The following is a 103,514-nucleotide window of genomic DNA, read 5'->3' as shown; positions in this document are numbered from 1 at the left end:
CCTCCCCCATACATTTCTTTTTCTTTCATGCAGTTGTCAAATTTTACTCTAATGATTATTTGTATAATGTATTTGCTTAACAAATCTTTAGGAAAGCAGGGACCATGCCAGCCTCCACCATATCCTCCCAGTGCCTAGCATGCAGAAGGAACAGACATAATCTGATAGCAGACCAACAGGTTGCTTCTATTTGGTTTGAAGCTTCAGCAAGGATATTTCTGTAACAGAAAGGTGGCAAAGGGCTGGTGGCCTGCCAGGTGGTGCCAGGACCTTGTCTAATAGTGCCTCAGACAGAGGCGGCATTCTGTGCTTTTTGTAGGACCACTTCATCTATGTAGGTGAAAGACTCCCTTCAGGAAGTTATTCTGGAGAATAGCCAAAGTAGGAATCCCCCAAACCTTCACTCACTTGCTCACTTGAAGGCTTGATCTTGTTAAAAACTCACTTAAGGTTCATGGTCGAAGCAGCAGCTCAACTCTCAGTCATCTTCTCATGGAGACTGATCACTCCTAGCTGAACAGACAGCTTTCTACATGACTCAAGGGCCAGGCTCAGATTCTGCTTGCAGATAAGCACACCTGTCACCATATGAGTAAGGCCCAACTCTTACTGTCAAGTGTCAGAGGAGTGGGAGGGAGCCCGCCTGGCATCCCAACCATCAGAAAGCCCTTTGGAAGGAGGTGGCAGGGGGGGGGTGGTGGTGCTGCTGCTCTGCTCCTCCTTCTGTTCAGAGTGCTTTCTGACAACCTGGGACTTGCAGTCATGTGTACCAGGCATGAATCACCCAAGGCAGGGGAGCTCTTGGGAGTCAGACACCAGGGCAAGGAGATGGCAAAGAAAAACGTGAGAAATCTCCCTGAACATAAACACAGCCTCTGGCTGCAGAGTGGGGCCTGTGGATTGCATTGACTTTGAGAGTCTAGACAGGTCTGTTTTTATTCAGGCCCTGAGATTCTAGGAAGAGCCTTCAGGGCAGAGAGTAAATGAGCTGTCCCAGGTCGATGCCAGATGGCAGCCCTGGGATCAGAATTCATGAGCCCCTCTTTCCAGCCAGCTGCTCCCTCCCCTGAGTCCTGAACTGTTTCTTCTTCTGAATACTCAGGATTGTATTCAATTTAGTAAGGTTTGTGGTCACATAATCACTGCTCCTAAGGAAAACAATGACTACAGAGCATCAAATGTAAGGAAGGCAAACATGGGGCGCCTTTGCCCCTGAGAGAACAGCCAAAAGCAAGCCCTGGCTGAGGTTAGGCCTGTTCTACTTGAACAAAACCCAACACAAACAACTCTCTTGGGATCTGGCAGAGTCCTCATCTGCTCTCATTTCTTCTCCAGGCTTCCTTGTGTGTCAAAGGCCTGTGTTTAGCTCCATAGTAAGGGTCTCTCCTGGAAGCAGAATACACGGTTTCCAGGTAGAAGAGAGGGGCCAGGCTGGGGGACAGTCTGGATCCAGATCCTCTTTTTATCCATAAATCAGTTGCTTCCTTGTTAATGCTCCCATCTCCAGGAAGACTAGCCCTAGTCCTTCCCGCCCAAGCTCTGCCAGGTCCACCCAGGCCTCAGCGAACACTGGATGTTCCTTCCCCAGCCCGGCCTCTCCCTGGCCCATTATGACTACCTGGTGCTAAGAGAGGGAGCCTGCAGCTCCCTGCAGTTCTCAGTAAGGTTTCACTACTGCTATAGCACCTGCTTCCGTGACAGCAAGTTCTCTGAGGATAAGGCATGTAATGGCCTTTGGGCTCAGACACTGCCTTCAGTCAGGGACCCGGGAGCCTATGAGATATAGAGGGAGCAATGGAGGAGAGCCTTGCACAAGGCCCAGAGAGGGCTGGTGGTAGGGTTTGGATCCTGAGTGTTTTCACTCAGGCTCAGTGCAGGCAGACTGACTTTCCCTCCTGACCCGCCCAGGCAATTAAAGTGCACAGTCACCTCATTTGCCAGTATCTGATTCATTTACCCATAGAAGAGGCCTGGAGGTGGAGGAGGAATTTCAACTAGAAAGTCCAGCCCCTAGTAGATGATTATGATTTCTCTGCCCTTCCAGACACCTCACACACATCCCTCCTTTAAATGACTTGAGGCATAAGGGAAGAGACCTCCCTATAGGGCTTATTTAACTCTCCTCTACCTAGAGGCCATGTGCATGTCTAGAGTTGGGGTGACAGGCTGTTTTGTTTCTGCTTCTACTTGCTACACCTGCCCCCTCCACCTTATGTCAATGCCCTTCCCCTAAAAAGAGAGGTCTTTAAATCCAGTGTCTTCCCACTGCCAGGATGAAGATGCAGTGAGAGCTCATGAAGGGTTCCAGCTTCAGACCTTGAAGCCTGCTCAGTGCTTCTCCTGTTTCCCCTGCCTCATACCCTCTACTCTCAGACTGAAGAGGGGAGCACAGGACTATTAGAGACAAAAGCTCTTTTAACATTTCTTGTTCTACTAGACTGTTACCACTCCCACACCCCCACTCACTCAGTGTTGTACAGCCCAGAGGTAACAGGGTAATATATCCTGATCAAGGACAGCTCAGGATATGACATGCTTGTCTTGAAGGCTTATGTCACTTTCACAGTTATGGAGACCTCAACAGAGAGCTCAGTCTGGCTGGATGTGTATGGGGGTGATGTTGGGTGGGGCAGGGGCTGGAGGAATTAAGGGGGAGTCCCTGGATCCATAGGACTAATATTGGAAAGAGAAGAGGCCAGACTCCTTTCACAGCTAGAGACATGTGCAGGAAAGCTGCTCAGCATCAAATAAGTAAGTGCCTGAAGGACTCAGGCACCTAGACTTTTCAGACCTGGCATGGACCAGGCTCTTTTAGGAGCTGTCCAGGGTCCTGAACTGCCTTCACCTGAAGACCTTGGTGACTTTGAACAAGTCCTGCCTGTCAGTTAATGCAAACCTTAAATGCTTCTGGCTGCTCTCTGCTTATCCCTGATACCAACTGCCTGCTTGGACCCATGGCCCACACAGCCTGAAGTAGTTCAAGCATGACTCTAATCACTCTCTATGGCTGCATACTGGGCTTCACGCCAGCAGCCTGACTCCCTGGCCAGCTTTGCAACAAGGGGTGAGTTTGAGGATACAGGTATGTGTGTGAGAAAATATCTCCCAGTCCCTGTGGAAGCTCAGGACCAAATAAGCCTGGCTCAGGGACAAGGTGGCCAGAGGGAAGGGAGAAAGTTCTCCATGTGACACATCCCTAGACAGCTTGGCGGCTCCTCCCTCCACCTCAGTGGCTGCTGCACACACATGCTGACACACACACGCATATACACAAATCCCAGATCCTCTGTACTGTCACTGCAGAGCCTGTATGCTGCAGCAAAGGTAGTCTCCGTTGTCTGCACTTGAGCAGAGTGTACCTGCTTTGTTCCCATCCTGGACATTACAGATATTTGGCAAAGAACATCAAAAGTTAAATAAATAAAGTCTTTCTTTTTCTGAATTCAAGAGGAATTTGTAGTCATTGTACAAAGTCCAGATAAGCAGAAAAGAAAAAGAAAAAAATCATCACCCTTAATCCAATCATCTGGAGCTATATCCAATGTAAACCTCCTGGCACACACCCTGGATCCTTGTGTGTGTGTGTGTGCATGTATGTGTGAACACCCAAGTGAGTGTCAGTAAGAGGCAGTAGAGTGCAGTGGTTAAAAGCATGAGTAATAGCTCTGCCATTTACTTATCTGTGTGGTCTTAATCAAATTTCTTATACCTCTGGGTCTGTTTTTCATCTTCAACATGGGGAAAGTAATAGTACCCATCTCACAGGGTTTTTGGAAGAACTAAATGGGATAAAGTGCTTAGCACAGGCCCTGACATATGGTAAGCAGTCAATAAAGGGTAGCTCTTATCATACATACATACACCCTCATAGAAATCATTCTGTAATACTATTTAATGCCCAGTTTTAAAACATAGATTCTTTTCCATCTCAGATAAAAGCTGAAGAGAAGATGAGTAAGTTCAGTTTTCTTCATTTCCTGTCTGGCCCAACTTTCCAGGCTTCCGTAGGGATAAGCTGGGTCCTGGGAAAGAGAATGGCCTTCAAGTTCAGGGAGGTAAATAGCAGTCCTTGATCCAGGGCATCTAGCTTTCAGCCTGAGTCCTGTAGCCAGGAGATAGCAGGGGCTTCCTGCCATCAGAAGTCAAGGTCCTCTCCTCTTATTGAGCTTTAGGCCACAGCCCGCTGGCCCACTTGCTCTGGCCAGCACTTTCTACCCCTCTGCCCTGGAGTGTCCCACTCTCCTCTAGGGGTTCCTTCCTCTTGGCACCTACACAAGACTATTTGCCCAGTTGAGCCTGCTCCCTTGATGCCTGAGTCCTGGTTGAGCTCCCCCCACCTCTCCTGTTCTGATACTGACTTCCCAGTTAAAATCCAATCATCTTTTCTCAGGTGATCTTGGGCAGTGCTGACCAGATCTTTCTAGACATTCTGTTTTCTCTTGGCTTGTATAAAAACATTCTATCCCTATTTGTTTTGACCATCCTCCCCATGGCTCCTCCTCTCATGCTCCAGATATAGATGACTTTCTCAGTAAGGCCGCTGTCTTTCTTTCTACATGGACTCTCCTGGCATGTCGAAATACAATAGCAACATAAACTTATTATTTCAAGCAATCTCTCTATGGGTTTTACTCTCAAATTTATATCTCTGACTCCTCTCTTAAGCTCCAGACCCACATTTCCAACTGCCTACTAGATTCACTGATGTCATACCCCTCTCCCTAGGCTAGTTCTTCCTTTTAACTACCCTTATTTTGTTAGTACACAACCACTTTCCCAGTTAAATAAGCTCAAAAAATCTTTTAGCTTTGAAATCGTTTTGTTTACAGAAAGTTATGAAGACAGTGCTGAGAAAGTCCATATACCTTTCACCCAGGTTTTCCTAATGTTATCGTCTTGTAGAACCATGGCACACTGATTAAATCAATACTATTCACTAAACTGCAGACTGTGCGATCTCTCCAGTTTTTTCATTGATATCCCCTTTTCTGTTCCAGGATCCATGTTGCAATTCATTGACATGTCTTCATGGTCACCTGAGTTTCTTAGTCATTTCTTGACTTTCAGGAGTAGAAATGACTGAAAAGGTCAGGCATTTTCTAGAATGTTCCCTCAATTTCTATTTATCTGTCATTCTCTCATGATTAGACTGAGGCTATGGGGTTTCTTGGAAGAATACTATATAGGTGATGTGTCTTTCTCACCACAGGTTATCCAGGGAACATGACTTCATGCTGGTGATGTTAACTAATCACTTAGGGTGGCGTTTGCCAGATTTCTCCCCTATCAAGTTACAATTTTTCTCTTATTCTGACTATATTCTATTAGTTAAAAACAAGTCATTAACTTCAGGCCACACTCAAGGGCAGGGGAATTAAGTTTTACTTCCTAGAGTGAGGAGGATCAAAGAATTTATGGACATAAAACTACCACAGTAAACAACACAAATTTGGGGAGAGATTCTGATAGATATGCAAATATCTTGTTTCTCCTTAAAGTTTCACCCACTAGTTTTTAGCAGTCAGTGGATCTTGCCAGCAGCAATATGTATTATGATGTTCAAATTGCTATTTTAAAATTTCCCTCATTCTTTCCATGAATAAATGTAAACTTTAAATTTTAATAAGCGTTTTTTTTACATAAAAATTGGAATTCTTCTGAAAGGAAGACTTGTCCCGTCTTCTAAGTTTATTTGTTTATGTATTAAGTCATTCATTTTTTTCAGTATGGATTTATGTATATTAATATCCCCGGGGCCGGTTATAATCCAATGCAATTGTTATTTATTTTGTTGCTCAAATTGTTCCAGTTTTGGCCACTGGGAGCTCTTTCAAGTTGGCTCCTGTCTTTTTGACCTGTCTATGGGGTCATTTTGACCCACTTCTTTTTCCTTTATCTTTCTGGCAAGTTAATCATGAACCTATGGTAGCACTTTCTTAAAAATATCTAACACTTATCTTTTTTTAAAAAAGCATTCTCTCAGCCAACATCTTGCTTCAGGTCCTTATCATCTTATTCCAGGCCCACTACACTGGTGACCCACTCATCACCCCAATGTGTCTCTTCTTCTTCCAACTTACCCTGTGCATTGCTCTTAAATTACTCTTCTGGGAATTAAACACTGCTCTGATTACAGCATTTCCTTGTGCAAGACCCTTCAATGGCTCCCACCACTTAAAAACTCCTTGACCTGACATTCAATAGTTGTAACAGCGTTTTACCAATCTGGCTGCTTCTCCAATTGCTCATCTTTCCAAATCCTTTGTTCTCTGTTCCAGCTGTCAGCCCTATATGCAGATGACTTCCTATTTCTGCCTCTGGTCCTAACTAGTGTATCATTTTAAGCCATTAAAAAAAAAACTTTATTGGTTTCTTTAACTTACAAAAGTAATACATGTTGATGGGGGAAATTAAAACAATACAGAAGAGGTTAAGATAGAAAATGAGTCTCTACTCTCCTCTGCCCTCCCCTTTCCTCAGGCTGGTTAAGAATGAAGTGACCTTTTGAGATTGTTCAGTATCTCTCCTACATCTCCCTATCACACTTCTTTTTCCTTTATCTTTCTATCACAGCAAACAGATTTAGAGACATGCTTATGACTTCAGAGTTTATAATACAAATCAGAAAAGGTTAAATTCAGAAAAAAACACATATCTTCATATGTATATTGCACTTATGCTTTCAAAGCCTTTCCACTTAATATTATCGCACTTAATCTGTGATAGTCATAAGAGATAGAAACAGCATCTTTATATTGTTATTATTAATATATTTTTTTAGGTTCACAGTAAAATTGAAGGAAAGGCACAGAGATTTTCTATATACCCCCTACTTCCGCATATGCATAGCCTCCCCCATTGTCAACACTCCCACCAGTGTGATACAGGCTTACCACTTTTATTGTGCTTCATAGATACTGCATGTTTTACAAATTGAAGGTTTGTGGTGAACCTGCATCAAGCAAGACTATTGGAACCATTTTTCCAACAGCATTTGCTCACTTCATGTCTCTGGGTCACATTTTAGTAGTTCTTGCAGTATTTCAAACATTTTCATTATTATTATATTATTATGGTGATCTGTGATTAGTGATCTTTGATCACTGATTGTTTGGGGGCACCAAAAACTATGCGCATGTAAGATGATGAACTTAATAAATGTAGTGTGTACTCTGACTGCTCCACCAACTGGCCATTCCCCTGTCTCTCTCTCTTTCCTTGGGCCTCCCTACTCTCTGAGACACAATATTGAAATTAGGCCAATTAATAGCCCTACAACAGCCTCTAAGTGTTCAAGTAGAAGGAAGGATCAGATCTCTCTCAGTTTCAGTGAAAAACTGGAAAAGGTTAAGCTTAGTGAAGAAGGCTGTCAAAAGCTGAGACAGGCTGGAAACAGCCTCTTGCCCCAAACAGTTAGGCAAGTGAATGCAAAGACAAAGTTCTTGAAGGAAATCAAAAGTACAAGTGAACACAGGAATGATAAGAAAATGAAACAGCCTTATTGGTAATATAGAGAAAGCTTTAGTGGTGTGGATAGAAGATTAAACCAACCACAATATTCCCTTAAGCCAAATCCTAGGCCAGAGCAAGGCTCTAACTCTTCTATTCTATGAAGTCTGAGAAAGGTAAGGAAGCTGCAGAAGAAACATTTGAAGATAGCAGAGTTTTTGGTTCATGAAGTTTAAGAGAAGCTGTCTCCAGAACATAGAAGTGCAAGCTGAAGCAGCAAGTGCTAACATAGAAGCTGCAGCAAGTCACGCAGAAGATACAGCTAAGATACTGAATGAAGGTGGTTACACTATGGAACAGATGTTCAGTGGAGTAGATGTAACAGTCTTACACTGGAAGAAGATGCCATCTAGGACTGTCACAGCTAAAGAGGAGAAGTCAATGCTTGGCTTCAAAACTTGATAGAGGACAGGCTGACTCTCTCATTATGGTGTAATGCATCCAGTGACTTTAAGTTGAAGCCAATGAAATCTTACCATTCTAAAAATCCTGGGGTCCTGAAGAACTATGCTAAATCTACTCTGCTTCTGCTCTATAAATGGAACAACAAAGCCTGGGTGACAGCACAACTGTTACAGCCCACTGTTGAGACCTACTACTTAGGAAAAAAGATTCCTTTCAAAATATTCATGTTCAGTGACATTGTACCTGGTCACCCAAGAGCTCTGATGGAGATGTACAATGAGATTAATGTTGTTTTCATGCCTGCTAACACAACATCCATTCTGCAGTCTATGGATCAAGGAGTAATTCTGACTTTCAAGTTTTACTACTTAAATATATTTTGTAAGGCTATTGCTGACATAGAGAGTGATTCCACTGATGAATCTGGACAAAGTTAGTTGAAAATCTTTTAGAAAGGATTTTCATTCTAGATACCATTAAGAACATTTGTGATTCATGGGGAAAATATCAATATTAACAGGAGTTTGGAAGAAGCTGATTCCAGCGCTCACAGATGACTTTCAGGGGTTCAAGATTTCAGTGAGAATAACTGCAGATGTGGAGGAAATAATAAGAGAAATAAAATTAGAAGTGGGACTTGAAGATGGGACTGAATTGCTGCAATCTCATCCTAAAGCTTTAATGGATGAGGAGTTGCATCTTATGGATGAACAAAGAAAAGTGGTTTCTTGAGATGAAATCTACTCCTGGTGAAGATGCTGTGAAGATTGTTGACATGACAACAAAGGACTTAGAATATTGCATAAATTTAGTTGATAAAGCAGTGGCAGGACTTGAGAAGACTGACTCCAATTTTCAAAGAGGCTCTACTGTGGGTAAAATGTTATCAAATAGCATCGAATGCTACAGAAAAATTGTTCACGAAAGGAAGAGCCAAACAGTGCCACAAATTCTTTGTTGTCTTATTTTGAGAAACTTCTACAACACCCCCCTCAGTGCACACATTTTTAAATTAAGGTATATATATTGACTTCCCTGGTGGCTCAGACAGTAAAGCGTCTGGCTACAAGGCAGGAGACCAGGTTCAGTCCTTGGGTCAGGAAGATCCCCTGGAGAAGGAGATGGCAACCCATTCCAGTACTCTTGCCTGGAAAAATCCCATGGATGGAAGAGCCTGGTAGGCTACAGTCCATGGGGTCGCAAAGAGTTGGACATGACTGAGCGACTTTCTTTCTTTTCTTTTCTTTTCTCATTGTCTTTTTAGACATAATGCTATTGCACACTTGATAGAGCAGATGCATGTGCTCAGTTGTTCAGTTGTATCTGACTTTTACATGCACTGGGAATCAAAAAAATGTGTGTAACTCCCTTGATCACAACATCTGCGTATTGCAGTGGTCTGGAACCAAACCCACAATGTCTCTGAGGTATGTCGGTAGATTTGTTAAAATTGATGGACTATACTCACTTATCATAATCACCCCAAATCCACAGTTCACATTAGGGCTCATTCTTGGTGTTATACACGCTGTGGGTTTGAACAAATGTAAAATGACATGTATCCATCACTATGGTATCAAACACAGTATATTTTCACTGCCCTAAAAATCCAGCATCTATTGTTTATTCCAATTTGATAGAGAAAAATGCTGACACTCTGTAAAGCTAAGCAGCTTCCCTGAAGTCCTCTAGCTAGGGCTTGGTCCTAAGACTCCTAACCCCTTTTCTACTTTACCACATAAAAGGACCACACTGAGAACCACAACACGATGAGCAGAGGCACTAAGGGGAGAAAGGCCAGGAGCCAAAGAGAACCACTCAGAAAACTGACACATCAGTGATCATATCTTTACCTTGGGGAATGTGAGAATAATTTTGTCTCCATGTTTTTCTTTCATGGTGAAGTGAGAATGCACATATCTAAACAGGAAATAAGAGGAATGTATCTGATCAATGTGGATGGCTTTCCATTCTCAAAGAAATGCTCTACCTCCTGAAATCCTCAGGGTTCTGCAAAATTTGAGAAGGAAGTAAGAAGAATTGGGTCAAATGTAGCCAAACGAAAGCTGGAGGTGCCCAGCAGGGGCTAGATTGGCCAGACAAGTGGGATATAAGTATCTGGCAGCATCTCCATAGCCAATTCATCTCACCGATTTGTTGCATGTCTGCTTGGAAAATGTGGGAATTATGAGGTAAGAGCTAATCTCTGGGTAGGCAATGACACAGTAGAAAGAAAATTATTTTTGCCACTTGTTTCCTAAAATGGGGAAAAATGATTTAGAGAAAACCTAACACTGGTTTTCCATCAATTGGTTACAATAAATTCAAATACACAGAAGAATGTGAAAGTTCCCTTGTATGTCAGAACTGTTAACAGTTTGTTACATATTTTTAGACTTTTAAAATGTATATATAAATTTAAACATAGATTAATCTGATCATCCATATTCCAAATGTATGGGAGAATGTTAACTTTTATGTTATATGTATTTTACCAAAATAAGAAATATATATCTTGAACATCTTCCCATGCTAATCTGGATTAGATCTTCAGTTCAGTCACTCAGTTGTGTCCAACTCTTTGCGACCCCATGAACTGCAGCACGCCAGGCCTCCCTGTCCATCACCAACTCCTGGAGCTTACCCAAACTCATGTCCATCGAGTCAGTGATGCCATCCAACCATCTCATCCTCTGTCATCCCCTTCTCCTGCCCTCAATCTTTCCCAACATCAGGGTCCTTTCAAATGAGTCAGCTCTTCGCATCAGGTGGCCAAAATACGGGAGTTTCAGCTTCAACATCAGTCCTTCCAACGAACACCCAGGACATTTCCTTTAGGATGTACTGGTTGGATCTCCTTGCAGTCCAAGGGACTCTCAGGAGTCTTCTCCAACACCACAGTTCAAAAGCATCAATTATTCGGTGCTCAGCTTTCTTTATGGCAACCCCCTCCAGTGTTCTTGCCTGGAGAATCCCAGGGACAGGGGAGCCTAGTGGGCTGCTGTCTCTGGGGTCGCACAGAGTTGGACACGACTGAAACGACTTAGCAGCAGCTTTCTTTATAGTCCAACTCTCACATCCATACCTGACTACTGGAAAAACCATAGCCTTGACTAGATGGACCTTTGCTGGGAAAGTAATGTCTCTGTTTTTTAATATGCTGTCTAGGTTGGTCATAACTTTCCTTCCAAGGAATAAGCGTCTTTTAATTTCACAGCTGCAACCACCATCTGCAGTGATTTTGGAGCCCCCAAAATAAAGTCAGCCACTGTTTTCACTGTTTCCCCATCTATTTACCATGAAGTGATGGGACCAGATGCCATGATCTTCGTTTTCTGAATGTTGAGCTTTAAGCCAACTTTTTCACTTCCCTCTTTCACTTTCATCAAGAGGCTCTTTAGTTCTTCACTTTCTGCCATAAGGGTGGTGTCATCTGCATATCTGAGGTTATTGATATTTCTCCCAGCAATCTTGATTCCAGCTTGTGCTTCTTCCAGCCCAGCATTTCTCATGATGTACTCTGCATATAAGTTAAATAAGCAGGGTGACAATATATAGCCTCGACGTACTCCTTTCCCAATTTGGAACTAGTCTGTTGTTCCATGTCCAGTTCTAACTGTTGATTCCTGACCTGCATACAGGTTTCTCAAGAGGCAGGTCAGGTGGTCTGATATTCCCATCTCTTTCAGAATTTTCCACAGTTTATTGTGATCCACATAGTCAAAGCCTTTGGCATAGTCAATAAAGCAGAAATAGATGTTTTTCTGGAACTCTCTTGCTTTTTCAATGATCCCTCAGATGTTGGCAATTTGATCTCTGGTTCCTCTGCCTTTTCTAAAAACAGCTTAAACATCTGGAAGTTCACGGTTCACGTATTGCTGAAGCCTGGCTTGGAGAATTTTGAGCATTACTTTACTAGCATGTGAGATGAATGCAATTGTGTGGTAGTTTGAGCATTCTTTGGCATTGCCCTTCTTTGGGATTGGAATGAAAACTGACCTTTTCCAGTCCTGTGGCTACTGCTGAGTTTTCCAAATTTGCTGACATATTGAGTGCAGCACTTTCACAGCATCATCTTTTAGGATTTGAAATAACTCAACTGGAATTCCATCACCTCCACTAGCTTTGTTCGTAGAGATGCTTCCTAAGGCCCACTTGACTTCACATTCCAGGATGTCTGGCTCTAGGTGAGTGATCATACCATCGTGATTATCTGGGTCATGAAGATCTTTTTTGTATAGTTCTTCTGTGTACTCTTGCCACCTCTTCTTAATATCTCCTGCTTCTGTTAGGTCCCTACCATTTCTGTCCTTTATCGAGCCCATCTTTGCATGAAATGTTCCCTTGGTATCTCTAATTTTCTTGAAGAGATCTCTAGTCTTCCCTATTCTATTGTTTCCCTCTATTTCTTTGCTTTGGTCACCTTGCTATTCTTTGGAACTCTGCATTCAAATGGATTAGATCTTCCTTTCTTTTAAAAGGCTGGCCTGCATGTATGCTGTGGGATGATGTATCATGATTTATTTAATCAACCCCCACTGATGGAGATTTATGTTGTTTGCTTTCTTTTCTTTCCCCCCTCATTATTATAATGTTGCAGCTATTTATAACTACTATACTGTTATAATATTACATAATATTAGATATATATTTATTGATAACTATTATAATATCTTTATACACTTGTCTATTTCTTCAGTTTAATACATTCTTAGAAGTAGGACTGCTGAGGGGGTCAGTGGGCGTGCACACATTGTATTGCCAGTTTCTTTCCAGAGAGGCTGTGATAATGTATGTCCTCATCAAAAGGGGTTTTGGGGGATACTCAGGTTTTGAAATCAGAAGATCTGGATTATATGGGTCTAAGGCCAGCTAGTTGTATGACCTTTGGCAAATTATCTTTCTTAATATCCCTTTACTTTCCAGGGCCAGTGTTAGAATTAAATGAAATAATGTATATAAAGTGCTTTGCAGCATGCCTGACACCTATAGCAAATGGTAGCCCTTTGTTGCTCTGTCTTCATTTACTTTGTTTCCATCTGGTCTAAAGGATTCATCAGTCCCAATTTCCTTGGCCACAGAAAGGAGCTTGGGATATTAAGTAACTTGAGTTTTTCTAATCAACAGCAAGAGATATTGCTCTCTCACTGAGTCTGAATTTCCCAGGAAAGCTTTGCAGCCAATTTGCAGAGCTCTATCTTTAGTGACTAAATCACAAAGAGACAAACTCTCTGCCTCTCAATGATCTTTCCTAGGATCTTAATCAGGCCATGCTTGCTCCCTAGGACACTGTGATCAGACCATTTCCACGGCTGGCCCCTCAGCTCTTCAAATCAGGCCACTACATTAAGCCCTGGAGGCTACAAAGGGCTCATGGAAACCAGATAAGAGACAGACCTTAAGACATATGCTCTCCGGGACACTGGGGAGTCCAGCTTGAATCCCCTTCCCTGTGCCCGTCCAGAGTCTGACCCCAAAGCACCAGGTCTGGAACTGGATTATAGTTCTTGGGGTTTTTAAGTTCCAAAAGTATGGGTTTAGGGTTGAAATTAACTAGTTACCCTGTGACAGAGGTGCTCAGTGACAACACTCCAAACTCCCAAAAGGGGGCAGTGTAGTGCTATGGTTAGGAGCATGGGCTTTGACTACACACCTGGGCTTGAAACAGGGCTTTGCCACTCATTACTGTGTGACCTTGGTCTCATTTGCCTCCTCTGAAGAGTAAGGGTGTACCTTCTTCACATTGCTGAAAGGATGAAATTAAACTTCTCTCTGGTGGCAGACACACAGTAGTCATAGAAAGCAGGACACACATCTGTAGGGTGTCTGGTTGAATATGATAGTCAGATAGGACATGGGGTTACCAAGTAGAGGAGACAAGAAGATTGAATCCATTCAGTTTATTTATTCATTCGTTTGTTCATTCATTCATTCAGCAGGTATCTAGTGACTGTTTACTATGTAAGAAAACTTGTGAGGCACAGGAGACAAAATGGGAAATAAAAACAGATATGGTCTCTGCCTTCACATAACCTGGTTTTCAGAAGGATCCATGAGAATAATCATACAAACATATGTAAAATTACAAATGTAAAAAGTGAAAAAGTACTTCCCTCATGGCACAGTTGTTATGAATCTGCCTGCCAATGCAAGGGACGTGGGTCTGATCGCTGGTCCGGAAGATCCCACATGTCGTGGGGCAGCTAAGGCCATGTGCCGCAACTTCTGAAGCCCGTGCACTCTAGAACCTGTGCTCTGCAAGAAGAGAAGTCAGCACAGCGAGAAGCCCCTGTACCGCAGCTAGAGAGCAGCCTCCGCTCCTCGCAACCAGAGAAAGCCTGCATGCAGCAATGAAGACCCACGGCAGCCAAAATTTTAAAAATAAATACATTTTTTAAAGTGAAGCAAGGAGAAGGCCACTGACCAAGTCTAGAAATTCAAGAGGAGCTCCCTGTGATGAAATTATAGCCGAGCTGAGATCTGAAGGATGTGTCAGAGTAACCAAAACAAGGCAGAAGGTGCACGGAAGACATTTCAGGCAGAAGGAACAACAGGAACAAAGGCCCGACAGCAGAAGGGAGCCTCAGATGCCAGGGAAATGGAGGAAAAGCCAGTGAGGCTGGGTGTGGTGATGGGGTTAATGTGGTATGAGATTAGCTGGAGACTCTCATGGTCTGTGAGCAGTTTGGAAAAGAATTTCCAGACATGAGGCAGAATGAGAAGAGAATAAAGTTTATTAGAATGGGAGACGCTGTTAGAACAGCAGGCCAGCTCAAGGGAGAACTGGTGTTGAACAGGGGTCCTTAGTTTACTTTTATACTCAGGGTACAAGGAGCAGGATAGGGGTCTTGTGGGTCATTTGCTGATTGGATTTCCCATTTTGTCTGGGCGGGGGAAGCAAATACCTTCTCCCTGTGTGGAGTAGGAGGGGAGAGAGGTTACACTGCTCAGGAGGACCTGAAATCCATCAGTAGTTACAACATGGGGGAGGGAAGGATGATAAGGGTCTGGTTTTTCCGTTCCTGCATTCCAAGACCCTCCGTGGTTTTATCTGCTCTTTTGTCCTTGGGTCTCCACAGAGACCAGACCACATAAGGGCATGTAGGCCACGTTAAGGGTTTGAGTATTTATAGCAAGCACAAGGGGGGAGCCATTGAGCTGTAAGGTGCTGTACTGGGCATCCTTGCTACTTGGCAATGCTTTCCTCTGATATCTCCTTTCATTGGGATGGAAAGGATAGTGCTCCCCAAATTCTTGCTGCAGCTGTCTCTGTCAAGAGAGTGACTGCACCTAGATCCTCACTGCCCAGGGAAGAACTAGACATAGGAAGAATGTGAATAGGGGCATCCAAGGCTGTGAGACTCATCAGAAATTCTGTACTTGGTAGATGAGCTGTCACTACAAAGCTAATGTTTTCTGGCTACTGTGTAGCCAGCCTCCACTTCTCAGCTTTCCTGCACTATTGGATGCTCCTTTCTTTGTTTTTAAATTTTTTTTTTTTTTTTTGGCTACACCATGTGGCATGTGGGATCTTAGTTCCCAGACCAGGGATTCAACCCGGGCCCCATGCATTGTAAGTGAAGAGTCTTAACCACTGGACCACCAGGGAAGTCCCTATCAGATGTTCCTTTGCATTGGACAAAACGACTAAGGGACTAGTAGTAGCTGTTAGGCTTGGGTGGTGGAAGTGCAGCACTCCTGTGGGTGGGAGCAGGGCCCCGGGTGGGTTCAGTTTGCAGGAAGTGGCTCTCAAGCTCTGTGTGCCCTCCTGGTTAGCCGGCTCGCAGTACCCGTGGCGCTTTCACTGCTTGTTTGGGGCGCATGCACACTTGGAAGTGCATATCTTTACAGTCTCTCCTCTGTGAAGATGGGCACCGGGGGTGAAGATCCTGGGCCGTGCAGGAATGCTAAAATCCCAGAAGGTGGGGGCTATGTTCTAGCCCTCAGAGGCTTTTGAACTTGGTTGGAAAGAGAAAGGGGCCTGTCTATCCATCCCCTCCTCCTGTCTCTCCCGGACTCTCTGGGCCCACAGTCCAGCTAAACAGGAAACCAGGCTTGGGTCCCTGCCAGGGCCCAGGCTGGGGCAGGAAGCTCAGGAAACCACTGAGAAAGACCCTCTTTAGCATAAAAGAAGGCTGCTCAGAAATGCTTGGGAAGGTAAAATAAACCCAGCCCCTGCTGATCAGTCTCCCAGAGGAGGAGGAGACCGGAGCTGCTGCTACTCACCAGCACAGTCAAGTGTGGCCCTCACAGGATTCACAGAGGGCACACCTAGGGGCTTCATGAGGAGAGACAGTGCTCTCTCAGTGAGGACAGACTCCAAGGAAGGGCCCTCCCTCAGAACCCAGGTCCACAATGAAGCGGGCTAGGCACATGTGGTCTAAAGACATCCTGGGGCCGTCTTGGGTTGATAAGGAAGGAAATGATGGTATAGGATAAGGGCAGTGGTAGAAAAAGGACCTAAAGAAGAAAGGGCTAGGGAGAGCTGTGATATGTCTGGGGACAAAGGCAGAGAGTTGACAGGGGTTCTCCGTTGTTCAAATGTGAAGAAAGCACCTGATGAAATAATGGACTGAGTCACACACAGACAACAGATGTGTGGTGGCCAAGGTCGGGGAAGGGTCGGGGAAGGATGGATTGGGAGTTCAGGACTAGCAGATGCAAACTATGACATATAGGATGGATAAACAACAAGGTCCTACTGCACAGCACAGGAAACTACATTCGTTATCCTGTGATAAACCATAATGGAAAGGAATACGAAAAAGAATGTGTGTGTGTATATATATATATATATATGACTGAATCACTTTGCTGGGCAGCAGACCTTAACACAACATTGTAAATCAACCATATGTGCTTAGCTGCTTATTTGTGTCCGACTCGGAGACCCTGTGGACTGTAGCTCTCTACCCATGGGATTCTCCAAGCAAGAATATTGGAGTGGGTTGCCATGCCCTTCTCCAGGGGAATCTTCCCAACCCAGGGATCAAACTGGGGTTCTCTGCATTGCAGGTGGATTCTTTACCGTCTGAGGCACAGGAGAAATCAACTATTCTTGAATTAAAATAAATTTTTTTTAAAAAAGGAAAGAATGGACTGAGGTGATAGCCATCAATGGCTGCTAAAAACATTAGGTGAAAGGCTGAAGAGAAACCTTTGTGATGGAGATATCAGGCTAACTACACCACTAATCAATTCAAACAACACAAAACGTGGGACAGCCATGTGTCCAGTGCCTCCTGATACGATGCAATGGGAAATATGGAGCACCACCTTGGAAGTATCCTTCACAAAAAAGTTGAATTAGAATCTGATCGGACCTTGAGGTTTAGATACCACTCTGCAGAAATACCGGAGACGGAGGACTACAGATGAAATAATTATTGAAGGTAATCTAGTGGTGGGTACAGATGAAACAAGACTAGCCCTAGGTTGATAATGATTTAACTCGAGTGGTTCACTTTACCTTTTTCTCCACTTTATACGTGTTTCAAATTTTCCATGACAAAATGTTTTAACATTTTTGAGAAAGTCTGCAGACTGGAAACTGCCTCCTTCTCCAGCCCACTGACCTGTGGGGAGAGTAGTTGCAACGTGGACTTTTTCAAATGTTTCCTGAACCCTGAGAGTTGGCCTTTGAGAGCTGAAAAGAAAGCAGGATGTCATCCGCTAGTGTCAGTAGTGGGGTTCTCCAGGAAGGCCCCCTCCACCAACAGGACTATTCAACTGCCAGGGCTCGGAAGGCCAGGGGCAGAGCCTCCTCCAGCCCAAGCCCACTCAATAGAACCTGCTCTGGGAACCAGTGGGAGCACAGAGCACTTCCATCTCTCAGTTCAGTTCAGTTCAGTCACTCAGTCGTGTCCGACTCTTTGCAACCCCATGGACTGCAGCACGCCAGGCTTCCCTGTCCATCACCAACTCCCGAAGCTTACTCAAACTTATGTCCATCGAATCTTCCATCTCTAGCCTGGCCTAATCAGGGCCGTACCAAGGAGGCCAAGGACTCTCCTCATTTGGTGGTAAGAATAATAAACCATCTCCTCACCCTCTCCTATAAAAATTCTCTTGGGAAGCACTAGCAAAAAATGGAAATCACCAGCCTTTTAATCACCATCAACCTTTAGATCAGAAATGATGCAGTAATTTGAAGTTCATTTTCATATACATGATCTTATGTTTATTTTATAAATAGTTTAAAAGATTAGGAGCTTGGCCAAAGGTCATAACAAAAGGGCTAGAGCTGGAATATGCCCAGCCAACTACCTACCAGGGCTGTGCACAGCTCCTGCCCTGAGGCCCATGCCCCTCACTAGCTCTCCCTGATCTCTACACACACACACACACACACACACACACACACCCTGCCCCCCCCCCCCCCCTACCCCCCCCCCCCCCCCCCCAAGGATACTCACACCAATTCCTCTCCTGGAGTTCCTTAAGACTGCCTGGTTGCTATAGCTCTGCCCCTGGCAAATGAAGGCTCTGAAACACAAAGTTCCATCAGGAAGTTGATGGAGAGACTGATAGCTGAGCAAATCTTGGTTGCTGACGGGTTCTTTTTGGTGCCAGTGTTTTCTATCTTGAATATCATCCCCCAGCCTGGTCTCCCTCCCTGACTCCATGTAATAATGCTCCCTCCTCTTCCCCAAACTACTTACCAGCCACCACCACCTTCCTACATCATGATCCCCATTATCCTCTAAGTTTATGACCTCCTCTGAGCCAGGGCTGGAAGCAGCAGAACTGCTGAGATCAGAGAGGACTTTCTGGAAGCTGAAATCCTCAGAGAACCCCTTTGGGATTTGCAGAAGGCCCAGTGCAGGTCCTTCTCACCAGCTGCTGCAATTAACATGTCAACATGACTGCTGACTTTCCCACCAGAGGCACGCCTGCCCTGGGCAGAACAGCTTGTAGCATTTGGTTTTTGTGCTAAGGAGAATGTGAACCCCATGCCTGACAGACAAAGAACTGGACATCGAGGTTAACACTCTTCCCTTCCTCTAAGAACTCATCACCCTCTGATATATACTCCTGATATATACTTTTTCATCTCCAAGAGGATGCATGCAAGTCATCCAATGGTGGAAGACCCAGGTAGGAGTTCTTCATCAGCAGACCTAAGTTGTTTTTGCTCTCTAAATATTACACATCACAACTCTATTCATAGCTTTTCCAGCCTCACAACAAAGTGGGCAGCGCAATCATCAGCTGTGCCACCAACAGGGAAGTGGGCAGCACGATCATCAGCTGTGCCACCAACAGGGAAGTGGGCAGCGCGATCATCAGCTGTGCCATCAACAGGGGAGTGGCTGGATTGACTCCTCCATGTTTCACTTTTTTTCAAATAAGTGCCCTTTAAATCTTTTTTTTTTAAGATTTAATTAATTTGTCTTTGGCTGTGCTGGGTCTTTGTTGCTGTGCGGGCATTTTTTCTCTAGCTGAGGTGAGCAGGGGCTGCTCTCCAGTTGCAATGCTCAGGCTTCTCACTGAGGTGGCTTCTCTTGTTGCACAGCATGGGCTCCAGGCTCTCCAGGTCCAGTAGCTATGGCTCACGGGTTCCAGAGCATGGACTCAATAGCTGTGGTGCATGGGCTAGTTGCTCTATGGCGTGTGAGATCTTCTCGGACCAGGGATCTTCCCATGTCTCCTTCACTGGCAGGCAGATTCTTTACTACTGAGTCACCAAGGAAGCCCCTAAATCTCTCTTTTCTAATTCACTTATTTGGCTGTGGTGGGTCTTAGTCGTGGCATGTGGGCTTCTCTCTAGCTGTGAAGCTGCATGGGCTCAAACGGGCTCAATAGGATGAGTAGCACAGCCCCGTGGCACGTGGGATCTTAAGTTCCTGGACCACGAATCAAACCTGCGGCTCCTGTACTGCAAGGCAGTTTCTTAACCACTGGACCACCAGGGAAGTCCTAGTAAGTCACTCTTTGTCAGAGCACTCAAGCTCCTTCTCATCCTGTGGTCTGAGCTCAAACATCACTTTCTCACGGGAGCCTCTCCTGATACCCCCAATCTAAAGTGGGAAGCTTTATTTTTCTCTCATGCTACCTTGTTCCTATCTGTTCTCTCTCTTGTCATAGTTTATCACTGTGATTTTGTTTGTGCATCTTATCTGTTTGACATCTCTCTTTCCCACTGGATTGCCAGTTCATAAAGGCAGGGCCCATGTTTGCTTTATTTACCATATCATTCCTTGGGTCCGGTATAGTGTTTTGAGGTGCTCAAAAGCTATTTTTTGGATCACAAATGAGTATCCCAATTCATGTATACCCCTGAATCTCTCATAATTCCCTACATGTTCCATATACTCTGCTAATGAAGTTCCACCTAGTCATCCACCTCTGGGTCTCTCCTGCTCCCTTCCTTAGAATCACCTCGCAACCTCCCCACTCTTACTCATTTTTAAAGGATGCAGCTATAGTCTTCTATAGTTTTGTTTCATGAGAGCAAGTTTCTTCTTTGCCAAACTGTGAGCTTTGGGAGTAGAAGCTATCTGTCCAGGAGTTAAAAATGGGTGGGGAGGTAGGGGGAGTTGGGTGATGAGACTCACAATGCATCATAAGTGGACACTGCAAATCAGGATGTTATGTGTATCAAGTTACATGGTAGAGGTTAGAAGCTTTGACGATTGGTTGAGAACTCAGTACAACAGTCAGGGAAGGCTTTCTGGGGAAGAAGAGTTTATATGGATTTCTGAAGCATGGGAAAAAATGGAATAGGCTTAGAAGGAGAGGAGAGAGAATATTTAATAGGAGAGGAGGCCTTAAGATGCCAATAGATGAGAGGAGGTGAAGGGAGGGCCTTGCTGGACCTACTGGGAAGAAAGTTGGCATGAACGGTAGAAAGTATGGCCAGCTGGAAGGAAAAAGAGTATAGATGCCTTAAAAACCAGCAGAGAAATTTAAGTTGATACAGAAGAACTTAAGCTCAGATTGTGAGGGAAATAACATGGGCCTGAGAGTCAGGATGCCCAAATTCTAGTCTCAGCCATGCCAACCTCTAGCTGGGCAATGGCCAAGTCTGTTTATCTTTGTGGAATTCTGCTGGCACATCTGTAATGTAGGCACAAATTATTTTCCCAATCTATTGCACAAGGTGGGGTTCAGGTGTTTTGGAAACATCTTTGCATCTACCTTAACAAGGAATCCAAGATAAGGATAAGACAATTGTACCCATAAACTTCACACAAAGACAATGGATTAAGGCCACAGGATAGGCAGAATGGAGATTCATATCTTATTGAAGGAGAAGAAAGAATACCTGGAAAACATGGCATTTTTGATTGACCTTGAAAGATAGGATAGATTAAAAACACTTAATAACAGACAACTAGGAAAGTGCTGCTCATACTAAGCTCCACAGTGAATTTTGGGGGGCATGTTTATATCACACACACTTAATAGAGTCATGTTTAATGCTGGAATGTTGTTCCTAGCTCCTGCTCTACAGAGAGTGTGGCATTTTGCAAAGAGCAGTGTGTCTTCTAGGTGCCTGGCTTCTGGCCCCATTTAGGAACTGCTGCCACAGGAAACACAAGGCAATGGAATCCAGAGGCAGAAGCATGTCCATGCTCCCACCCAAAGGCCCTGGTTCCTCCCTGTGAAGCCACAGGTAATATGAAGTCTATCCATCTTTCCTTCCTTAACTCTAGTCCTTTAGGCATTTGAAAACCTTAAAATGCTTTTTCTGAAACTGTTGCTTTTTCTGCTTTGTTTTTACCAGCTGAACAGCCTCAGTTCTTCCAACTATTCCCACAGGACATGGTTTTGACTCCTTTCATTTCCAGTCCTTTCTTCTTTTGAAGGATAACATCAGCTGCAGATGCAGCATTTGGACCGCGCTGACCAGTGCAGAGTAGGACTCTCGCCTCCCAGGACCTGAACTCCACAAATCTATAAACACAGCCTAATAGCACACTAGCTTGTCTGGTGGCTGTGTCACACAGTGGACTTCCATTAAGCATCTGTCCACATAGCACTAGCTCTCTTTGAAGGTCTACCCTAGTCTACCCACTCACACACCCTCACCTAGGTTCCTATTTAAATTCCACGGTGCTGAATTCAACCAGCTCCATCTCTGAGCATGAGTCATGTTACACACAGGCAGCATAGTTTCTACTAAGTATGAAACCACTACCTCACTAGCCCCTGTGGACTTTTATCTATATTAGCAGCAGCCTGGCCTAAGATTTCATTGCACGTTCTTGCCTTGGTTCTACATTACTAGGCAAAGGGCTACCCTATTTCAGATGTGTCCTAAGCTCAATATAACAATAGGTACAGGGACTTCCCTGGCAGTCCAGTGGTTAAGATACTGCATTTCCACTGCAAGGGGCCCAGGTTCGATCCCTGGTCAGGGAAATAAGATCCCGCATGTCATGTGGCGGGGCCAAAACAAAAAAACAGGTACAGCCATTAAATATGATCATAAAACTTCCACCAACAATAAAGAGAAGTCCAGTACCAGTGTTATGAATGGTGGCAGCCCCACAGTTATCTATACTTGGTCAGATCACATGAAGAGGTCTGTGTCTATGGCCAGGAGTGGGAAACTCAAAAGCGCCCACTGGAGCAGCTAGGATGACTAGAGATTTGGAAACCAGAGTCCAGGAAAATGGTAGAAGGAAGAAACAAAGCCTGTTTAGCTTGGGTAACAGAATGCTAAGGCTGTATAGCCCACAGTACGGCCTCTCCCCTCCCATAACTGCTGGCTTAAGGATTTCCTCTCGGAGCCTGCTTCTTCTTCTTGCTCCTTTGGCTGTGGGCTTATAGTTTCATCTTTAGCGTGGCCAACCGTTCATGAGATATTTATGAGATCTCTCTCTGAATCTGCCTCTCTTCCCCTCTTATCTGCTCAGCAGAGTCAAGGCTATTCCGTCTTATGTGGCCTATTTATTTCCAAAGGTTTGTTACCTTTATTATCAAGTCAATACTTCAAAAACCCATGCTGAAGATCAGGGTAGGAAAGATCAGTTTTCTCCATTCATCTCTTAAGGAGCTATATCCTAAGACTCCAGCCCTCAGTGAAACAGATTGCTAAGCCTGCTACCATCTCCAGGAGAATTCCTTTCCTGCATTGCTTGCCTAGGATGGCTATGACGATGCAAGGTTATTTCAAGCAGAACACTAGAACTGGCATCCCCCCACTGAAGACTATGGCAGACATGAGAGCTCAACCAGGTCACTGTTTCTCTTTGAACCAGGACTTAGTCTCAGAATTCACCTTAACACATGCTCCAGGCAGCTGGGACTAATCAGTGGGCACTGGAATAAGGTGTGAACAGAACTGAGGCATGCAGCAGCCACTCCACAGTTAAAAGTAAAATACTAAATGGGTAAAGTGTACAGTATATGAATTTATATCTCAGTGAAGCTGTCAAAAAAAAGAAAAGTTAATGATGAAAATTTGCTGGTTTCACCAAAGCAGCATTTAGTAGAGGGACTTGAAGGAAAGCAACCCCTACCCCCCGCCTTAGCATTATCTTGAGAAAAAACTAGGCATTTGATATTTGCTTCCATACCTGACCAAAGTTCACTAAGAACTTCCTACTGATTGCAACCAATTCAGATCCTCACATAAAGCAGCAACATCCTATTAGAAACTAGCAGGAGGCTGAATGGTATGGCTTATAAAATAGGCTCAGAAGAGCTTGGAAGAATAGAAACCTAGACTCGATCAGAACAGAAACTAATTTCTTTTTTAAAAAGTTATTTATTTATTTGTTCTGTGCCAGGTCTTAGCTGTGGTATGTTGGTATGTGGGATCTAGTTACCTGCAGGGATTGAACCTGGGTCCCCTGCATTGAGAGCACAGAGTCTTAGCCACTGGACTGCCAGGGAAGTCACAAGACTAATTTCTAAGCCAGAGTTTCCCAAAGAGTATTCCACAAAACACAACGGTTCTGTTAAGATGTTAATAGATATAATAAGGAAAAAGTTCCATAGTTACATAAGCTTGAGAAACACTGGGTTAAACAAAGCTGGAAAGGTTTCTTTATTGCAGGGCTTCTCAGAGTCTTTAAAATGCTAGCAAACATTGTGATAGGATAGAGTGTATAGATTCCCAAAGGAATTTGTCTATAGACTCTTTTATCCCCCCCATAAAGTATCTCAAAGGACTAATATTCCTAAGAATGTACTATAGGAAATGCTGGTCTGAGCCAGGCTTGCCTGAGAGCTTCATTAATTCCTTTGTAAGGATAAAACTGGAAATTAATACGGGAACTATAAATCATTTATAGTTTACACATAATTATGTTTAAGTTAACTACATTGTAAAATATATATGGTTCTCACACCACAGTTTGGTGCAATTAATTCAATCAATCTTAGTTAAAGTACTCCTTCAGGTACTGCTCCAAATAGATAGATGGGTTGGACTCTGGTTATGACAGCCAAGAGTCTGGTGATGAAAACAGGGAAAACCAGGCCAGGAACCACAGTAGCTGGGCTCATTTGTGCCTGGGTGTAGCCTCTTGTCATACTTAATACTTCTTAGGGCTAGAAAGGTCATTCAGAGAACACTCTTTATAGCCACTGTTGTGTGTGTGCTTAGTTGCTCAGTCGACTCTTTGTGACCCCAGGGACTGTAGCCCACCAGACTCCTCTGTCCATGGAATTTTCCAGGCAAGAATGCTGGAGTGGGTTGCCATTTCCTCCTCTAGAGGATCTTCCTGACCCAGGGCTGGAACCCATATCTCCTTCATTGGCAAGAGGATTCTTTAACACTGAACCACCTGGGAAGCCCCCTTTATAGCCATTAGTCCCCTCTTACTTGTATACACACTCACATACATTATTATCATTATAGAAACTTAAAATTCACCCTCAAGAGACACAGCCTTCTGATCCTTAATTTGACATCTCCGAATAACAACAACAAACACAAGTATATATTTGCTTGAACTGGTTCCTAAGAATGTAAAGTGTAGAGGGATCTTCTACAGTCCCCACCTACCCATTCCTCAGGCCAGACCTTCTGGGCCTTCTTCCTAGACAACTTCCCCACTCCAGAGTCCCTCCCTAAAAGCAGGAGCTTACTCTGCTGCTCCAGGGTGAGGCCTCTGGGTCATGTGCCAGTTTCTGAACTGCAGAACCAAGCCAAATCCAGAGCTGCTCCCAGCTCTGCCTCCTTCCTTCCTTCCTTTCTCCCACCCAGACGGCCAGATTCCCACCAGTCTCCTTAGGAAACAATGACTTGAGAGTCTGCTGAGCCACACCTCTTGCTTCCTTCAACTAGCACCTCTGGGTATTAGCCCTAAGCCTGATTCTCTGCTTCCTGCCTCCTCTGGGGCTTCCTGCACCAGTTCTTCTGGGTTCTGCTGGAAGACAGGAAGCAGCTAAGCCAAGATGCAGAGTCTCAGGACTTCCCTGGTGGTCCAGTGGCTGAGACTCTGTGCTCCCAATGCAGGGATTCCGGGTTCTACCCTTGGTCAGGGATCTAGATCCCACATACCACAACTAAGAGTTCACACGCCATAACTAAAGATCCCATGTGCCGCATCTAAGACCCAGCACAGCCTAAATAAATAAATATTTTTAAAAAGAAGAAGCAGCTGAATCTCTCATGTCTGCTTTCCAGACAAAGGGCTCCATCTGCCCTCTCAAAGAGGGTGGAGGGTCCCTGAAGCTGATCAGGTTCAAGTGAGGCTCTGCTCACTCTGAGCCATAGTCAGTCGAGGGCAGCAGGCAGCTGGGGGTTGGAGATGACTCAGCTTGTCTCCCAGCTCCCATGGAGCCAGGTAACCTCCTGGTGCCACATGCCCCTCTGCAGAGGCTACACTAGGGTGTTTTGAGAAGCCAGCTCACCCTGGAGCGATCTGAACCCAGAAGCCTGCTACCCTGCCTGGAAGACGGCAGCCTGGGTGCTGCTCCTACACCAGGCGCAGCTTTCCAGGCTGGTCTCAGAGAAGAAAGGTTATGACAGCCAAGGAACATCTGTATATATATTCCTTTCCATTTTGACTCTTGCAAGTGAAGCGATAACTCATACAACTATTCTAGAAGAAATCAGTGAACCAATCAGTCAGAAAACCAGAGGTTTGACCAGAATGATGGTAGAAGGCAAGGCAAGGCCAGAAACTGCAACATCAAACACTCTCACAACCAACAGGGAATTTTATTTTTCCTATATCAAAGTGCTGCTGGGAAGAAAAAAATCAACCATGGCTCCTCACGGCCACCAATTCACTTGCATCCATCAAAGCAGGTTACAGAGGGAAAGCATTCATTGGCAGATGAGTGCATTTCTCCATATCATTTTGAGGCTGTGGGGCCAGTGTCACTCTGCTCTTCAGGTTTTCGGGACTCCTGGGTCCCCCATCACCCCAAGATTGCAGCTTCAGCAGCAAAGCAGAGGGAAAAACAAAGCAGTCTTCCCCCATACAAGCAGTTCCTGAAGCCAAGAGGTACACGGACCCTTCAAATTTCCCTGGGTGGTGATGGTACCTCTTTGCCATCCAGATATCCATGCCAGAAACCTGGGAGTCATCCTTGACTCCCCACCTCTCCACTCTACCTCCAAATAGGTACTGTATCTGTATATATGTTCCTTCCTCTCCTCCTTTAGTGTAGGCATTCATCATTTCTTGCCTAGATTATTATTGTGTGTGTTAGTCACTCAGTTGTATCTGACTCTTTGCAATCCCATGGACTGCAGCCCAGCAGGCTCCACTGTCCATGGACTTATCCAGGTAAGAATACTGGAGTGGGTAGCCATTCCCTTCTCTAGGGAATCTTCCCAATCCAGGGACTGAATCTCGATCTCCTGCATTGCAGGTAGATTCTTTACTGTCTGAGCCTCCAGGGAAGCCCAGATTATTATTGTTCCCACCTTCATATTAGTTTCCCAACCTCCAGTCTCACCTTTTCCAGTCTCTCAACCACTGCTAGAGTGACAGTCCTAAATTCAAATTTGGTCATGTTATTTCCTTAACTATAAGCCTTCAGTTTTTCAAATGCATCCTTTTGATCCTTCCTTTATGGTCTTTACCTGGAACTCTTGTCCTCACCTCCTCATATTGACAAATATGCCAATATTGACAATATTGCCAAGTTTCTGGTCCTCTTCTAAGAGCCCGTTCGGCAATGTCTCCTCTGTGAAGCCTTCTTTGACCACTAGATGAGAGGCCTTGGTGGACCTGGTTCTTACTTCTTACAGGGCTCATTACCCCGAGTGCCTCGATCTGTCTTGACTGTGTATATCCATTTCTGGAGCAAGAGGGTGTGCTACTGAGCCCAGCACAACATTTAGTAGAAAGCAGGTTGTTAGTGTTTGTTGTGGAGAAGGCAATGGCAACCCACTCCAGTACTCTTGCCTGGGGAATCCCAGGGACGGAGGAGCCTGGTAGGCTTCCATCTACGGGGTCGCACAGAGTGGGACACGACTAAAGCGACTTAGCAGCAGCAGCAGCAGTTTGTTGACTGAGGAGATGAGCAATAAGGGAGGAGCTGGAGGTCTAAGCAAACCTGATCCTCACTTTGCAATACAGGAAGAGAGAGAAGGGTGTGCCTCTTTCAGAGCCTGAGAAATGCTACTGGGTCATGAGCTACGTCGACCACTAGGAGAATCCACCCTTAAACTGAAGAGTCATCTTCCTATGGATTTAAGGAGGTGACCTAAGGTGCCTCAACCACAGAATATATATAGGTTGATTTTCCATAGTGGCTTCTTGCTAGCTTTACAATGTTCCCTCTGCTGTGGCCCACCCATTAAATTAATGTCCTGACCATCCCCATCCCTGAGTGCCAGGAGTCAGGAGGAGTCTGAAACTCTTTTCCAATCTCACGTGGTCAAAGGGTCAGAACTTCAGCATTCCCCCTGGGAGGTATCCCTCTTTTCCAGGAATGCCCTCCATTGATCTCCACCCATTCCTAACAAGTATCTAAAACCTTTCTGTAGCCATTTGAGCCCAGCCTTCTCCTGGCCACCCCCCAGAGAGATCTCACTTGTCTTTATCTATAAAGTACCTGGAACTGAGCATATGCTCATGAACTAAACAAATGTGCTCATGGATAAGCTGGGTTTCAATGAGGCTAGACTAGTATTTCTCTCAAGTGCACAGAGACTCCACCTGGTGCCATATGCCACCCCCCACCCCGCCTTTTTTTGCACCAAATCTCTTCCTCTCCAATTACTGTCAAAGAGAAGACATATAAACTGTGAGGTTGTACCAACCAGCTCAGCAGACAGACAAGAGGGCCAGAGAGCCTATCCCTGCTGCTGATACAAACAATAGCCAAAATTCAACCCACCTGCTCAACAGTGAACTGTGGACAGCTGGGAGCCTCTCTAGATCACTGTAGTGTGTGGCTTGGCCACAGAACTGACATACAAGGTGTGCCTGTCCCTGGCAGTTTCTCGGGGAAAATCTGTGCTCAGAAACACTCAGGAGTGTCTAGGAGATAGACATAGCAGGAGAGGAACCCAGGGACTAGGTCTCCAAGAGGAGCTCTCATTCCTTTCATAAAGAGACAGAGCTTGCAGAGCTCTCAGGGCTGGGCCCAGGCCTGGTTCAGCTGCAGAGACGCAGCCACACCAATTAAACAACTGGTGTGATGAGGAAAGGAGGGAGGGGACTCCCTTCAGGCAAATTCCCACCTGGGACAGGAGGCTCCTGCAGCTGTGGCAACAGCAGCACCAACAACAGAACAGGGACCTCTTCCTCTTCCTCCCACAGGGAACTAATGCTTAAATTAGCACCTTGGAAACACCCAGATCTGCGGGCTGCGCTTTTTCTCCCAGCTCCTGCCACTCCCCTAGGCCTCCTATTCAAGTGAAATTTTCTCTTTCAAGTAAAATAAAAAAGATGTTTTCCATCTAGAGTTCATCTTTCCAAGTAAGGAATAGCCCCTGGATTCTTCTAGCCACTCCAGGGTGGGATAGGGTTATTTGCTGATCAACCCTATGTGACAGGCTACTGTCAGTAAGTACAGCTTGGTCCTGAAGCGGCAATGATACTGACGCCAGTATTGCCCTGTTTCCCTCAGGATTTAAGGAGACAGCCCCCACTCTGCCTTCAGAGGGCCTCACCCTGAGGAGGGTGAGCATGAACAGTAACTTCTGTGGAAATGTGAACTGCAGAAGTCAGGACTATATCTGTATTGCTAACCACTGTGTCCCTAGTACCTAGCGCAGTACCTGGAATAGAGCTGGTGCTCACCAAGTATTTGGTGAATGAATTTGCTGGAACAATGACATCAGGATGCTATGATATTCTTTGGAAGAGCAAGGAAGTATTATTCAAAGAAACAGTTTGTCTTCACTTCATAAATAGGAAAACTGAGTCCAGAGAAGAGAGATTTCCTAGAGGTCTCAATAAATAATGGCAAAAAATGAACTAGGTCACAGCTGAGTCTTAGGCCCTGGTTTTCACGGTCTACCCAAACACCCCTAAAGAGCTACTCTGCTCTTCTCTTCTGCAGTATGCCACCTTTATTCCTTATGCCCCGAAATGAAGACTCTTGGGGAAACTCCACACGAGATTTTATTGGTCTCAATAGCACAAAGAGCACTTAAGGAGTTCCGTGAGTGTGCGCATGGGTGCTAAGTCGCTTCAGTTGTGTCCGACTCTTTGCAACCCCATGGACTGTAGCCCATCAGGTTCCTCTGTTCATGGGGGTTCTCCAGGCAAGAACACTGAAGTGGGTTGCCATGCCCTTCTCCAGGGATCAAACCCACGTCTCATGTCTTCTGGATTGGCAGGCAGGTTCTATACCACTAGCGCCACCTGGGAAGCTCAAGGAGTTCTAGGAATCCTCAACTTTGACGTTGGAACAGAGATGGGGAGGTAGAGACATGCAGGGCAATGGCTATGACCCCTGAATGGGGGATGACTGTATTGCTGTTTCCATAAGATTCAGCCTCAACAAAGTATCCTCTTGCAGAGAAGTGCTCCTTTAGCCTTAAAGAAAAGATCTAAAGTCAGTCAGGGTTTTTCTGATAACTGCCTCCTTGCCAGAAGCACTTCTACTCTGGAGCCACACAGGCCAGAAATAGTTCAGAAGTCTTTTGAGGACACTACTCACTCAAACAAACCATTGTTGATAACTTCATTCAATAACAGAGGCATGAGGGATGACCGGGGAGCCTGGTGACCCCCTCCTTCTCCCCGCTCCCTGGAAAACAGCTATTGCCTCCCATCTTAGTAACCCCAGATAGGAGGCAAGAACCAACTCATTGCTCTCTTCTGATGCCTTGGATCTCTTCCTCTGCTCCTTCATCTGCCCTCCTTTTGATTCTTGCTTAGATAAGAACTGGAAGGGCAGTCTAGCTTGACAAGCCAGGTTGGCTGGAAGGATAATCCAGAAAGGAACATTCTCTTAGCCCAGCCTGAAGTTCTTCAGATTCATGGGACAGACTTCTTACCAGGATTTTCTGGCCCTCAAACAATCCAATAATGGCATCAGGCTAGGAAAAAAGTCCATCAGCATCTCTTTCCCCCGTTTAATATTGTACACTTCTGTAGAACTTCTCTGGGCTCCTAGAACTAAGTCATCAGGAAAGGAGGAAAAAACGACACATCTCCTGCCAGGTGGCCTCTAATGATTCCCTCTACCATCTCCAAAAGGTGTGGCTTAGAGTAGGTCATGGGTCCCTGTCAAGGTCTGTCTTGGCCGCTGTAATGTACACATTACTCGCTCAGAATGCCACAAAGCACATCTGTCAGCCAGGGTCGGGGTGGGGGAGGGGCGGCAAAGGTAGGAATCTGTTCCTCACGTTCACTTAACACAGAGGGGAGAGGGTTAGGAACCCCAGAGCTTCAAGACTTGGAGAGCTCTGTTCAGCTCCACCTGAGCTCAGAGAATACCTCACTCACACCTTCAGATTCTCGGCCTGCTTTGCCTCCTTCCAGCTCCCACCAGGACTCCAAGTGGGAAAGAAGGAAAAGCAAAGCGAACAGAGCCGAGGCACTCCCCTCCTTCTCCCTCTCCCTATATCAGTAGAAGAGACGCCGCCGCTAGGCCTCAGCGTGTCTCCCCGGGCAAATGTACCAGCCAGTCAGGTATACACGGGGAGCCGACCCCAGTGGGAATGGTCTCTCCCAGGCCAGCCTCCGTGCACGGCCCTCCCCCTTCCATCCTCTCCGCGCCGGCAGCGATGACATCATTCTTCCCTGACTCCCGGACCGCGGGCAGGATCGGAGCCCAGCAAGGACTCCCAGCACGCAGGCCTAGGATGCTCGGGCTCTTCCGAACCGGTGGGCACAGGCGGCTCCTGTGCGGCCCCGCCCCCTCTCCCGCCGTTTCCGAGCTCTCTCATCTGAGCTCTGGATTCTCCATCTCGCCGCCGTGCTCTCCTCTTCCCGGCTCCAGCATCCCCAGCCTAGATTGCGTGCACTCTCCTCCGGAGAAGAACCGAATCCCCGGGTCCTGCATGGACACCGTCCCCCTACCGGTCCTCGGCCCGGGCCCCGCGTTCCCACCCATTGCCAGTGAACTGTCGGGCAGGCCCCTCCTCCTCTACAAACCTATTCGCGTCCGTCAGACTGACTGCTCCTGGCCCCCTCCCCCGCTCTGAGCATCACAGGCCTCTAGGTCTAAACGCCTCCCTACCTCCCATCCTCGCCCCCTGGGCCTGCCTCCGGCGGTGCCCCATGACAGTTCCCTTCCTTTCCCCGCTATCGGCCTCCACTAACGTTGTGCACCACTGCGCCCCCGCTCAGTTCCATCCGACGGCGCTCCCCGTAGCTCCCTCGGCCTGCCTCCGCTGACAGTGCTCTCCGCCCTTACAGGCCTCTTTGCTGTCATCCCACATATTCTCCCACGGATTTCTCTTCCTACAAGTCCCCCTCCCCCGGCGATGCGTTTTCTTGGCTCTCTACCCCATCCGAGGCGTCCGCACAGTCCCCAAGGCTTGACTCCCTCCCTCCCCCTCCGGCAGCGCCCCCTCCCGGCCCTGGCCTGCCCGCCGCCCGCCCCCTCACCAGCGGCTGCATCTCAGAGTGCGCGGTGGGCACCTGGAACCGGTCGATCTCCTCCATCATGGTGCCGGCGGGCGAGCGGGCCGGGGGCCGGGCGCGGCCGGGGACGCCGACGGGGACCGCGCCGGGCGGCGGCCCCAGGTGCCGGGTGGGTGGTGCAGACTAGGCCGCCCCGGACCAGTCGGGCAGATGGAGGGTTGGTCGCGGGGCAGGAGATCTGCAGGCGGGCTGAGGCCGGCGTGGCTCCGTCGGCTTGCCTAGCGCTACAGCGTCAGTGGCAGGGCAAAGCCGCAGGTCTTGCCTCGCCTCCTCCTCCGCCGCCGCCTCCTGTCAGCAGCTCAGCCACTGCGGTGACTCGGCAACTCCACTTCCGGGTCCGGGACACCGCCTGAATCCTGCATTATTCATGAGGAGGCGGTGTCTGGAGACCGAGTCCCTCCCGCATGCAGGAGTTCTAGTGGCGCGGCCGCCGGTCGTCTTGCCTGAGGGGGCGGGGCCTAATGGAGCCGGTGGTTCCCCGCGCGCCCAGCCCCGCCTTCCCCTCGAGCCGGGAGGGGCATCAGAGGCGCCTGCGCCTTGGCTGCTGGTTAGTTGCTGGGTAACCGCGTCGAGGGAGGAGGCGATTCCCTTCTGCAAGGGCGCGGAGGACCCACAACGTCGGCTGTCCCCAAAGAACCTCTGAGACTGGGAATTGAAGTGAAAAAGAATCTGGATTTTGTGTGCATTATTGAGGGGACGGACAAACTTCTTGTCCTCAGGCAGAGGAGCGTTTTGTAGGCGGTCCAAGTGTTGAGATGCTTCCTGCCTCTTCAAAGATGCCCCACAAACAACCGCCTCCTCGTAAGCAGGTAACACACCTCGACCTGCTCTGTTTTGATGACCTCTGACCTTCGCTGCCAGTGACCACCAATCATACCTCTGCTACTGACGCTTCATCTTCCTTTCCCTGTTGACTTTCTCCCTGTGACTCCTGGCCTGTGTTCCCAGTGACTTCTGACCGGGTCCTGCTCTCTTCCACTAATCCTAGCCTCCTCTCCCACACTGCCCCGCACTGCTGTTTCCTACCACTCTTTCACTTGTCCTCCTCTCACCATTCCATTCCCTCACTCCATGACCCACCCTGACCAGCCCATCCTCCTTAAGCCCCCACCCCCTCTCTTACCAATATGTTCCTCATTGCCCTCACAGTCTTGTCCCAAAGAATTTATTTTTCCCGTCCTTTTCTGAGTGCCCAGTGCTGGACTAGGTGGAGACACAGGCCTTCGGGAGCTCACAAAAGAAGTGGAGGAGAACTGTACAGAGAGACACAGATTATATGGGGTTGTATGCTTCAGGTCTTCTGTGTTGGGAGACTTGTGAGGAGAGAGCACTCAGACAAAGAGGAAAGAAGCTCTTTTCCCATCTCCTTTCACACACTGCACACTCCAAACTGGCCCATCCAGACTGCCCTTGTTGCCACCTGGACAGATGTCATCTCTTCTCACAGGAAACCTAAGAGTCACCCTTCTTAACCCACCCAGCTCACCCTGGGAGGAGAAGCAAGGCCCAGCTTCTTGAGGAGCTCTCTGTGACGAAGCCACTCAATTCTTCAAGGATCACTTTTTCCAAACTCTTTACGAATTATCGGGCTTCCCTGATAGCTCAGTCAGTAAAGAATCCACCTGCAATGCGGGAGACCTGGGTTCGATCCCTAGGTTGGGAAGATCCCCTGGAGAAGGGAAAGGCTACCCACTCCAGTATTCTGGCCTGGAGAATTTCTTGGACTCTATATATAGTCCATGGAGTTGCAAAGAGTCAGACAGGACTGAGTGACTTTCACTTCACTTTCACTTTACGAATCATCGTCTTACAATTAATATGCAGTTTCTTGCTTTGTGAAGCAGGGCTCCTATTTATTTATTCTTAAATAATATCTCAGGCCTAGGTATTTTGAGATTTGGAGACCGTATCTGTGTGCCTGCTGTTTATGACTCTACATATTTGGGTCTGACTTCCTCTATATTAGGTTTCCCAGGTGGCACCGTGGTAAAGAATCTGCCTGCAAATGCAGGAGATGCAGGAAACTCAGATTTGATCGTTGGGTCGGGAATATCCCCTGGAGTAGGAAGTGGCAGCCTGTTCCAGTATTCTTGCCCAGATAATCCCATGGATGGAGGAGCCTGGCAGGCTACAGTCCATGGAGTGGCGTCTAAGCGGCTTAGCACGCACCCCTCCATATTACTTGCCCGGTCTCCTTTGCTTCTTTCACCTGGCCCACCATGGTGCGCCCACCATTCTTAGATCTCTGAAACTATGGAAAGGCTGCTTTTCCCGTATGGCCTTGCCCTAGTTTTATGTCAGGGTTGAACTGTGTTTTGAAACTCGTACTATCCTTGGGGCTGCTGACCCATAATATACATGCAGTTTGTTTTAAATTTGGCATTGCTGAGGACTGGTTCACATACAACAAAATGGACCGTTTTAGTTGTATATGTTGACAAGATTTTACAAAGTTATACAGTTGTGAACCACTACAACAATAAAGATATAACACACTTCCTCTACTCCCCAAAGTTTCCTTGTACCTCATCCCAGTCCATTCTCCCCAACTTCCTAGCCCCAAGTAATTACTAGATTGGATTTTTCTAGGGGTTTGAACAAGCTTGGGAATCAGTTTCTCCAGTCCATTAGGGGAGACATTAGCGGTTTTAGGTAAACTGAGAGTGGAGAGAGGTGACAGCAAACAGGAGACAGAAACATGGGTCAACTGGCCTTGCACACATCAATGCTGCTGCTTTGGACGGAAAGGTTGTTTTAGAACAGGGTAAATATACTTGTGTGGGATGTGAGCAGAAGCTGGGTTGTGCTAGGTTATATTCATCACTCTTTTGTCTCCATGAGGCCTATAACCTGAGTCATTTATGAACTGGGTGTGGGACAACCTAGAGAACCTTGAGAAGTCCCTGTCCTCTGGAAACTCAGGCCTGTGGGGGAGACAGAACAGGGGCATATAAAGATAAGGGAGGATGCAATCCCTGGGGTTGAAAGGGAGAGAGGTATGCAGGTTGGAGCAGCAGAGAAACTTCAGGAAGGAGGCAGCTATGACTTGGAGGCCTGCAGTGGAGAGGGAAGGTCAGGATTGGATTTGTCAGGGGACGGAGAAGAATTTCAACTCCATTGTTTGTATCAGTGATCAAGTCTTCTATTGGCTCCCTCTTGCTCTCAGAATAAAGTCCCAAAAGTCCAATGTCTTTGTATGGCCTAGAAGGCCTTGGCAGGTCTAACCTTTGCTACCCACCTGATTTCAGATTTCATCGTTGCTCTGTGAAGATTCCTCAGTTCCACCACACCGGAACTGCCCTCACTTCCTGGAAAATGACATCCATGCTGTTGTTCTCCTCTAAGCCTTTGACACTGCTATTTCCTCTGACTGCTTGGTACAGTCTTTTTGTCTGCTGCCACCTGCCCCATCCCAACCTGCCCCAAATCTCTCCTTAATCTCCTGTTCATACATCACATCTCAGTTTGCCCAGCATATTCTCCTATCAAGGGTTAAGGTCCCTTTCTGGAGGCAGGATGTAGTGATATCCCTACTAGACTGTAAATGTCAAAACTCTGATGTCAAGGATCATGTCTGTCTCATTCATTGTTGATTCCCCTGAACCTAGCACAATGCCTGGAATATATTAAATCCTGAAAATGGGTAGAATATGAATTCTGAATGCTTCCAATTGTTGTTTGGAAATTTTGATCTGGGTGAGTTTGAAGGCTAGAAAAGGGTGAGCCTTGGATGAGGAGACTGGTGGGGAGTGATAACAAGGAATTGTAACTGTAGAAGCACACTTTTCTGGGTTTATATTTATATCTGCTTTGGTAGTAAGGCTGTGAATGGTTCAGATTTGAAATATATGTACCCATGCTTTAAGAGCTGGGCGTTGGAAATTGAGGACAAAAATGCTGATGATATAAATATTCTCATTCAACAATTATTTACTGAGCACCTACTATATGCCAGGTATTGTTCTAGGTATTGATGATATTTGTTGTTGTTGTTTAGTCACTAAATTGTTTCGGATTCTTTTGGAACCTCATGGACTATAGTCTATCAGGCTTCTCTGTGCATGGATTTCCCAGCCAAGAATACTGGAATGGGTTGCCATTTCAGGGGGTTCCTTCTTCAAGGGATCTTCCCAACCCAGGGATTGAACCTGTGTCTCTTGCATTGGCAGGCGGGTTCTTTACCACTGAGCCACCAGGGAAGCCCACTGGTGATATAGCAACAAATAAAACAAACACAAAACCCTGCTCTCAGGGAGCTTATCTTTTAGTTGGAGATAAATTGTCAATAAACAAATAAGTAAAATATATTGTTTGTCAGATGATGATGGGTGTCCTGAAGAAAAATAAGGCAGGGAAAGGAATAGGAAGTTCAGGGAACCAGAATATTATGGTTTCAACATAGTGGTTTGGCAGGGGAGACGGGGGGAAGCAGTGGCTCATAGAGGTGACATTTGAGAAAGACCTGAAGGCAGTGAAGGAATTAACTGTGTGATATTCTGGGGGGAAGGCATTCCTGACAGAGGGCATAGTAAGTGTAAAGTTCCTGAGATGGGAGCTTGCTCACACATGTTCTGGATCAGTGAGGAAGGGAGGAGGAAAGTGGCAGGAAATACGGTCAGAGACATGTTCCCCTCTATTCCAGAGGGTTAATCAAATAACCATGGCATATTAAATTGATCATGATGAAGCTCCATGAATCATAATTTGTAATTAAAATTCATGAACGTCAGGCACCATAAACCAGGACCAGCTCAAAACATCACTGGTAATACCCCAATAACAGAGTGTCCTTCCTGAAAATTTCGAGAATTCCAACTGGCTGCATGTGTATATGCAAGAGGAATTTTGCATCGTTGCCAAACATTGCCTGGCAGCCAGACTCCTCAGCAGAGAACTGAATTAGAGTCTTCTGTGAAATCCAGTTAAAGGCTAATTTTAGTTTATGACTAACAAGTTTTAGTACTCTTTTATAACTCAGTTACCATAAAAAAAAAATCAAAAGTCTGGAATTTTGCATCATTTGCCTGTAGGAACCAAAGAAAAGTCTTGCCTTTTTACATCACTTCTTGTGATCTCTTCAAAAGCCCCTCCGGGACAATACTTTGAGAAATACTGATCTTAATGAGGTGTAATGAGGGTAGGGGTAAGTGGGCAAGAGTTTCAAGGCCAGAAGACAGTCTTAGATGATTCAGAGATTTTGAGTCTGATGACTAGGCCTGGGAGCCACAGAAGAAAGGACAGGAGGAGGTGAGCAGAATCGGAGGCAAGTTGATACACTTCTCTTTGTCCTAAGTTCGATCCTTCCTCTTGTGACCCTTCTCAGTGTCATCCTTGCTTCCTCACATCCTTACATTCTCATCCTCATCTCTTCTTCGAGCCCTTGATCTGAGACTTTGCCCCTTTACTTCCTAAATCTCTTGAATCAGATCACTTTGTTCCTATTCATGGCCACCCCATTAGCCCTGTCTACTGTCATCTCTCACCTCGACAGTTGTAAAAGCTTTGTCAAGCTTTATCACCGGTACTCCTCTCATCTACCCAGGTCCCTTCCAATCCATTCTCTATACCATACCAAGGGATCAACTGTCAATCTGATTATGCCACCCCCCACTCAAAACCCTTCAGTGACTTCCTACTTCTTTTAGGAGAGGAACCAGTTGTTTATCTTATTTATTATTATTATTATTTATTTGGCTACCCTGGGTCTTAGTTGCAGCATGTGGGATCTAGTTCCTTGACCAGGGATTGACCCCTGGCCCCCTGCATTGGGAGCTTGGAGTCTTAGCCACTGGACCATGAGAGAAGTCCCAAAGAGGGACGAATTTTTTTAAAAACTCTCAGGTAAAACAAACAAACAAAAAAACCCTCAGGTGCCTATATGGGCTGAGGCCTGCTTGGGTATCTAAGCCTTCACTTGTACCACTGTTCCCCAGTCATTGCTATACTTCAGTTCTTTGTTGTCCCTTCTTTGTGGAACATTCTCCATGCCCTCTCTCCCTCACTGCTGCACTCACTCACAAGACTCTGGTCCAAACAGCAGCCCCCACAACCACCTTAACGGTCTGTGCCTTGTTAATGAAGAGAGTGAAGTTTTCTCTGTATTTATAGTTTCATTGTCCGTGATCTTCTCTTCTAGAGCATGCATCCCAGGGTGTAATTATTCACTTGTTTGTGTAATTATTTTATTAGTGTATGTCTCTCCCATTAGATTGTGAGGCCTTGAGAGCAGGGCCTGTGGATGTTTTTCCTCACAGCTGTATTCTCAGCTCCTAGCACAGTGGCCATTGCTCTTGACGAATGATTGTTAAATGAACTATGGGAAGCAGCTGAGGAAGTAGCATTGGCGCAGTGGAAACCTGTGGTTGGTGATCCTAACACTGATTCTGAGGGAATCAGGGACGATTTCTAGAAGGAACACCATGATTCAAGGTTTGGACAAAGGTCCAACATGTAGGATAAGAACTGACCAGAGAGATTAGAAGACTAAGGAAGAATAATGTTCTTCTGGGGAGCAGAGTGCTTACTGGTTATGTGGTCAGTCATGATGCATCTGCTAATGAAGAGAACTAGACACAGCATTGGATTTGATAATTAGGAAGTCATTGAAGATCTTGGAGACAGTTTGAGAGATAAAAAGCAGACGGAATTGAGCTAAGAAGGCATAAAGACCATGTAGACAGGATTTCTTTTTTTTTTTCAGATGAAATGAAGGCTTGAATATATTAAGTGCTAAGGTGAGGCATTTGCCTGGCAGAAACAGAGAGAAGTTGAAGATGAAAGAGATAAAATGAAGACTAGAACCAAGTGTCTGAGGAGGTGGAAGTGTGTCAGTTGTGGCCAAGGGGTGGAACACTTTGTAACAGAAAAGGAGAAAGGAGGAAGGGATGGATGTAGATGAGGATAATTCAGAGGCTTAGTGACAGGAAGTTGAAAGAATTTTCTCTTCTCTTTCTCTAGTTGTGTTACAGAATTCCTTCTGGAAGTGATAACTAGAAAATAAATTTTGCCAGTGGTTGTTCCATTTTGTTATGATTGCAGTCATGCTATTTTCAGAGCTATGGTCTGAGGTTTTTCATGCCCAATTATCAGATTACAAAACAGCTGGGAGCATTTGAGGCCAGAGCTTGGTCTCCACCCCCATCCCCTACCCCTCACCTCGTTTACTGCACATTGCTAGTACTCAGTACTTGCCAGGTAGTTGAATAATAATAGTAGAGGTGTCTTGTGCTTATCCCTGGGCTTTGCAGCCTGCAAGCAGATGCTGAAGAATAATTTTGGTTCTCTGGCTCCAGCTGTGAACAAGCCATATGAAATTGTTTTCTGCCAGCTAGAAATTGGTATGAAGTGTTCAATTTTCCCAATTGCTGAGACTGAGTGGTATGGAAGAAGTGAGCAAAAAACACGGCTGTTAATCAAACTGGTTTCCCTGCTTTGTGTCTCACAATACTTTGTCCTGTTCAAAGAGTCTCTGGATTCTGGTAGTGTGTTTATGTCTTCCGTTTAGCTCATTTCCTAGATTTGAGAATCCTTGGAGTGGGACCAACTCAACTTTTATTCTTCTTTAGCTGCCATCCTAGCATCTGGTACATAGTAGATGCTTAATAAATACTGGATGAATAAATAATGACTGGATGAATTAGTGGGTGAGTAAATAATGACTGATGGAAAGGTGTGCGCATACATGCAAAGTCGCTTCAGTCATGTCCAACTCTTTGTGGCCCTATGGACTGTAGCCTGCCAGGTTTCTCTGTGGGATTCTCCAGGCAAGAATACTGGAGTGGGTTGCAAAGCCCTCTTCCAGGGGATCTTCCCGACCCAGGGATTGAACCCACATCTCTTACCTCTCCTGCATTGGCAGGGAGGTTCTTTATCACTAGTGCCACCCTGGAAGTCTGATGGAAAGGTATGTACTGCAATACCCTGAACGCTAACTTTTCCTTGTAGGCCTGCAGAAGAAGCAACTCATGCCTTCTTTGTTTTAGTCAAAACACCCAATTCTGTTAATTTTTTTAGGGACCCCACTCCTGATATTAACCTTCTTTTCCTATTTCTATTCCTATCAGACATCCATTTTCTCAGTTACTTATTTTTTCCATGTGTCATACATTCAGCCTCAAATCTTGCTTTGGAACAAATTGGAATACAAATGGATAAGACAAATCTGCTAATCCCTGGACAGACACTTGGATCCAGGTCCCTGCATCTTTGTTAATGATTCTTTTCCCTCTGCCTGGAATGCCTGAGCCTATCCAACTTCTGCCCTTTATGAGCCTGGAAAACTGTAAGGCACAATATATGTGCCTTTAGCTAAGCTCTGTAAGTGGCGAAGAATAGAGGCTCACATATGTTACTTCAAAAACAAGGTGAGATGGGTGAAGAGGAAAGTGTATATTTTAGGGGTTTGTGGGTAGATATTATAAATACATAAATAGCCTAGAATTAGACTCAGAAACCTCTTTGTTCTGAAACAGATGTTGGTACTAATTTCTTTCTCCATGTCTCTCATAGCTTCTCTACTTTTCTTCTTCTTCTTAATATTTATTTATTTGCCTGCACTGGGTCTTAGCTGAGGCACGTGGAATCCTCGTTGTATCATTCCGGATCTTTTGTTGTCACTCAAGGTCTCAGTAGTTTTGGCACATGGGCTTTAGTTGCTCCGTAACATGTGGGATCTTAGTTCCCTGCCCAGGGATTGAACCCACATCCCCTGCATTGCAAGGCAGGTTCTTAACCACTGGACCACCAGGGAAGTCCCCGCTCTACTTTTCTTAGCAACTATATTTCATTCCCTATTTTCATTTCCCAAGCAGTCAACTTTTTTATGGTTTCAGCTCCCTCATTACTTACTGTGTTTTCAGCTCATCATGGCTACTCTGGCCTCTTCTGTCTCATAAAACGTCTCCATCAGTATCTACATCCCTCCACCAGTTCTCTCTGTGGTCCCAATTCAAACCCTTGGAGAAGAAATCTGATTGTCTCCAGCTTACCTGTTCACGCTAGGCTGTATCAAGGAGGGATATGGTCCTATGACTCTCTAAGGAGCCAAAGCTGTGAAGCAGGGCAATTTCCCTTAGAAGGAGGTATGGTCTTTCCTTGGCTCCTTCTGTGCAGGATATAACCTGCTTTATTGAGAGTAATTTCTACATTGCTTCTGATAAGTCTTTCTCATACGTTGTTCGGAAAGGGCCTCAGATATTTTCCAACTGGTTGCTTCCATTCAGGGCTGATATTTACATTACAAAAGGTTCTGTCCTTTACAAAAGCCTTTTACTTTAAGAGGTTTTTTTTTTTTTTTAATAGCACATTTCTACATGAATTTTTAAATGCATCACACTCTATGCATAACTTTTACAGACCTTGACATAGGAAATATATTGTGGCCATGATGGAGCATTTCATACTGGACTCACCATCTCACTATGAACAGCCTGTAATCCTGGACACAATATGTGAAGCAGCTGGTTTCGGTACCCGCCCAATCCTAAGGGAAGGAGAACACCCAAACATGAGTTACATGTTTATCTTTGCTTTCGGCATTGGGTCAGTTTCTTCTCTTTTTAAACTCTTTTTTCAAATGTATAACTAATGAACTAATACTTATTCATTTTTTTGGCTGCACTGGGTCTTAGTTGCAGCATATGCCCTCTTTTAGTTGTGGCATGCAGGATCTTTAGTTCATGTGGCATGCATGAACTCTTAGTTGCATTGTGCCTGACCAGGGACTGAGCCTGGGCCTCCTGCGCTGGGAACATGGAGCCTTAGCCACTGGACTACCAGGGAAGTTCTTGGGTCAATTTCTTGATCATGGCTCAGGGAGAGAGAGCCAAAGGAGAGCACTGTGATACCAGTGATATCCAGTGTTGGAATTAGTAGGCAATGGCTTGAAAGCAGTTGTTAAAATACATTTATGGACTAAAAAAAAGTATTGACTTAAAGAATGGGGAATCTAAGCCTCCAAAATGGAAACAATAGAAAAATAAATATCAGAACTCTCCTAATAGTAAATGTGAAGATAGACCATTGAGATTATCCAGTCTGAAAAACAGAGAAAAACAAGATTAGAAGCAATAAAGAGCCTTAGTGACCTGTGGGAATATGTCGTATTTGTATCTGTAACTTGCAAGTAGCTGGAATCCCAGAAGGAAGAAGAGGAGAGGGAAAGTAGTTAAAAAAAAAAATTGTCAAAAATCTCTTAAATTTGGTGGAAAACATATTAGCAGAGGTTCAATGAGCCCAAAGCAGGATAAATCAAGGAAAACCAAAGGTAGGTTGCTCACAATCAAAATGCCAAGGATAAAAATAAAATCTTGAAAGTAACCAGAGAAAAATGACACAATACACAGAATGGAATAATAGGGTCATGACTGACTTCCAACTGTAAACAAAAGCAGTCAGAAGACAATGGAATGTCATAGTTAATGTACTGAAAGAAAATTACCATCAAGCCAGAATTCTGTGTCCAATAAAAATATCCCTCAAAGGAAGACTTTCTATAAATACATTTTCAGATAAACTAAAACTGACAAAATTTGCCATCAGCAGACCTTCACTATAAGAAGTACAGAAAGCAGGACTTCCCTGGTGGTCCAGAGGTTAAGAATTTGCCTTGCAGTGGAAGGGACATGGGTCTGATCTCTGGTTGGGGAAGAATCCCCTCTTCTCCCACCTCTGCATGGAAACAACTAAGACCTGACACAACCAAATGAATCTTAAAGAAAAAAGAAGTATGGAAAGAAGTTCTTTAAGCAGAGGGAATATGACACCTGATGGAAGCGCTGTCTGTGGGAAGGCCCCAAAAGTACTAGTAATACTAAATATGGGCCTAAAGATAAAATACTAGATATTTGGCTTCTATTAATTTTCTTAAGAGGCATATGACTGTTTAAAACAAAAATAATACCACTGTAAGCTGAAGCTTATAATGTATATAGAAATAAAATATGTGACAACAACCTCAAAGATGAGGTTGTGGTGGTAAATAGAATTAAGGTGTGATGGACTGGAAGAAGCACAAGCTAGAATCAAGATTGCTGGGAGAAATATCAATAACCTCAGACATGCAGATGACACCACCCTAATGGCAGAAAGTGAAAAGGAGCTAAAAAGCCTCTTGATGAAAGTGAAAGAGGAGAGTGGAAAAGTTGGCTTAAAGCTCAACATTCAGAGAACGAAGATCATGGCATCCGGTCCCATCACTTCATGGCAAATAGATGGGGAAACAGTGGAAACAGTGTCAGACTTTATTTTGGGGGGCTCCAAAATCACTGCAGATGGTGACTGCAGCCATGAAATTAAAAGACGCTTACTCCTTGGAAGAAAAGTTATGACCAACCTAGACAGCACATTCAAAAGCAGAGATATTACTTTGCTGACTAAGGTCCGTCTAGTCAAGGCTGTGGTTTTTCCAGTAGTCATGTATGGATGTGAGAGTTGGACTGTGAAGAAAGCTGAGCGCCGAAGAATTTGATGCTTTTGAACTCGGGTGTTGGAGAAGACTCTTGAGAGTCCTTTGGACTGCAAGGAGATCCAACCAGTCCATTCTGAAGGAGATCAGCCCTGGGATTTCTTTGGAAGGAATGATGCTAAAGCTGAAGCTCCAGTACTTTGGCCACCTCATGCGAAGAGTTGACTCATTGGAAAAGACTCTGATGCTGGGAGGGATTGGGGGCAGGAGGAGAAGGGGACGACAGAGGTTGAGATGGCTGGATGGCATCACTGACTCGATGAACGTGAGTCTGCGTGAACTCTGGGAGTTGGTGATGGACAAGGAGGCCTGGCGTGCTGAGATTCATGGGGTCACAAAGAGTCGGACACGACTGAGTGACTGAACTGAACTGAAGGTTATTACTTTGTTAAATATGAAGTGGTGTGTTATTTATTCTTAATAGACTATGATTGGTTTAAGGTACATACTGTAAACCTTAGAGCAACCACTAGAAAGTAATACAAAAAGGCACAGCTAAAAATCCAACAGAGAAAATAAAATGAAATACTAAAAACCTAAACTAACATAAAAGAAGGGAGAAGATGAACAGAGGAAAAAGTAGATGAAAAATAGAAAACAAAGGGGAGTATGGTAAAGACAATCACACCAATACTTTCAATTGAAAGGCAGAGATTATCAAGCTAGGGGGGGAAACAAGCAAGACCCAACTTTATGCTGCTTGTAGGAAGTATAGTTTAAGTGTAAAGACATAGAAAGTTTGAAAACTAAAAAGTGTGGTAAAACATACCATGCAAGTAGCAAGCATAAGAAAGCTATATGACTATAGTATTATCAGAGCTAAGTAGGCTTCAAGACAAAGAGTATTTCCAAAGAAAAATATGGACATTTCATAATGATAAAAGATCAATTCAAGAGGTGATGTGAAATCTCAAATGTGTATGTACCTGCTAATAGCACTTCGAAATATATCAACCAAAAACTGACCAGAGCTAAATGGAGAAATATAAAAGGATACAATGATAGCTGGAGATTTTAACACTTTTCACTCAGTTGAAATATGTAGATCTGTTAACCAACTTGACTTAATTAACATTTATAGAACCCAAGAATGGCAGAATGTTAAAAAAAAAATAGATCGTACACTGGGACGTACAGTGAGTCTCAATACATTTCAAAATATTAATACCTTACAGGTTTTCATTCAATTCAAAATCAACATCAGTCCATGACAGGAAGAATCTCAGGATACTAGGAATAGTTTGACCAAAATGAAATTAATCATAAATAGCAAATCCCTAAATATTTAGGAATTGACAAATGCACTTCTAAATGTAAAAAAAAAAAAAAAAAAAGGAAATTAAAAAATGCTTTTAATTGGATGGGCTTCCCAGATGGCTCACTGGTAAAGAATCCGCCTGCCAATGCAGTAGATGTGGGTTTGATCCCTGGGTTGGGAAGATCCCCTGGAGAAGGAAATGACAACCCACTCTAGTATTCTTGCCTGGGAAATCCCATGGACAGAGGAGCCTGGCAGGCTATAGTCCATGGGGTGGCAAAAGAGTTGGACACGACATAGTGACTAAACAACAACAATGAAAATAAAACATCACAAATTGTGGGGTTATGCTGAAGTTGGACTTAATAAAAATGTGTAGTTTTAAATGCCTATTTCAGAAAAGAAAAAAGATTTAAAATAAATGTTCTAAGTTTCTACCTTAAGAAAATAGAAAAAGATGAGCAAATTAAATCCAGAATAACAGAAGCAAAATCTATTTCATTGATTCCCTTTCTTTTATTAATTTACTCATCTTATTGTTTCATAGAAACGCTAGAAAAACAATAGAGAAAATTAACAAAGTCAGAAGTTGGTTCATTGAAAAGATTGATAAAATTGATAAAACTTAGCAAGCTTGGCTCATCAAGAAAAAAAGAAAACAAAATAGCCAATAACAGGAATGAAAAATGTGATATCACTACAGATTGTACAGACATTAAAAAGGGTAATAAATGGATATTATCAACAACTTTATGGCAATAAATTCAACAGTGTAAATGGAATGGACAAATTTCTTGAAAAAAAAAAAAGTTTGCCTTAACACAAAAAGAAATGGAAAATATGAAGACCATATCTACTTAAAGAAATTGAATTCATAATTTAAAACCTTCCCACAAAGAAACTCTAGGCCAAATGGGTTCACTGATGAATAGATATGTCAGGAATAAATTTAACACCAATCTTATACAAAGTCTTAGAGGAAACAGAGAAGGGTATCAGTTCCAACTGACTTGATGTCAGTATAATTCTGATATCAAAATCAAAACTGTTATAAGAAAAGAGGGTAGGCCAACATCCTTCATGAATATAAATGCAAAAAAATCTGATGAAATATTAGCAAATCTGTTCTAGCAATATATTAATAAAATAATAGACCAAGTGAGGTTTATTTCAACAAGACAAAGTTAGCTCAACATTAAAAACCCAATCAATATATTTCTTCACATTAACCGAAAAAAGAGGGGGAAACCATATGACAACATCATAATAGATTCAGAAAAGAAGTTGACAAGCTTCAACTCTTCTCCTTGTCGATCAGTCGTGTTCAACTCTTTACGACCCCATGGACTGCAGCACACGAGGCCTCCCTGTCCATCACCAAGCCCCGGAGTTCACTCAAACTCATGGCCATTGAGTCGGTGATGCCATCCAACCATCTCATCCTCTGTCATCCCCTTCTCCTCCTGCCTTCAATCTTTCCCAGCATCAGGGTCTTTTCAAATGAGTCAGCTCTTCACATGAGGTGGCCAACGTATTAGAGTTTCAGCTTCAACATCAGTCCTTCCAATGAACATTCAGGACTGATTTCCTTTAGGATGGACTGGTTAGATCTCCTTGCAGTCCAAGGGACTCTCAAGAGTCTTCTCCAACACCACAGTTCAAAAGCATCAATTCTTTGGTGCTCAGCTTTCTTTATAGTCTAACTCTCACATCCATACCTGACTACTGGAAAAACCATAGTCTTGACTAGACAGACCTTTGTTGGGAAAGTAATGTCTCTGCTTTTTAATATGCTGTCTAGGTTGGTCATAACTTTCCTTCTAAGGAGTAAGTGTCTTTTAATTTCATGGCTGCATCACCATCTGCAGTGATTGTGGAGCCCCCAAAAATAAAGTCTGACACTGTTTCCAATGTTTCGCCATCTATTTCCCATGAAGTGATGGGACCAGATGCCATGATCTTAGTTTTCTGAATGTTGAGCTTTAAGCCAACTTTTTCACTTTCCTCTTTCACTTTCATCAAGAGGCTCTTTGGCTCCTTTTCACTTTCTGCCATAAGGGTGGTGTCATCTGTATATCTGAGGTTATTGATATTTCTCCCGGCAATCTTGATTCCAACTTGTGCTTCTTCCAGCCCAGCATTTCTCATGATGTACTCTGCATATAAGTTAAATAAGCAGGGTGACAATATACAGCCTTGACGTACTCCTTTTCCTATTTGGAACCAGTCTGTTGTTCCATGTCCAGTTCTAACTGTTGCTTCCTGACCAGCATACAGGTTTCTCAGGAGGCAGGTCAGGTGGTCTGGTATTCCCATCTCTTTCAGAATTTTCCACAGTTTATTGTGATCCACACAGTCAAAGGCTTCAGCATAGTCAATAAAGCAGAAATAGATGTTTTTCTGGAACTCTCTTGCTTTTTCAATGATCCATCAGATGTTGGCAATTTGATCTCTGGTTCCTCTGCCTTTTCTAAAAACAGCTTGAACATCTGGAAGTTCATGGTTCACGTATTGTTGAAGCCCAGCTTGGAGAATTTTGAGCATTACTTTACTAGCATGTGAGATGAGTGCAATTGTGCAGTAGTTTGAGTATTCTTTGGCATTGCCTTTCTTTGGGATTGGAATGAACACTGACTTTTTCCAGTCCTGTGGCTACTGCTGAGTTTTCCAAATTTGCTGACATATTGAGTGCAGCACTTTCACAGCATCATCTTTCAGGATTTGAAATAGCTCAGCTGGAATTCCATCACCTCCACTAGCTTTGTTCGTAGTGATGCTTCCTAAGGCCCACTTGACTTCATATTCCAGGATGTCTGGCTCTAGCTGAGTGATCACACCATCGTGATTATCTGGGTCATGAAGACCTTTTTTGTACTAGTTCTTCGGTATATTCTTGCCACCTCTTAATATCTTCTGCTTCTGTTAGGTGCATACCATTTCTGCCCTTAATTGTGCCCGTCTTTGCATGAAATGTTCCCTTGGTATCTCTAATTTTCTTGACAAGATTCAACATCCACCCACAAAAGATGAGAATAAGGGCCAAATGAGATGATGCACTCCAAAGTGTTCAGTAAACTGAAAGATGCTGTATAAACGGAGTTTTTTTAGTTTCATCCCTCTGCTGTACACCCTGAGATTTATAGCTTCCTTTCTGACAAGGATTTCATGGGACCTGGACAACACACTTTTCAACTATTCAATAAATGCCCTCAGAATGAGAGTCAATCGGCATGCAGCAGACCATGGTAGAATAATAAAGTAATAACACTGCCTCTGGTACTTGAGGGCTTACTGAGTGCTAGGCTCTGAGTAAGGTTCTCATCATGTATTGTTGTATTTTATCCTGACGGCAAATCTAAGGAAAGTACTAATATTTTTCTCTGCCTTATAAGTGAGAGAATGAGGATGAGGACATAAATACCTTGCTCAAGTTCGCACATGTAGTTGGTGACAGAATCAGGAATCCAGCCAGGCTTACACCAGAGCTTCAGGTTTTAAACCCTACCCGGCCTTGCTGTCTCTAGCCTTATTTGGGAAGAGGCCCATAGCTTTGGCTTCTTCCCTCTTGGTCTTCCAGGGAAGCGTGAGTTTGGTCTCATGTTCCTTTTTCTGCATTCTGAGCATTATGCTAACACTGCATTAATAGGAAAAAAAAAAAAAACTACCGTCTTTAACTGTATTAACTTTAAAAATTCTTAATTAGCATTTTAAATTATAAAAGTAATGCACATTTACATTTAAAATATTAAAACCATGAGAATGAGTATAAGGTAAACCGCATTTTTTCCCTTTCCTGCAACTCCCCAGACACATTTCCTGGACCAAACCACTCTCAATGGAATCTACATTATTCTTCCAGAAATTTCGTGTGTGCACACATTCTTAAAGTAAGATGATGGGTCATCTGTATATGTAACTTGCTTGTTTAACAATAAAAAAAGCTTGGAGGCTTTACATAACAATACATAAAAGTTACCGCATTCTTTTAAAAATATGCATAATATCCCATTGAATGGCTATACCATATTGTATTTCACTAGGCCCCTATGGATGAATATTTAGTTTTTTTCCCCCATTTTTGAAATATTACCAAAAGGCTGCAGTGAGCAATTTTGTATATACATCTTATGCATATGTATTATAGTATGCATAAGTATACTTATGCATTAGTATGCATATATATACAATATATATATAAATACTATCGCATTTATATAGGAAAAATTCAAAAAAGCAGAGTTGCTGAGTTGAGAGGTATACGCATTTGAAATTTTGGCAGGTATTGCCAATTAACCCTGCATGAGTTGGCATGCCCACAATAGTGTATGATAGTACCTGTTAGCCTTTATCTTTGTTGTTGTTTAGTCGCTAAGTCGTGTCATATTCTTTGTGACCCCAATGGAAGCACACCAGGCTTCCCTGTCCTTCACCATCTCCTGGAGTTTGCTCAAAGTTGCCCATTGAGTCGGTGATACCATCCAACCATCTCATTTTCTGTTGCCTCCTTCTCCTCCTGCCCTCCATCTTTCCCAGCATTAGGCTCTTTTTCCAGTGGGTCGGCTTTCTGCATCAGGTGGTCAAAGTATTGGAGCTTCAGCATCAGGACTTCCAATGAATAATTCAGGGTTGACTTCTTTTAGGATTGACTGATTTGATCTCCTTGCTATCTGAGGAACTCTCACCTAGTGTTTCAAAATTTTGAGATCTCCTTCAACCATACTTATTGAGCACCTTCTGGGTGCTTTAGACACTGCTCTAGGCTCAGGGATTTGAAATGCAGTCAGTGAAGCTGGAGGAAGATTTGTTGGTAAATTACTGCTCCTTTGGGACTAAGAGCTTTTACCCTTTTAGAAACGGAAACTGCAAGCTGGTGAGGTATTTAGTTTCAATTTAGCTTAATGGAAACCTGTTAGGGAGTTTTAAAATAAGGACCAAGACAACTGAAATGGTGAACAAAATCTCCTGGGGCCCCAGGAAGGAGGATGCAGTGTCTGTGGGTTTGCACGCTTCAAAGAGCTGCTCTTTCCAGAAAAGAACACATTTTACCAAGGAACTCTTGGGTGGACGTGTGAGCTGCTGAAGACTTGTAAGTCATCCCTAGGGCAAGTGCTTCCTAGTAAGCAAAGGGACAGACAGATCCTGCTTGGCTAGGCAGAGCAGGGTGTATAAGTGGGAATAATAATACTACCAACAGTCCTTTATTGGGCACAGACTCTGGCCAGGCACTGCAATTTGCATTTTATGTACATTGACTCATTGAATCCTCATAACTATGGGCTATGGTTGCCTTCAGAGGGCATTGGTATGATGCCTATTTAAGAGATAAGGATACTGAGAAGACAAGTAACTTGCCTAGCAGGTAGCAGAGAAGGGACTCAAACCAGGTATGGTTGACTTCAAAGGCCATATTTGGGCCCCATGGATATATCTGAGCACATACTTGTTTTTAAAATAATATCTTCATAATAGGGAGCAGTTTAAGAAGTTTTGATCTCCTGACTTACCCCTAAAATATATTCAGGGACAGCTGGATTGCTTACACTGTGCACTATGTCGTGTATCAGAACAAGTCTGCATGCATGCTAACCTGCTTCAGTCATATGCAATTCTTTGTGACCCTATGCTCCTCTGTCCATAGGATTCTCCAGGCAAGAATACTGGAGTGGGTTGCCATGCCCTCCTCTAGGGAATCTTCCTGACTCAGAGCTATAATGCCTCTTATGTCTCCTGCATTGGCAGGGGGGTTCTTTACCACTAGTGCCACCTGAGAAGCCCCCAAACAAGTCTAAGTGCAGATAAATGCCCAGTGTGTGCTAAGTGGCTTCAGTCATGTCTGACTCTTTGCAATACCATGGACTGTAGCCTGCCATGCTCCTCTGTCCATGGGATTCTGCAGGCAAGAATAGTGGAGTGGGTTGCCATGCCCTCCTCCAGGGGATCTTCCCTACCCAGGGACAGAACCCGGGTCTCTTACATCTCCTGCACTGGCAGGCAAGTTACCGCTAGCGCCACCTGGGAAGCCCCAAGTGCCCAGTAGGTGGCAATAATAATCATCTGTTACACTGAATTTTCTTTTTCAAAGCACGCTTCCATGGCTGTGGCAGGAAAAGAGGTGGAGATGCGGTGGATGCCATGTTAGGGATTTGGGGATTCCACTTGTGGGTGACGGGGAGCCCTTAGAGGCTTTAAAGTAGAAGAGTGATCAAGTTTACATTTTAAGAAGATTACTTAGAGTGATTAAGAGTTTGGGAACATGTTCATGTTCAGCTCTGGGTCAGTTGCTTCATCTTGCTATGCCTCAGGGTCCTCATCTGTAAAACTCCTGTTTTACAGATTTTAATGATGTTATAATCCTTCCCCATAGGATGGTTATGAAGATTAAATGAGATCATGTACATAAATTGCTTATAAATGGTTGGCTCAGGGTCAGTGCTCAATAGCTGAAAATGGTGATAGATATAATTATGAGAGTGGAGAGAAAGTGGAGTTAGGGTAATCAAACGCAGTTTGGCTAGAGGGAGTAAGGATTTGAATTAAAGGGGGATATGAATGGAGAGGATAGTTATAAAAGATATTAAAGTGATAGAATTGTTAGACTTAGAAGACGCTAGTAAAAGGATAAGGGAAAGACAGGTAACTGATGGCTCCCAGTTTCCAACCTGGGTGCTTGAATGGTCGTACACTTGAGTGAGATAGGAGATACTAGAGGAGATGGAAGTTTGGAGTGGAAAAAAAAGATGATGGTTGGGGTGCAAAAAGAACACAATGAGGTTGATTTTTTAAGATAATGAGTATGAGTACTCTGTCACAAATTTGAAAATCTAAGCTTTGTCATTTGAGCTTCAAGACAAAGAAGAAGATGAATCTGTGGGTGGGCATAAGAGCACCCAGGAGAATGTGTAGAAACAGAAGACTAGGGGGTCAAGCACCCATTCCCAGAGGGGTCAAGGATATTGAGAAAGAACTATTGGGGGTGGAGAAGTCTCTAGATGGAGCAAGGGAGCCCTCAGCAATGTCAGGTCCTGTAAGAGAACTGAGAACTAGGCAGTGGAGTCATTACCAGTTCCTGCCCTCAGGATGCTCACACTAATATCTCTTAATAGTGAAAATAGAAAAGTGCTTTACTATGAAGGAATTCGCTGGGACATCTGTTATCCCATTGATCATCAGGGTTACTCTGATCACCCTGGTGGCCTGCGGGGGCACCACTCCTTCATGGGCTCCTCCCTTGACTTCACAGAATGACTGAAATGCCGCATCCAAGAGTAGAGGGTCTTCTTTGGGCAGTGTTTTAGAATGGGGGATCTCCCTTGCTGGAATCTCCTAGCTGCCTCTGGTGTGCACTGCACTATTATGCTTCTTTTCATAATTCTGTCCCCTTTTGCAGAACAAAACCTGGAGACAACAGAGTATCTATTTGAAGTTACATTTCGTCCTTCATCTCTCCACAGCCAAGGCTAATGGTGGTGATGTGAGGCAGGGCAGATCCTTGCTCAGAGTGCCGACAGAAAGAAGAGAGGGAGGTAGGAGAAAGGTCCAGATTAGATGATGGAACTGGCAGAGGCTAGCTGGGTAGGGTTTTGTTAGGTCAAGATAGTGGGAGCCGAGATAGGGCTTTCTGGGTGGTGCTAGTGGTAAAGAACCCGCCTGTCGATGCCGGAGATGTAACGGACGCAGGTTTGGTCCCTGGGTCGGGAAGATCCCCTGAAGAAGGAAATGGCAAGCCATTCCAGTATTCTTGCCTGGGAAATCCTGTGGACAAAGGAGTCTAGCAGGCTACAGTCCATGGGGTCACAGAGTCGGTCAGGACTTAGCATGCATGCACAGAGTGGGAACAGGGAGGGAGAAGGAGAAGGTGGCATTCTTGGCAGGAGGAATGGTAAAAGCAAAGGTGCAGAAGTGGGAAAGCAGAGGCCAAGCTCAGGAAATGTGAGTACCTTGCTGGCATGCATCTCAGAGTGGTGGGAGAGCAGGCTGGACCAGAGATGCGGGGTTGCAAGTTCCGAGGGCCAAACGAGGGACTTTGGGCTGTCTTCTTCTGTAGTTTGACAGCTTCTGGGAGGAAGCTTCAAAAACCTTTCAGGAATTCAGGCTTGTCTGCCTCAGACTTCTCCTTCTGGAAGACCAACAGCCCAAGGTGGCAGCCTGACATTCAATCTCCTTTGTCATGGTTGGGTAGTCAGGGCTGTAGCTGATTTCACTGGCCTGTTTTGCATTTATTATAGTGTGGCTTTTACAGTGTGTTAATTGAAATATTTCCAACTGCCAAAAACAATTACACTCAAATTGCCTTGTCAGTTCTTTTATTGCCAGATAAATGTTTTACAGACATATTTACCGGGGGCAATGGTAACTGGATCTCGTTTCCTATTTGGGGCTGGCAGCCTGGGGTGGGGTTGGCCCTCCAGTGCTCTGTTGTGGGCCAGAAAACTGTTGGATATTGTGGCGCTTCCATCTCATTACCTTAGGGATCAGAGGATCTTCAAAGGAAAGCCGCTTTCTGGCTCATGTGGCTTAGCCTCAGAGGAGGGTTCCCATCCCTGGAAACCTAGACAACCTGGCAGAAATCTGAATCCTGCTGCTGCCCTCCTAGCAACAATCCCTGCCTAAGCCAGGACATGCCCTTCTCACCCTCTGGAATCCCCTCCCCATCCACCATCAAAGCCTCTCCACAGGCCCTGCCATGGAAGAGTTGCGAGAGCCCTTCCGGTCTAACCCCCTCACTTTGCATTTGGGAAACTAGGACCCAGAGACCTCCTCTAAGATCACTCAGGTGGTCAGCGAGAGCTGAGAGCCGAGGTCTCTGCCTGGTGTGCCAGGCCTTCACCAACATGTGCCCTTTGGTTTCTCGACTGCCTTGCCCCCTTCTTCAAGGCCTAGACCTGCTTCTTCCAAGCTTAACACTCCCCAACACACACATCTCCAGTCTCTACCGATCTCCTTCTTGCTCCATCACCTGAAACAACTATTTGTTCAGTGTCTACACTGCAGGGTTTTGTTTTATTTCTTTGGTGGAGCATTTTATAGTTTCTGTTATTGTTCTGCTCTTGCCATTTCACATACCGTTTTCCTCTTCTGGACAGCCTTTCTGAAAAACATTTTCTCCACTTGGATAACCCAAACTTGTCTTTTGATATTGAGCTGAGAAATAGCCATCTCAGTGAGGCTTTCTTGTGCACCCAGGCTGGGTAGGTGTTTCCACGCATGAGCACCCTGGGCATATGTCTCTACTGCTGGCATAGAGCAGACTTTCGAGAGAACATGCTGAGTGAATGAGTGAGTAAATAATGAGCACTGATCACATGCTTCTGTCCTCCATGGACCCTGAGAAACAGGGATAGGGACCCCATCTCTCTTCATCTTTGTCTCACTGCCTAGGTTAGTCCTTGACACATGAGTAGGTACTCAACAAATGTTTATCTAGTTGAATCCAGCATGCTACTCTTGGGACTTCCCTGGTGGTCCAGTGGTTAAGAATCTGCCTGCCAGTGCGGAGGACACGAATTCGATTCCTGGTCTGGGAAGATCCCACATGCCACACAGCAATTAAACTTGTGTGCCCTGATTACTGAGCCTGTGTGCCACAACAACTGAAGTCTGTGTGCACCAAATCACATGCTCTCCAACTAGAAAAAGCCCACATGCAGCAACGAAGACCTGGCACAGCCATAAATAAATAGATAATTTTTTTAAGAAGCATGCTACTCTTGGGAACATAAAATTTTAGCAGGCTAGAACTGGAAGGTCATCATATCCAATCTTATGCATCTTAAGGTAGATGAGAAAACAGGATTCAAGAGGAGAAACATTTTCCCGGGGTCATGATTACTAAGGGGTTTGATGGCATTCATTCATATATTCAATACCTGTTTTGAACACCTGCTATATTCTGAGACAGCAGTGTACGAAGCAGAGTACCCAAACCTTCATCATAAACAACTGTTTATAAATATACTCTGCCCTCAGAATCCCCTTAATGCCTGGCACAGAGATGAGCACTTAGTATATGATTTTAAAAAATGTTTGTTGAGCTAATTGCAGATAAGAAATGCCAGGCAGTAAGTTACCCGGTTGCTCTTCAGGGATCAGTCTCACTGATGCTGGAATCAGGTTGCCTCAGATATAGGGCCTCCTTGGCTGGGCACCTGTTGTCGATGAGAAGACTGTCTGTGAGATTTGAGGAAGCTCAATGTCGCTTGTCTTTGAGGTCCTTGGGCAGAAGCTCCCCTGTAATTTCTCTTTCTGATATTCCTATGGAGAGTCACTTATGACTTATCTTCTGTTTCTGTTCCTTTTTCAGAGCATCACCATGGGCAGAGGAGCCAGGAAGAGAGTAAGTACTGAGACCACGCAGTTTCTTAGCAAAAAGCTAATAGCATTTCTTCTGTTCAAATATTAGTTATATCTTTTTAAAGAAAAGCAAAAAGAACGTTAAAATCACCCTTAAACCTATCACTCCGGGAAACCTCTTAGTTAACATGTAATGCTATATCTTCCCAGATATTTCTATGCACATATAAAAATTACATGTATTTATTTTTAACTGGAGTCAAAGTGTATGTTCTTTTACAATCTGCTTTTTACATACTATTTAGAGTACTTTCCATTGTCAATAAATATACTTTCATAGAATCATTTTAAATTAATGCACACTATTTTACCTTATGTTCATTAAGGCCATTCCATAATTTTGTTCAACCATGCCCCATTGTTGGACACTTAAATATTTCCTCTTTTTCACTATTATGAACAACCCTCCAACAAACATTCATGCATTTAAATCTTTAGGCCTATCCTTATTTTTTTTCTTAATATAAATTCCTATAACATAGAAATTTGAGTCAAAGAGTACAAATAATATGTTGGCCAAAAAGATAGTTCAAGTTTTTCCTTAACATCTTATGGAAAAGCCCAAACAAACATTTTGGTCAACTCAATACTTATTAGGCTTTTGATAAATATTTCCAAATTGCTCTTTAGAAAGGTTGTACTAATTTACAAGTGCCCATTTTCCCACAGCCTATCCAACATTAGATATTGGTTTTGTCTGTTTGGCTTTCTTTGGTTTTAGTTTTAGACAGTTTTTTTGTTTGTTTGTTTCATTTTGTTTTGTTTGCTTGCTTGCTTGTTTTTTTGTGTTCAAAATGTACTGGTTAGGATGGTTTCCCATCCATCTGGATTTAGGGTGCTTTTAGTGCTGTCTTTGTCTGAAGGCGCATCCTTCTGTAAGCTTTGCAGTTCCTCCTGTAGGCTGGCTGAAGACAGTAGAGCAACACACGAAACTATTGTTTGTGCCTGTTGACTAAAGACAGAGGTGATTTTATAGATTCCTGGGCATTTCACATCCATGAAGTAGGAACTGGGGCTCTACACCAGGCGCTTCTTCTTGTGTCTCCTCTTCTGGACAGGGATGGAGGAGATCCTGTGTGTGTTCTCATGGGGAAGTGGTCACTGCCCTTCACCAGTGTAATAGTGAAAAAATTGCATTGTTTTATTTTGCATGTCTTTGATTGCTAGTGAGGGTGAATATTTTTTAATATGTCATGGGCCACTGTGGCAAGGTATTAAACTGTCTATCAGGGAAGTGGAAAACTTCTAGTTATTGATTTTTTCTGCTTCAAGGCTTTGATAAGGACTATGAGGCTTCAAGTTACAAAGTACTGGAAGTATTACTGTAACAATAACCTTAAGGTGGCAAACTAGAAGGTAAAATATGAATGAGAGTTGAAGTAGCTTGAAGAATGGCTGGGGGTCTTTTCACAGCTCGTCCTGGCTATTAGCTTCCAGGCTGCATGGGAAGCGGTAAGAAGGAGCCGGTTCTGGTCTCGCTCCTGGGGCCAAGGACCCAGCACAGTATTCCAGCTAAGCCCAGACCCTCAGGCCTGAGGTGGCCATGATCTTCCAGGCAATGCGAACTCCGGTCTAAGCAGTTCCTCTGGATCCTTGCATGAGTGCTGTCTTGTACGGTTTGTGTTCTGTGTCTTGGGGCAGAGCTTGGCTTCTGGGAGGATGGTGAATGAAAGGGCTTCCTACAGTGCTGCTTGCTTGTCTAAGCAGACAAGGCTCTTGTTTCTCATGGGAGGTTTTTGTCCAGGATGAAGACTCAGGAACTGAAGTAGGGGAAGGGACAGATGAATGGGTGCAGTCCAAAGCCACAGTTAGACCCCCTGACCAACTGGACTTGACTGATGCGGTAAGTGAGCAGCATCTTACTCCCACCCCTTCCACCGCCTCCAGCCTTGGAGATGGACTCTGCACAGAACCTAGGTTGCCAGTTGTCTGCTTACATCCCAGGGTACCTTCAGAGGGGGTGGGGGCCTCTACATTTGACCCTCTTGGTGTTTCTCTCCCTCAGGAGCTGAAGGAGGAGTTCACCCGGATTCTGACAGCCAACAATCCACATGCACCCCAGAACATCGTCAGGTACAGCTTCAAAGTAAGTCATCCTCTCTGGAGTAGAGGCCTCTGGGTGCTCCTTGGCTTGGTGACTTGCTATGTTGCAAAAACCCCTCAGCTCTTTTTAAAAAAATTTATTTTTGGCTGCGCCGGGTCTTTGTTGCTGCCTGCAGGCTTTCTCTAGTTGCAGCAACGGAGAACTACTCTCCAGTTGCGGTGTGCGGGCTTCTCATTGCAGTGGCTTCTCTTGTTGCAGAGCACGGGATCTAGGGCAAAGGCTTCAGTAATTATGGCGCATAGGCTCAGTAGTTGTGGCTCGCTGGCTTAGTTGCTCCACAGCATGTGGGATATTCCTGGACAAGGGATCAAACCCATGTCCCCCTGCATTGGCAGGCACGTTCTTAACCGCTGGACCACCAGGGAAGTCCTGCCTCTCAGTTCTTGCAGAGATCACCTTTAAAGTGAATTCGCTGGCTGAAACTCTGAGATTTTACCTGGAGTTTTCTAGAGATTTTTGAAATTTCTTTATGAATCTTCCTTCAGTCTCACTAATTACATTGTCTTAAGTGCCCTGCAGAGCCACTCTTTTCAAGAATCCTGAAGTGAATAATTTGGTAGGAAAAGTACTTTTCCAATGTATGTTAGTCACTAACATCAATCATTGGGTCTCCAGAAGCCAGTGTGGCAGTGTCAGGCCCTATATTAGAACTTTTACATAGGATATCTCATTAATCCTCAGGTTTTTTGCTATAGGAACAATTTTTACCTTCATTTTATGGAAACCAAGAGTAAACAGATAAAACAAATTATAAAAGTCACATAGCCAGGATTCAAAGCAAAATTTGAACTAGTTTGATTGACTCTAAAGGAGAAGGCAATGGCACCCCACTCCAGTACTCTGGCCTGGAAAATCCCATGGACAGCGGAGCCTAGTAGGCTGCAGTCCATGGGGTCGTGAAGAGTCGGACACAACTGAGCGACTTCCCTTGCACTTTTCACTTTCATGCATTGGAGAAGGAAATGGCAACCCACCCCAGTGTTCTTGCCTGGAGAATCCCAGGGACGGGGGAGCCTGGTGGGCTGCCGTCTAAGGGGTCGCACAGAGTCGGACATGACTGAAGTGACTTAGCAGCAGCAGCAGCAGCAAAGCAACATTACAACACTTCTTTAAAAAAAATGGTATGTATACAGACACACGTACAGATACAGAGTTTTGAATATATAAAAGAAATCTAGAAACCCATGGTACTAGCTTCAAAAGATTTTTTTGTTGTTGTTGTTTTTTGCTTCAAAAGATTTGAAAGAGCAATGAATATACAATGGAAACTAAACCTCCTTCTCCTGTCCTTTTCCTTGACAGCACACTATGAGCAGTTTCTTTCTCTTTTTTAAAAACAGTTTTATTGAGATATAATATTTACATACTATAGAATAACCCCATTTAAAAGTGTACAATTCAATGGCTTTTTGTATATTTACATATTATGCAACTATCACCACAAGCAACTCTAGAACGTTTTCGTTTTCCCCCAAAGAAGCCCCATACCTCTTAGTTGCCACTCCTAGTTTCCCATTTCTTCCAGTCTTAGGCAACCACTAATCCCTTTTTCAGCTTTAGAGATTTGCCTCTTCTGGACATTCCATACAAGAGAAATCAAATAATATGTCATCTTTTGCGACTGAGTTCTTTCGTTTAGCGTACTGTTTTCAAGGTTCCTCCATGCTGTAATATGTCCCGGTGCTTTATTTCTTTTTATTGCCAAATAATATTCAGTCGTATGACTATATCATTTCATTTACTCAATTGAATGTCCATCAATTGATGGACTTTTGGATTGTTTCTGCTTCTTGGCTGTTATGAACAATGCTGTTATGAACGTTCATGTACCAGTTTTTGTGAATTTTTTTGTGAACACACTGCTTTTTATTCAAGATTGAGTAGGCACCCCCTCCACAAAGAGGTGGGACAAATTCAGGTGTATTTCTTGAGAGGTCCCACTCATGAGTTGTGCTCATGGTGTCCCTCGGGCAGCCCGTTAAGAGGCAGGGGGTAGGTGGCAGAGAGAAGCTGCCTCACGTCCCTGATCTTATGCTGGAGTGCAGCGTGCTCTATGAGATCCTGTTCTTTTGACCTCTGAAAGAGGATCTCTTTGGGACTCAGTGGGAGGCATGCTACAGGCAGAGGATTGGTGTCAATGTACCTCTCTTGCCCTCTTGGAAGCCCAGTTATTAGAAAAGATTCTTGTGTGTCAGCTGCCAGCTGGGTAGCCGTGGGCTCCCAAGAAGGCTCACCTCCTCCAACTTTCTAACAGCCTCCCAGGCCTGCCTGGCATTCCTCCCACAGAGCTGGCCTCCAAGTCCTTCCCTGAGATCTAAGAGCTTTAGGTCTCCAAAGCTATTACTTTCCCTTGAAGTGCTGGCCTGGGGAGGCAGAGTGTTCAGATCTAAGCATGCCTCTCCTCCTTGCACAGAAGCAATGGAATCTGAATTCCATCCCTAAATTGAAGAGGAAGGTCCTAGTCACTACTGGGGACAGGATGAGGTGACATCTTAAATGACAACTGTATGGATAATTTATTCCCATGGACATCTCCATTGTCAAAATAATAGCTAGTATTTTTACTGAGCAATTATTATGTGTCAGACACTCTTTTTGAGTGCCTGATAGATTGCTTTCATTATTTTCAATACTTAACTATCCTTCAAACTACTCATTCTCATTTTGCAGATGAAGAAATTAAAGCTTAGAGTGGCTAAGCCTAAGGTCATGCAGGTAATAGGGAGCAGAATCAAGATTTGGATCCAATTCTGCCCACATCCACAGACCATGCTCTTAAGCACTGCACTGTCACATCTCCCCATCCATCTGTGTTATTGAGAGAGGAAGAGCTTTATGGTGACTTTTAAAGGCAGAGTGTCCCATTCTGTGTGCAGAAATAGTGATTCTTTCTGTTCTCCAGGGACAGGTGGGCCTGGTACCAGCCCATGGGTTGGTTTCCTCTGTGGTGAGTTTATCTCAGTGTGCCATACAAAGGTAATACTTTTCTGTATGACTTGAAAAGGGCTGGGGACTTCCCTTGTAAGTCCAGTGGTTAAAAATCTGCCTGCCAATGCAGGAGACACGAATTCAGTTCCGGGAGGATCGCATGTACCTCAGAGCAAATAAGCCCGTGTGACGTAAGTACTGAGTCCATGCTCTAGAGCCCACAAGCCACAACTGCTGAAGCCCCTGATCCCACAGCCCGTGCTCCACAATAAGAGAAGACATCCACACACCACACGAGAAACCCATGAACCACCACTGGAGAACGCCCCCACACAGGAACAAAGACCCAGCACAGCCAAAAATCAGTAAGATAAGATACAAAAAGGAATAAACCCCTGCTCTCAAACTTTAGGGCTAGGATGCTGACCACTAAGGAGGTAGCCTAGAGGAACCAGACTATAAGCTTTATAAAAGCAGGGACCATATCTGCTTTTGCTAAGCTTTGTATTTCTAGAACCTAGGAAATACTTGGCACATTGTGTCTATTCAAAAATTATTTGTTGACAAATGAATGAACAAGGTTGCCTGTGCTTTAATAGTAGCCATGTTTCTCGTTTGCCATGTGACTTGACAAGTGCCAAGCAAGCCCCAATCTTTTCTACATTTTTGTGATCCTCTTAACGGATGGGGGACTTGGTATCTCTGAGGATCTATCCAGCCCTGGCATCCACTAAATAGAGTGGAGAAAAGGCCAGGTCAGGTGTGTTTGATGACTATGTGTGACCTCTCTGAGTTCTGGTAAGGGAGGCAAGATAGAATCTCTTGACATGGATGAAGGAGTCAGTGACAGGTCAATTCAGAGTTACTCAGAGTTGGAAGAATGTATTTTAAAATATGTCTTTGACAGCACACGTAAAATAATGAAATTAGGCCATTCTCGAATACCATATACAAAAATAAATGTAAAAAGGATTAAACACTTAAATGTAACACTGGAAACTATAAGACTCCTAGAGGAAAGCATAGGCAGAGCACTCTGACATAAACTGTAGCAACATGTTTTGGATCTGTTTCTTAAAGCAAAGGAAATAAAAGCAAAAAGAAACAAATGGGACCTAATTAAACGGTTACCTAATTAAATGGTTACCTTTGCACAGCAAAGATAATGGTTGATAAAACAAAAAGACAACCTACTAAATGGGAGAAAATATTTGCAAATGATATGACTGATAAGGAGTTAACTTCCAAAATATACAAACAGTTCATATAACTCAACATAAAAAAAAAAAAAAAACAACAAACAACCTGATGGGCAGAAGACCTGATTAGACATCTTTCCAAAGAGGACATGCAGGTGGCCAGCATGCATATGAAAGGATACTCACCATCACTCAACATCAGGGCAATGCAAATCTAAACCACAATGAGCTATCACCTCACACCTGCCAGAAAGGCTATCATCAAAAGACCACAAATAACAAATGTTGGTGAGGATGCGTACACTGTTGATGAGAATGTAAATTGATGCAGACACTGTGGAAAACAACATAAAGGTTTCTGGAGAAAAACTAAAAATAGAACTACTATGTGACCCAGCAGTTCCACTCTGGGTATATATCTGAGAAAAACAGAAACACTGCTTCAGAAAGATACATGCGCCCCAGTGTTCATAGCAGCACTAATTATAATTACCAAGATATGTAAGTAATCTATGTGTCCATCAACAGATGAATGGATAAAGATGTGGTGTATATATATACAATGGAAAACTACTCATAAAAATAAAATTTTGCCATTAGCAGCAATATGGATGGACTTGGAGGGTATTATGCTAAGTGAAATAACTCAGATAAAGACAAGTACTGTATGATATCACTTATATGTGGAATCTAAAAAACACAATGAACTAACGAATTAACAAAAAGAAGCAAACTCACAGATACAGAGAACAAACCTAGTAGTTTCTAGTGGGGAGAGGAAGGTGAGGGGGTGGTATAGGAGCAGGGGTGTAAGAGGTACAAACTATTAGGTACTAAATATAAAATAAGCTACAAGGATATAGTGTACAACACAGGAATATAGCCAATATTTTATAATAACTATTATTAGACAACAACAAAAATTGGAATATAACCTTTAAAATTGTGAATCATTATATTGCACACCTGGAATTTATATAATATTGTATTGGGTTGGCCAAAAGTTTATTGGGATTTTTCTGTGAGGTGTTATGAAAAAATCCAAACAAACTTTTTGGCCAACCCAATACAACAGCTATACTTTAATAAAATTTTAGAAGGAAAGCAAAAAAAGTCTTAACAAGAACTTAAAAACAACCACACCTTCATTTGTTTTCTCTTCTTGAAACTGGAATGCAGTGAAAACTTCAGGTTAACTGAGGATTTAGTAAGTGATAATTCTGTTAACAGATGGACCATCTCAGGCCTTTCAAGTGAAGGCAGACTGTATTTTGATGCCAGCCCTTTGGGAACCTCTGGTCTGATACAGCCCCTTTCTTCCCAGGAAGGCACATACAAGCTCATTGGCTTTGTGGACCAGCTGGCAGTTCACTTCACCCAGGTCGGGAACCTGATCCCCAAAGACTCGGATGAAGGGCGACGGCAGCACTACCGTGATGAGTTAGCAGCCGGTAAGCCCCTGGGTCAACCTGAGGCTACAGCCCAGAGCCCGGTCCCCTTTCTCTGGTCACCGTAGGGAGGGGGTGGCTAAGCCTGAACACTGCAGAGCCTCTTCCTTTCTAACAGCTGGCTCTCCTGGAGAGGTCTGGGAGAACCCTGGGGCAGGTGAGGTCTGAAAGACAGAAACCAAGAAGGCCTTGCCCTGCCAGGGGATAGGGGAGTGTGTGGGACTCTGGGCTCAACAGCAATATCCCACCAAGGTTCTCAGGAGTCCACCAAGGTGGTGATTTCAGAAACAGAAATCCTGGAAGAAGAAGAAGAGCCCAAGGAAGCTGAAGCTGGGAGTCAAACGGATGTGCCTATAGTTGAGGTTCAGTATAATATTGCTGTCCATCCCACCCCTTCCCTGGAGGAGGAAATGGCAACCTACTCCAGTATTCTTGCCTGGAAAATCCCATGGACAGAGGAGCCTGGCAGGCTTCAGTCCATGGGATCACAAAGAGTCAGACACGACTGAGCATGCACTTGCCCACCCCTTACGGCTCCAGCTTTGTCTGGAGGCTTTAAGGACACTTGGGGGGTGGGGACTGAAGGTGAGAAGTGAAGAGGCCACAGGTGCCAAGACCTCTGGCATCATCCTTCCCTCACACTCCCACCCTACCCCCGGACACGACTTCTCCCCACTCCCCACCCCACACCACCTTCTTCTCACAGCTCAGTCCTGGTCCTATGGGCCTTTTCTTTTCCTCTCAGGCATCTGAGAAAGTGGCTGAAGAAGAATTGATGACTCCTAAGCAGCCCAAGGAGCGAAAGCTCACCAACAAGTTCAACTTCAGTGAGAGGGCCTCACAGACCTTCAATAACCCTCTCCGGGTAAAGCAACCCTCCACCCAGCCCCTTTGCCTCAAAGCTCCACGCTGTCCATAGTGGGGAAGAAGCAGGACTGACCCCAACCCCTGCAGCCCTCAGCCTGGCAGGTGACAGGGCAGATGGAACCGTTTCGCTCTCCAAGGAGAGCTGGGAGCATATGTTCATGTCCCTATGAGTCATCCAGGCAGGAGTTCAGAGGGAGTAACAAGGAAGCTGGATTCCTCTATCAAGAGACTGAAACCTGAATTGGGCCTCAAAGCTGAGGTCAGAGTTTGGGGAAGGTAGAGGAGATGAGAGTGTGCCGGGGAGATAAGATAAGACTAGGAGCCAGTTTGACTGAAGCTGATGGTCTCTTTGATACACTGGCTGGTATTTCCCTGGCTCATATATATGGAGGAAGCTGCTGCTACTGCTGCTAAGTCGCTTCAGTCGTGTCCGACTCTGTGCGACCCCATGGGCTGCAGCCTACCAGGCTCCTCCGTCCATGGGATTTTCCAGGCAAGAGTACTAGAGTGGATTTCCATTGCCTTCTCCTATAACTGCATAGTGATACACCAATTCAACTTACTGCTATGGGGGAAAAACACCATTTAATGAGACAGGAAGACAAAGCACAAACCCGACTAAGGGCACACACGCTGTGGACCACAGCACGGCTATGACCAGAGCAAGTGGGGGGGCGGGGGAAGGGAGATGGATGGGTAAACTACAGCCTCGGGGGGCAGAGGAACCTGAGTACGGGCTGAAAGCACCTATCAGGGTTTCAGGTGAGAGACCCACATATGTAAGGCAGTGTTCTACACAAGTCAATCTGGGAGGAGGGCAGATATTTACAAAGGATATAAAAGCAAAAAGAAACAAATGGGACTTAGGTAAACTTAAAAGTTTTTGCACAGCAAAGAAAACCATTGGTGAAATGAAAAGACAACCTATTGGATGGGAGAAAATATTTGCAGGGTGGGTTTTTGGCAGCTCCTAACCACCCTCTGTAGTAGACAAGTTTATTGGCATTAAGTATATTCACCTTGTTATTCGACCTTCACCACCATCTATTTCTAGAACTTTTTATTTTCCCAAACTGAAACTGTACTGTTAAAGACTAACTCCTCAACAATCCACCTTCCCCCAACCCCTGTCCTCTGGGGCTACTGCCATTCTACTTTCTGTCTGTATTCATGGGTCGCAAAGAGTCAGACACGACTGAGTGACTGAACTGAACTGAACTGAACTGAACCACCCTCTGTAGTCCCTGTGCTGACACTGAATAATCTGAGACATGATGAGGGGCGGGGGGCGGGGAGGTGCACTCGCCTGGTGAAGCTAGAGACCCCAGCATATGGGAGAAATCACCTTGAGGTGAGGAAGTTTGGCCCAATGGCTTGCCAGAGGTTGACTGGAGCATCCAGAGGCTGGCCAGAGGTTGACCAAAGCATCCAGAGGCTGGCCAAGGCCCGACTTCTTGTAGATCTGTCCATCCCCTACTTGGAGTTCTTCTTGATTGAAACTGTCACAGTCGGGCTTCAGTGGCCCTACTTTCTAGTTTAGGCTTCTTCTGAAGGAGGCTTGCATGAAAAATCTAGGCTTTCACTGCATCAGTTTGTCCTTTGCCCAGGCCACTCTTTACTTCCCCAGTGCTGTGTCCCACCTCTCCCTCAGTCCAAGCAAAATGCTTCTCATGTGGCTATACCACTGGGGAAAGAGGCTTTCTGTGGGTCACCTGTTGTCATTGTTCTCTAGGACCGAGAATGTCAGATGGAGCCTCCTCCTAGGACAAACTTTTCAGCCACAGCCAACCAGGTGAGGCCCTGGGCCAGTCTAAAAGCCATCGCTCCCCACCCCACCCCCATCCCGTATCCTTGTTTTGCTCCCTCAACAAGGGAGACTGGTGTGGTCATAGATTCCTCTGGAAGTCTGCTCTCCTCATCCACCCTCTTCCTGGCTCCTTGTCCAATCTCTGAACTCCAGGCACATGAGACAGTAGGTCTCTACTCAGAGGGCTCAGAAACAGCCCAGGATAAGACTGTCCAATGGGGACACAGGTATGGTTTCTAGAAGTTCCTCCAAGATTGGGGGAAATGTACATTTCCCAGGAGTCTCTGCAGCCTGTAGCATGTCACAACTGACTCTGCAGTGTTAGCACTCTGACCCTGCCCTTCCAGCAGCCTTCAATGTTCCTGCAGACCCTCCTTCCCCCTCAAGTCCTATGGGATAACCACACTGATTTGGGCAGGATATGGTGCCAGATAACCTGAGCTCAGTCCCCGACTCTGCTGTTCACACTGTAAGATCCTAGGCAAACCATGTCACTCTTCATGCCTCAGTTTCTTTATTTATCAAATGAGAATGACAAGCAGCTTCACAGGGTTGCTGGAGGGCTCTGAGTGAGATAACGGAAGTACAGTGCTGTGTGCAGGACCGGCCCCTGGGGGAATTACTAAAGAGAGGATGTGCCTCTCTGGCCTGCAGGTGGCAGTGACTGCTCAGCTCTGGGGAGCACACAGAGCTACCTGGGGCATTTGTCCAGCCCCAGATCCATGCAGCTTCCTCTGCTACTATCCTTGGGCTTCTCTTGCTGTCAAATCCAGTTAGCAGGAATTCCTTTACTTTTGTTTATCTCTTTATGCTGAGAAAGTATGATCAGGGCTGTGGACAACAGGCCTGAGCCAATATGTTTATCCCATCTCTATAGTGGGGGGTCATTTTTAAAATTTCCTAGTTCAGAGTCTCATAATCCACTAAGAAAAAGGTGATCTAGCTGATCACTGCCCATTTGTTCTGCCTGGCAGAGGTAGTAGGCTGGAATGATACTGATCTCCAGCTGATAACTGAGCCCCTGGGTTGCAGGGTGGAAAGCCCAGCTTTCAGGGATGCCCTGAGAGTCCCTTCATTCCTGTTCTAGAGCTGACCATTAGCAGTGAGTGTCACTGAATGCATAATAGCAGTGGGCCAAGTAGAGGATGCTATGAAGGCATGTGACTGGGTTTAGGATCAACTCCTGAAGCCCTAAAGGCTGAAGAGCAGCTGGCCAGGTGAAGATTTTGCCCTGAGATGATCCTTCTCATCTTGTCTTTGCCTAGTGGGAGATCTACGATGCCTACATGGAAGAGCTCGAGAAGCAGGAAAAGACTAAAGAGAAGGAGAAGACAAAGACCCCAGTGGCTAAAAAGATGGGGAAAATGGCCATGAGGAAGATGACATCTATGGAGTCCCAGGTTTGGTGAGGGCTCCCATGGCTCTGTCACAGAGAATGACTGAGTGGGCTCTTGGCTCCTGGGTAGAAAGAAGCCTGGCTGTCTGGTAGGACTTCACAGACACTTAAGGGCAGGGGGCATGCTAGTGATACTTAGGAACAGCCCTTGCCTTGTAGGAAAGTGTGAGGAGAGATCTAACTGCCTCTGGCATTCCACACATTCCTCCTGCTCCCCGACCCCTCACAATTTCTTATAGGTCTGGAGGCTAGCAGGAATTCAGAATTGTTGGGTTAGGGAACAGCAGGAGAGATGGATGGTATTAAAAGCTTGATATGCACCTTGGGAGAGCTGGGGAGGCTTCCCAGGGCAGAGTGGCATGTGAGGATAAGGCTCCACCTCCTTGGCCAAAGCTCATGAGGTTTGGGAGGGAGATTTGCTTCCTGGGCTTCAGTCCTTGGGTTTACTTGCACTCAATTCTCTAGGTCCAGGAGGCAAGTCAGAGCTAATCACAGGTACCAGAGAGTCCAGGCCAATGAGTGGCCGCCCTGGGCTGGATTCGCAATGAAGAGCTATGCAGGAGTCATAGTAGAGGTCATGGCTGGGAGCTCACTGTGGAAGTAGCCAGCACAGGTTGGGGTTCATCATGGAAGTTACAGTGAACAGTCACTGCAGGGATGGTCACCACAGGGGGATACTGAGGGGCCATGTGTGTCCCTTCAATAGAGAGGGAGCTGGGCCAGGAGCCAGGGTCCCAATATGGAGATCAGGATGAGTCTGACCTGCAACGGGGCAGGAAGGACAAGGACCACAGAAAGCGAAGGTCACGTTCAGCACCTTGGAGAGCTCCCACCAGCTCTCAGGGAAGTAGTTCTGCTCCACCCTGGAATCGAATCCAGATCGCACTCTCCCTTTCTCTGAAGTATGCCCACTTCCACTCACTTCCATGCCCAGGATAAAGTCACATTTTAGGGGAGGTTTGAGGGTTCCAGGCCCTGATTTAATAGGAGCTGTCCAGTTGAGTTTCATGTAATCAGAGCAAGCACTTGGTGATCATGACTGTGCTGGTATTGGAACCCTGAGGTGAAAGATAAGTCCTGGCCCTGCATTTGCCTTGTCTGGACCCTTAACCTCTCCTGCACCATTCCCTAGAGTTTAGGGGTTTCGGGGGGTTACTGGCCTGGGTCAAGATTCACTTGAAGATCCATCAGGGTTTGGCTATGAGCTCTATAGTGGGAGCATGGTTAAAGAAAGATCCCTTGGACCAAGGCTGAAAATTGTCCTTAGGTCTCAACCCTACCAGAATTGGTGTCTAACACCCTCAGGGAGGCAGGACCACACCAGATTCTTCCAGCTTGGCTAACACGAAAAGCTGTGATGTAGGCAGATTCCAGCCCTCTGGACAAAGAAATGCAGTGAAGCAGGATACTGGGGGTATAACATAGCCAGTTAATACTTTAGTATTCTAGGTTGTCGCAGAGCACCAGTTTGAGTTTCCTGAGTCATACAGCAAATTCCCACTGGCTATCTATTTTATATATGGTAGTGTATATGCTTCCATGAGTGGGAGGGAGGTTCAAGGAGGGGACATATATATACCTATCAGTTCAGTTCAGTTCAGTCACTCAGTCGTGTCTCTTTGTGACCCCATGAATCACAACACGCCAGGCCTCCCTGTCCATCACCAACTCCTGGAGTTCACTCAAACTCACGTCCATTGAGTTGGTGATGCCATCCAGCCATCTCATCCTCTGTCGTCCCCTTTTCCTCCTGCCCCCAATCCCTCCCAGCATCAGAGTCTTTCCCAATGAGTCAACTCTTCTTCACGTGAGGTGGCCAAAGTATTGGAGTTTCAGTTTTAGCATCATTCCTTCCAAAGAACACCCAGGGCTGATCTCCTTTAGAATGGACTGGTTGGATCTCCTTGCAGTCCAACGGAATCTCAAGAGTCTTCTCCAACACCACAGTTCAAAAGCATCAATTCTTCGACGCTCAGCCTTCTTCACAATCCAACTCTAACATCCATACATGACCACAAAACCATAGCCTTGACTAGACGGACCTTTGTTGGCAAGGTAATGTCTCTGCTTTTCAATAAGCTATCTAGGTTGGTCATAACTTTTCTTCCAAGCTGATTCATGTTGATGTATGGCAGAAACTGACACATTATTATAAAGCAATTATCCTTCAAATAAAAATAAATTAATTAAAAATAATACTTTAGTATTCTATTTGGCCTTCCCCCAAGGGAACTGATCTCTAACCATGGATCCCAAGTACTAGGACAGGCTGTCTGTCCAGACCAGAGTGGAGGTAAGAGTTGCCTTCCCCTTTGTTTAGGCTCAGCATGTGAACAAAGTGATACCCCTTTAGAGACCTGGATCTGATTAGGTTGGTGTAAAGCTCAAAAGTATGGGAGAGGAAAAAGCAGAGTAACTTCATGATACCCTGAGGAAGGTCTGCAGTGTTAGATCTCAGGTTTCTGTCTCATTAATGATTTGGGTGAATGTACAGAAATGAATGCAAGCTTTTCTGATCTGAACAATTAGGACAGGAATGGGGGAAAGGGCTCAGAGGCCACAAGTTCAGTCAGAACCAATAAAGAGCCACGTCTGCTCCAGGAGCATAGTTTCCCGAACCACACTCTCTCCTCAGAGCACACCTGGAGCCCTGAATCTCCCAGGGCCAGGCTGGCCATCTGGGGAGGGATGGCTCTCTGTGTGGGGCTCAGAGCATGGGCCCTGGAGTCCATAGGTTTGAGTTTACATCCTGACTTTGTCACCGAGCTGAAAAATTTAAAAACTTGTTCTCTCATCTGTGGTGGTGGTTTAGTTGCTAAGTCATGTCTGACTCTTTGCAACTCCATGGATTGTAGCCCACCAGGCTCCTCTGTCCATGGGATTTTTCAGGCAAGAGTACTGGAGAGGGTTGTAATTTCCTTCTCCAGGGCATCTTCTTGACTCAGGGGTCAAACCTGTGTCTCCTGCATTGGCAGGTGGATTCTTTACCAACTGAGCCACCAGGGAAGCCCAAGAAAACAGCCTAATGATACCTGATTTGCAAGCTTGTCTTGAGAACCCAAGATGATGTATGCACAGCCCCCAAGATAGTCCTTGCTTGATCCTAGGTATTGACTGTTAAGAGGCCACCAAGGCTGATGGAGCTGGACGGGGCCACCTGAGGGAGTACTGACTTGAGGAATGAGGCCCTGTCCTCCCACATCAGAGGAGCTGTCCCCCGGCACACACACCTTTCTGTGGCTGGAGGACAGAGTTAGGACCACGGGGATAAGACTCAGGGAAGTAGGTCTCAGTTAACAGGCTGTCTGACCACACAAAATACCACCTGGCATGGGGAGAAACACTTGCCAGGAAGCTGCTGAGGGGGACAGATTCTTGCTTTGGGTCAAGGGGTAAGGGGAGTAGCTGGTTCCAGGTGAGCTCTGAGGCTTATGATTATAAGACTCCAATGAATGTCCTTGGTGAGTTTTCTGGAGGCAGTTTCGAAAACTGATGAAAGAGTCTCAAAGGGCAGCCCCCAAGTGTGACTTTGTCAGTCCCCACTACACCAGGCTGCATGTTCCCTCTGACACCACCATCACTGTTACCACTGGGCACTGGGTGAATAACACCACGCTGATTATTACACATCCTACCTGTATTAGGGTCCTATAATGACCCTATGATGCAGAAGGCATCATCCATCCCTGCTGTAGCAGGAGTATTCTAAATCACGGAGACCTTCACATACCTAAGGTTGCCATTGGGCTCCTAGTCTGTGGGAGGGGATGGGAATGCAGACTTGTGTGGCCCCAGAACCCATTCTGTTAACCTCTGCGCAATGCTGTCAGTCCTGGGAAAGCACGTCCCAGAGAGCTGTGGCCCTTTGGGGCCCCCTTGGAGGGCTGTCCACTCCACTGGTTCATTCCTGCCACCTGCCCTAGACATGTTGGACCTGTCTTGCCAGCCCCAAACTCTTCGCTCCTCTTTCATCCTGCTGTAGTGGTGTTCCATTGAGGACGTATGGAGTTTCACATGATATTGAATTTGGTTTTTGTTCAGATCGAGTCATTTTCCCTGATATGAAGCTTCCTGCTTTGCCTTTGGCCATGGGCAGGGCCTTGAGTTAGAAGCCAGTTCTGTCTCATACTCCCTATAGTAAAGGCATGTCTCTTTCCCTTCCCTGGACCTTCCCCTCAACTTTTTTTAAAATTTGTTTTTAATTGAAGGATAATTGCTTTATAATATTGATTTCTGCCATACATCAACATGAATTAGCCATAGGTGTATATATGCCCCCTCCCTCTTGAACTTTCCAACCACTTCCCACCCTTTCCTACCGCTCTAGATTGTTACAGAGCCCCAGTTCGAATTCCCTGAGTCATACAGCAAATTTCCATTGGCTATCTATTTTACATGCCCCTCAACTTTTGACTGAATAAGTTGGACCACAAGATTTCTGGGACCTTTAATGGGAGTCCTTGTTTTTGCTCAGGCTGCTGAAACCTCTGTCCCCACCAGAGAAGCCTCCTCCCGGCCCTATCTGCTCTCCCCTCCAGTACCCCTCTGGGCTCTCCTCATGGGCCCTGTCTTGTGCTTAGAGATGAGCCATCTCCAGAATAAACTCAGGATGAAAGAGCAGGAGGCAAGCTCTACCTAGGGGCCAACTATGGCAGTGCAGACTCCCTGTGCCACTTGTGAGCTGGGCATTCCTGGAAAAGGGTGGTGAGGAAAACCTTTACAGAGCTATCTGGGGTGGGCGGGGTCAGAGAGGCTTTGCTGAACCAATTGCAAGTCAGGGCTGCAGCTGAGGGAGAGACCTTCCAGAATGGTGGCTTATGAGGACCGGTGGCCCCTGTATCTCCACAGAGTGATGACATCACCAAAGTGACTCAAGCAGCTAAAATTGTGGAGCGGATGGTCAACCAAAACACATATGATGATGTTGCTCAGGGTAAGATTTAAAGTGCCAGCAACTGCTATTATTACTTTATTAAAAATCGCTCATACAAAGTGAGTATTTGAGTGTCCCATGCTGGGTCCTACAGGGGCAAGAGGAGAAAAATAGCCCCTCCCTCCTCTGGACGTCACTAGGGAAATAAGACTTACACAGTTCAAACGGGAACCATGGCATAAGAAAAAATGGGTGTCGTGATGTGATCTGACAATGGTGCATAAAGACACCTGCACGCTAGTTATTTAATGTCATCTTCCCCACAATCATGGGAGGCATTGGAGCAGAGATTTTATCCCTTCTTCACACATGAGGAAGCCAAGGCCAAGGGCACCCAAACCTGGGTCTTAAGCCTCGTAGTTCCGTGTCCTGTTCTCTGCTCTGCCCATTTTAGGGACAGTCTAAGTGCTAGACTGCAGACACAGACTGCTCTGGTCTCCTCCAGAACGAAGGAGGAGGAAGTGAGGCACAGCCACGGTCATGGAAGGCTTTGGGGAGGGCTGAGCTGGACGCCAAGGGATAAGTGGCGTCTGAGTGGGAGATTAGCGGAGGGCAGACGTTCGGGCAGGGGACAGCACGAGCAGTGACTCACTCAGTAGTGAAAATGAATGGAAAGGACTCTGGAGACGCGGGACAGCAGGCTCATTGTCTCTGACAGGGGCTCTCTTGGAAAGTGGGGAGAGTTCAGGCTGGAGAGATGGTTGGAGCCAGTTAAGAAAGGGCCTTGAATATCGCACAGGGAATCTGAGCTTTCTCTGCAGAGTTCAAAGCTTCCTCTATGCAGGAACAGAGCCTGAGGACAGCAGGGCTGAGGAGGGGGAGGGTATGACGAGGCAGAAGATGGGGCAGAGGCGAGGATGAGGTTCAGCTGTGGGTCGAGTGGGCCTCCCGGCACCTTACTCAGAATGCATCTTCAGCAATGGAGAAAAAGGAGCAGTTATAGTATGAAAAACAAGCACCAGCCCTCCCTGGGAACAGCCCTGTACCAGGTGTTGTGCTGTGCCATTTACACGTATTTTATTTCATCCTGACAGCCACCCTGTCAGGTGAATACCACTATGACCTCCCCTTTATGGATGAGACATTCAGGCTGAAAGGTTGCCACTTGTTCCAAACCGCAGCTAGCCTGAGGTGTCAGGGATACAGTTGGGACTCGAAGACAGGTCCCCCGGATCCAGAGCCTAAGCACTTCAGCACAAGACCACGGAGTCACTGATCTGGAAGAGACATTTCAAATAAACACTCAGTAGGTCTATGCGAGTGATTAATTAGTGACGTGGTGAAGCAAGAGATTGATTCAGAAATGCTTAAATCCTGGGGGCCTGGGAAATTCTGGTGTCTCTGACAGAGCCAGGGAAACGGAATCCTTCCCATGGCATGAACAGCACATTCCCAAGTGGCTTGTATTTCCCTGAGAGGTTGTGCATTTATTTGGAGCGGCTGCCTCCCTGGAGTTGGCAGTTCCCCACTGCTGGCTGATCTCCTCTGCTGACAGCCCAGAGCTCTTCTCCGTGACTTGATGCTCATTGCTCACCCATGGGACAGAGAAACCAGGGCTGCCAAGACCAGCCGCCTAAACAAGCCCCCTTGTTATCATTCAGGCTGGAAAACGACCTTGAGTGCTTTTCAGAGCTGTCAAAAGTACACGGCAGCTGTGAATGAATTTGTCACTCACACAGCTTGGCTTCCTGAAACCCAGCCTCTGCAAGCAGCCCACTGAAGGGCTGCAAACATGATTAATATCCATGGAGAAATTGGCCTTGGTGAACCTTTTTCATTTATAAGAACACAGGCACATAAAAATGCATTGAACTTTGATTTTTTTTTAATTGCATACACTTTTCCCTTTGGGAAAGTGTATTTGTGAAGGAGAAGTGAAAACAGAAGTGTTACCAATTAATCTCTCCGAAATGAAGTCTTTTCAAATACAGCCCAAGCTCAGGGATTTCTGATGTGATCAAGCCTCACGCCTCTGACCACTCTAATCTTTTTTTATTCTGAGCCATTTTTGAGGATTTGGTGTAAGTCCCCAAACATCAAAGTGTGGGACATTGGGAGAGAGGCTGGGGCTGTGCCTGGGCCTATCCTTGACCATGGTGGGTGAGAGGATCATTTTCTACCGGGGCACCCTTGGTTGGAAAGAAGACTGAGAACTATTTCCTTTTGTTGATATATTTTGTTGCCTTCTTTGAACAATCACCGGGTGCCCGCTCTGTGGCCGGCCCTGTGCTAGGCACTGTGGGTCCAGAGATGATAACACTGTGCTTCCTGTTCCCCTAGAGCTGTGGGCTGGGGGAGACAGGCAAAAGGACACCAAGAGGCACCGCTGTGTGGCCCGTGTTTCAGCAGACCAGAGGCAGGGGTGGGGCGGAGGAGGAGGTGAACTCTGTCTGCTCAGCAACAAAGTGAAGGCCTCACAGAGGAGGAGCTTGATCTGGATCTAGAGTGAGTGGGAGTTTCCAGGAGGAGCAGAGCATTTTCGATACTTTGATGTACGGAGTATGCGAACAGCTGGCTGGAGGTGACATGGTAGTGGCTTGGAGCCTTGGTTCAATCAGGAAGCGCCTGTGCCAGGGGAGCCACCAAGGGGTTTTTCAGGGCAGTGGGGAACTGGTTTATTTGTTCTCCCTCTCATGGCTCTGTGGAATGTGGACTGGAGGAGGAAAGTCTGGAGGTAGGGAGACCAGCTGGGAGGGTGGTGTCGTAGTCTGGGTGGTGGCTGTTGGGGACTGAACCTAGACTGTGGCTATGGAGCTGGAGAGAAGTGAATGGATTAAAAAGATAATCAGAAGGAAAATATGAGGAATGATGAAAAGAGGTCAGTGAAGGATTACCAAAATTTCTGGTATAGACAAGTAGAAAGATGGGTGCGGCTTCTGCCTAAGTTAAAGGAAATGAGAGGTAGAGCGAGTTTAGGGCAGGAGATGAACTTGAGTTCAGAGCACCTATGAGGGAGCCAGGCGGCTTCACTGTGGTGGGCTTGGCAGTGAATATGAAGATGGAGAAACCTGGAATTTTATCCTCAGGGATATAGCCACTTTAGTGTCATTTACCTCCAAAAACAACAATAACAGTAACAACAACATTACAGAGAGCTTACTCTGTGCCACTTATTTTCCTAAGTACTTTACCTGTATTAGCAATGAATCCTCACAGTAGTCCTTTGAGGTAGGTATTCTTACGATTCACACTCGGACACACAAAGAGGTTAATTGTTTTGGCCAAAGAGGTACAGACAGAAAACGGTAGTCCAGGACTGACTCAGTTTGTGTGTGTTTAAGATTTTAAGTACTATGAGGATGCGGCTGACGAGTATCGGGACCAGGAGGGTACCCTGCTGCCTCTTTGGAAGTTCCAAAATGACAAAGCGAAGCGCCTGGCCGTCACCGCCCTCTGCTGGTGAGTAGAAGCATTGCAGAAAACCTGGAGTGCCTGAGCACCTGCTGGGTACCAAGCCACAAGCAAGCAGCTCCTACCCAAGCTCAGCCACCTTGAAGGTGACACATAGCATTATGGGAAAAAGCGAGACTGGGATTCTTATGGAACCGCCCTAGGTCTCTAAGGTCAACAGTGTCTGTCTGCGGTGCAGTTAAGGCACCAGTGTACATGGGAGGGCTTGTATCCATGGGCAAACCATGTCCATTTCCTAGGCTGATGGGTTCTTATTTCTTTTGCAGGAATCCAAAGTACAACGATCTGTTTGCAGTGGGCCATGGCTCCTGTAAGTCATCCGGCTATTTGTTCATCTGCTTACTCAACCAACAAACACTAAATACCTACTCAGTGCAGAACTCTTTGCCAGGTGTGAAAGATACAGAGATGACTAAGGTCTAGTCATACTGCTCACAGTCTAGGGGAGAAGCCCCACCGTCACACTGGCAATTAGTGCTGCGTGAAGGAATATGCCAAAATGAGCCTCGAAGGAGTTACTACGGTGAAGAAAGAGGGGCAGAGGACTTCCATATGAGGCAGCAGCAAAGGTCGGGAGGCAGGAGAGATATGGGAGGAAATGAGGCTGTAGAGGGGGCGGGGCAGCCCTAAAGGGCTTGGTAAGCCATCCCAAGAAGCTTAGACCTTCTCTCAAAGGGAAACCACTGAAGGAATTTGAGAAAGGCAGGGACACAACCACTACAGGGAGGAACTGCAGGCAGGAAACTGGAGGCTAGAGACAGTTGGGAGACTAGGGAAGGCATCCCAAAGAGAGAGGGCAGGCTCTGAACCACCAGCGTGGAGTGAAGCTGGAGAAGTGGGCTTGAGAAGCATGAGAAGGTGGACTGGGCCAGACCCGGGAGGGCCTGGCTGGTGGGATCTTCGTGAAGAGAGTTTCCAGAGCAGCCCCTGGAGCAGGTGGAGGACAAGGCTTTGATGTTCATTGCTGGCCCCTGCCCCCTCGGAGAGCACTGCCTTATGGGATGTTCTCTCCCCGGCAGCTTCCCTCACCCCTCAGTGGGAGGCAGCACTGTGGGAACTGTGTGGCTTTCCTTCATGTTTCCTGGGCCCTGCAGAAGCCCCTGCCTCCCCTCTGGCCTGGACATTCCCCCTTCCTAACAGGAGAGGGCCCCAGACTTCGTGCAAGCCGCAGCTCCCCCGGCTGACAGCGCGCTTTCTGGCTGAGAGAATGAGCTTCTGCAAACAGAAAAACCTTCCCATTCTCCAAGCTGCTGCTGGCTGGCAGGCATACAAGCTCCCGGTCTCTGCCCCTCAGACCGCCTGTCCGCCCAGCCCATTCTTTGCCCGGGGTGGGGGAGGGAGGCGAGGGCCAAGAGGAGTGGGTGTTTGTCATTCCTCTCAGGGAGGAAACCCTTGGAGCTGCTCCCAGTCTCATGGTCTGGGCCGCCTCCGAGGATGCCCTAAATGCCCGCTTTGTGTCCCCACTCCCGAGGGTGGGCTGCTGCCAAGCAGGAGGCACCCACCCCCTCTGGCAGGGAGCTAGCACATTCCTCCCCCTGCTGCAGCTACTGGGCCTGGACGTGGGCCGGGTGCTGAGCGGGCCTCCTAGGAGTGGGTGTGGACCCCTCTCTGGGGCTGCTCTCAGCCCAGGCTCTTTGCCCAGGACCGAGGTGGGGAGAGTGGGGAGGCTCCCCAGCAGGTGGGAGGAGAAACTGCTTCAGCTCTCCCATCTCCTCCTTTCACCGAGGGCCAGAGTGGAGTGTCAGCTGGCTGGGGTCATATAGAGGTTGCCCTTGGGGGCAGTGTTAGCCAGAGGCAGTGGCACAGAGTGACACCCCCACCAGGAATTGATGGCCCCAATTCCAATGGGCCCAGTGGCCTCTTTTGAGCAGGCATGCACCCTGGAAGGGTCTCTTTGTCCTTTGTCGGCCACACCCACATGTCTGGGTAGCACTACTATCAGCTGCAGACCTTCTGGCTGGAGGGTCACTTCCCAGTGATGTGACCTGGAGCTGAAAGCTGCTCTGAGCCTTGGTTTTTCCTCTGGTGACCTGGAGAGGCTGACGCCTGGTACCCTCCGTCATGTTATGAGACACACGTGGAAGAAAAGCAGCAAATGTGCCCCTTGAGCTGTAGGTACCGTCTGCACAGAAAGGACGAATGTTGCTGATTTGTCGGTCTTTCTGTTTCCTAGCTCTCCGGCAGGGCTGCAGAGAGAAGGGCTTGTTGGGGACAGGGAGGAGTCAGACGAGGCTCCGCCTCTTCTCTTAGACAGCTGGGCCCAGCAGAGGCGGTGGTATTATTCTCACTGGCACGGGAGCTGTTGACCAGCTTTCCACTGGGCATCTATTCCTCACAGCCTTGCACGTCTCAGTACCACCCTGCGGAGGCCTGAGCAGAGCCAGGCTGGACTGGGACTCAAAGGGCTCCTGCATTCACTCCTGAGGTTGCCCCAGGGAGCCCCATGCTGCAAATACCTGGGTGTCTCCTTGGAAGAAAGTGAGCAAAGCCAAGGCCGGGAAAAAGGCACCTTAATGCCCGCATGGGTTGCTGTGAGGAGCAGCTGCTCACCAGCCTCCATTACCCTATCTTTGGAAATTCCCAGATGCCTGCCTCCCATCATCAGACTTTGCCTCATGCGGACAAACTCTGAAGTGAGAGTTTGGGTTTGTTGTTGGACTTGACCCTGATGAGTTCAGCCCAGGACTCTTTTTGCCTGGGATACCCCAATGTTGACTCTCTAACCTGATCAAATAAGACTCGGGCAGGGGAAGGCAGGTACCTAGGAAGGATTGGGGCCGAGCCCACATTCGGGCACAAGGCCAGTTGGCTGGAGCCAGGCTGGGAGCAAGCAGGTGGGGAAGAGAGCTTGGGCAATTGCCTGCAACATCACAGAGCAGTCACACCTGCCTTCCCTCGTGGCTGCTGGGTACCAGGTGGTGGGCATGTCAGGCTGCATACAGGGCTGAGACTGGGGCTCCCCCTGGGGCCAGGCTTCGTGTCTCAGCTGAGTGGAGAAAGGCTGTCAGCAGGTGAGAGCAGATGGAGGAACACTGGAGGGCAGAGGAAGGTAGTCTAGGAAGAGATGGCCCACGGGGCAAAGCTGGGGTGCAGTTGTGTCAGCCTGCTGCACTGAGGGGATGCTCCCTAGCTCATTAGGCCATTCACAGCAGGGAAGTGGGGACTCCTCACGATCTGTCAGGCAGGGATGGTGGATCAGACCGTGTGTGTGTCCTGACTGGCTCTCACACAGGAGACAGGGAGGAAACCTCCCAGCGGGTCATGTCTTAGAAGGGTGGATGAGCCAGCTGACCTTCAGCCCAGCCTCGGAGGGATAGCACCCACAAAAGTGGCCAAAGTCTGGCCCTGAGCCCCAGTATTACACCCATTCCCACTCTGTCCCACTGCCTCCTGGCCGGTCCCTCAGCCTGCCCAGGCCAGGGATCTACTTGTAAGGGATTTAAATCTTCCCTGGTCATTTATTTGTCAGCTTCACTAATTAAGCAGTGTTAATTTCATTTACTGAAAATGGAAATTCATCCACCTCATTTCTCCCCGTTCATCCTCCACACACAAAATCCATCACTCCTCAGCTGCAGGCTGCGTAAAATTTACAGGACTAATTATGTTGTCAGGTCTCTTTGTAAATACAGTCCATAAAGGCCACTGTGCTCGCCGGGTTGTAGTGCAAGGGCATTCCTGTTGTTAGTTTAATTACTGGTTAGTTATTTAGGTTCTCAAATGTTTGCCTCATTTTCCCTAAATCAAATTAAATGTCCCGCTTGATGTATTCTGTCTCCAAGGCCTTGCTCTTATTTCCCACACTATTTAAATATCCCAACTCCTAATTGGGTGAGAGCTCTAGGAAAAGCCCAGATGCTGGAAGGCAGGATCCAGCCTGGCACCACAGTCTCAGGGTCACACTGGCAGTTTGGAACCCTGTAACACTGATGTCCCTTCTTGGGGGCAGCCCTGGGCTCGTCCCCTGCCTTTGGAGACTGAAAATCCTAACCCAAGGGACAGTCTGTGCCTGGAGTCCAAGAGGGCAGGGCTGGGATGTGGGAAACTGAAGAAGGGTTTCCTTATTGTCAGCAGGAGAGCTGGGGGTCATTAGCTTCCATCCCCCTGATTTCTAGAGGGACTGCTTCCAAATCACCCTAGCAAATGTATCATCTATGGCCTGTTGGGCTGCCCCCCGCCACAGACCTGCTAGCCCCACATCGCCCCACTGTGAGACCAGAGAAGGAGAAAGTGATCGAGAAACCCACAACTTAAACGTAACTGGATAGGGAGTCTTGTAGGTCAGAAGCAAAAGGTCCCTACCACATGTGTCAGGCCGCAGACAGGACGTGGCAAAAACCTTCACTGCTGGGGGAGGAGGAGCCTACCATTTATAGGGAAATTGACATCAGGTTGGCTCATCAGTCGCCAGGGAAACCAGCGCTGGGTGGGGGGCAAGCACTTAGGTAGCTGTTGAGTAAGCCCTGTGATTAGGAGGATTGGAAAGTCATGTGAGCAGGTGGAGGTGAAGCAGGGGCTGGTTGACTGGGGGATGTGCAGGGAGCAAGAGAACAACCATGTTGAGTGACCTCTCCCTCTGATTCCTGAAAGTAGAGTTTGGGTCACACTTCCCCGTGACCTAGTTAGTTTCCTATATCTGCAGTAACAAATTACCACGAACATAAGGGCTTTGTTGTTGTTCAGTCGCTACATCATGCCCAACTCTTTGTGACCCCATGGACTGCAGCACACCAGGCTTCCCTGTCCTCACTATCTCCCAGAGTTTGCTCAAACTCATGTCCATTGAACCAGTGATGCCATCCAACCATCTCATCGTCTGTTGTCTCCTTCTCTTGTCATCAGTCTTTCCCAGCATCAGGGTCTGTTCCTATGAGTCAGCTCTTTGCATCAGGTGGCCAAAGTATTGGCCTTCCATGGAAGGCCATTCAGTGGCCTTCCAATGACTATTCAGGGTTAATTCCTTCAGGATTGACTGATTTGAACATAACAGCTCAAAACAACACAAATCTATTGTCTTACAGTTCTGGAGGTCGACGTCTAAAATGGGTTTTGCTGAGCAAAAATCAGGTGTCAGCAGGGCTTTGTTCCTTTTGGAGGTTTGGAGGGCCATCCATTTCCTTGTCTCTCTTAGCTTCAAGGCTGCCTGTATTCCATGGCTTGTGGCCTCTTTCCAGCTAGCAAGTGCCTCATTCTGACGTCGGCTTCTGGTGTCAGTGCTCTGACCTGCCTGCCTCCCCCCTTCCCTTATAAGGACCCCTGTGATTACACTGGCTCTACCCAGATAATCCAGGATAATCTTCCCATCTCAAGGCCTTAACTTAATCACATCTACAAAATCCCTTTTGCTGTGCAAAGTAACATATTTATGGGCTCTGGGGATTAGGACATGGACATGGGGGGAGGGCATTATTCTGCCCACCACAGCCCCTCTGAGTGCCTCTTACATGACTTAATAAGGGAATCATCAAACAGCTGCTGCCTTGGGCTCAAGCCCTGGGCCGGATTCGTCAGGGAGCTGCAGGAAGAGAGGAGGAGGCCTGCTGGCTGTCGCTGGCTTGGCAACCTTGTCTCTGCAGCTTGGCACCTACTTCTCTCTGACCACTGGCCTGGCTTAAGCCGGATGCCCCAACATGCCCTCTGCCTGCTCTGCACTCCCTAAATCCTAAGCAGAATCCCAGGCTTCTCCTGACCGCCAGGACTCTCCAGAGCTGCCCCCTACTATCTAGAGCTCTGGGCAGGGGTGGAGTAGTGGCGCTGCCTGGGCCCCAGGAGAGGGTGCTGAGGGGAGTGAGAGCTTCAGTCGATTGTGGAATGAAGCCATCCTTCCCCTGAGACAATGGCTTTCTGAGAATGGCCAGATCATACTCTATTAGGGATTTGACTCTCCTCACCCAAATCTCCTGAATCATTGAAGGCTAGAGTCAGAGAGGCGGTAGAGATTATCCAGCAAAGCAGGGTTAGCAGGAGGCAGCTCTCCCTCTGAGACAGGAAGTCTTCTGGGCCATGCCAGGCCACGCTCCATCCTTTGGTGGCAGGCTAAGGAAAAATCTGCTCGTAATAGTAATACACCTGTAATAATAGAGTATGGGTAGAGGAATTCCAGGGGGTAGGTGGGCACTCATAGTGGAGAAGCTGAATGGTCTAGAAGGCTTCTTGGAGAAGGCAAAATTACAAAGTGAAGCTAAGGCCAGACCAGTGGCCCTCCCTCTCCCCGTCTTGGAGTCACAGGCCAGACGGTTTATCACCTCTCCCTTCTCCCTTCCTCACTCTCTCCCTTTCCCTCTTCCTCTGTTCCTCTTTCCCTGCCACCCAGCCAACAGAGATTCACTGAAATCCCATGGCCCAGAGGAACCTGAAATTCCTTCACGAGCCCCAGACGTCAGGGCTCCTGCCTCTTTATATAATGGAGTGTGGAACTGGGGGCTTCTATCTGTGTCGCTGGACCTTCCAGTCCTGCGCTGGGGAGCCAGGTAGTTTGTGGGATTCAGGATCAAGTACCCCAGAGCCCAGGGCTCTGTGAGCCTTGAACGTGATGGGATTCTACCATTCACTGGGAACTGAGGCACTGGGAGTGACCTTGATGTCAATGTCTTACTGGGACTTCTGGTGACCTGGTCAGTGGCATCATACTGGGAATGATGGCAGGCTGGGCAGTGATGTCACCAGGACTGCTGGTAGCCTCAGCGATGATGTCACATGGAGACCACTGGTGGTCTGAGTGGTGATGTCACGTTAGGACTTTTGGAAGACAGGATGATGCTCTCCTGTAGCACTGTTGCAAGTTGGGGCCCTGACATCACCCTGGGTACACTTACAGGATAGAATAGTGAGGGTTCATAGGGGTTCAGAGTCAGGGACAAGAACATCATAGATAATATGGAGAGGAAGCCCTAGCTGAATGAGAGTTTTTCTGTTTTCCTGGTGTGGTTTGGTAGACAAAGCCCTGAATTGGCATTCAGGAAACACATGGTCTAACCATGATTAGAAGCTGTGATCTTTATGTCAGGACGGCTTGTTTGGTTGAAAGTAACAGAGACCACTTGAGCCAGGTTAAGAACGGGAGGCTTACCGTCAGGATGTGTGTGGCCTGGGAGTGCTGGCAGGATCTAAGGCTTTAGTGTGGCTGGTTGCTTACTCTCTGTGTCCCTGCCTTATGAAATCCATGCTTCTCTCTGCCAGAACTTTCCTCTCATCACAAGTGGCTGCCCTGGCCTTTACACATCCACTTGTCCAGATTCTGGAGGGATTATTTGCTTTGCCAGACACCCCATTGCCCCCAGAAGTCCAGTGCCCCCTTGTTCTCCTTTCTCTACTTTCATGTAAAATTTGGATTCGCGCTGTTACCTTGAGCAGGGTAACTAACAGGATATTGGGTGTGATAAGCATCAAGTGATGGGCCTAATGTACTCAGGCACATCGTTTCTACCCCCAGGCCTCAGTTTGAAGTGAAAGTGTTAGTCGCTCAGTCATGTCTGACTCTGCAACCCCATGGACTGTAGCCTGCCAGGCTCCTCTGTCCATGGGATTTCCCAGGCAAGAATACTGGAGTGGGCAGCCATTCCCTTCTCCAGGGGATCATCCTGACCCAGGGATGGAACCCAGGTCTCCTGCATTGTAGGCAGATTCTTCTTTACTCTCTGAGACCAGGGTTTCAGTTTATCCACCTATATAATCTGGGGGCCATAGTTCAGCATCTGGTGGTTCTGGGAGCAGGTCAGAGATGTTCACACTGCAGAGTTACTGAGCCAACCTAGGGTTTCCAACCCTCCTTTCCTGGTTCCACTGGCTGTGAAGGTTCTGTGCACATTTGTGGCAGGGCAGGGGCTGCTGGAAGTGTGTCTAGAAAAAGCGAGTCATTGCTGCTGTCCCTCAAGGGACCAGATCCCTGGGGTATAGTGAGAGCAAATGTGGGGATCACGCCTGCCTTTGACCCTTGGGGCAGCAAGGAGAGCATCCAAATCCTTAGCCTGAGCATCTGTCACCCAACTGCCCACCTTTTAATTCACCCTCCTGCCTGCCCACTCCTCCCATCAGTCTTGCTTGGCATCCAGGCCACAGGGCGTCCAGGGCGTCGACAGCTCACCTCTGGCATGGCAGTTCAGAGTCTGATTGCTTGGCAAGGGCTTGCCCATTCAGCCTCAGGGGTCTGGCTCCCTGTCACCACACCAGGAGCCGCCAAGGGCAGGCCCATGTCTCCAGAGGGCTGTGCCTGTCCCTGCCAGGCTCAGCCCAGAGGGAGGCCCCAGTCACGATTTGGGTAATGAACAAAAGGAGCTACGAGGGACTGTTCCACTGCCCAGTTCAGTTCCCTTCATGGTCTGATTGGGAAAGACACCCCCTCAGCCAACTGTAGAACTCTCCCCGAATTGAACAGTCAGCTCTCGGGGCTTACCCTGGACCCTGTGAGGTGAGGTACTGCCAGCTCCCATCCCTACCTCGAGGCCAGTCCCCTACTGGCTCGGCGACATGCCAGGTGCAGGGTGACCAGCCTGGCCTCCTCACTTTCCCCAGAACAGAAGCCCTTTCCTTCCTGAACCATGGTGTGCCTCCCTGTGGTTCAGGCTGGTCCCTGGTACCTTCCACTCCAGGGGCTGCCACTCCTTACATAGGAAGCCACCTGTGCCCATGACTGGGGAGGGGTACTGTTGACAAGTAGCCACAGCAAGGGAAAATGGGCTTCCCTGCAGGCAGCTGCGCTGGTGGGCGTGCCAGCTTGCTCACTGCAGGCCACCCTGGCTCCCAGGAAGCGTCAGCTCTGTCTGCAGCAGGCCCGGGCTGAGGGTACCTGGGGCGGTGGTAGTTAGCTCATGCCCAGAGCCCAGGGAGCCCAGCCCAGTCACTCGCTCCCCCAAAAAAGGGGCAGCCTTAGGAATAAGACAGAATGACTCAGCAAAACTTACCAAGTTGGGGCTGCCTCCCTTTCTTTCTCACCCACAGGCTCCACACCTCAGGACTGGCCATTTTGTTGGGAGGGCCTGGTCTGCAGTTGTGGGGGTCAGAGGAGCTAGCCCTGGGGGCCCAGGGGAGAGCCCTTGTGTCAGCTAAAAGGCTGCCTTAGCATAGGGCCCCCAAGAGGGGGGCAGGGGGTTGTTCTAGACATCCACCTCGCCAGCTCTGGCTCCTCTGAGCTTGGGAAGGGTCCTGGGCTGGTGGCAGGAGAGCCAGAACTGAGGGCAGGGGCTGTGTTCTGTTCAGTGACTGCATGATCATGATGGGCGCCGGGTGAGCAGAGAACGAAAGACTGGTGTCACCCCCTGGCCAGGGGTGGGCAGGGAGAAGGACTTCTGCTGAGCGGCCCGCTGTCAACCACCAAACACTGTGCCCAGGCCAGAGGGACAGATAACATGGTGGCCTACCGAAGCCCCGCTGGCTGACCTGGGACTTCTCGAATCTAGGAGCAAGCATAGAGCTGGGCTTCCTGGGTAGCTCAAACGGTAAAGAATCCGCCTGCAATGCAGGAGACCTCGGTCAGGAAGATCCCCTGGAAGAGGGCATGGCAACCCATTCCAGTATTCTTGCCTGGAGAATCCTACGGACAGAGGACTAGCAGGGCTAAACGCTACAGTCACACAGAGTCAGACACGACTGAGCAACTGACACTTTCACTTTAGAGCTAGGGCTCGGCTGCAACTGGGGGCTGTGGGGCCGGAGGGTATGGGAAGATGCCCACAGGTGGCCAGTGTGAGACCACACAGACAATTCCATGTTAGTCCAGATGGAACCCCTGTCCTTGGCTGAGGATGAGGGGTACACAGCCACTATCCCAGCACCTAAGCACAATAGATGGGCTGGGCATCTAGGGATACTGCTCTGTCCCAAGCCCACCCACATCCTTCACGTAACAACTCTTTGAGCTGGCAACCCCCTTTCCTGTACCCCCAGGGAGACTAAGGAGAATGACTGTCCACCCCTCAAGTACACCTGGTCACCTGGTCTGTTGCACCCACTGCTGAACCCGAAGGAAGGGGTGGGCCAAGTCTCATGGTTCCATTTCGCAGACGGAGAAGATGAAGACCAGAGAGGACCCCCCCCTCATCTTCCCACACTCCCTGTGGGAGACAGAGGAGGGCAGGGCTTGTCGGCCCTGTCGGGGAGGGGCTGGGACTTGGACCCTCCAACCACCGCCGCCTCTTCCCTGGGACAGATGACTTCATGAAGCAGAGCCGTGGCATGCTGCTCTTGTACAGCATGAAGAACCCCAGCTTCCCCGAATACATCTTCAGCAGTGAGAGCGGCATCATGTGCCTGGACATGCACGTGGACCACCCCTACCTGGTGGTGGTGGGCCACTACGATGGCAACGTGGCCATTTACAGCCTGAAGAAGCCCCACTCCCAGCCCTCCTTCCGCAGCTCAGCCAAATCTGGCAAGCACACGGACCCCGTGTGGCAGGTCAGCCTCGGAACCGAGTGGGAGGAGTGGGTGTGGCTGGGCGGCAGCGGGTGGGCCTGGGAGCCACGGGAGGAAGGGACCTTGGGGAGGAGAGGGCCACAGACTAGGAGTTGGGGATGACAGCTACCGGCTTAGAGGCCAAGGAGCTGGGCGTGAGAAGGGCAGAGACAAGTGTCAGGAGGCAAGAGGGTCTGCTGTAAGGGTGGTGGTCTCCTGCCCATCCATCTGCTAAGGACCTCGGATCTCTGAGGAGTGCTGCTCAATGACTCAGATTCGGTGGCTGGATGGCTTCGGGCGTGATGGGCCTCCGCTGAGTATGTTAAGGGCTCCAGGGGTCTACGAAAAGTGAAAGTGTTAGTCGCTCAGTTATGTCCGATTCTTTGTGACCCCCATGGACTATAGCCCCCCAGGCTACTCTGTTCATGGGATTCTCCAGGCAATGGCCATGCCCTTCTCCAGGGGATCTTCCTGACCCAGGGATCAAACCCAATTCTCCTGCATTGCGAGCAGATTCTTTACCGTCTGAGCTACCCAGGAAGCCAAGGGTCTATGGTCTTCCTCAACTGCCCACAGGGACTCTGTTCTACCATCTGGGCTAGATTTGAGGGATCTCCCAGAGAAGGGTAGGTGCTGCTGGTTCTCTGCCTTCCAGGTGGGGCTGTAAGACCTGGCAAGTGGGGGCTGTGAGTACCCAGCTTCTCCAGATAAGCATGGAATGGGACCATTGTGGTTGCTGGGGCTGGATTTCACCCTGACTTTGCGTCTCCCACCTTACTGTGCTGGGAGTGGGTTTCACAGTTTCGTTCTCAGAACCTCTTAGCTCTGGCTTCACAGCCCTTCCTCACTGTGTTCCAAAGATGTCCCTTCTTCTGAGCCTGGGCACCCTTACCCCGTGGTCTGGCCTGGGAGAATCTAAGCACACATTTCTGTCTCAAGTTGCCCAAGGCCTCTGGGGGGCTCAGACAGTGCTGGGGTCTGTCTTCTCATTGTCCTCTGTTCCCTGCCCTGACAGGGTCTGCCGGCAGGCTCTGCACCCCTGCCTGTCTGGCCCTGAACTTCCTGAGTCACATGGATGCCCAGGCCCTGGCTTTTGGCCCCCAGACAGGCCTGAGCAGAAGGAGGGTTGCCCAGGCACAGGGGAAGTGGGGACCTCTCAGCTTCATCCTTTACCCGGATCTGGGGCACAGGAAGGAGGCACCTCCTCCCATGAAATACCCTCCCCTCAACCAAGGCCAGAGTCAGAACTGCAGCTTCAGGGGTTCTTTCCTCTGGAAAGCCTACCTCCCGAGTCATCACGTCCAGGCACACGGGGCTCCAGACATGGGGAGGATGTCTGCAGAGACATTAAAGTCCAGGGAGAGAAAAGACTTGCTTTGATCAAACTAAACCAGCATCAGACCTGCCCTTGCTTTGCCAGCTCAAACACACAGCCCAGGGCCAAGCGCAGAGCATCTCAGGGTGGCCTGACTCTCCTCAAGCCCAGGAGAGGGTGAGAGGCCAAGGCCAACCAGCCTACTCCCTCTCTGCTCTGTTCTCAGAATCAAATAGCAAGTTGGAGAGAGAAGTGGGGCTCACAGGAGACCGCTCCCCCTTGCCTGGATGGGTGCCAGGGAGACTGGATAGGGTGGCCTTCTGTTCTCCCACAGTCCTTGCAGGAGAACAGGGCTGCTGCCTTTGCAAAACCGAAGACTCTGAGTTCTTGGCTAGAATCAGGGCTTGTGACGTGGGAGGGGCCTGCCCTTCTCTGTCTCCTTTAACGACTTCCTCCTGTTCTCTTCCTTCGCTTGCTCTCATTCCCTCCCTGCTTCCTCATCCTCTCTTCATTCATCCATTCATTCAGCAACTCCTGCCTGTTCACTCCTCTGGAGGCTGGTGATGCTCAAGGATTTGGTCTCCAGAGTTCCTGGCAGGGACACACAGCAGCCAAGGTTGAGCAGATAGGACGTGTGCTAATTGCCAAGGAGGGCTGAGGATTGTCCAAAGTGCTGGGGGATGAGAAGCAGGGACTGGAAGGCCAAGGATGTCTTCCTAGAGGAAGAAGCACCTGAGCAGGATTGTGAAGCCTAAGGAAGCATGCACTGATGAAGACGGCTGCAAAGGGGCCACATGCACCGGAAAGACACGGGCACAAGCAGAAGGGCCTGCTGGGAAATGAAGCAACACAGGGAGCACAGTGTGCAGGACAGGGAGGAGCAGCGGGACCTGAGAAGGGCCTAAGTGCCCAGTCCTGGGTGTGCTTCTCCAGCAAGGCGGAAGCTCGGATTCTACACGTCAGTGGTCTCAAATGAAGTGTTGGTGCATGCGTGCCAAGTTGCTTCAGTCGTGTCTGACTCTTCATAACCCCATGGACTATAAAGCCTGCCATGCCCCTCTGTTCATGGGATTCTCCATGCAAGAATACTAGAGTGGGTTGCCATTTCCCCCTCCAGAGGATCTCCCTGACCCAGGAATCGAACCCACGTCCCATACGTCTCCTGCATTGGCAGGCGAGTTCTTTACCACTAATGCCACCTGGGAAGCCTAGTGTTAGTGAAGTACAGAAGCTCAATGTATTAGAAAGATGAGAGTGGGGCTGCTCTGTTAAGATCAGGGTCCTGATTGCTTGAGGGTCCCCTGTCATCACTCCCCACATCCCCTGAGCAACTTTCCCAAGGCTTCAAGAGCTCCTCCCAGCATAATTTGAAAATCACTGTCCAACCATCAGAGGATCTGGGGGCAAAGAAATCCCACAGTCATGCAGTGTCCTGGAGATATCTTCCAGCCGCAGTGTGAGAGAGCTTAAGACTGAGCCACAACAGGGGCATTGGAGATGAAAGTGAGAAAATAGGGTTGAGAGCTGTTGAGGAATAAAATTAAGAGAAGGAAGTGACTGGCTGGCTATGGGGGAAGGGAAAGTTGGTGACGGCACCTGAAACTCTGGTTTGGGACAAGCTGTAGGATGCCACAGAATTCTGGACAGAAGTTAATACAAGAAGCCAGAAGAGGCGTCCTACAGGCAGTTGGTTGTATATCTGGGAGCCTGAAAAAGAGCCGGGGCTCGTGAAGGTGTCAGAGACATCAAAGTCTTAGGTCCTTCTTCAAGGGAGAAATGTCTTGGGAGAAATCAGAGAGATTGTTTTTGATCGCAAAAGCCAGGCTGGGGGCCGAAGGACTTTGTTCTGTTGGTAACAGGGAGCCATGGAAAGTTTTGGAGCCAGGGTCTCCAAAGGGGACAGGGTTCCGGTCCCACGGCACAGGCTGCCTCCCATCTGGGTAGCGTAGCCCTGTTCAGGCCTGGCTGGGAAGCCCCAACCAGCAGCACTCTGCAGAATATGTGTGTGTGTGTGTGTGTGTGTGTGTGTGTGTGTGTGTGTATCCTCTGCTACACTGGGGTAGGAGGCAGGAAGGATATGAGCAGACCCTGGGGTCAAACACGCCTGCCCTGATAAGAGAACACGGAAGAGAAGGAATCAGTGGTGCAGGCCTCTGACTCCTCCCTACCGCCTGCTTCCTGGGCACTCGTTCATCCTCTCAATCCCACTTCCACCTGCCCCCTCTGTGCCCTCTTTATTTCTACCTTCCCACCTCCACTCCAGGAACATGTGTGCAACTTGCACACACACACACATACACACACACCTGCAAATACATGCACCACCCCCGACTGGGCATCAGGCTGCTAAGTGGGGTGTGAAATACAATTTCCATGCGCGCCAGCGGCCACTCATTAAACACTTCCCTTTGCAGCTCCCCTGTGCCTCTTACTGTCTGGCCTTTGACACCCCCATCCGCTCCCCCCTTTAAAGGGACTACCTTTACGCAGAAGAGGGAGCTGTCTCGGCATCAAGACTGCTCTGACTTGTGCCTCACAGGCTGTGTGGTGTTCTAGGCCTCTTGGCAAAAGCACAAAAGAGCAGTCTGCCCAGACAGGCCCAGGCAGGACGAGGTCCGCCCTCCTGCAGCTCTGACAGCCAGGTCTGGAGGGGGGTCCCCTGGAGAAGAAATCCCCTCCACGCTCCCACCCCACGTATACTGCTCAAGAGCCAGGTTACAACTGTGGTTACAGACAGCACCCCTGGGTTCCCGTCCGCCCTCACTGGGCCTCTCCTTCTGACAGGGGAAGGATGGTGGTCCCAGCGCAGGAGGCCTGGAGGCTGGAAAGCTCTGGGCACCCAGCCCCGCCCCAGCCCTCCCGGACACAGCTCTGCTGGGCCTCCACATCTGGCAACAGAAACTTGAGCCTCAAGCGTGTCATCTTCATAAGACAACAGCTCTGTCTCCAAAACACTTTCCCATATGTTTGCTTCCAGCCCGGAGAATATGGGTGGGGAAGAATTATTAACCCCAATTTGCAGTTGGAGAAGTGTAGCTTATATCTGAGATGCTGGGAGCAAGATTTTAGAAGCAGGAGCTAGTGGTGAAGTGAAGGTGGGAACAGAAGAAAGGCTACCTGGAGAAAAACCAAGCCTGGATGGGGAGGGAAGCAAGCAGGAAAAAAAGAACCTTGGCACCTTGATTCCTACGATGGTGGCTATTACTTATTGAACACTTAATATCTGCAGTGTTCTGACCTAAGAGCTTCACATTCATTATTTCATTTATTCCTTACAACAAACTCATGCTATTATGGTTTCTGTTTTAGAAATGAGGAAGCTGGTTGATGGGCTCTCGACATAAGGAGGTCGAACGCAGAGCCACTGCTTTCTAACAACTTGTTACAAAAATAGCTTCCTATTCTGTATTGGGGTTTGGGAGCTCCCCATCCCCTTCCCCATCTCACCCCCTTACTCCCCTCCACCTCAGATCGTAAAGATTCTGCCTGCAGTGCAGGAGACCTGGGTTTGATCCCTGCATCGGGAAGATCCCCTGGAGAAGGGAATGGCAATCCACCCCAGTATTCTTGCACGGAGAAGCCGCATGGACAGAGGAGCCTGGTGGGCTACAGATCCTGGGGTTGAAAAGAGTCAGACACAGCTGACCAAACCCCACCACATATGCCCCACCCCCCATTCCCAACCAGAAGAAGGGCTTGTTCTACATCCAAATGGATTCCCAGGAGTTTTTCTCAGGGAGCAAATAGGGACTTACAGATGGAGGTGTCTGAAAGTTAAGGTTACAATGGACACCCTCTTTCCCTTTGTAAACAGTATTTTTATACTTCATCCTAACCATCTCAGGTTTTATACATGGAATCCCACAAATTGGGGTTTTCTGTTCCTCCCCCCATGTGGGTGAGAGTGGGGAAAAGGTACGTATTTAAAGAAAATAAAATTTAACAACAGTTTCTCTAAACAAACAAACAAAAAACAGGGCTCCTAGCTGCCAACGCAGAGAGGAACCAGGTACCTCCACTGCTGAGCCGGGAGACTTGGGGCAGTGCCCCACTGGCACATTGCCTCAGGATGTTCGGGGAAGGGGGGCGGTGAGTGAAGAGGGAGGGCAGGACCATCATGGGACCCTAGGAAATGGACTCCCAGAACTGGCTTCTGGGCCTCAGAAGGGTCCTTGAGTGAGCCCTGCTCAGCTCGCAGCCCTAACCCGACACCCTCGCAGGGCCCCAGAGCTCACAGTGTGGATGTTGCAGGTCAGGTGGCAGAAGGATGACATGGACCATAACCTCAACTTCTTCTCTGTGTCATCGGACGGCAGGATCGTGTCTTGGACGCTCGTGAAGGTGCGTGTTTCCCAGGAAGGGTCGTGCAGGGGTGAAGATGGGGAGTGGTGGGAGCCAGATGGCAGGGGACTCCAACCCTGCCATCCAGCCCCACCGGTGCGCCTCCCCCTCCCTGTGTGACCACAGAGTGAGCTGGTTCACACTGACGTCATCAAGCTGAAGGTGGAGGGCAGCACCACGGAAGGTCTCGAGGGCTTGCAGATACACACAGTGGGTAAGAGCCCCTGCACCTCATCTCCGGCCTGGCCACATCCCCCCGGGCCCAGGAGGTCTGGTCCTCCCTCTTTCTGCACACCCCACTTCCCCTCCTGCCGGGTAGGAGAAGGTAAGGAGAAAGCCTGGTCCTGAGCAGTCTGCAGACCCTCCCTGTTTATGCAGATCAGGCCCCTGTTTACCCAGATCCCATCCCTGTTTACTCAATTCCTCCCCTGTTTATGCAGACCGTATCCCTGTTTGCAGACCCTTTCCCTGTTTACCCTGACCCCGACCCTGTTTAACTCAATCCCCACCTTGTTTATCCAGGCCCCATTCCTGTCTGCAGAAGCCCTGGCCCGTTTGCAGAGTTCCAACTGCAGCAGCCCTGGGACCCAGTTTCTGTTTGCCCGGCTGGCTCCGGCCCTCATAGTACCCAGACTCAGGCTTTCCCAGGGGAGGGCCTACTGGGTAGAGGTGGATGCTGGAGGCCTCCTTCCCTTCCAGAACTGGCCTAAAGCGGTTCCCTCTTCTCCCAAAGGCTGCGGCACTGCCTTTGACTTCCACAGAGAGATCGACTACCTGTTTCTGGTGGGCACAGAGGAGGGAAAAATCTACAAGGTGAGGTAGTGCTGTGCCGATGCCAGCTTCTTACAGGGCCACTAGACCTGGGAGGTTGTCATTCTCAACAGACCATATTCGGATGGATCTCGGGGCTCATCAGTACTAGAAGGCTTTCTGGGGAAAGAGAATGCATTGCTTTCTTTTTTAAAAAAATGTATTTATTTCTAATTGAAGGATAATTGCATTACAGTATTGTGTTGGTTTCTGCCAAACATCAACATGAACCAGCCATAGGTATACATACATATGTCCCCTCCCAGAATGCATTTGTTGACCTGCTTGGGTGTCAGGAAGAGGGACTGACTGCAGGAAAGGAGATGAAGAATCTAGAGGGTGACTTTAGCCCAGCTCAGCATCTTTCCCTCACGTCCTGCTCCCTGCCTGGGGGTGAAGGAGGTAGAGCTGGGCACGGGGGGTTGCGGGGGAAGAGGTGGGGCTTGGAACATCCTGAAAAGACTTCCTAGAGGAGATCTGAACTTGAGCTGAGCTTTGAAGGCTGGGTAACAAGAAAACCTACCTCTGAACAACAGGTTCATCCCAGCTGGTGGTGGGATGGAACTTGGTGGCCCGCTTCTGCCAGGTCTCAGAGTTAGTAGGTGAACATCCTTCTGAACCTTCATCCATCCAGAAATAGCTCCGCTGCAAGCTTTTCTTAGGCTCAGAAACTCAGAATGTTAATTACAGGCAGCCTCCCGGGAGCCCCTGAGGCCCAGGCAGAGCCGATCTGAATGCAAAAGATGTCCCCACCCCCCTTCTCCACCCCTGCTTGTGGCTGCGGGAGACAGGAAGAGACCAGTCAGTCACTCAGTCTCCTGGAGGGAGGAAGCAAAGGGCACAGTGGCCAGGGCAGGAAACCAAATGAGAAATCAGGAGACTGGGACCTGTTCCTGGCTCTGCACTTGCTTTTCTGGGAGCAAATGAAAGTGAAAGTGTTAGTCACTCAGTCATGTCTGACTCTTTGCGATCGACTCCATGGATTGTAGCCCACCAGGCTCCTCTATCCATGGGATTCTCCAGACAAGAATACTGGAGTGGGTTGCCATGCCTTTCTCCAGGGGATCTTCCCAATGCAGGGACTGAACCCAGGTCTCTCACATTGCAGGCGGATTCTTTACCATGTGAGACACCAGGGAAGCCCCTACCTGAGAAAGGTGGGATGTTTACCACCGCTGCAAGGATTCTGTCTGTGGACTGCTGGTGGATCCAGGGCTCTGTCTGCCTGTCCACAGGCCTTGGCGTGGACACAAACTAGACCATACCGCCACCAGAACCCCTACACCTGCTCTGCCTGGGCTCAGGATTGTACTGTGCTTAGTCGTTCAGTTGTGTCTGACTCTTTGTGACCCCCTGGGCTGTAACCCTGCCAGGTTTCTCTATCCATGGGATTCTCCAGACAAGAATACTGGAGTGGGTTGCCATGCCTTTCTCCAGGGGATCTTCCCAATGCAGGGATTGAACCCAGGTCTCCCACATTGTAGGCGGATTCTTTACCATGTGAGACACCAGGGAAGCCCCGAAATACTGGAGTGGTTGGCCTATCCCTTCTGTAGTGGATCTTCCTGACCCAGGAATTGAACCAGGGTTTCCTGCATTGCAGGCAGGATCTTTATCAGCTGAGCTACCAGGGAAGCCTCAGGGAGGAAAGGCAGTTTCTGCCTGGCCTGGAATCCTCTGGGCAGACTTCTTTCACCCTCCAGGCTCCCCTGCCCACCCAAACCTCAGTCCCTTAAGCCCCTCCTTTCTCTCTGGTTGCTTTGAGGGTGAGAAGAACAGCCAAGAGCTTGGCCCCAGCTCAGCTGGGACAGTGAGGCAGGGCGGGGACAGAAGAGGAATCTCAGGGTCTGACCCTCCGGAGCCCCCTGGGGAAGTGGTGGCTGACCGTGCTCACTCATGCTTCCCCACCCCCACCCCAGTGCTCCAAATCCTACTCCAGCCAGTTCCTTGACACCTACGACGCCCACAACATGGCCGTGGATGCTGTGTCCTGGAACCCCTACCATACCAAGGTCTTCATGTCCTGCAGCTCCGACTGGACAGTGAAGATATGGGACCACACCATCAAGTGAGGGGCCTGCCCTCCCTCAGGCTGCACCCTGGGCGGGGACCGGTAGGGTTCTGGCACCATGAGCCCTCTGTTCTCTCAGCTTTCCGCTCTTCCCCACTGCAGGACCCCGATGTTCATCTATGACCTCAATTCAGCTGTGGGAGACGTGGCCTGGGCACCATACTCGTCCACTGTGTTCGCAGCAGTCACCACCAACGGGAAGGTAAGTGCCCCTTTCCTGACCCTGCTGACCCCCTACTGAAGACAAGATGAGCCATCTCAGCTGTCCCTCCTGGAGGGACCACCCCAGGCCCAGGGCAGCTGGGGGAAGGCGGAACATAGGACGCTCTGTGTCCTCAAGGGCCAGGCCACTTGGGGCCCTGTCAAAAGAGGGGTCATTCAGGGACTTCCCTGGTGGTCCAGTGGTTAAGAATCCAAAGCGGGGGGATACAGGTTTGATCCCTGGTCCTGGAAGATTCCACATGCATGGGGCAACCAAGTCCATGGGCCACAACTGTTGAACCCACATGCTGCAACTGCTGAAGCCCACATGCCTAGAGCCTGAGAGCCTCAGCAAGAGAAGCCACTGCAGTGAGAGGCCCAGCTAGAGGAAACCCACGTGCCGGTAGAAGACCAGCACAGCCAAAAGTAAAAAAGAGAGGGATCTGTCATCCCATGAGGCCTGGAGGAGAGAGTGGAGCTGTTCACCTTGAAGGAGAGAGCAAGATGTGAAATAGGATCCCATGAGGAGGAGCTGTCTTCTCTGAGGGCCCTGGGGAGCGAGCTACAGGGTGGGGGTGCCAGCTTGATGTAAAGAGAAACTTATACACCAGAGTCAATCTGTGGTCGAAATAGCATCTGAAAGGTAGTGAGGTCCCCATCACTGGGAATGTGCAAGCTGAGTCTGAGCGGGCAGCTGGGAAGGGTCTGTGCAACAATAAGAACTGGTGAAAGCTCAAAAACAACTTGTGGGGAAATTTTTTTGGGGGGAAAGTTTTTATGCAACATAATTTACTTATGGACTTTGATGTAAGCTGAGAGGCACCTGCCAGGAAAGAATAGAGTGTATTAAGGCATCACCCTTAAGTCAGTCATTTATTTGCTGAACAAATGTCTAACCAAGGGCCAACTGTGGCTCCCAACTCCAGGCCAGGGCCTGGTGATTCAGGTGATGCACCGAGCTTATGTTCCAGTGAAGGGAAAGAAATAGAATACAACAACCAAACCCCCAATAGAGTTAAGTGCTAGGCAGAGATCAAAAGAGGATGACATGTGTACACCAGTGTTCACAGCCGCATTATTCATAACAGCCAAAAAAGTGGAAACAACCCAAATGTCTGTAACTGATGAATGAGTAAACAATAAGTACTCCATCCATAAGAAGTATTACTCAGCACTAACAGGGAATGTACTACTGATACATGCTATATCATGGATGAACACTGAAAGCATGCTTAGTTTAAGAAGCCAGTCTCAGAGACTTCCCTGGATGTCCGGTGTTTAAGACTTCGCCTTCCAATGCAGGAGGTATAGGTTTGATCCCTGGTTGGGGAGCTGAGATCCCATATGCCTCTTGGCCAAAAAACCAAAACAGAAAACAGAAGGAATATTGTAACATCTTCAATAAAATCTTTAAACATAGTCCACATCAAAAAAATCTTTTAAAAAATTAAGAAGCCAGTCACAAAAGACCAAACACTTTCTGATTCCATTTATGCAGGTCTAGAATAGGCAAGGAGAAGGCAGTGGCATCCCACTCCAGTACTCTTACCTGGAAAATCCCATGGACGGAGGAACCTGGTGGGCTGCAGTCCGTGGAGTCGCCAAGAGTCGGACAGGACTGAGCGACTTCACTTTCACTTTTCACTTTCATGCATTGGAGAAGGAAATGGCAACCCACTCCAGTGTTCTTGCCTGGAGAATCCCAGGGACAGGGGAGCCTGGTGGGCTGCCATCCATGGGGTCACACAGAGTCGGACATGACTGAAGCGACTTAGCAGCAGCAGCAGCAGAATAGGCAAATTTACAGAAATAAAGTAGATTTGTGGTTACCTAGGGAAAGAGGGGTTGGGAGAAAGTGGGTATGACTGGTAATAGGCATAAGGGTTCTTTTTGGGGTGATGAAAATGTTCTATACTTGGTTGTGGTGATGGTTACATAACTGTGAATATACTAAAAAACAGGAATTATATACTTTAAATGGGTAAATTTTATAGTATATTAATTATATCTCCACAAAGCTGTTATGGGGCTTCCCTGATAGCTCAGATGGTAAAGAATCCATCTGCAATGCAGGAGACCTGGTTTCCATCCCTGGGTCAGAAAGATCCCCTGGAATGGCTACCCATTTGTGCCAGGAAAATCCCATAGACAGAGAGTCTGGCGGGCTACAGTCCATGGGGTTGCAAAAAGTCGGACATGACTGAGTGACTAACACTTTCATTTTCAAAGCTGTTATATCTTTAAAAATAGAATGATGCACAAGGAAAGGACTGGGTGGTCTCTTAGATAAAGTGGTCAGGGAAATCTTTAAAGAGGTGACATTCAAGTAGAGAGCTGGGTCACACAAAAGGGTCAGGTGAAGATGAGTGAGGCCTTCCAGACAAAGGAACTGCTAGTGCAAATGCCCTGAGGGGAGAATCAGCTGGAAAGGTTTAAGGAACAGGAAGTTAGGGTGGCCGGGATCTAGTAGGCAAAGGGCTGAGAGCCTGAGGTGAGAGCAAATGGTGCAGAATCGAGAGAAAGAATCAGAATTTTTATGTAGCATGCCCAGGGAGACTATTGGAGGATTCCAGATTTTTAAAAGGTAAGCTACACAGAGGATGGATAAGAGAAGGGTGGGGGAGATGAAGCAGGAAGACCAGTTAGGATGCTGCATAGTCTAGGCAAAACTTGCTAATGGTTTGGACTCACAATGCAGTAAAAATAAGATCCAACACTCGTTCAGCACCTATATGGCAAGCACTGTCGAAGTACCTGACATATATTCATTTGGTAGAAACTCTGGCTCTGCCACTTACCGGCAAGTTAGGCTTAAGAGCCTCCATCTCCTCATTTATAAAATGTGGAAAATAACAGAACCTACCTGATAGAGTGGCTGTGACTACTGTAATTAGATGAGGCAACCAGGTAACATGCTTGTCCAGAGTCTAGTACATCATACTGTAGAAGTTGCTCAGCTGTGTCCGACACTTTGCAACCCCATGGACTGTAGCCCACCAGGCTCCTCTGTCCATGGAATTCTGCAGGCAAGAATACTGGAGAGGTGGCCATTCCCTTCTCCAGGGGATCTTTCCAACCTAGGGATTGAACCCAGGTCTCCTGCACTGCAGGCAGATTCTTTACCATCTGAGCCGCCAGGAAAGCTGTAAGTGCTCCATAAATGGCAGCTGCTATTACTGTTAATTCTATAGAGACTTAAATTTTCTCCTAAACATTTTATTGTCATTCCCTCAACCACAGGAAAAACAAACAGAGACACAAATCGCCTCTCCTACTGCCTCCAACTCCAGTGTGCTAGGCTTCTGTGTTTCCCAAGAAAGTCCAGGGGCAGGTCCTCTGGTTGTGGGGAGCGGGGACAGGGACCCCATTTCCCTGATTGTGCTGACACCTACCTCTTCACAGACGCACGTGTTTGACTTGTCCATCAACAAGTACGAGGCCATCTGCAACCAGCCCGTGGTGGCCAAAAAGAAGAACAAGCTCACCCACGTGCAGTTCAATCCCATCCACCCCATCATCATTGTGGGCGATGACCGAGGGCACGTCACCTGCCTCAAGCTCTCACCCAACTTGCGCAAGATGCCGAAGGTACAGTCTTGGGGAATTTGGGCTGCCAAGAAAGTCTCCAGGATGGCGGGATGGTGGGGAGGGGGTGGTTGGTGAGAGAAAGGGGAGGAGCCAGGGGATAGCCCCAGGTTTCTGGCTTTGGAGGCCCAGGGTAAGGGTGATGTCATTGTCCAAGTGAGAAGCATAGAAGTAGGTTTATAGGGGGACAGATGGGTTCTGACACGCTGAATCTGAGCCCCAGGTGGAGACAACAGGTAAGCAGGTGACTAGAGTCCAAAGTCTGGGGGCAGTACATGGGCATCATTGGCTTGCTTGGTGTTATCCAGGCAGGGTCTTGGGGCTTAGTTTCCAGTCACTCGCTGGGCTTGCACAGAGCTTCAACGCCAATGGTCCCTGAACTGGGAGCTGTGGGTTCACACAGGAAGCAGGAAATGAGCCGTGAGGAGGGTAACTAGGTCAGTAGCTAGGCAGTCCTCCTTTAGAGCTCTGGTTCCTTTCTGGGATCTAGAATGATCCAGAGATCCTGACCAGAGCCCAAGGGCTCTGAATACAGGCCACAGAGCCCAGAGCCATGACCTCAAAGTCTAGATCTCAGAGTCCCGATTCAGACTTAAGAACCCAGACTTTAGAATCCAGAGCCCAAGGGTCCAAATTAAAAATCCAAAACCCTAGATCTCAGTCCTGTCCATTTGGATGCTAGGAGAGAATTTGCTCCCTGCTAGGTTCTGGACCAAGGTCAGAGCTGAGCTGGGGCTGAGCCACGTTGCCCTGATGACTGTACCCCCTGGGTTGCCATTTGATGCCTTTACTTGCAGTTTGAGGAAACAGCAGGGCCCTCTTTCAGCTGCTGACACCTGCCCCCATGTGCCACCACCAAGACAGGTGCCATTGCACTAACCCTCTCATGCCAGCCTGGCCTATTCCCCACCATGGCCAGGAAGGCAAGGGCTAGGATTTTGGCTGGGCCTGTAATTGTAGCCAGCTGGGGGAGGGGGTGGACTTGGCTATAAATACTCAGAAGGCTGCTGAGTGCCTGCAGCTGTGGCCCAGAGGCTGTGGGGTGGGGTGGGGTGGGGGGTTGGGGTGGGCGTGGTCTGAAACTCTGCTAAGCCCTGCTAGTTGGCCTCCAGGAGCTAGAGGAAGGCAGTACAATTTGTGGAACAGATAAAATCTGTTCTTGATTTAGTGAGGAGCATGACCCAGGCTTAGGCTGGTAGAGTTGGATAGCCCCGTGGGAGGGATGGTGGTGACCCCTCCGGGCTGGGGGACAGCCATCACACGTTGAAGGGAGTAGATGTGGCGGGAGGCCTGCCTTGCCCACTCTGACCCAGGGAGGCAAGGATCTCCCAGTCTCAACTCCTCAGAGCAAGGGTCAGCATCAGTATCTCTGAGGACCTGAGGACATAGGTACCTGGGAGTCAGAGAACCTGAGCAGGTGACAGCTGGGGGCTAGTTCTTCCATGGACTGGCAGTTCCTCTGAAACTGTCACCTGACTCTATCAGCAGCCAAGTGACTCAGGCCAGAGGAAGTCCTGTGGGCATCCCTCCTGCCCCCCTTTGCAGGCTGCAGTCTCCCTGATCTCCCCAAGAGGGCTGGGCCACAGAGGCCTGACTGCTCAGCCCAAGGAGCGTCCCGTGACTGGTGTCAGAGCCCACCAAAGGTCAAGGCCTATTTTCCCCAGCTACTGTCTAGATGGCAACTATAGCTCGGAAAGGCAAGGAACTTGCCCAGAGTCACATAGGGAGTTAACAACTAAAAGCCAGGCTTCCTGACTCCCAGGAGATGAGGTGAGGGTGAGAAGAGAACATGAGGTTAATCTGGGAGACAGAGAGGGAAGGGAGAAAGAGACATCTTTGTCCTCTGCCTCACGAGTGTCGGGGTGAGCGGGGCAGGGGCAAAGACGCTGAGCCTCGAGGGGAGGGGGAGGCAGATTTGGGAACAGGTGCAGGAGTCATGCCAGGAGGAAATCTGAGCTCCACCGGGTGTCGGCAGCCAAGATGAGCCAGAAAAGGGCCTGCGGGCCCCACCTCTCCCCCCACCTCACAGCCATGGCCAGATCCGGGCTGGGTCCCCAGCAGGCAAGGCTGGGGCAGGTGCCAGTGAGCCCTGGGCACAGGTGGCTGAGAGGGCAGGGGGCTCGGGTACAGAGGGAAGGCAAGAAATGGCAGCTCCCCCAGCCCAGCCCACACCACACTGCCTGGACAGAAGGGAGGATGGCACTGGTGCTAGTCTGCTAAGGAGCTTGCAGGCCTGTCACACACACCCAGTGACCCAACACTAAGTAAGTGTGTGTGTGTGTCTGTGTGTGTGTCAGTCGTGTCTGACTCTTCTGTGACCCACGGACTAGCATGGGATTTCCCAGGCAGTGAGTTGCCATTTCCTACTCCAGTGGATCTTCCTGACCCAGGAGTCAAACCCATGTCCCTTGCATCTCCTACATCGTCAGGCAGATTCTTTACCACTGCACCACATGCGACACCCCGTTGCCAGGGGTGGGAGGTGGGGTCATTAATTCAAGACCCGCTGTTCTTGGGGACAGTCCCAGCTGAGGACATCTGGAACCACATGGGACATGCCATCTGCCTTCCTGACACCCTCCCCGACCTGGGGATAACTGACACAGCAGGCCTGGCCCCAAGTGGTACCCCACTCCCTGCCTGAGCTGGAAGTACTGGGTCAGAGTACTAGGTGAGGGCACCTGTGGCTTTGTCCACACTTTCCCTCCACAAACACACACCTCTTAGCTCCTTGTTAGGACTCAGCCAGAGACTTTCCTGTAGGAAGGGTGGTCCCGACTGGTAGAGGTCTGGGACTACAGCTCTTCCTGGCTTGCCCCCCTCCACCCCCCCCACCATCAGGATACTATGTCCATCTGAGGTTCAAAACAAGAGCTAGATGTTTCTTCCAGGCCTTAGCTGGGCCCTGGTCATCGAACCTGAGATGGGGAAGGATCCTGCAGGCGTGGGAGGAGGCAGGGGTCCAGAAGCTAACTGGGCAGGAGAGGGCATGGCAGTGCTGGGGTAAGCTGGGCTGAGGAGGTGATGCTGGGAGGCAGCAAGAGGTGGCCCTTCCCTCACCAGTCCTCCCTGGTGTGTACTTTTCTTCTCCCCAGGAGAAGAAGGGCCAGGAAATACAGAAGGGGCCAGCTGTGGAGATCGCAAAATTGGACAAACTGCTGAACCTGGTGAGGGAAGTGAAAACCAAGACCTGAGGACCTGGCCTCCGAACCTGGCCCGTGTCTTGAACCTAGTTCTTGTAGCCCCTGACCCTGATACCCCAGTCCAGCCTTAGCACCCAGTATGTGTCTGACACTACCCCTGATCAGGTCCCAGTGCCCTGCTCTGGCCCTGGTCCCATCACCTCACCCCAGGACTTGGTCCTCAACCCCTGTTACCCTCTCTTACTTTGCACAAATAAACCTGTGTCTGGAAGTCTACCCACATCTTTAATTTTGCTACAGCAGGGCACCCAGGAAGAGGAGAGAATCTCAGGGTAGAGTCTTAGATCCATTTATTATCCAGCAAACAGTAGGAGGACCAGAGGAGGGGCCCAGCCTGGACACCCTCCCATTATTGCCATGGATTCTAGTTTGCTTGCCCAACCTTGAGGGCCGAGAGGCGCTTGGCCTAGGGGGAGGGTGGACCCCACCCCCGACCGCTGGGATGGAGCAGAGTCCAGATGGCCCTGGCCCTAGCACCAACTCATGAACCCCTGCCCCAGGCCTGTCTACCTAGGGGCAGGGCCGCTCTTGGAGCCAGGCCGACCAGACACTGGGCAGCTAGGTCCAGTTCCACACAGGCTGGACTCTGAGTTCTGGACCCCAGGCCGGCTGGACCCTGGGATCCCAATTCCAGATGCCAGGTGGGGTGGACTTAAGTCCCAGACTCCGGGCTAGGCCAGGGGCCTTCAGGGCTGCAGCAGGTAGCTGCCTTCATGGCTGGGCTTCTGGGGCGGGGGTGCCTTCTCAGGACAGGGGCCAGGGCTGGAGTTGGGACTGGATTCGGAGAGGGAGTCGATGTTGGCAGAGCGCGAGTGGCAGGCCCAGCAGAGAATGACCCAGAGCAGCAGCAGCAAGAAGCCGACGAGGCCGTTGCAGATGATGGCGATGAGAGCCCCCTGGGAGAGGGCTGCCCCCATGACGGGCACACCCTCAGACGAGCACAGGCTGAGAAGCTGCCTCAATGGCAGGACCCATGCCGAAGCGGGGCGCTGGGACAGCTGGCCTTCCACACACTCAGCGATCCCTGGGCAGTGGAGATGTCTGAGCCTGTGGGGGGTACAGAGCAGAGGCAAAGCATGGTGAGGAGGAAAGGGGGGGGTGAGGCCGAGGAGGAGAGGGTGGAGAAGAGAGCCCCCTCCCATACCTCCGGCCTCCCAACACTTCACAGAGCCAGGACCTGGCTCTGGGCACCTGGATGGGGGTGTGGCCACCGTGGGGAAGCCGGAGTGGGCATGGCCTGGACCTGCCCACTGAATGTCCAGCCCTCAGAAGAACTGTACGAGTGGGTGGGATTGAGGAAGCCCAAGGCCTTGAAGGATGGGCACTGTGACCAGCTTTGGTGTGGCCTGGGCACCTCCCTGCTCTCAGGACTTCAGCCAACCAGCCCGGGAGACCTCCAGAGGTGCCAGCTCACACAGAGGGAACTTTGTGGAGGCCTGGCAGGCGTGTGTGGGTCTGTGTATCCAAAACTGTGTACCTAGGTGCGCCTCTCAGAGAGACCGTTTCACCAGGTCAGGTGCGTGTGTCTCTGTGTCTGGCTCTTACTCTGTCCCTTGGTTCTTGCCTGGACGTGCACCTCAGCCTCTGTATACCCACCTCCGGTGTGTACCCATCTGTAGCTCTCTTTTATATCTGTCTCTCTTATGTATCCCCATCTCTGAGTCCTGAGTGTCTCTCTTGTGTCTCCTTTCTCTCCTAGTCTATTTCTTTGTGTATCTCTGGATCAGTCTCTGCATGCCTAGGTCTCTTGTGTCTCTCGTCTCTCTTTCTTCCCCGCTGTGTGTCCATCTGTCCCCGTGGACGTGTCTCACTCCCCTCTCTGTGAGGTCTCTGTAGTTCTGTGCGTCTCTCGCGTGTCTGTCTTTGTGTCTGACTCTCCTTCTCCCCGGCTGTGTCTCTGAGTCTTAAGCCTCTTTATCTCCGTCTCTGGTTCTCAACCCCCATGCCCGTGGTGGGTGGGCCCCTCTTACCTGAGTTAAGCCCGGTGCGCGCCCGCAGGAGAATCCGGGGTAGCGGGATGCTGGGCGCCGAATGATGCTCGGGAACCTGCGCGGGGGGGCGGGCAGCGGGAGGCGGGCAGGGGTGACTTCCCCTCCCCAGGCCCTCCCCCTCGGCAGCGCAGCCTCCGCCGGCCGCTCCCGCCGCGGCGCGACCGGGGCGGCCTCTGCCGCGGGCGGTCTGCAGCGAGCGGCCACCTCCTCCCCCTGGGGCGGCGCCTCCTCCGCGGCCGCGGCCGCTCGCCTGCTCGCACGGCGGCGCTCGGGCGGCGGCGGCGGTCTGGGCGCGGAGTTCGGCTAGGCTCGGCTACGTTCGGCTACGTTCGGCTGGGCTCGACTGGTCTCTCGGCTAGGCTCGGCCAGGCTCCGCCGACCGCAAAAACAGCGAAGGAGCCCCGCCTCCTGGGAGGCTGCGGCCGGCGGCTTGCCGGAGGAGGAGCCATCCCTCGCCGCTGCCGCTATTTAATTGGCTCCCCGTGCCAGGCTCCCTTGCCATTGGTTGTGCCCTGGGGAGAAGACTGGCCCGCCCCTTGTGCGGGCGGGGGCGGGGGTGGGAA

General features: G+C 47.9%; 2 protein-coding genes, 1 non-coding gene and 1 pseudogene across 5 annotated transcripts; 2 read left to right on the top strand and 2 right to left on the bottom strand.

Moving 5' to 3' along the window:
* Positions 1-22,208: 22,208 nt before the first annotated feature.
* TRNAG-UCC lies at positions 22,209-22,281 on the top strand. The gene has a single exon. It is a non-coding gene; the product is annotated as a tRNA-Gly (tRNA).
* Positions 22,282-32,300: 10,019 nt separating this feature from the next.
* Positions 32,301-101,176, top strand: LOC120860305 (dynein intermediate chain 1, axonemal). Of its 3 annotated transcripts, none has more exons than XM_040236087.1 (20): positions 32,301-32,689; positions 54,903-54,935; positions 56,697-56,795; positions 56,958-57,038; positions 62,508-62,634; positions 62,884-62,993; positions 63,377-63,496; positions 65,231-65,290; positions 66,571-66,705; positions 71,550-71,634; positions 74,916-75,033; positions 75,312-75,355; positions 85,190-85,437; positions 91,001-91,090; positions 91,217-91,304; positions 91,824-91,903; positions 93,820-93,968; positions 94,074-94,173; positions 97,575-97,760; positions 100,853-101,176. In XM_040236087.1, the coding sequence occupies exons 1-20, from the start codon at positions 32,636-32,638 to the stop codon at positions 100,949-100,951; spliced, it is 2,106 nt and encodes a 701-aa protein (XP_040092021.1). In that variant the 5' UTR covers positions 32,301-32,635; the 3' UTR covers positions 100,952-101,176. The 3 variants fall into 3 exon arrangements, with proteins under 3 accessions (XP_040092021.1, XP_040092020.1, XP_040092022.1); XM_040236086.1 differs by having other exon boundaries at positions 32,428-32,689; positions 94,051-94,173; XM_040236088.1 differs by lacking the exons at positions 94,074-94,173; positions 97,575-97,760; positions 100,853-101,176 and adding an exon at positions 92,167-92,302 and having other exon boundaries at positions 32,428-32,689; positions 93,820-93,949.
* LOC120860362 lies at positions 55,794-56,497 on the bottom strand (annotated as a pseudogene).
* A 57-nt stretch (positions 101,177-101,233) lies between the features above and the next one.
* Positions 101,234-103,155, bottom strand: LOC120860327 (adropin). Its single transcript, XM_040236124.1, has 2 exons — positions 102,931-103,155; positions 101,234-102,007 (listed from the first exon to the last, which is right to left on the bottom strand). Exon 2 carries the CDS (start codon positions 101,875-101,877, stop codon positions 101,647-101,649), a length of 231 nt encoding a protein of 76 aa, XP_040092058.1. The 5' UTR covers positions 101,878-102,007; positions 102,931-103,155; the 3' UTR covers positions 101,234-101,646.
* Positions 103,156-103,514: the final 359 nt, after the last annotated feature.

Source organism: Oryx dammah, unplaced genomic scaffold (assembly GCF_014754425.2).
Source record: "Oryx dammah isolate SB20612 unplaced genomic scaffold, SCBI_Odam_1.1 HiC_scaffold_11056, whole genome shotgun sequence".
In the NCBI taxonomy this organism is placed as follows: Eukaryota; Metazoa; Chordata; class Mammalia; order Artiodactyla; family Bovidae; genus Oryx; species Oryx dammah.
The sequence above is the reverse complement of the archived record's forward strand: the minus strand, read 5'-3'. Positions and strand labels throughout refer to the sequence as shown.

Bases quoted from the DNA above. Each gene is read 5' to 3' on its own strand.
- LOC120860327 (XM_040236124.1), bottom strand. From the start codon at position 101,877: ATGGGGGCAGCCCTCTCCCAGGGGGCTCTCATCGCCATCATCTGCAAC.
- LOC120860305 (XM_040236087.1), top strand. From the start codon at position 32,636: ATGCTTCCTGCCTCTTCAAAGATGCCCCACAAACAACCGCCTCCTCGT. The intron at 65,291-66,570 runs GTGAGGCCCTGG...GTCTTTGCCTAG, and splicing joins TTTCAGCCACAGCCAACCAG to TGGGAGATCTACGATGCCTA. The intron at 91,904-93,819 runs GTGAGGTAGTGC...CCCCCACCCCAG, and splicing joins AGGAGGGAAAAATCTACAAG to TGCTCCAAATCCTACTCCAG.